Source organism: Artemia franciscana, chromosome 20 (genome assembly GCF_032884065.1).
Source record: "Artemia franciscana chromosome 20, ASM3288406v1, whole genome shotgun sequence".
NCBI lineage: Eukaryota > Metazoa > Arthropoda > Branchiopoda > Anostraca > Artemiidae > Artemia > Artemia franciscana.
The window spans coordinates 1,773,821-1,896,361 of NC_088882.1; the positions used below are offsets into that span (position 1 = coordinate 1,773,821).

At 34.2% G+C, this 122,541-nt stretch overlaps 2 protein-coding genes across 3 annotated transcripts; one reads left to right on the forward strand and one right to left on the reverse strand.

Moving 5' to 3' along the window:
* Window positions 1-24,180: 24,180 nt before the first annotated feature.
* On the reverse strand, window positions 24,181-29,481 carry LOC136040318 (uncharacterized). The gene is made up of 2 exons (XM_065724560.1): window positions 29,447-29,481; window positions 24,181-24,718 (listed from the first exon to the last, which is right to left on the reverse strand). Exons 1-2 carry the CDS (start codon window positions 29,479-29,481, stop codon window positions 24,181-24,183), a joined length of 573 nt encoding a protein of 190 aa, XP_065580632.1.
* Window positions 25,386-120,832, forward strand: LOC136040264 (ubiquitin carboxyl-terminal hydrolase 7-like). Of its 2 annotated transcripts, none has more exons than XM_065724487.1 (19): window positions 25,386-25,697; window positions 37,449-37,637; window positions 41,666-41,944; window positions 44,053-44,171; window positions 55,479-55,622; window positions 61,376-61,561; window positions 63,867-63,947; window positions 67,950-68,040; window positions 70,030-70,222; window positions 73,787-73,943; window positions 78,387-78,581; window positions 79,734-79,955; window positions 85,418-85,706; window positions 97,991-98,213; window positions 100,139-100,309; window positions 109,352-109,505; window positions 112,951-113,180; window positions 117,862-118,057; window positions 120,602-120,832. In XM_065724487.1, the coding sequence occupies exons 2-19, from the start codon at window positions 37,514-37,516 to the stop codon at window positions 120,815-120,817; spliced, it is 3,270 nt and encodes a 1,089-aa protein (XP_065580559.1). In that variant the 5' UTR covers window positions 25,386-25,697; window positions 37,449-37,513; the 3' UTR covers window positions 120,818-120,832. The 2 variants fall into 2 exon arrangements, with proteins under 2 accessions (XP_065580559.1, XP_065580560.1); XM_065724488.1 differs by having other exon boundaries at window positions 25,387-25,426.
* The last annotated feature ends 1,709 nt before the right edge of the window (window positions 120,833-122,541 follow it).

Below are 122,541 nucleotides of genomic sequence, written 5' to 3' on the forward strand. Positions count from 1 at the left end.
TTTCAGTCCAGAACCAATAAAGCTATTATGTAAACATCAAAAATATTTATTTTGTCTGAGCAATAACTTTTAGTTTTTATTTAAAAATAGAAAATTACCTGAATATTTTAGAATTAGTTTTGTTTTTTTGTTAGGTTCCTGCTATTCAACGCGTGACTTCAACTCGTCACGAATTAGTAAAAATTAGAAGATGTCTACTAGGAATAATTATGTTGAAAGTGCTCAAAGAGCTGCTCAAAGAGTCTATGCCAAAAAACTTGCGGCTGATAGAGAAAGTAAGAAAAGAAAGCGTGCCGAGGAATCACAAGAACAGCAAGAAAACAGGCTTGCGGCTGATAGAGAAAACAAGAAAAGAAAGCGTACCGAGGAATCACAAGAACAGCAAGGAAACAGGCTTGAGGCTGATAGAGAAAGAAAGAACAGAAAGCGTGCGGAGGAACTACCAGAGCAACGCGAAACTAGACTTGCTGCTAAAAGAGAAAGTGAAAAAAGAAGGCATGCCGAGGAACTACCAAAGCAATATGAAACCAGACTTGCTGCTAAAAGAGAAAGTGAAAAAAGAAGGCGTGCCGAGGAATCACAAGAACAGCAAGAAATCAGGCTTGCTGCTGATAGAGAAAGTAAGAAAAGAAAGCGTGCCGAAGAATCAGAGCAACCTGAAAGTTATCGCCTGGCATTCAGGTACAGCCCAGTCGATGATTATAGCTTGAGTAGATGTGTTCAAATCGGGACTATGTCTAAAATTTGTCCCTATTGCAAGGCCTTGAAATTCAATGGTGAAACAATGGGAATGTGTTGCGCCTCAGGAAAAGTTAAACTTCCTCTATTGGCTGCACCACCAGAGCCATTGAAGACTTTCCTTACTGGAACTACGTCAAAATCTAAGCGTTTTTTGTCAAAAATCAGAAAATATAACTCATGTTTCCAAATGACGTCGTTTGGAGCCCAAATCGAAAATCCAGATCAATTTATGTCTACTTTCAAAGTAAAAGGGCAAATTTATCATAGAGCAGGGTCCCTTCTACCATTCTCAGGCGAGAATCATAAATTTTTACAATTGTACTTCATCAGTGATAGAAATTCTGAATTGAATACACGTTGCGAAATTTCTCCCAAAGTTGAAAGGACAATCGTTTCCCAATTGCAACATCTTTTCCACGAAAATAATAATTTAGTGCGTCTGTTCAAAACAGCCATTGATTTGATGCCTACTGATACGCATAAAAATGATTAGTTTGTGTTTAATACTAATACTGCTCTAGTGTTTCGAATTATATGAAACTTATTGATTCGTATTCTATGACCATTCAATTTTGATTGACATTATACCTAACTCTCTGTTAAATGATCATCATGTGTAGTTTTGCTTCAGATTAAAAATCATCATTTGCCTTAATAAATGAATTTTCGTTTTATCTTTGCGACATGAAATTTTCACGGGTATGTACCGACAGTATTTTTTATCATGAAATACAGACACGTTCCGAAACAAAAAATAGAAATTCATAAAACACTTGAAACCCGAGTCTACAAAAGCTGTTAAAAAAAAAAAAAAAAAAAAAAAAAAAAAAAAAAAAAAAAATTACTAGAAAAATTCGGTGTCACACACGAAGGTACAAAGTCAAGGAGTTTTTTCTAGAGGCAAATTCAAATCAGAATCTGATCGATACCATGTTCTAACTTTTAAACCAATTAATGAAAATAACTGCCTAGCTTTCTGCTGAGAAGTTAGAGGTGAACGTTGCCATCAGATAGGCCACGTCCTCTTTTTGTAGCACTGACAATATATATATATACTAGCTGTTGGGGTGGTGCTTCGCGCCACCCCAACACCTAGTTGGTGGGGGCGCTTCGCGCCCCCCCCAAGCCCCCCCGCGCGCGTAAGTCGTTACGCGCCATAATAGTTACGCGCCATTGTAGTTGTGTCCCTATGTCCCACCTGTGAATATCCATGGGAAAACAATCCGTATTCAGATCTATACCTCATGATTCTAATGATTGCCCTTGAGCTTTGTTGATGGTGATTGCTAATCGACCATTCCCTGAGTCGCCATCGTCATTTATATATCCATCGTATTTTATATATTTTTTCTTTTTAGTTTTTTGTAGTTTTTACCTTTTTTTTTAGTTTTTTTAGTTTTTTTTACTTATGTCCTGGTCGTCATTTATACTCCCTGTGTCCCGGTGCTTTGTTGATTGCTAATCGAACATTCCTTTTGTCCCGGTCGCTTTCTCTTTGAGTGTCGTCATTTATTTAGATTGTCAGGTTTACCGACTCTTGAACATGCAACATATAATTGTCCATGGGAAAAACAATCCATATTCAGATCTATACCTCATGATTCTAATGATTGCCCTTGAGCTTTGTTGATGGTGATTGCTAATTGAACATCCCCTGTGTCCCGGTCGTCATTTATATTCCCAGTATCCCGGTCGTCATTTGTGTCCCAGTGTTCCAGTCTGTAATTTCTCTTTGAGCGTCCCGTTCGTCTTTGTTTGATGGTGAGCTTTGTTGCCCCTTGAGCTTTGTTGATGGTGATTGCTAATCGAACATTGCCTGTGTCCCCGTCGTCATTTATGTCCCCCCTGTGCCCCCGGCGTCACCGTTGTAGTTGTGTCCCTGACCGGTCGTCATCCCGGTATACATTCGTTTTTGAATTGGTATATGATGAAATGAATTTTTAATTTTTTCCCTTTTTTTCCTTTTAGTTTTTTTTATTGGTTTTGACCTTTTTTTAGGCTTTTTAGTTTTTTATTTTTTCTTTTTAGTTTTTTTTGAAGTTTTTATCTTTTTAGTTTTTTTTATTTTTATTTATATTTTTTTAGTTTTCTTTTTCTCCTTTATTTTTCAGTTTTTTTCCTTTTTTTAGTTTTTTTTTTCTTTTTTAGTTCTTTTAGTTTTTACCTTTTTTAGTTTTTTTTAGTTTTTTAGATGAAATTTTTTTTTAGTTTTTTTCCTTTTTTTCTTTTTAGTTTTTTATTGGTTTTTACCTTTTTTTTAGCTTTTTCAGTTTTTTTTCGTTTTTTCTTTTTACTTTTTTAGTTTTTATCTTTTTTATTTTTTTATTTTTATTAATTTTATTAGTTTTCTTTTTCTCTTCTATTTTTCAGTTTTTTCCTTTTTTTTACTTTTTTTTTAGTTTTTTTAGTTTTTTAGCTTTTTTATTTTTTTTATTAGTTTTTAGTTTTTTTGTAGTTTTTGCCTTTTTTTAGTTTTTTCAGTTTTTTTTTTAGTTTTTAGTTTTTTACCTTTTTTAGCCTAACCAGGATTTGAACCTGGGACCTTCATTCTCCGTTCTGACACCCTCTCTCATCGAGTGACTACTCCAGAATGTTCATTTTGGTGTTTTAAATGGTATATTATTAACCAAATTAATGTGTTTTACAATATACTAAGCATCGTCAAAGCAAAAATGATGGCAACTAATTTCATGACGTACCACTCCTAAAAGGGTGCTTTAGCTAAAAATTAGAAGACAAGAGATGTCAGAGAATCCAGGGGATTAAGTTATTTACTAACGTTTATAGCTGTGGTGTTTTTTTTGCCTTTGTATTATGTGTAAATCTCTATTCTAGTTTCGAATCATTAGGTTAAAGATGAACCTTCAAACGGGACAATCAAATCAGGTAGCTATATGCGCAAAATTAGGATATTTTTCATCTTAACAACAGTAAATTCGTTCAATGAAATAAGTTGGTTTAATGCTTCGTAGAAGCTGCCATCAATAAGTGTTTTTTTAAATATAAATACTTTTTCAATATTCAGTAACAAAGTCAGATTACAAATCATGGGTTGAAACAAAGAAATTCTGTTTATATTTTTGAGTTTGAATTCTCGACACAGTGGGAATTAAAAAGAGAATATATTGTGTATTTGCCCAGTATTTAAATAAAACTTAGATCTAACAAAAAACTTGTAGCATTCAATTGAAATAGCCAATGCTATACATTCTCTATTTAACTAACCTATTGCTCATAAGATAATTGCTTTGCTTCGGGCCATTTGCTTGTTTTGTTTAATTATATTAATAAAACCATCTTTCTCTCTCTCTAAAAAAAAAAAGTGATGATGGCTGCCAAAGTAAATGTTCCGAAATACGTGTTCCAAAAAACGCATAGTTCATTCTTTGTTTTGTTGATAGATAATGCCATCTATCATCCGTTGATGCGTCGTTCCTAGGCTTTAAAGAGCGAAGGCTGAGAAAGGGAAAGAAAGCTGAGAAATTTCCTCACACCCGTAGCTTTTGACGAATAAATTCTGTTTTAAAATTTCCATTGCTATTGGGCTGAGTCGCTCTTTCTTGATAATGGATTACATAAATTTTGGAAATGAATATTCAACTGAACCACAAATGTGCCCTGAAACTTAAATGCTCTATATAAGCTTTAGATAGTTTTAAACTAATTGTATATATCAAAATACCCTCGATAACAGTTTTGACCTTAATGTTTAAAATTTTAATCCAAATTCTCTTTTTTGTGGGAGTATAAAGTGCAAAAAATGACAAATTTGATATGACATTTTGTTATCTAAAAATGATTAAATCTTAATATTTTGCTGAAATGACCTCTATCTTGACATCCTAAAACAAATATTACCATTATGATCACTCGAAGAATAGCTAAAAAAGGTTGCATATCTTTAAGCATCTTTGTTGGGAAGAATAAACAATTTATATCGTAAGTGTGCATTATATTCAAGGCCTTTCCTAACAAACCGATTGTTTATCAACAAAATACGATTTTAAATAATAAAACATTTTACTAGTTCCTTGTTTTCTAAAGTTATCTGATCAAAATTTTGAGAGAGCGGTAATAACTACTGTGGGGAGTAAAAATAACCTCCACAAGCCACGGGGAGACGCCTGTAAGCTATGAAATGTGTTCAATCTGTACGCATGGTATTTGTTATAGGGGAGTATACAGACACTTTTTGAGAGGGGGAATTTTGTGCCTAGGGTGGGTTTCTTTGGTAGAATTTTTAATGGAGAGGGAAATTTCTGGGGGAGGGGGTTTTCCATTGAAAATTCTACATGGGGCGATCTGATAGAATTACTGTTCAAAATTATTTTTAATTGTCATATTCTCTTTCCAAAGTCAGATTTTTACTGAAGATGGTTCAGGAAAAATTATTCTGAGGCTATTTTCATTTTGGATTTCCAGAAAAACCATTTTACGGAAAGAGAGCATTTCAGAAGCTATTGAGGAAATGATTGGAAATTAGTCTTTTCAAATGACAGCATGCTAAGGAGCATTTTTCAAGCTGAACCGACCGGAAGAAAATTTACGGGGGCGAGTTTTTTACTGTCTGGAGGGGGTTTTACGGGAATTAGTTTACATGGTAGAAATTCCTACGCATGAGTTTCCTGTGAGAAGGGAATATTTAAGAAGAGTGAACCAAATCTACGGGCGTTATTTAAAAAAAAACAGATTTTTTAACTGAAAGTAAAGATCATTAAAACTCAAATGAACAGAATTTACTTTTGTATATGAAGGGAATACCCCCTCCTCAATACTGTTATTTACGCTGAAGTTTGACTGTCCAAATTTTTTAATAACAGCTGCATAAACATTGGTCGTTTGAATAGAAAAGGAAGCATTTCGTAAAATCCTTAAAGCTTTAGCGTAAAGAGCAGAGTATTGTGGAGGGAAGCGACTCCTTCATAAACAATTTCTGTTTGTTTTGAATTTTAATTTTGCTCCTTACTTTCCAAAAAAGACTTCTTCAGTTAATATCCGTTACAATTATTGTTTTGTAGGAATAAAAAGTGCAAAAAATTACAAATCTGTTATTTAAAATGACTAAATTTTAAGATTCTGATGGAATGAACTCCATCTTGACATTCTAAAACAAATAGGTTTTACCGTTATAATTACTTAAGGAAACGCGTAAAAAAAAACGGTTGCATATCCCTATGTACCTTTGCAGGGAAGAATATACAATCTGTATCTTAACTACGTATTATGTTTAAGGCCTTTCCGACATCTTTAAGCTATGAAATTTGTAAGATCTACGTATATAATTTGTTTTTGGGAAGCATAGACACTTTCGGAGCGGGATATTTTGTGATTGGGGCGAGTTTCTGTTGTAGAGTTTTTCATGGAGAGTGAAATTTCTGGGGGAAAATTCTGTAGGAATTTCTACCTGGGGCGATTTAAAAGAATCAAAAAATACGATTTTTTTAAACTATAAGTAAAGATCTTTAAAACAAATGAACATAATTTATTTTGTATATGAAGGGGCTGCCCCCCTCAATACGTTGCCATGTACGCTAGTTTGACTGCCACAATTTTTTAAGAACAATTACTGAAACACGGGTCGCTTAATTAGAATAGGAAGTTTTTTTTAAAGCACTTAAAAGCTTTAACGTAAAGAGCAAGGTACGGAGAAGGGGAATAACCCCTTCATAAACAATAATTTCTGTTCGTTTCAAGTTTTAATCGTGTTCCTTACTTTCAGAAAAAAACCTTCATTTAATATCCATTACATTAATACTTGGCTTAGTGTTTTTACACATTAAGTGCCGTTTTTCATGCGTGATCAACATCCACAGGTTTGAATTCTTTCAAGAAAAAAAATATCTCAAGTGCCATTTGGAGAGCAGAATGGTATATAATGTCCAAAAATAAAACCCTTCTTGTTTCTCATTTTAGTCAAGATATCAATGTAATAATAAATGTACTAATAAATTTTGCAAAGTAACTGTTTTAGATTTTTTTATAAGAAATCTTCTTTTGGAATTTTGACAAGTCACTACAGACAGAGCATCATATTAAATATGATCTAAATCATTTTTGAAACTCATAAATTTGAGTCTTTATCTAACAAATCAAATGACTAAATTGTAATTGAAAACATATCTTTCATTTTATGAAACCAGCTTTTAAGCTTCCTAGAGGGTTTCTAAATTATTTCTGGCCTGTATTATTATTATTACATAAGTCATTTCATGAATAAAGTATCCTATACTTGGTTGTATCTTTTGCTTTGTTTATTATTTCCATGTTTTATCTTTTTTTTTTATCAAAACTACAGAATAGGGTTGGATTTCAAGCAAAATTTTTTAGCCGAAGTATGACCCTCGAGGCTTTACGATAATTTGTTAAATGTCCGTTAGTGTTGATATTATAGGACTATAAATCTTTCATTTTCTTTAAGGCTACAAAATGTTTGCAGCTGCAACGAATCCAAGGACCAAAGATAACTAGGAAGTATTCTCTGTACCAGATCAGAAAATTTAATCTGTGAGTGGAAGAAGAAAAGACTGTGTATTTTATAAAACAGTCTCTTGTTTCTAAGAAAGTTTATCGATTCAGTGCTTCTTTTAATTTTTTTTCAATGCCAACGAGTACTAGATAGGTATGAGACAAAGGCTAGGTGAAGTAAAGTTGACGTAATAGAGTGAAAGGATATGAGGATAAAACAATAATTCCAGATAGGATAGAATTGCCCTTTTCCAAGGAATATGGCCATTTAAATCCGTTTCAATAATAGTCCCACTAGATATAAAACAAGCAAAAATAAAAAAATTCCTATTTGAACGAAAACCATCTACAAAGTTTAACTAAATTTTCTGTACAATCCCCTCCAAAAGTATAATTTATATATAAATGAACAAATATATTTTTAAATAAAATATCTACATTTATTTTTGTAGATCCTACACCTCAGAAGAAGTCATTTATAAATCCTAAATTTAAAAGACAACCCTTTTTTAGACATTAATTTATCTGTCAACTGCCATCTTTTGATCAAAGTATTTATTGTACCACTGAATTCCAGCTGACCCATAATTATTAACCGAAAATACATTTGCCATTGGTTCATATTAGCTTATGGAACAAAAACCAGTTTTTTGACGTAGCACCTAGGCGTACCACTTTTCTAAAGCGTCCTTTTTGGTTTAGAACCGGCATGTCATCACCTTCCTATTAGCCTATTAAGAAAAACAAGTTTTGTGACGTCAGGTCTAAGACGTGCCCGGATTGCATATTTGTACCCTTTTTAATCAAATTGGCATGGCCGCAAGAAACCTGTTTTCTAACATGCCATGAACGGCTAGGCCACTTTTCGAGAGACCCTACTTTTAAGAAATATCAACCCACCAAAGCTTTGCAATGGCACGCGACTTGCCGTAAAAAAACAATGGAAAACCTAATAGAGGCCACAATCTTAATAGGGCCTTTTGAGGGTGAGGCTGTTCTTATTTCTCGCATTCCCATGATTCCAACGGATCTGCCTTTTCAATTTAAAAGATTGCAATTCCCAATTCGATTAGCATTTGCAACCACCATTAACAAAGCTCAAGGTCAATCATTAGAAAAATGTGGTATAGATCTTAATACTGATTGTTTTTCCCATGGACAATTGTACGTTGCATGTTCGAGGGTCGGTAAACCTGACAATCTATTTATATGCAGCGACAATTGGACAGCGAAGAATGTTGTATATTCGCAAGTTTTACGCAGTTAATTTGTATTGTATCTATCTATCTATCTATCGTTATATGGTATACCAGAAAAATACATTAAAGTGATTTGCGCTATGTACGAGAATAATACTGCTGCGGTTAAGGTAGGAAATGAGGTTAGCAACTGGTTTTGTATTAAATCAGGACTTAAGCAGGGTTGTGTTCTATCCCCCTTTATATGGATCATTTTGATGGACTTCGTCTTAAGGAGCACAGGAAAGGGAATTGGAGACCATGGAATCAAATGGGGAGGAAGAACGCTCCTGGACTTAGATTATGCTGATGATTTAAGCATATTAGATGAAAGTGTGAGCAAAATGAATGAAATTTTAGAGGTTTTACGAGTTCAGGGTGCTAAAATAGGCTTGAAAATTAATGTTAAGAAGACTAAGTCACTAAGGTTAGGAATAAGTGAAGATGAACAGGTGACCTTAGGTAACGAAAAGATTGATCAGGTTGGGAGCTTCAGTTACCTTGGTAGTATTATTAGTAAAGATGGTGGGAGCAGTGAAGATGTTAAAAGTAGAATAGCTAAAGCTCAGGGTGTTTTTTCACAGTTAAAAAAAGTTTGGAAGAATAGAAAGATAAGCCTACAAACCAAGATTAGAATATTGGAAGCTACAGTGATGACAGTGGTCACATATGGCTCTGAAGCATGGACACTCCGAAAAGCAGATGAAAATTTACTAGATGTTTTCCAGAGAAATTGCCTACGGATTGTTCTGGGTACCCGGCTGACAAAAATAAAAAAACTAAAAATGATAAAAACTACAAAAAAAAACTAAAAAGAAAAAACGAAAAAAACTAAAAAAGCTAAAAAAAGGTAAAAACCAATAAAAAAACTAAAAAGAAAAAAAGGAAAAAAAAACTAAAAATTTTTTCATCATATAATATGACGTCTGAATTATTTCATCATATACCAATTCAAAAACAAAAGTATTCAAGCCGATGTAGCTGAGTTGGTAACGCGGTATGTTCCAGGTTCTAGGTTCGAGAGGTTCCAGGTTCGAATCTGAATACAAAAGAAGAAAAAAAAACTAAAAAAGGTAAAAACTACAAAAAAAAACTAAAAAGAAAATAAACTAAAAAAATAAAAAAGCTAAAAAACTAATTAAAAGTAAAAAACTAAAAACTAAAAAAGAAAAAAAAACCTAAAAAATGTAAAAACTACAAAACTAAAAACTAAAAAAAACAAAAAAATGTAAAAACTACAGAAAAAAAACTAAAAAGAAAGAAAGGCTAAAAACTAATAAAAAAAACTAAAAACTGAAAAAGAAAAAAAAAAGAAAAAAAGGAAAAAAAGTGAAAAATAAAGTAGAAAAAGAAAACTAAAAAAATAAAAACAAAGATAAGCAAACTACAAAAGGTAAAAACTACAAAAAAAACTAAAAAGAAAAAAGAAAAACCAAAATAGCATATATAGTAATATATATATATATATATATATATATATATATATATATATATATATATATATATATATATATATATATATATATATATATATATATATATATATATATATATATATGTATATATATGTATATATATATGTATATATATATGTATATATGTTTAATTGTAAAGTGACTGAAGAACCTACAATGGCAACAGCCGAGGAAGCTGCTCAAAGAGTCTATGCCAAAAAACTTGCTGCTGATAGAGAAAGTAAGAAAAGAAAGCGTGGATACAACCGGGAATATAAATGACGACCGGGACACAGGGACACAACTACAACGGGGACGCCGGGGGCACAGGCGGGATATATAATTGACGACTGAGACACAGGGATTGTTCGAATAGAAATTACAGACCGGGACACCGGGACACAAATGACGACCGGGACACTGGGACACAGGACACTCAAAGAGAAATTACAAACTGGGACACCAGGACACAAATGACGACCGGGACACAGGGAATATAAATGCTATTTATATGCACGGACAATGGGACAGCAAAGAATGTTGTATATTCGCATGTTTTACGTAGTTAAAAATATATATATATATATATATATATATATATATCTATCTCTATTCACAGGTGGGACACAGGGAAACAACTACAATGGCGCGTAACTAATATGGCGCGTAACGACTTACGCGTGCGGGGGGGCTTGGGGGGGCGCGAAGCGCCACCCCAACAGCTAGTATATATATAAAATAAGTTGTCTGTCTGTGGATTTGTCAGGTGACGTCATGTTTCTGTGTTGACTGACGTCATGTTTTCGACCGACGCAATTACAGACCGGGACATCGGGACACAAATGACGACCGGGACATAGGGAATATAATTGACGACCGGGACACTCAAAGAGAAAGCGACCGGGACACAAGGAATGTTCGATTAGCAATCACCATCAACAAAGCACCGGGACACAAATGACGACCGGGACACAGGGAATATAAATGACAATGACTGACGTCATGTTTGTCAACTGATGAAATTACATACCGGGACACCGGGACACAAATGACGACCGGGACACAGGGAATATAAATGACGACCGGGAACCTCAAAGAGAAATTACAGACTGGGACACCCGGACACAAATCACGACCAGGACACGGGGAATATAAATGACGACCGGGACACATGGACACAACTACAACGGGGACGCCGGGGGCACAGGCGGGATATATAAATGACGACCGGGACACAGGGATTGTTCGAATAGAAATTACAGACCGGGACACCGGGAATATAAATGACGACCGGGAACCTCAAAGAGAAATTACAGACTGGGACACCCGGACACAAATCACGACCAGGACACAGGGAATATAAATGACGACCGGGACATAGGGACACAACTACAACGGGGACGCCGGGGGCACAGGCGGGATATATAAATGACGACCGGGACACAGGGATTGATCGAATAGAAATTACAGACCGGGACACCGGGACACAAATGACGACCGGGACACCGGGACACAGGGAATATAAATGACAACCGGGACACTCAAAGAGATATTACAAACTGGGACACCGGGACACAAATGACGACCGGGATACAGGGAATATAAATGACGACCGGGACACAGGGACACATCATTAGAATAATCAGGTATAGATCTGGATACGGACTGTTTTTCCCATGGACAATTATATGTTGCATGTTCAAGAGTCAGTAAACCTGACAATCTATTTATATGCACAGACAATGGGACAGCAAAGAATGTTGTATGTTCGCACGTTTTACGTAGTTAAAAACATATATATATATATATATATATATATATATATATATATATATATATATATATATATATATATATATATATATATATATATATATATATATATATATATATATATATATATATATATATATATATATATATATATATATATCATGAAAAGAGAAATCACCAATGCTACAGCACAAACACAAAAAAAAAAAAAAAAAAAGACAGAAGGAGAAAAGGAAGACTGTTTTCCTAAATTAGTGATTAATATAGACCAGCACTTGAATGAGGCCTTAACCCTACTCATCCATACAATCACATAGGTCAAACAGCATAGCCACACACAATCAACCATAAAGAATAATCCATGGACAGGCAGTCATGTCGTCAATAAGTATAAGTCGTCATTTATCGAACAATAGAAAAAATAATATAGACAAATAATTCAGAGGCAACACCCAACATAAGGGCTCATCAGGAGAATACACTGGCCTATATAGGGTTTCGCCACTCTAAATTCTCTACCCAGCACAGTGTTGTGGCTACCACAGAATATCCATGGCATCCCCGCGTCAGGTATCACCCCCAAAATACATGCCTATGAAAAAAAACAGCAAATGTAAAACAACCAAGTAAAACCAAAACAAGCTTATCCTATTAATATATCCCTCCCTTTAGCAAAAATAGGTAAACTAAATATTATAAATTTTACCAAATCACAAATATTAACACATTGCAAAAAACCTGAATGAACTAAACAATTATAGAATTCATCTTTACCATGTGGCTAATTTTTTAAAAAATCTGCTCAATTAGAAACACAATTCAAAATAAATGGCGCTGTGACAACATTTCTCGAACCTCCGAAATTAGTTAAAAATTTCTTTAAGTATTTCTAGATAATTCTTTTGATATTTATTTAAAAGTTCGTTATAATGAAAACTAAATTTTTTAAATTGCCAAGTTAATTTATTTGCAGAAAAACCTCTTGATATCAATTTTTGGCTTAAGATTTTACATCTATTTTTAAAAACAATATAATTACTACAAGTCCTTGCATAACGAAGTAACTGTGAGAAAAACGCTGAATATGTGATATTTGAGTGTATATTACTTTCAGGGAATGGGAAACTAATCACTTCAAAATCAAAATCATCCGTTTTATTATACATTTTAAAACTTAATTTATTATTATCACAAATATTAATATTTAAATCTAAGAAATGATCTTCATGACCCGCGCCATGACTAGGCTCAAGAATAAGCTCTGATGGATATATATTTTTAGAAATATCAATGAAATCCTTACAATTTAAGACCAAAATATCATCTAAATATCTTTTATTATTTGACAAAGCATGTTTTAAATTAATTGGATTATTCTTATCCATCATATATTTATATTCTAGTTGACTTAAAAACAAGTCAGCTATAAATGGGCTGGCATTCCCCCCCCCCATGGGAATTCCCATAATTTGCTTGTACAAATCACCCCCAAATCTTATATAAGTATTGTATAAAACAAATTCCAATAACTCAAAAATCATATCCAAGCTGTAACATCTCAAGTTAACTGTAGTATTAAAGCAGTTTGTCCATATAGCTTTTTTATTATAACTGTCTATTTTTAAGAACCTTTTACTAGATAAGAGGAAAGATTTCTTTATAACAGTTTTTAAATTATCAAATACTAAATTAAGTGATAAATTAGTATACATTGTCGCAAAATCGAAAGACTCAATTCTTTTAGCTGAAACCATTGTTAAAGAATCTATCACCCGCAGTGAATTATTAACACTCCAATATGGATTAAAATTCGAAAATTTTTTAATACCAGGACAATAGGTTTTAAGTTTATTTACAATTTTCTTTAAAATTAAAGAGAGGTCAGTAGCAGCAATGCGGGTTGGACATTTAGCTGCTCCAGCAGTAAACCGTGGTTTAGGGGGATTCTTATGAAATTTTACAGTCCAATATAGGAAAGGGAACTTTTTATCATTGTCATTTATTTTAATATTAAAATTTTTAAAAAGTATTTCTTCAGTCTTTTCAATTAAATTCTCATCCTCTATATTTACCTTTTCATAAACATTAGTTGTGCATAACTCCCTTTTTAAGATATCACAATACAGCTTCTGACAAATTATGGCAAAATTATTATTAGCTTTATCCACTGGCACAATTACAAATTCATTCTTTAGATTAGCAATTGCTTGTTTAATCTTCGCATTATAAAATAATGATTTAGTGTTACTATTTTTTAAGTTAGAATATATTTTATTTCTTACTCTACTAATAATTAAATTCTTCCAACTTTGAAAACTCTCTTTATTTTTATTCTCTTTCTTACACCACTTATCAATAAATAAATCAAAATCATTTTCCAAGCCATCAAGAACACTCGATGGTTTCAGATGATGAGAAAGACGGAAATTAGCCCCTTTATTCATTATAATTTGAAGATCATCATGCTTTATTATTGACAAGTCCCCTGTTATAACATGTTTGTAAGTAGGATTTACAAATGGGCCAAGTTGCTTACAATTACAAACCGGTTTCCAATTTATATCACTATCTAGTTTTTTTAGTATTAAATTATAATTAAAAATAATTTGCCCAATAGTTTTTGAAAATTTATAAGTTAAAACTGGACTATCATTATAATTTAAATTACTAGGAAGGGCCTGTTTCACATGCCGCTGATTTAAAATTTCTGGTAAATTAATATCTTCAATCTGCTTACAAGTAAAATCAATAGGTAAATATAATCTGTTATCCTTATTACTAATCTTATCGAACTTTTTTTTTTTGAAATAAATTTCGTTTTAGTTAGAAAGCAAATTGTATCACATATTATTACCCCCCCCCCACCCCCGCAATTGAGCGGATCCATTCCAATTATGTAAATCACGTATGCAAGACTTCTGCTTATTTTTCCAACCAAGTTTCATCCCAATCCCTCCAATCTAAGCGTTTCCCATCATTTTAGGTTTCCCCACCCCAAACTTCCCCCAATGTCACCAGATCCGGTCAGGATTTAAAATAAGAGCTTTGAGACACGATATCCTTCTAAAAATCAAATTTCATGGAGATCCAATCACCCGTTTGTAAGTTAAAAATACCTCATTTTTTCTAATTTTTCAGAATTAACCCCCCCCCCCCAACTACCCCAAAGAGAGCAGATCCGTTCTGGTTATGTCAATCATGTATCTAGGACACGTGTTTTTTTTCCACCAAGTTTCATCCCGATCCCTCCACTCTAAGTGTTTTCCAATTTTTAGGTTTCTCCCTCCCAACTTCCCCCCTCCAATGTCACCAGATCCGGTCGGGTTTAAAATAAGAGCTCTGAGCCACGATATCCTTATAAATATCAAATTTCATTGAGATCCGATCACCCGTTCGTAAGTTAAAAATACCTCATTTTTTTTCTTTTTTTCAGAAATACCCCCCCCCCAACTACCCAAAAGAGAGCGGGTCCGTTCCGTTTATGTCAATCATCTATCTAGGACTTGTGTTTATTGTTCCCACCATGTTTCATCCCGATCCCTCCACTCTAAGTGCTTTCCAAGTTTTAGGTTTCCCCCTCCCAACTCCCCGCCCCTATCACCAGATCCGGTCGGGATTTAAAATAAGAGCTCTAAGACATGATATCCTTCTAAACATCAAATTTCATGGAGATCCGATCACCCGTTCGTAAGTTGAAAATACCTCATTTTTCTAATTTTTAAGAATTACTCCCCCCCCCCAAATTACCCAAAGAGAGCAAATCAGTTCCGATTATGTCAATCATGTATCTGGGACTTGCGCTTATTTTTCCCATCAAGTTTCATCCCGATCCCTCCACTCTAAGTGTTTTCCAAGATTTTAGGTTTCCCCCCTCCAACTCCCCCCAATGTCATCAGACCCAGTCGGAATTTAAAATAAGAGCTCTGAGACACAATATCATTCCAAACATCAAATTTCATTAAGATCCAATCACCCGCTCATAAGTTAAAAATACTTCATTTTTTCTATTTTTTCCGAATTAACTGGCACACACTCCCCCCCCCCCAGATGGTGAAATCGGGAAAACGACTATTTCTAATCAAATCTGGTCTGGTCCCTGATACGCTTGCCAAATTTCATCGTCCTACCTTACCTGGAAGTGCCTAAAGTGGCAAAACCGGTACTTTAGGTTTTCCCCCTCCAACTCCCCCCAATGTCATCAGATCCGGTCGGGGTTTAAAATAAGAGCTCTGAAACACAATATCATTCCAAACATCAAATTTCATTAAGATCCAATCACCCGCTGATAAGTTAAAAATACTTCATTTTTTCTATTTTTTGCGAATTAACCGGGCCCCCACTCTCCCCCCTCCAGATGGTCAAATCGGGAAAACGACTATTTCTAATTTAATCTGGTCCGGTCCCTGATACGCTTGCCAAATTTCATCGTCCTTGCTTACCTGGAAGTGCCTAAAGTAGCAAAACCGGGACCGACAGACAGACAGACAGACAGACAGACAGACAGACCGACAGAATTGGCGACTGCTATATGTCACTTGGTTAATACCAAGTGCCATAAAAACATAAAAAAAGAAAACAGAGAAAGGAGAAAAAAATCTAAAAAACAAAGAAGAAAAAAAACTAAAGAGGAGGGAAAAAAATCAAAAAAGCTTTAAAAGATAAAAAACTTAAAACAACTAAAAAGAAAACGATGATAAAAACTAAAAAAAGAACAATCTAAAAAAAGAGGAAAAAACTAAAAAAGAATACAAATTGAAAAAAAAGAAGAAACTAAAAAAATAAAAGAGAAAAACTAGAATAACGAAAAACAGAGAAAACATCAAAAATCTAAAAAAGGAGGTGATCTCAGGTCAAAAGACAAGACACTTGGTTTTGGATGAGGAGTTGAAAGACCAATTTGTCTCATTCCGGTGCAAACAATATCAGAAGACTTCGGAAGTACTACAGGAATTGGCTAAACGAAGGGACCCCATTGATCAAATAGTTAGTGGTAACGAACTGGAAGTAAGGAGTGACCAGGCTCAAAAGTAACTGTAACTCTTAAAAATTGGTATCTTGATACCGATAGATGCATCAAACACAGTCGGAATTTTATGCTGATTTTAAATATATACGTTTCATCAAGTTTAGTTCTACCACACAAAAGCTACGAGCCTGAGAAATGTTTCTTATTTTCGAATAAAGGAGGATACGCCCCCTAGAAGGCATATAATCTTAATTAAAAGCACCCCATCAAATTCAGCGTATCAGAAAACTCTAATGTAGAGGTTTCAAGCTCATAACTGCACAAATGTGGATTTTTTTTACTTTTTGCCAGAAGAAATATCGCCGATGAGTATTTATTTAATTTTTGCTTTGTTTTATTTTTGTTTTTTCCTTGGGGGGATCGTATTGACCCATTGGTCCCATAGTTTTACGATAGGGCCCATTCGAAGGGAAACTAAAATTTCCAGCACAATTTTTAAGTGACCAAGAAATTGGAGGGCAACGCTCATTTTTCCCAAAGTCAACAGATCAAAATTTTGAGATAGCCATCTTGTTTTGCATTTGTTTGTGCACACTGTGAAAACCATAATAACTATGTCTTTGGGGATGACTTATTCCCCTACAGTCCCTGGGGGAGGGGCTGCAATTTACAGACTTTGACCAGTGTTTACATACAGTAATGGTTATTGGAAAGTGTGCAGTCGTTTTCGGGGGGATTTTTTGGTTTGGGGTGCGGTTGAGGGAAGAGGATATGTGGGAGGATCTTTCCTTGGAGGAATATGTCATGGGGGAAGAGAAATTCAATGAAAAGGGCGCAAAAAAAAACAATGAAAAAATAAACATGAAAAAGTTTTTTCAATTGAAAGTAAGAAGTAGTATTAAAACGTAAAACGAACAGAGACTATTACGAATATGAGGGTTCTAAAAATACTTTAGTATAAAGAGCGAGGTATTTAGGAGGATAATTTCAACTATTTACTCTACGGCCTTTCTGATTCAGGGGTCATTCTTAAATAATTGGGACAAAGCTTTAGGTTTAGTGTAAAGAGCGCGGTACTAACGAGAGGACTAACCCCCTTATAAACATAATAAAAATATAAGAATATAAAAGTTTGTTACGTAGGCCTAAGTTAATTCTTAAGTTTCGTATATTTTTTACTAATAAAAACGTAAGTTAAAAAATAAAAATTTTAGTTGCCTTTTTAAGTAATCGAAAAATTGGACTGCAGCTAAGCCTCCTTCCCCACCCCTTATTTCTCAAAATCATCTGATCAAACCTAAGAGAAAGCCATTTAGCCAAAAAAAGAATTGAAATGCAAATTTCATTTTAATAATTTATGTGCGGAGAGCCAAAATCAAACATGCACTAATTCAAAAACGTTCACAAATTAAATAAAAAACACTAGTTTTTTTAACTGAAAGTAAGGAGTGACATTAAAACTTAAAACGAGCAGAAATTACTCTGTATATGAAATGGGTTGTCCCATCCACAATCCCTCACTCTTTACGCTAAAGTTTGCATGTTTGCCACAATTCTACTTTTTAAAATAACTAAACACTTTAACGCAAAGAGCGAGGGTAATATTTGGGGTCTCTAAAAAGTACTCCCGCGGCATAAAAATTGCTACCTCCTAAAAAAATTGAAAAAACATTTTAGCTACTCTGTATGTTGTCATATAAGTCAGAGCAAATTTTTTATTTCTTTAAGGCTAGTTTTCCTCAACTGACTTCTAACATGACGGAAAATAGCAACTTATATGGGATGCAACTATACGTTAAAACGTCTTATCTCTGTATGTGCACTTTCAGCTGCTCATGATTCCTTACTGTTAAAATATCACTTTCAGACTATCCATTTTCTTGAAAAATGGGATAAGAAACTGTAATGAGTGGAAAAAACTACATTTTACCTATAATGTGAAGATATATAGTCCAAATTATACATTCCCCATGTATTTTCGCCATTGACATAATTCCTCAGCGTTGTCTCAATATGCGTTTAACAACATGGGAAAATACATGGAAAATATAAAGTTTTGGCTATATATTGGCATACTAGGGAGTACTGGTGGTAAAATACAGTGGAACAACATTTAAAGTAAGTTCACTGCAAATTTTCCACATATTATGAAGTAAGAATCGTTGTGTAATGTGTTTCCTTCCGAATATTCTCAGTTCTATCCTTTTACGAAAAATTCAACTCTTGGTTTTCAAAGTCATCTCTAGTTGGATTAACACCCAAACCCCCCTCCCCATCTTCTTGAACGCCTGGAAGTGGTAACCAAAATCAGAGAGGGCAAGGAGAACATAATGTAGCTTTTAAGTTCAACAGGGGAGCGGGGGAGGGAATTTACCAATTTAATTTTTTCACTGAATATACCAAAAATATTTTTCAATAAAGTTTCCCTCAAAATATTTTTTGTCAAAATCTAAGGGGACAAAGATTTAAAGGAGGGGGTTTGCCCATTGTCCAGTGCACACCACTGACACCTGGCTTTTCTACTATCGAAAATTTAACTCACTTTGACACCTTCTACCATTTTGTTACTTATAATATTTCTAACCAGCAGCTAATCATAATGTCATTAAAAAAACACACACTTTTGATTGTAACCTTAGATTATATTCAAGCATTATGTTAGGCGGGGAACTATGATAAAAGAAAAATATCGAAAAAATATTTCAGAATATATGGCACAAATAAACTTATCAAACTTATTTGGTTAAAAAATGTTCATCAATAATAAAGCATAATAAAAATAATAAAGAATAATAAAACATTCTAAATTAAAGAAATATTAATAAAGCATAATAAAACATTCATCAACAAAACAAGCAGCGGCATCCTATATAGGATTCCATTCTAAGATTTCAGGAAGAGGGTAGGCACCGAAGCCCCTCCTCCCTCCTAGTACTTTAATAATGAAGTGTCTACCTTACAGTGATTTATTTTGAAATAAATTCTTAGAATCTTTACCACCAATATATTTCAAAATTATATTTACCTATGTCTGGTCTATCTGTAAGATCATTCTACTTTCTAGATGTCTATCTAATGTATGTCTGAACAAAATCCCGAATGCTGTCAGTCTCTAGTCTGTAACGTCTATTTGATAGCATAACAAGAGCAAAATCGATAAATGAAAATTTTAATATGTTTTGTTTTACTTCTTATTACAGGAATACTTGTAAAAAAAAAAAAAAAAAAAAAAAAAAAAAAAAAAAAAAACATAAATTGCTCCTACTGCTTTTGACAAAAAGTATTGGAAAAGTATTACTTTTGCAGAAAGCATTTAAAAAGTACACCTGTGATTAAAAAGTATTAAAATACTACTTTGGTATTCCCTGTGGCAACCTTGCATGTGTAATGTTTAATAGGGTTTTTTTTTCACATTCTGACCAATGATCTGCGTAGCGAATGTACCGATTTCCTGAATTTCTGCTTTCGACCGTGATTCCCATCCGTAGCTGGGGGCAATTCATCAGACACGTCCTGTGTTTATCCCCCAGATTCCTCTAGGTGCTAATTTAAAGCTGGCTCGATTCTTGCTAAGCTTACAGTCACGCCACTGACCCCGTTCCAAACCAAAAAGCCAACTCCACCAGGACTCGAACTTCTAATACTTAGTAGTTTGATTACCTTAGATCTTAGTTTCTCCAGGGCTAGGTGTGGCACATAGGGCGTCTAAAGAGCCTCGCCAGGGGTATCAGAGCGGGCTACAGCAGTGACGTCCTCAAATTGGGGTTGAAGAGACAGTTTTGCAATCCTCAGGTCCTGGTCGTACTGTCGTCTCAAGCTATGTTTCAGTCGACCTTTTCTACACCTCCCCTCTGGACGCCACTCGTATATGGTTTTTGGAAGTTGGTCGTCAGGTATTCGAAGGATGTGACTAATGTAGGTCCATCTCCTTCTCCTCAGGAGATCAGTAGTAAGAGGATGACAAGTTCGTTGAGGAACTTCTATATTCATGACCTTCTCCTGCCGCATTGTCTTCAGGATTCTTCTAAGCCATATATTCTCAAAAACTTGGACACACCTCTCTAGCTGTGTATTTAGTTTCCAGCATTCACTAGTTTAAAGTAGAATGGACATCACATTGCTGTTTAGAAGACGTAGCTTTAAGTGTAGTGAGTATTTAATACTACGCCAAATTGGTTTCGGTTTGTTGAAAGCTGAAGTTGCTTGTCCTATTCTTCTTTTTATTTCTTTGGTGATTTCACCATCATGTTCAATCCAACTCCCGAGAAACTTGAATTCCTAGACTTTTTGAATATCTTTATCCTTGCATCTCAGTATCAGCGGTGAGTTAGATGTGGCCATACTCTTTGAACTATCTATGTTTACTATCAGTCCCAGTTTCTCGGCCTTATCAGTTACGTTGTCAAGTAGCAGCTGCAGTCGTTGTTTCGCTTCTTCTAGGAAGACAACGTCATCTGCAAAGTCGAGATCCGAGATCTGCCTACTGATAATCTTTACTCCAGAACCTGATGATTGCCGTAGAACGTAGTCCATTATGATTACAAACAGAAACGGAGATAAAAGGCGTCCCGGTTTAACACCAGCCATTATCGTGAAGAACTGAGTCTCTCCATTTTCACCTCGGAAACAGCATTATCTATGTTCATAGAGGGTTATGTCATTTAAACTAGTTCCTCAGGTACTCCATAGTACTTGGAATCCTCCTTAAAATATCTTGGTCAATTGGTCAAAGATTTAAAACCCAAGCTAAAACTTTGATTGTTGGTAATATATGCCGGTCTTCTAGTGGGTCTGTTCCCTCTATCCTTCAGATTCTTGATGAAGTTTTGGAAATAATCCAACTTCATTCATCTGAACTTGTAATTATAGGTGACTTCAACCTTAATTTATGTGACCGGAGGTCATCCTCGTCCTTGGATTTTCTTCCGACAATGCTCGCTTGTGGAACACTACCTTCTGCATGCATTCCAAATCGCATAACTAACACTACAGCTTCTTTGCTTGATAATATTTTTTCATCTTTGACCTTGGTGCAAAATTCTATAGATGAGTGATAGACCATTTTCCTGTTTTTTCCGTGTATGATTTTTCCGATTCGTTGCCTAGGAGGAGCCAAGAAGCTGGTTTTTCTTCTTTAAAATTTAAGGATCAGGGCTTGCATATTCTTAGGTCACGGTTGGCAGGTTGTTCGTGGAGTATTTCTGAATCTGACATAGATTCTTTGTTTAATTCGTTTTATGATTCTTTGAAGAAATTATCTTTGATACATGTGATGCACCCCGGTCGAATCCAGCATCGAAAAGAACAACCCCTTTGTATCCTTGAATGACTCCAGGACTCCTTAAAAGCTGGAGGAAGAAAAATTATCTTTGGAAGGCTTAAAGGTGCTCTAAGCCATTTTTGCGTGATTCTCGGCTTTATATTTTCAAAGCTTATAGAAGAGTTTACAATTCGCTTTGCTGAAACGCTAAATCGTTATCTTATTATAGAAAATTCTCTGCATGCGGTAAAGATATTAGGAAGACATGGCAAGTAATCAATTCTGTCATCAGGCCATCTTTTCTGCCTCCTTCTGTCCCTTCAAGTGTTGTGATTGACGGCAAAAATGTAGAGGGTGAGCTAAAAGTTCAAGATGCGTTTAATTCCTTTACTAATATCGGCAAAACTACAGCCTCTTCTGTAAGTCCTTCTTTTCTACCTGATTTTAGGTCTTACCTTGGACCGCCTTGTCCTAAATCAATAGCATTGGAACCTATCTCTGAAGCTGAAATAGCCAGAATTGTCAATTGTTTGAGGGGTTCTTCATCCTCTGGCCCAGACCGTATTCCGACTAAGGTTTTCAAGTTCATTCTTCCTGCCATTGTGTGCGCCCTCACGAGAATTGTCAATCTTTCTTTTGAAAATAGTGTCTTCCCAAGTGGTCTAAAGCGTGCTCGTGTTATCATCCTTTTTAAAGGTGGGTCAAGGAATGATCCTGCAAATTATCGTCCCATATCTCTTTCTTTCTTTTCTTGAACCTGGTGATTGTCTCGGCCACCTTATGAACTTTTTCTTGACTGATTCCACATCTGTGACAATCTCATGTGTGTTTAAGACTTTGAATCTGTTTTGCAGAGATAAGTGTTAACGTCTACGTTTATCCCGATCCTCCAATGTGTCGCTGTCAAATTGTTTGGAAACCTTCTCGGCTTTCAGTTTCTGAGCATTTAGATCAATTCGCGTTTCAGCTACCTCAAGAATGTGATCCGAGTTCACGTCTGCTCCTCGAAAGCCACGTACATCAAGCAAGCTGCTTCTTCTATGTCTTGATATCAGGAAGTGATCGATTTGATTTCTTGTTCGCCGATCGGGGACATCCACGTGCATTTATAAATTGTCTTATGCTTGAAAAAAGTCCCACTTATTACTAAACCGTTACTCAGTGCATAATCCACAAGAAGTACACCATTTTCATTTCAAGTTCATTCTTCCTGCCATTGTGTGCGCCCTCACGAGAATTGTCAATCTTTCTTTTGAAAATAGTGTCTTCCCAAGTGGTCTAAAGCGTGCTCGTGTTATCATCCTTTTTAAAGGTGGGTCAAGGAATGATCCTGCAAATTATCGTCCCATATCTCTTTCTTTCTTTTCTTGAATCTGGTGATTGTCTCGGCCACCTTATGAACTTTTTCTTGACTGATTCCACATCTGTGACAATCTCATGTGTGTTTAAGACTTTGAATCTGTTTTGCAGAGATAAGTGTTAACGTCTACGTTTATCCCGATCCTCCAATGTGTCGCTGTCAAATTGTTTGGAAACCTTCTTGGCTTTCAGTTTCTGAGCTTTTAGATCAATTCGCGTTTCAGCTACCTCAAGAATGTGATCCGAGTTCACCTCTGCTCCTCGAAAGCCACTTACATCAAGCAAGCTGCTTCTTCTATGTCTTGATATCAGGAAGTGATCGATTTGATTACTTGTTCGCCGATCGGGGACATCCACGTGCATTTATAAATTGTCTTATGCTTGAAAAAAGTCCCACTTATTACTAAACCGTTACTCAGTGCATAATCCACAAGAAGTACACCATTTTCATTTCAAGTTCATTCTTCCTGCCATTGTGTGCGCCCTCACGAGAATTGTCAATCTTTCTTTTGAAAATAGTGTCTTCCCAAGTGCTCTAAAGCGTGCTCGTGTTATCATCCTTTTTAAAGGTGGGTCAAGGAATGATCCTGCAAATTATCGTCCCATATCTCTTTCTTTCTTTTCTTGAATCTGGTGATTGTCTCGGCCACCTTATGAACTTTTTCTTGACTGATTCCACATCTGTGACAATCTCATGTGTGTTTAAGACTTTGAATCTGTTTTGCAGAGATAAGTGTTAACGTCTACGTTTATCCCGATCCTCCAATGTGTCGCTGTCAAATTGTTTGGAAACCTTCTTGGCTTTCAGTTTCTGAGCTTTTAGATCAATTCGCGTTTCAGCTACCTCAAGAATGTGATCCGAGTTCACGTCTGCTCCTCGAAAGCCACCTACATCAAGCAAGCTGCTTCTTCTATGTCTTGATATCAGGAAGTGATCGATTTGATTTCTTGTTCGCCGATCGGGGACATCCACGTGCATTTATAAATTGTCTTATGCTTGAAAAAAGTCCCACTTATTACTAAACCGTTACTCAGTGCATAATCCACAAGAAGTACACCATTTTCATTTATTTCTTCTATGTCATGACAGTCTAGGACCTGTGGACAGTGCTGGCGATCCATACCAATTTTGGCATTAAGATCACCAGTGACACACAATATATCGTGGCTGGGAACATACTTAGTAACTGCCTGCAACATGTCGCAGAAAGTGTCCTTTTTGTTATTATCAGCTTCATTTGTTGTTGCATAACATGTGATTATAGTCAGTTTTGTGTGGTTGGAGACACAACTAACTCTCATTAAACGTTCATTGACTGAGTTCCAGCTGGCCATTGCCCAGTTTGCACTTGAAGACATTATAACTCCCACACCAGGCCTGTGAATTGAGGGGTCTTCGCTATAGGCGATAGTGTATCCATCATCAAACTTCTCTAAGCCCCTTCCAGTCCACCTTATTTCACTGAGAATCAGTATATCAATGAAATACTATCTAATCTCTTTAATAACTTTCTCCATTTTCAAAATTTGGCTCGTAAGACAAGATAAGATATTTATTTCAAAAATGTCTATCAAAAGCCCCATAGGGCCAAAATTGTATTTTGGAGTCTTAAAACCAAAAAAAATCATAAAGCAAAAAAAAAACTAAAAAACTTGCAAAACAGCGTCAAAAACAACAATGGTTCTCACATTCCGAAAACTCATCTTTATTGTTTCTTTCGTAGTAAAAAATCTAGTCCAAGGGGCAGGCAGGGGTCATTGTCTGAAAGAAGGTTGTATCCGAGACAGTTGTAGACGTTTTAGTTGCAAGGCTTTTTCTTTGAAGGGTCTACCCTCAATGTCCTGGGTGTGGGTCGCAAGCCCACAGCCCAACCCTCCTTACTTTGTCCAAGCTCGGGACTGGTGACTGTGCACTCCAATTTTTTAAGAGAATTTTATGTCAAGCAGGAAGGAAGTTTGAAGGTTTCCGGTTAATTGTGAAAATAATAATAGGTAACCAGCTGAATAATAAGGGGTAACCATGTGACCAGCTCAAGTTACGGCTCTAGTATTAGTTTTTTTTTTGAATTTCTTGACAGGGATTTGGTTAGGAATTTCATTTTGAAGAGATAGGGATATCAAACTAATCCAAAGAAAAGAAGAAAAACTGTTGTAAACAAGAGTTGCAATTGTAATTTATTTAAAACATAATTATATGTTTACTGCTGTGCAGTAGTGATTTCTGGATAGCAAATGATAAAAGTCTTCACAGGCTTTGTCACTGTGGCTATTTGGCCAAAATATTTCAGCCGTGGGATCTGAGAAATCTAAGCCAAAAGGGCCAGATTGGCCTGGTGCAAATAAAAAGAAACCTTTGAAAGGAAGTAGACCTACATCTGTGGTATCCTTGGAAAACATTGATAAGCAGGACTCAGTCAAAGAAACCAACCCTATAATAGAAGGTTTCATTTTATCCTTTTTGAAATCTTTGAAATAATTTTACCTTGTTATCTTTATGTGTTCACAACTTATCTTATGCCCATTCACAATGATTGTCCCTAGGCTACTCTTAATTTTCCTTGGGTAAAATTCTAGTTAATTGACTTCTTGCTATCTTAAAAAGGGTTTAGGTTAGGAAAATGAAACTTTGAGGATGAATCTACAGACTAAAGTGTGTCCCAGGAAGATATTTTGAAGCAACTACCTCCACTCCTTCTCCCTCTATAGAACTCTGACCTTTGATTACCTTTTAAAATATGTGTGTTATAAAAGTTAAACCTTGCAAATTAGATCTTCTGCTTAATTGAAGTACAACAAAATTGTTTTCAGCTTCATAACTTTGCTCAATCCCATTTTAAAAGGTTTTAAAGATATGCAAGTACATTTCATAAATTTTGAAAAAAAAAACATTAATATGGCTCAAAATTCTACTCAAATAACAGGAATTGCATTTTTAGAACTTTAAATAAGAACTTAGAAGTTTAGAAAATTATAGTTGCATTTTTTAGAAAAGCAACTAGTAACTGAAAATTAAGGTAAAATGTTGTTTTGTCAAAATTTCCAATAGGTATTGACCTATCATTTAGGCAAATTTCAGGGCCCTCTAGAGAGAGAAGGAGTAGAGGTGGGTACTTAAAAATACCTTCCCAGGACATAGGCTACTTTAGCCTTTAGACCCATCTCTGAAAGTTTCATTTTCCTAACCTAAACCCTTTCTGAGATAGCAAGAAGTCAATTAACTAGAATTTTACAAAAAAGCTAAAATTCTAGTCCATTGACTTCTTACTATCTTGGAAAGTCATTGGGCTAGTGAATTAAAATTTCCAGGGATTTGTCTACAGACTAAAGTAGACTATATCCTGGGAAGTTATTTTGAGGTCACTAACTATACCCCTTCCCCCCTCCTCTATACAATGCAGCTTTTTGTGCATTACAGCTTATATTTTGGTCAAATTTGATCCTTTATCACTATTAAAAGTGCAAATCCTGCTTATCTTAGAAAAATTCAACTTTTCACTGTTTTTTAAGCTACTATATTTAATAATTAGTTCACCAGCATTGAAAAACAATAATTACCTTTTATGGCATAGTTCAAAATGAAATGTAGGCATTTAAATGAACCCCATGTTTGAAACATCTTATCTTTAAATGGCTTTACACAGGGGTAATAGAGGTAAGACATTGAACTTTTAAGGGATTTTTCACTCAAAATTATGATTAGCTGCTGCAATTGGGTATGGCTTATGTTATATGTGTGTCAATAACATCTATTTTGTAAATCATAACAGCATAGAGAAAGTCAATTTCTTCAAGAAGGCCCAATAATGATTCTCAGAAACCTGAAGAGAGGCAAAACAGAAATTTAGTGAGGAAAATAAGCATAAGTCCTAAATACATGATTTACATAACTGTAATGGATATGCTCTCTTTGGGGGGGGTCTATTCAAAAACGTTAGAATGAAGTATTTGTAACTTATGGACAGGTGATCAGATCTTAATGAAGTTTGATATTTAGAAGGATCTTGTGCTTCAGAGCTCTTATTTTCAATCCTGCCCAGATCCAGTGACATAGAGGGGAGTTGGATAGGGAAACAGGAAATCTTGGAAGATGTGAAAATTGAGGTACCTTTATCTTGCAAATGAGTGGTCAAATCTTAATGAAACTTGATATATGGAAAGATCTTATGTCCAAGATGCTTATACAGAAATTACTCCATATATGAAAGGGATTTCTCCTCCTCAATGCCCTGCTTTTTATGCTAAAGTTTGACTCTTTCTGTTAACTTTACTTTTTAAAACAGTAAAAAACTTTAGTGTAAAGAGCAGGGTGTTGAGGAGGAAAAGGCACTTTCATATATAAATTAATTTCTGTTCCTTCTAAGTTTTAATGCTGCTCTTTACTTTCGGATAAAAACACTTGTTTTTTATTTAATTTATACCATAGTTTTATAAATATATATTTTAATTAGCAAAATAAGCCCTTAATAAGCATTAATTACAAAAAACACAACTATCCAGAAAAGAAGTTTTACAAAGGAAAGTAAAGAACCATATTAAACTCAAGACAAGTATCAATACATTTCTATAATATTTAAAGCTCAATGTTTTGTGAGAAACCAGGAAAGGAAAAGATATAATTAATGACAAAAAAAGTTGAGAAAATGAGAATTTTTTCAGCCAGTAGCAAAATATGAAGATAAAAATCAAGCAAATATTTTGACAAGGACCTCTGAATAATGGAAGTGTTTTCAAACAAATTGAATTGGTGAGGGTTATTGTGCATGTGTTGGGCCAAGGCAGAATCAAAATTCTTGGGCCTTTGGTGCCAACTATTACTTTGTTGATTAAATATTTGTCTTTCAACAACCCCTTCTGCCAATTGTTTGCGTTTTACCAATATAGAAGATTTAGAAATGTTACACACCCCTTAAAATTTGAAAACTGGTATTTTTCACATTTCTAAATCTCTTTCATAGGGTGGTATCCAGGAAATTTTCAGGGCGGAAAAGGTATTAAAGATTTTTTTGAGGAATGTTTATAAATAATGAAATGCATGAAAGACTTGTTTATATTCATTTTGTTACGTCTTTACAAGTTGGAGAAAGGTTTTGGACAGGGTGTTCATACCCTTTACCCCTCCTGGATATGGCTTGTTTTTTCCTAGCCTATTTGAATTTAAAGGGAAAAGATTGTATTAATTTTCTCACAGCCTCAAACATATTTATATTCTAATTAAAACAAATAGTCTTCTCAATATTTGAACTCCACATTAATTACTCTTTTGAATACCAGATGACACATGGAAAGGTAATTACAAGTAACATAACAATTCTCCCAGAAGCCAGAACAGCTTTCCAGGATCTGAAAGGAGCTTTTAATGCAGTTATAAGGTAATTTAGCATTCTTATTTTTAATATATTTGTGAAAAAATTATACTGATGGAAATATCATTAAAGACTAAAACAAATCCATAAGTTGCTCATAAGTCTTCTTTGTGTTTGTTGAATTGAAAGATCCCATCTAAGACAGTGTCAAATCACAAAATTTAGGAGGTGTAAAATGCGTTTTGAAAATATAGTGGGGGGGGGGGACTTGTCATTCTTTTTTAAAGAGAACTACTGGTCTCAGATTTCTGTTTTGCCTCTCTTCAGGTTTTTAAGAATCATTATTGAGCACAATTAACAGAACAACAGAATTTGTAATTGCTATATGTCACTTGGTTATATCAAGTGCCATAAAAATGGATTATTTGAGTGAAAACAAAGAAGCAACGTTTAAATTTTCTATAAATTTTCCACAAATATATTAAGAATAAGAATGCTAAAATACCTTACAACTTCATCAAAAGCTCCTTTCAGCTCCCAGAAAGCTGCATGTAACCTATTTTTCACGCCTCTGGTATATTTTCCGAACAACACTTGCAATATAAATAGTTGATCTATTGAAATATAATCCTTCCTGAGCCCTACCTAAATATCTATCATATTACTTTGTGAATCTAACCATTTGTCTAACCTAGAGCACAATTCCTTGCTAAAAAGCTTACTTTTTAGCAAGTTATAGTATAATTAATTACACTATAACTACTGTGCAATGCCCTATCACCTTTTTTATAAAATTGAACTAAAATAGATCTAGACCAATCCACAGGTCAATTAGGTTTACACAACAATTCCAAAAATATTAAACTCAAAATTGGAGTAGTACTCACCCTACACTACTTCCATGCTTTGAATGGAATTCCATCTGTTCCAGGCAATGACCCTCCCATCATGATTTTTCATTTCATCAAAATATCCTTCTCTTTTATTTCTGCTATCAACTTGAATCAACTTCTTTCAATGGTAAATCAATTAACTGTTTAAAACCTCAAACGTCTCAACCCTCTTTTACTCACATTAACCTCCTCAAATTTATCATCCAAACATACAGGGCAAGTTTCAACTGCTGGGAAGAATAAGTCATTATTCAAAGTTTCATTTATTCAAAAAAAATGTATTGTTTCCACTTTTTGTTGAAATTATACCTGTTTTCTCTCTCTAGTATTTATAAGATTATGCTATATTTCAATGTCTGGACTCCAATTATATTTTAGCCTGATGAATGGATAGAATTCAATTCAAAGCAAACAAAGGTTTCTAAGAATCATTAATGGGACTTCTTGAAGAAATTGACTTTCTCTACACTGTTATGATTTACAAAATAGACATTATTGACACACATATAACATAAGCCATACCCAATTGTAGCAGCCAATCATAATTTTGAGTGAGAAATACCTTAAAAGTTCAATGTCTTACCTCTATTACCCCTGTGTAAAGCCGTTTAAAGATAAGATGTTTCAAACATGGGGTTCATTTAAATGCCTACATTCCATTTTGAACTATGCCATAAAAGGTAATTATTGTTTTTCAATGCTGGTGAACTAATTATGAAATATAGTAGCTTAAAAAACAGTGAAAAGTTGAATTTTTCTAAGGTAAGCAAGGATTTACACTTTTAATAGTAATATAGGATAAAATTTGACCAAAATTTTAAGCTGTAATGCACAAAAAGCTGCATTATATAAAGGAGGGGGAAGGGGTATAGTTAGTTACCTCAAAATAACTTCCCAGGATATACTTTAGCCTGTAGACACATCCCTGAAAGTTTCAATTCACTAGCCCAACAACTTTCCAAGATAACAAGAAGTCAATGGACTAGAATTTTACCGCAATTTTAACCATAATATTTGTTTGAAGCAAGAAAAATGTGGCAGAACCTTGACTTGAAAAAAAAGGTAAAATTTTAGTTAATTGACTTCTTGCTATCTCAAAAAGGGTTTAGGTTAGGAAAATGAAACTTTCAGGGATGAATCTACAGACTAAAGTGTGTCCTGGGAAGGTATTTTGAAGCAACCACCTCCATCCTTCTCCTTCTAGAGGACCCTGACCTTTAAAAATATGCATGTTATAAAAGTGAAACTTTGCAAAATAGATCTTCTGCTTAATGGAAGTACAACAAAATTGTTTTTAGCTTCATAACTTTGCTCAATCCCATTTTATAAGGTTTTAGATATGCAAATACATTTCCTAAATTTTGAAAAAAATCATTAATATGGCTCAAATTTCGACTCAAATAACAGGAATTGCATTTTCAGAATTAAAGGCAACAAAAAAGCAACTAGTAACTGAAAATTAAGGTAAAATGTTGTTTTGTCAAAATTTCAATAGGTATAGACCTGTCATTTAGGCAAATTTCAGGGCCCTCTAGAGGGAGAAGGAGTGGAGGTGGGTATTTTAAAATACCTTCCCAGGACATACTTTAGCCTGTAGCCCCATCCCTGAAAGTTTCATTTTCCTAACCCTTTCCAAGGTAGCAAGAAGTCAATTAATTAGAATTTTACCAAACATATGAATTACACCTGGCTCTTGTCTGCATGTGATTTGAAGTTCTTACACTTCATATAGAAAAACCAACCTCATCAATTAGTTTGTATATGCAACTTTGTTATTCTTTAGTAACTCTGGTAGCAATGCATAGAGTTAAGTACAGACCATAAAAGCTAACAACAAGCACTGACTGGTAGCTTTCTAATGGAAATCACTCCAAAATCTACAGCATTTCATACCTCAAATTTGTATCAAATTAACAGCTACCATCCTCTTTAAATTCTTGGCTGAACCCACAGAAACTGACAAAAGTATCAAGTGTTTTCTACTTACAAGTCAGATTCTTCAAACAGTATTGAAATTATAAATTGAACAAAAAAGTTACTACAGTAACAATTGTTACTACAGTAACAAAAATTGTTACTACAGTAACAATTACATCCCAGACCCCCACCCCCATTCCAATTTTTATTTTGCCTTATTTCTCATCAACAATTGGTTCATAATGCCCATTCATAAAAAAGCCAAGAATTAGCAAAACTTTTTATATGGCCTATGACAGTGACTGGCCAGCTTATTCACCAAAGACCTGAGTTTGGGGATCACAATGATTAGGAAACTTCTGAGAGAAAAAAAATGGTAATGGGTAGTAAACCCATTTGACAATTCATCAACAGCTACCATCCTCTTTAAATTCTTGGCTGAACCCACAGAAACTGACAAAAGTCTCAAGTGTTTTCTACTTACAAGTCAGATTCTTCAAACAGTATTGAAATTATGAATTGAACAAAAAAGTTACTACAGTAACAATTGTTACTACAGTAACAAAAATTGTTACTACAGTAACAAAAATTGTTACTACAGTAACAATTACATCCCAGACCCCCACCCCCATTCCAATTTTTATTTTGCCTTATTTCTCATCAACAATTGGTTCATAATGCCCATTCATAAAAAAGCCAAGAATTAGCAAAACTTTTTATATGGCCTATGACAGTGACTGGCCAGCTTATTCACCAAAGACCTGAGTTTGGGGATCACAATGATTAGGAAACTTCTGAGAGAAAAAAAATGGTAATGGGTAGTAAACCCATTTGACAATTCGAGACTAAACTTGGCCAGGAAAACTTCTGTGACCAAGAGTTAAAGAGGAAGGAAAGGAAAATAATGTTTAAAAAAAAAAAATCAAGATATCACCAAAAGAAGAAAATACTGGTTATAAGATAAAATTTATTTCCAAAAAATTGGCTTTGACAAGCTGACTTCAGAGTCAACAATAATCAGCAAAAAAGCTATCAAAATTACTAGGACTGGTTAGGATAAGTTCTAAAAGAAATCCAAAGAGGTTAAAAACAGTTAAAACTGAGGGAACTTAAAGAGAGAAAGCCCAAATGAAAACTTTGGACTAAAAATTCAAAAATTTTTTAGTAAAAACAAAGACTATGAAAAGAATATAAAAATTTGTAAAAAAAAAAAATATAATAAAAATTACAAGATAAAGAGGGAGTGATGGTGGGGAAGATTAACTGCTTTAGCATATCAACTGTGTATGGGACAATATTTCCTCTTTTCTTTGGAAACTTTTATTGGGATGAAAATGGTAGCATTTGTTGAAACAGAACAAAGGAGGCAAGTTTGGAGGGACGCAATTAAATAACGGAAGTCTTTTTTTTTTTTTTTTTTTTTTTTTAGGGGCAATAGAGGATAGTGCTGGTAAAATCCAAGGATTCTTTTTTCCTTTCTTTAAGGTGATCAGTTTGGTTCTCAGAAGAAGGGCTGTATAATGGACTTTATCCTCATGGAAGATAATTCTTTTTTATTACTTAATTCTTATTCTTTTAATAATTCGTTTTTTAATATTAATTATTTTTGTTAATCTTTTTTATTTATTATTTTTCTATTTCTTTTTTTAAATATGATTTATTTAATGTTTAATTTATTTTTGATTAAATTATTTAATTTTTAATTTAATAACTAAATTATTTTATATAACTATTTAAGTTATTTCAATAACTAAACTAACTACTATTTTAATTTAATTATTCAACTCAATTTGATTTTTATTTGTTTTTATTTAATTTAATCAGTTAATACATTTATTTTCTAATTGTTTAATTATTTATTTATAATATTTAATTACTTCTTTGTTAATCTCTTTAATTAATATTATTAATTAGGCATCTTTTTTGGACAACTTCTATTCTATCCATTTAATAGTTTCTGTGTTAATGTAAGTGAGTGGTGGTTGCAAAACATAAGTTACCAAATTGGCTTGGGCCAGCATTTTGGGATTACCTCCACTTTCAACCACTCAGCTAAAAATCTTCCGTATTATTGGAGAAAATAGGAGTAAGTGTAGTTGGTTTGACACCATCAAAATATTGCTCATTACCTTTTTTCATGGGATTAATTAAACCTAATTTTACAAAATTGTATAAACTAACCATTGCTGTATTTAATATATGCTATGCTTTACCCCCACCCCCTAATGTGCACATATATAGCCCAAAATTTTGCCTCTTAATATAAATTAGCCTCAAAATATAATTGCCTCTTTTTCCGTCATTGGCAAATCCCAAATATTCATTTCAAAATCCATGTTCAGACACTATGTTCTATCACTATGCGTTGCAAACTAAATTGAGTTTTGTCTTTGTGGCTATGAAACCGGATTTTCTCAGCAAAATTCTTGAGTGTGTTCTGAAATGAATTGAATAATGAAGAAGTACCAAATTTTTGATTAAAATGTATTTGCATCGTAGTTTGTTTCACGAAAGAACCTAACTTTACTTATTGAGTGTGTTCTGAATAATACACAAGTACCAACAAACCTTTTGAAACATTGTCAGCAAAGGCTTTAATTAATTAAGTCTGTTTTATTAGTGGACAACTGCTGTAACTTTTTATGCTCTTAATTTTTGCTTCCATTTTAAGGGGAAATTGAGAGAGATGAAACTATAATGAATATCAAAAGGGAGGATAAAGGTATGTACTGTGGAAAAGAATTTCTTCAGATTTTCAGCTGTATCTAAGGGCTTTTCGTAGAGATAGAAATCAATATTATTCTGAGATTACCCACAAATAATTTTTATTCTACATGGTGGGCCAAAAGTCACTGACCCTTTTTATTTTTCAATATCTTTTTTATTTCTTAATATTTTTTTTATTGTATTAATATTTTTTCAGATTTAGGAAATTAATTATGGATAAATTCAATACCATACAACGTACGGTATATAACGTGATACGGTATACGTACGTGATAGAAAATCAATTTCCATCACCTTGACTTTATGATACTAAAATTTCATGTATTTAAACTAAAAAGTTATTTAAAATTGAAATGGGTCAGTGACTTTTGGCCCATGCCATGGTTTTAGCTTAGCAAAAAACAAGAAACTTCATCATTGTAATGTGATAAACCAGGCTTATGTTCTTTTTTTTATGTTTGTGCAACATGTTATCTTCAAATGTTTTACTGTGATTAAGTAAAATCATTTGCTTGCTAATTATTTTTTCAATTAACTGGAAATGCACAGTTTGCCATTAGAAATGTTTTTGCTTTTTTTTAAGGAAAAGATTCTATGTATTTGTTTTAACCAGAATTTTATTAGGGAAGGGTAATGCTGCTTGGCAGAAAAGTATGTAGAGTATTGGTCTTCAGCCCCCCCTCCCCAACACAGTATTATAATTTATCCCCTCCCAATTTATAATGGTGTACCCCAGGGAACCCTCTTAGGCCCAATTTTATTTCTTACCATGATAAACAGTCTTGGTGTCGATTTCCCGGATAGATGGAAATTAGTTGACGATTTAACTGTCTTGAAGCATGTTCAAAAATCCATAAAGTAACCCAACGGACATCTTGGAATCAATATCAGATGAAGCTGTTGCTAGTAATATGAGAGTCAACCCTTTAAAATCAACAATTTTAACAATTAGTTTCCTTAGAATTCCCCTTCTTTCTCCATTCAAATCCCCCCTGAAATGTCTGTTAATACTATGAAACTCCTTGATGTTACCATCTCAAGCGACTTAAAATGGGACTACCACGTTAATGATTTCTTAAAACGTATAAATACTGCATTTTCTCTTCTCAAACTCCTTAATAAATTTAAATGTCCTAAATCGCATTGTTTGAGGATATTTCCCTCTTTTGAATACGCTTGTCCTGTTTGGCATCCTGACATCTCCAATGAATTGTCGGACAGAATAGAGGCTGTTCAAAAAAGGTTCCTAAGATTTATCTTCAATGAGGGTAAAGTGCCTTACATTTCCCTTCTTCAGAGAGCAAATCTATTCACCCTTAAAGAAAGGAGAGCACAAATTTCCTTGCGTTTTGCCCAGAATACCGCGCATAATTCTCGTACTACTTCCTTTTCCCTAGTGAACATTTACACCACCGAACTCGCCCCCCACGTTTTTTCAAGAAAAATCCCCCTTCTTGCCCCAATGAGAGTTTCCACTGAAAGATATAGAAGAACGTTCATCCCTCACATAGTTGAGATTTTAAATCAATAATCCCCCATCCCTTCTCACTCACTTTTATCTTATAGTTTGGTGTTTATTTTGCAATTGCGTACTTTGTAATTCTTGCTAGCTGGACTTTTGTTTAAATTTGTTTTCCCTGTTTTAATTTTGCAAGTTTTCACCGTTTGACTTTTTATTAATTGCAATTTTATGATTTTTTTACTGACACTAAAGTGCGAATTCGGCCCTTTTGGGCTTGTGATAGCCGCTTTGTTAAAATATAATCTTTTCTTATCTGTCTTGCCAAAAATTACAGAAAGTATTCGAGCCATATCAGCAAAAATGGCATTACAATTAAGAAACAGCAAATTTGCTGAAAAAGATCTGAACCTCTCCACTCCACCCCTCTAAAAACAATCATTCTGCGTTGTCTGTTCTTCACTGCCTAGGGGAGAGGAGCAGTGAAAAAACTATGGGGGGGGGGGCGTGTGTGAAAAATTCTCTCTTTCTCTTTAGCTATACCCTGTCGTCAATGGTCTATATTGGTTTAGTTAATATGCCCATGGCATACATGAATTAATTAGACGAATATGACGCCTAAAAGAACGATTCGCATCAAGAAAAATACCTAGCAACCATACATATCAATCGCTAGGTCTGCTGAAAGTATATATTGAAAGATGAATTCTTTATGTAACTTTAGGATTCAGAATATTCTTTTTAGAAATCAGTCAATCGGCCACTGTGTGCATAACTTTCTATTTTTTATTGATTGCCTTTTTTTTACTGTTTTTACCAACTGTGTTTACTGTTTTTTTGTTGTTTTTTTACCAACCACTGTGTTTTACTGTTTTTTTTACCAACTTTCTTTCACATACCAGATATGCAACGTAATTTTCATACCAGGTATTAATTTTGTATTAATTTATATATTTGAAATATGAATTATATATTGAAAGATGAATTCTTTATGTAACTTTAGGATTCAGAATATTCTTTTTAGAAATCAGTCAATCGGCCACTGTGTGCATAACTTTCTATTTTTTATTGATTGCCTTTTTTTTTACTGTTTTTACCAACTGTGTTTACTGTTTTTTTGTTGTTTTTTTACCAACCACTGTGTTTTACTGTTTTTTTTTTACCAACTTTCTTTCACATACCAGATATGCAACGTAATTTTCATACCAGGTATTAATTTTGTATTAATTTATATATTTTGTATTATATATTTTTTGTATAAATTAAAATTTTATAAATTTTGTATTAATCCTTATGCCAAAAATAAATTTTGTAGTATAAAAAATTAGGGGTAGTCTATGCGAATAAATAAGAGAAACAGTAAAAAGTTTACAGTTCTAAAAAATCGGTAAATATTGATGATGGTGAGGAATGGGGGGTGGGGTCATCTGTAAGTAGTGCTGGTCTTGTTTGGACACAATTTTATGCTGAAATTTTTAAATAGAATTCTCTATATAAACACCGAGAATCTTTATGTGATATTGATAATTTAATCATTCATATACTTTAACCCATTAACAATCTTCAAACAGAACATGAAAACATTTTGAATATATAATCTTTTTAATGACTTTGTCTGCTTTTATGGGTCTGAAAAATAACCCTTAGATTAAGCCAAAATGTCCCTCCCCACACCTCAGTAAAGATAAAAAAAATGGTAACTTGAAAAGATTTTTTTTTTTTTTAAATCGTCTGCTTTCCATCCAGTGCTGAGTCTCAGACATGTTTCCACATGTGTGCTAGTTCGATTTTTTATTTGACTTGAAGAATAAACTGTTTTCTAACTATGGTAGAAAATAGCTGTGGTAGAAAATAGAGCAATATTTTACATTTTTTTTTCTTTTGTTATTTTAGGTAGTGACGAACCAGACGGTGATTTCAGTGTCGATAGTTTAGAAGAATTCCCAGAAGTGGCGAGGATGGAAATAGAGAACCCAAATCCACCTGTCCAGCCGAAGGACATTGAAATGGATGCTTCAGGTGATGAACGACATGATGGAGATGATATGCTAATTGATCAGCCGTCAGTGGGATCAGATGATGGTAAATCACTTTTATCTAGCAATCTAGCTAGTTTTAGCTGATATTTACGAGAAGAAAATTGGTATTTTTTATACATTGAGACCACATTGTTCTTTACTGTTACTACTATTACTACTACTACTAATAACTCACTGCAGCACCAAGCCGCCTGGGGCTAACACAGCTACGCACGCTCCTCTTCCAACCAATTCTTTACTGTTAATCAATACAAAAAAAGGATTTCCCCTGTTGTTCAAGTCAAGGGACTGTAAGTTTCCAGTACAAGGTTTTCGGCCAAGGCGATTCCAATGGTATACTTTTTGTTTCGATCCGACGCTTTTTAGGAGCCTCAGGCAAAGCTGTATCCAGGGGGGAGGGGTTGAGAATTTTAAAATATGACGTGGGTCATTTAAATTAGTTCACATGAATTTAACACCAGTATTAGGTCAAGATATGCATAGGTCATACAGAAAATTTTCAAACATTAAAGTCAGAATTGAAATGACGAGCAAAATATTGCAGAAAGGAATTATGGTTACCCTTGTTAATGCATATTTTCTAATTTTAGTTTTTTTCTAATTAGTTTTGGTTTTATCCAGTATTAAGAACAGTTTCTATAATCTTTGTTCCTTTTTTCTAGTTTTCTTCACTTATCTCGTTTTATTGCCTTATTTTTAGTGTCAAGTTTTTAGAAGTAAGAGTAAGAAGCTATTTTTTTCTATTTCCACTCTTTGCTGCCCCCCCCCCTGGAGGGGATGGATATAGATAGCTAAAATAAGCTTCCCAGGGTAAAGTCTAGGAGCTGGGTCCATTTCTGAAAGTTTCACTCACTTAGGTCCACTATAATTTCACCATGATTTGTACCCTTTTGAATTATCAACTTGGTGGAAGTGATAAAAGACTTGAAAGCCATGGCAAAGCTAAGAAAGATTGCTAAGCATTAGAGTAAAGCTAAGAAAGGCGAAGTATGGTTTTTTATCTTCTGTTCTTTTCTTCTTCTTTCATCTTCTTCCTCACCTTCTGGTTTATCTTCTCCTCTTGTTTGGAACCTTTTTCTTTCCCTTTTTGGGTTTCTTATTGTTTCTTTTCGCATTTATTTTCAAAAAACGCTGCAGTTCATTGCAACTTACTTCTTTAATTTATTAAAGGAGTTGTGTGATTCATTTCATTTTTAAATGATAAGTTTAAACTAATATAGATAGTTACTAAATTATTTATTAATCTGATAAAATAAACTAAATTGAAACAAGCAATTAAATAAATAAAGTAAGAAAGAATAACTTCTCTCTGAGAGGCGAAGTTGGCATAACTTTCAGAGTGGTATAAAAATGATTAATTTCACTTGTTGATGGTAGTCTATCATCTATCTTCGATGATTAGGTATAAGGTTTAAATAGGCATAGGGTATATAAGGTTATTTGGTATATATAGGCATAGAGTAAGAGTGATTCATATAGTCTATCTGTTCTGTGAGCCATTAGAAGGCAATTGGAGACCAAAAAATGATTCAAAGATTTATGACTGGCTATGTTCACAGGACTTGCTGGCAAGTTGGCGATTGAGATTGTTCGTATTATATGAGCCTTGCCTACTGCGAAAGCCCACTTGAATTGGAACGGGGGATAACTAAGATTTTTGGGTTCAGATATTAATATTTTTGCAATTTTGGTGCAATATTCCTTTGCTGGTCTAGCTATAAAAAACAACAAAATAGTAATACCATTTAATTCTTTATTCAACACGCTTTTCAAATCATATCCTTTCTTTAACATATGAAGCCTGGTTAGGAAACTAAAAAAAAATTAAGTTAGTTTCTTGAAGACAAACACGTTGATTCTATTGTAATGCATACAATCAGATAGATCCTAGAGTTTATTAAATTTTTTTTCTAGCGTATGGAAGGAGCAACGTTAAAATTCAAAACATAAAGCTATATGAAGGGACCACCCCTTCCTCAACCCTCTCTCTTTACGCTAAAGTCACAAAGTTTTTTACTACTACCTTTCATTCAAATTCAACGATCTTGTGTTTGATTAATCTTTCTTAAAGAATTTTGACAAAAAGTAAAAGTTTAGCAAAGGACTAAGGCAGAGGGCTTTATGACATATGATTTAGCAACATGGGTTCATAGGTCCTATGTTTATATGCAACATTTATAAACATAGGCCCAAGTCTATGTTTATACTTTCCTGTGAGATATTGCATTGGGAAATAAGCTATATTGAAGCTAAGTATCTTTTCGGTATTTCATTGGAGGAATGTAAGTTGATGACTGAATTAGCGAGGTCCAAAGCGTATCGCCTACTGCGACGCGGTTCAATAGTAATCGAAACTCTGAAAAACGGAATTTTGATATTAACAGATATATAAAAAAATTGGCTAATTATGCTGATGCCAAGTGTATAAGATTCATTAAGTTTAGTGTTGCCATCAAAAGCTTTGAGCCTGAGAAAGTTTGCCTGATATTCAAAAAAGGTGTAAAAGTCAAGTCTATGAATCTTAAGGAAAATCACACCATCGTATCCAGGGTATCTGAAACCCCTTTTCTAAAAGAATAGGGTTGTGTAGACTAATTTGTCCCTGTGTAGATGACTAGTTTGGGAATTAGGTTTTTATCTTAGGGACTTCGGTGTGGCGATGTGAAGCTGTGGTGCTTGTTTATTGCCAGGGGCAGATTTTTTTTAACAGGACTTCAAAAGTGCAGACCTGATTTGGAAATCAGGAATTAGAGATGTTACTTTTGCCTGGTATGATTTGCTTAGAAGCATCATTGTATTGCTTAGAGAGAGACAGAGAGAGAGAGAGAGAGAGAGAGAGAGAGAGAGAGAGAGAGAGAGAGAGAGAGAGAGAGAGAGAGAGAGAGACAGAGAGAGAGAGAGAGAGAGAGATAGGTTTATTTAAACAACATCCTAGCTAACAGCTAATTTGCGTTGCTTCACTATGCTAAATTACAAACTAACACAAAAAAACAGAAGAAAATATCACTCGGCTTGCGTGGCGGTTCGTGCGTAGAAGTAGCTCTACTGTGAACAGTGCTAACATCTAAAAAAAGGGACGGTAGCAGCATCTGGTGGCTTCGTCAGAAGATTAAAAGTCACCAAGTTCGAAAAAGTAGATGGCGCCACCGTATACAGGGGTGAAGAAAGGTCAAATAAAGTATCTTTCCTGTACTTAATTTGCATATTGATGGCACAGAAAACTGTCAGGATAGTCACTGCTTTAACTGGTGACACCATTGACGAACCAGCGCACATATATTGGGCACTATTGAGCTAAACTTGGTAGATGGGCTCTGCAGCTATGCTAGCGCAACAGCGCCATCTACAAAAAAAAAATCAATTGTAATAGAAACTGGTAGGCTTCCGTTTTGACCTTATTTTAGGATTCTTCCTCCATTTTCAATTTAGGACACATTTTCTTTTCGTGGGATTTGTGGTTGTCACCACAATATACGTGTCTAGGGGTACATTCTATGTTAATTGATGAGTATTAGAGACATCTTAATTCTAAACAAGTTAGGGTGTAAAACACTCAAAATGAGTGGTAATATTAGAAAAAGACCATTCTTGGTCATAAAGCTGGCGTAAATATGGTCGTTTTTAGCTTAAATGCCGTGTTTACCCAGCCCTGAAGTGTGTGTAACCTTTCTTGAAGTCTGATTCACACTATATCCGTTGTCTTTTGCCATTTTGTCCATTATTTATTTTGTCCATTATACTTTTACCATTTTGTCTTTTATTTAGTATGATGATTTTTCTTTCTCTTGAACTTTGTGGACTGTTTTTCGTTTGTTTATTGTTTGTATGACTTTCGTTATATATTGTTTTTCTCATTGGTCGTTGGCATATTTATTTTGATGATCTCCCTTATTTCGTTGTTTCAATATTATTTAAAACTTGAAGATGCGAGTTTGGTCCGTCAGGGCTTGTTAAAGATTTGTTCATAACATTAAATATAACATTTTAATCTTATCATGTTCTTGTCTGCAGTTAAATATTAAAAAGTTTTAGCTTTTTTAGAGTGCCTGTATTAGTTATATTGTATTACAGATGAATCAAGACCAGAGGCCACATTCAGGTATGTGATACCCAACTTTAGCCGTTTGCGGGAAAGCAGTTTGTCTGATGCCACAATTGTCAGAAATCTACCATGGAAAATTATGGCAATGCCTAGAAATGTACTGAATCAACAGGAGAGGACTCAACAGAAAAGTTTGGGGTTTTTTCTTCAGTGTAACGGAGACAGTGACTCCGCAAGCTGGAGCTGTCAGGCAACAGCAGAGCTAAGACTTGTCAGTCAGAAGGAAGGGATTGAAAGTTTCACAAGAAGTAAGCAGACGAATGACTTAATTTCTTTTGTACATATTGCTTCAATTTTAGCTAACAAGAGGATTATTTCGCAACAGAATAGTTATCTTAGTTTCAATTTTTATATTTTTTTCCTCAGTTGCTTTGATGTTCTCATTGAGGTAACTCTAATAGCTTCTTTTCCCTACGTGGATCAGTAGCAGCAATTTTATTTATTATTGGCGGTGGTTTTATTTGTTTTTAGTTTAGTGTTTTTTCTTTTTATCTTGTGCTGAGGACGTCTAGTTTAGATACAGGCGAAATATCCCCGTTTGTGTCATCTCTGTGTCAATGATGAGATGACTGCATGAAGCTCCTTTTCTGTAACCGCACGAACACGATGTTTGGGTTTAATTTCAGCTAATTTCTTTTGTATATATGGTTGACTTTAATGTGTTTTTTTCTGTACTTCTATTTGTTCTTGCACAGATATGGGTGACAATATGGGCTACTACAAGCGGCCACTTCTGTAAACATATAATTCTTTTTTCTATCTATGTATTTGTACTTCTATTTATATCTATCTATGTTTTTGCGCAGGGATGGGCTACTACAAGCGGCTACTTCTATAAACATACAATTCTTTTTTCCATCTATGTATTTGTACTTCTATTTATATCTATCTATGTTTTTGCACTGGGAGGGGCTACAATATGGGCTACTACTAGTGGCTACTTCTATAAACATATAATTATTTTTTCTATCTATGTATTTATACTTCTATTTATATCTATCTATGGTTTTGCACAGGGAGGGGTTACAATTGGTTTATGACAATGGGGCTACTACAATATGACAATATGATTTCCATAACAACCTGCTTCTATGATTTTCATCTGTTTATAAGATTTCATATATTTGTACTTCTATTTTTTATCTATCTGTGCCTTTGCACAGGAAGGGGTTACAATAAGGTTATGGAAACTTTTTTTTTTTTTTTTTACTGAGTACTTTTTCATAATCCCTCCAGTGAAGTTAAATTTCAAGTTCCCATGTCGTGTGTTTCATAAGAAATTTTAGTGGTCTTGTTGAGGAATCGTCTTCGCCTTTCTAATCTGGTCAACTTTCATTTAGAATGATCAGAACTTCTTAATTGAGTAAGTTCCTCTCTACTTAACTTTGGTTGAGTTTTTTTTTTTTTTTTTTTTTTAAAAAAAGTCTCCATAAGGGCTAAGGGATAAAGTTGCTATAAGGTCTAAAAGATGGTAGATATTGATGACATTCCACTAGCAAAATCAGCTGTTGAAAATTAGTAAACAATCTGAAAAATAAAGCTATATTAACTCACTGCTCCTATTTGAATTTTAATATATTTCAGTTGAATATGAAATAATTTCAATGTTAATGCCTTTAATATAAATTTTTAATATTTAAATATTTGGTATTTAAATACGTGATTCAAATTTCTATATTGAATTATTTACATTTATATAAATATTATTATAATTCAAATCCTATAGTTCAATATTTAAATTTAATTTAGTATTTACTGAAGTAATTTAATATTTAATATAGTCGTTAAAATTAATTTCATTTTAATATATTTTTAATATATTTATAAATTATCATATCTAAATTGTATTTAATTTTTCCTGTTGCTTCTGCATAGTAACCAGACTATGTAGTCTTTTATTGTGTCTCTTCGCATGTTATTTTTTTTTTGCAAACTATTAAGGCCAAGCCCTTTTTTTATTGCGTTTCTTTCCCAGGGTTCAAACTGTTTGACATATTTTTATTTTATTTGACATATATTTTATTTATTTTATATATATATTTTATTTATTTTTTATTTGGTGTCTCTTCCCTAGGGTTCAAACTGTTTGAAATATTTTATTATTTGACATAGCGCAACTATTTGCACAATATTTTGAAATAGTCGTTTGCAAGTATCATTCAAGGACGTTCGATATTATAAATATCATTTTGAGTCTCAGCGTCGTATGATTATCTCCTAGATAAAAGGCTCATTAGAAAATGTTCCCAGCGCCCCACAGAACCGTTATTTAAATATTTTATATTTTGAACATTTAAATACTTTAATATGTTATTTAAATATTTTAATTACTTGTAATACTTTTTTTTTTATTCAGAAATTCAGCATCTGTTCTACGCAAAAGAAAATGATTGGGGATTTAGCCACTTTATGTCCTGGGCTGACATCTGTGATCCGGATAAAGGCTACATTAAAGATGATTGTGTTATCCTAGAGGTGAGGCTATTTTTTGACTTTGAAGCTTAGTTTAAATATTAAGAGTAATAATCTACTCGAATTGATCCTAAATCAAGCCTCTGGCTGGAGTTGAATGATGCTTTGTCAGCCGAATTTCACGTTGCCTTATAAAAAATGAACATTAAAATCTGTCAAAAAGGGCATATTAAAGATGGCTCTGCTACTTAGAGACAAGGGAATTTACTATTTTAAAGCTATATTCAACATTAAGTTAGTTTACCGAGTAGGGAACTTAAAATTTTACTTCAAAAGATAGGAGATAAGATAAAATATTTATTTTAAAAAATCAATATCACAAGAAACAAAGTGTCGAATCCGTATATCAGGGCCTAAAATGAAAAGCAAGAGAAAAACATCAAAATAAGTCTAAAAACAACAATACACTTATGGACGTTCGATACCGTATACATTTTATTTTGCAATTTTCAGCCTCGGCTGACAGTCTCAAAGACAAATGGCCTATTACTAAATATTCCCAGCAACATAGGAAACTTCCAAAGAAATTTTGGTAATAATTGATAAAGATCATATGTCAACAGTTGGAAAAGCTAACGAGAGTGTAGTTTTAAATAAAGAAAAATAATACCTCATTAATTGTTAAGCAAAACGCTGTGTTTTCAGTATACATAAATAATATGTCTCCTATGTCGGTAAAGATTTAATCAAGGGGGTCAGCAAAACAGGAAGCGTCAGAAAATGTCAAGTTATTAAATGACACTTTTGCCCAAAAGAATCAGTTGACTTCTGATGCTCACATTAGTTTGATTTGTTCCATTAGTTCGTTTTGTTTGATTGAACTATTAGTTCGATTTGTTTTCTTTATGCCCATCTTCCGATAGGCTCTTACCTCCCAATATATCCTTGAAAATTATAACTATCGAAAATTTGGACCTATTTTATGTATTTACGTTTATGTTTTGTATTTTGTATATATTTAATCGAACAAGTGTGTAAATTTTGCAATATTATGTGATTTTAGGAGTTCAATTACTATACTATGTAAGTCAACATCTGTATTAGTAATAGTCCGATCAGAAGTTTAGAAGTAAAAGTGACTTCTAGAAGATATGTTATTCATTTGACAACAAGGTCAACAGTGGATCGAATTCGAATTCAGATCGATTTCGAGGGATGGGACTAAGGGACCTGACGCTTATAGGGGACTAAGAGACCTTAGCTCTTAGTTAGGTCTTAGCTTTAGCATTACTAAACTGTTCAGTTTCAAGACGCCTTTAACTTAAAACAGGAAAATTAGCTCTCCGCAAAAGGGGGCGGAAAGAAAGAAGAAAGAAAAGAAAAGGAAGAAAAAGAAAAGTGGGATGTAAAAACTTATATCCCTTATCAATAAAACTTATAAAATAAAAACCTATTTTCTTTGTCACCTTCTTGAAACAGAGGAATAACCAATGCACCTTTCAAGCAATTAGGGTAATTAGCAATTAGGAGATCTTCCTATACTTCATATAAACCAAGAATATGTGCGGAATCATCACTTTAGTCTACAAGTCCTGACCGAATGTAAGCAGAGCACGGCTTCCCAAATTCCAAATTGTTGATATCAGATCGGGATATCTTTGCTAAATTATTACTAATCTTTTCTAAATAATTACTAAATTACACAGGTAAATCCAAATTTCTAAGATTTATTAAAAAGCCAAAAACAAATGACTAGATAGAATTGGAAAATTTTTCCTTCTTGTTGGGTAAATACTGGGTAAATTTTGGAAAGATATCGAGTCCATTCCATCTCCTGTTTTTTTCTGTTATTTTTTTCATATTTTTCGAAGTATCCTCGAATACCAGTGATCTCACTGGTTGAAGATAAATTGATATATCACCACTTTCTTCAGTAAGCAAATTCTGGTTTGTACCATCATCTCTTTTACACTGCATAGATGTCGATAAAACCCTACTTCTGAAAAGTGGGTACACAGGTTATTAGTCATATCGTTGTCTGATTCCCAAGGCTAATTACTCGGAATTATTCGTTCACTATTTGGGCTTATTACCGACTTAATCAGTTGCCAAATGGAAGTTTGAAATTCCATTCAGTATTATATTTTTTATCCAGTTACTTGGAAAGCATCGTTGCTTGGAAAGTGTCTTCCTGTTTTAGTTTCAGTATTTGATTTAAGGTTTGGTTTTTATATTATCCTTCTGATTTTTATCTGTAATTTTTTTATTATTCTGCACTGAAGACGTTCAAGGGGAGATCTTGTCCCTAATATTTATATAGTCCTCTTCGTTTTCTTTTCAGTGGCTTTCTCCTCGTTTCTTTCTTCTTTAGATTTATTTCGTTTTGTCAAGTTTTAGCCGAAATTCCTTTACTTTGCGTAATAATCCATTTTTGTTTTTCTTGAAAGACTATTTAATTCTTTATAATGTTCTTTATCAAATGCTGAGCTTGCTATTGCGCACCTTTTATACATCTCTTGCTCTTTTTTTTCATTGAGGCTTTTTTATTGTTATTTTATTGTTATTGTATTGTTTGTTATTATACATCTCTTGCTCTCTTTTCTTTTTTCTTGCTTTTTTTTCCTTCTGTAATCCAAGGTCTAATTGGTAACTTTTGCCTATCTTTGCTTAACTCCAAGCACTCTTGAAATAATAATTTTAATTTATCGTACATTTACCAAATTTAATATCCATGTAGTATCCTGAAGAAATTCAAAATCTGCACTTTCAAGTTTCCGGCGAACTTCAAAGGCACACAATTTATTAGTTGAGGTTAGGACTAATTATTCTAGGAATAGATATTGCAATACCGAAATGGTCGGGTACACTTCTAATAACTACTGTAGGGCTCAAATTTATAAAAATTCTGTCAATTATATATTCCGAATTTTTTGTTACCCGTATACATACATTAGTGCAGGATAAAAACCAAAATTTATGCTATTTCTATCAACCACATTTAAATCAATATCAAAATCTCCAATAATAAAATAAGGCAATGTTCCCAAAACATCATCAACCAATTCTATAAATAATTTTTGAGACCACATTGGCCAAGCATGAGATGACAAAGAAGAAAATATTCGTAAAGACGAGAAAACAAGGATAAAAGCGCCAATGAAAAATGGAAGAAAACTATGCAACTATTTTGGTTGAGACCTCCGTTCGATCGTCTACATTACAAATTCAAATAATAAAAAATGCAGATAAAAGTCCACAAGACAATATAAAAACACGAACCTCACAGCAAACACTAAATTTAAGGAACACCATTTCCGAGTAACGATGCAATAAATTTTTACACATAAATTTTTGTGTTTTTCCCCTTTTTTTCTTTTTATTTTTTTTTTTTTTGGTTTTTACCTTTTTTTTAGTTTTTTCTTTTTCTTTTTAGTTTTTTTTGAAGTTTTTACCTTTTTTTATTCATTTTTTCAGTTTTGTTTTTCTCCTTTATTTTTCAGTTTTTTCCTTTTTTTCTTTTTTTTCTTTTTTAGTTTTTTAGTTTTTTTATTAATTTTTAGTTTTTTTTTCTTTTTAGTTTTTTTGTAGTTTTTACCTTTTTTTAGCTTTTTTTAGTTTTTTTTTTTTTGCAGATAAAATATCTCTATTCCCATCGTCTATTTCTTACGCCCTCGTCTATTTAGACGAGATGATAAAGGGGTAAGAATGAAAGAGTTACCCTTTCATCGTTAGAAACACTGCAATCGCTACTAATATTTGATAGGCAACTCTTGCGTTTCAGAAGACCCTATCATCTCTGTATTGCACATTTAATTATAACACATCTATAGGTTTCTATATGTCTATAGGTCTAACTCGTCTATAGGTTTCATTAAGGAAATGTGTCAGTGCTGAATTATTTTTTTCATATCTCAGAGTTCGTGGAACATGTCTATAGACGTCTAACACGTCTATAGACGTCTAACACGTCTAACGTCGTATAGACGTCTAACACGTCTATAGGTTTCATTAAGGAAATGTGTCAGTGCTGAATTATTTTTTTCATATCTCAGAGTTCGTGGAACACGTCTATAGACGTCTAACACGTCTATAGACGTCTAACGTCGTATAGACGTCTAACACGTCTATAGGTTTCATTAAGGAAATGTGTCAGTGCTGAATTATTTTTTTCATATCTCAGAGTTCGTGGAACACGTCTATAGACGTCTAACACGTCTATAGACGTCTAACACGTCTAAGGTCGTATAGACGTCTAACACGTCTATAGGTTTCATTAAGGAAATGTGTCAGTGCTGAATTATTTTTTTCATATCTCAGAGTTCGTGGAACACGTCTATAGACGTCTAACACGTCTAACGTCGTATAGACGTCTAACACGTCTATAGGTTTCATTAAGGAAATGTGTCAGTGCTGAATTATTTTTTTCATATCTCAGAGTTTGTGGAACACGTCTATAGACGTCTAACACGTCTATAGACGTCTAACACGTCTATAGACGTCTAACACGTCTAAGGTCGTATAGACGTCTAACACGTCTATAGGTTTCATTAAGGAAATGTGTCAGTGCTGAATTATTTTTTTCATATCTCAGAGTTCGTGGAACACGTCTATAGACGTCTAACACGTCTATAGGTTTCATTAAGGAAATGTGTCAGTGCTGAATTATTTTTTCATATCTCAGAGTTCGTGGAACAAGTGAATGGGATCAGAATCATATATATATTTTTTACCAAGTTTGTAGTAATTCGCTTTGATATCATCAACATTCGGGTTATCTTGAAATTACTGCTGTATTAAGCAAAATTTCGTAGACAATTTGCTTATAAATACTACCAACTACGCCCTCTACTTTATTTTAATAAAGATTAAATTTGGAATACCACAAAATGATTATAACCGTTAGAATATTTGTTTGAAATTTTGCGCCTCTAAATTTTCTGCGCCCGCTGGAAGTCAACCCTCTCCTTTTCCCCATAAAACATCCTCTTATTGAAGAACTTAGTTATGTTTTGTATTTTTTTTTTGCTCTTGTTTTTTCTTCTTTTTTCTGTTTCTCTTTAGTTTATGTTCCGTCTTTTTCTTTTATGTCAGGTTTGCAAATGAGTAACGGTAATAAAAGGAGAAAAAATGTTAGGTGTGTAGTATTGTTATTTATTAAGAATTTGCATTAGTAAATGGATAAAACCTATTGTTAATTTGTTATTATTATTATTTGTTATTGTTATTGTTAACATAATAACAATTGTTATTTGTTATTTGTTATTGTTAATTTGTTATTATATTATTATTATTTGTTATTGTTATTGTTAACATAATAACAATTGCTATTTGTTATTTGTTATTGTTAATTTGTTATTATATTATTATTATTTGTTATTGTTATTGTTAACATAATAACAATTGTTATTTGTTATTTGTTATTGTTAATTTGTTATTATATTATTATTATTTGTTATTGTTATTGTTAACATAATAACAATTGTTATTTGTTATTGTTAATTTGTTATTATATTATTATTATTTGTTATTGTTATTGTTAACATAATAACAATTGTTATTTGTTATTTGTTATTGTTAATTTGTTATTATATTATTATTTTTTTTTATTGTTATTGTTAACATAATAACAATTGTTATTTGTTATTTGTTATTGTTAATTTGTTATTATATTATTATTATTTGTTATTGTTATTGTTAACATAATAACAATTGTTATTTGTTATTGTTAATTTGTTATTATATTATTATTATTTGTTATTGTTATTGTTAACATAATAACAATTGTTATTTGTTATTGTTAATTTGTTATTATATTATTATTATTTGTTATTGTTATTGTTAACATAATAACAATTGTTATTTGTTATTGTTAATTTGTTATTATATTATTATTATTTGTTATTGTTATTGTTAACATAATAACAATTGTTATTTGTTATTTGTTATTGTTAATTTGTTATTATATTATTATTATTTGTTATTGTTATTGTTAACATAATAACATTTGTTATTTGTTATTGTTAATTTGTTATTATATTATTATTATTTGTTATTGTTATTGTTAACATAATAACAATTGTTATTTGTTATTTGTTATTGTTAATTTGTTATTATATTATTATTATTTGTTATTGTTATTGTTAACATAATAACAATTGTTATTTGTTATTGTTAATTTGTCATTATATTATTATTATTTGTTATTGATATTGTTAACATAATAACAATTGTTATTTGTTATTGTTAATTTGTTATTATATTATTATTATTTGTTATTGTTATTGTTAACTTAATAACAATTGTTATTTGTTATTTGTTATTGTTAATTTGTTATTATATTATTACTATTTGTTATTGTTATTGTTAACATAATAACAATTGTTATTTGTTATTTGTTATTGTTAATTTGTTATTATATTATTATTATTTGTTATTGTTATTGTTAACATAATAACAAATGTTATTTGTTATTTGTTATTGTTAATTTGTTATTATATTATTATTATTTGTTATTGTTATTGTTAACATAATAACAATTGTTATTTGTTATTTGTTATTGTTAATTTGTTATTATATTATTATTATTTGTTATTGTTATTGTTAACATAATAACAATTGTTATTTGTTATTTGTTATTGTTAATTTGTTATTATATTATTATTATTTGTTATTGTTATTGTTAACATAATAACAATTGTTATTTGTTATTGTTAATTTGTTATTATATTATTATTATTTGTTATTATTGTTATTTGTTAATCATTGGCAGCGCAATAGTGCTGTCTAAGTAAAGAGCGACGCGGACACAATGTATTATTTATTTATTTTTATTCATTTTTATTTTTTGGTTTTAGAACAGGTCACTTCGTATGGAAGGAATTGTCGTAGGAACTTCGAAAAGGGCTCATTTGATTGGAAATCAAAATTGCTTGTACCTTTTTTAATAGCCAAAAGTAATTGGAGGGTAACAAACACCCCTCCCACGCAACACACACCATTTCCCCAAGCACATCCAGCCAAAATTTCGAATAGCCATTTAGTTCAACATAGTTGAGAGGTTCAGAAATTATGTCTTTGAAAATGACATAACCACAGCCCTCAGGACAAGGGTTGTAAGTAATGCAACTCCTTGTTTGTATAGACATAGTATAATGTGATTGAGAAACGTATACATGTTTGAACTTTACTTTCCAAGAAGACGAAGGGTATTCAGGTGAGCCTTTCAGAGAATGTTGAGGGGAGTTTTGAACTAAATCAAAACACATTTTTGTGTAGGGATTGTTAAAAGGGTGCAACACAGGAATAACAGAGTCGGGAAATTATAAGGGAGATGATCAAAAAGGCGATCTTTACATGCTATCAATACTTCTACAACTATCACCACTAATACTACCACACTACTCCATTTATAGTATTAAGGAATAATTTGAACTAAATCAAAAGACACTATGTGCTGATTTGGGTATTAAGTTGAAACTTTCAGAGAATACTTAAAGGGGAAGATCATCTCACTAAAAGGAAATATGTCAACACTACTGCTAATACTACTGTTACTGTCAACACTACTGCTAATGTCAACTAATGTCAACACTACTGCTAATACTACTGTAATCTCAACACTACTGCTAATACTACTGTTACTGTCAACACTTTTGCTAATGTCAACTAATGTCAATACTGTAATGTCAACACTACTGCTAATATCAATACTGTAATGTCAACACTACTGCTAATACTACTGTTACTGTCAACACTACTGCTAATGTCAACTAATGTCAATACTGTAATGTCAATACTGCTAATGTCAATACTGTAATGTCAGCACTACTGCTAATACTACTGTTACTGCTGCATTCACTACTACTACTTCTACCTCTATTGCAACTGCTTGAACATACAGGTTATCAAATCAGCAATGGCTAATTGTATTAAATTGAAACTTCCAGGACTTGATGAGAGGGTTGACCAGAAGACACTAGGTTAATACAATTGCTGCAAGTAGTACTACCGCTATTCAATACTATTGCTAGTAATATTAATACTACTACTGTGACTACTATTTTAACTATACCTAAGGAATTGAAGGTGGAATTTTCAAGAAATTTTGAGGGGGGAAGATGAACTGAATCAGAACACGCCGTCTGTATGAAAGTTGTCAAAAGGATGTAACAGCAATATCTTAGGAACAGTTTGTTGTGTGAAGTTGAAACTAAAAGGGCTTGTTGTGAGGGATGTTGAACTAACCAAAAGAAAATATTTGCATCCTAATGCTACTGCTTCAACTCATAATACTGCTACTATTACTTATTACTACTTCTATTACTACTACTTCCACTAAAGCTTAGGCTACTACAATTAGTTCTACAGCTACTACTACTACTACTATTGCTTTTAAAACTATGGATATTAAGGCGAAAAATTTGGGATATATAAAAACTTTATGGAACTAATTCGATCACCATTCTATAACAGCTAGGAATATCATTGAAACTTTTAAAGGAGCTGATTCAATTCAAAGTTAGCAGTCCTGGTGCCCTTTTTAAGAGTAACAAGAGATTGGAGGGCAAGCAGCCCTTCTCAAGCCCATTCATTTTTGAAACGCATCCAGTCAAAATTTTGAGCCTGCCATTTTGTTCAGCATAGTAAAACGGTCCATCAACTATGTCTTTAGGGATCTTAGGGATGTCAACCCCACACAATTACGTGATTGGTTCATTATTCTTTAAAACTAAATGTTGCTTTAAAATAAATTAAAAGGCATTGTGTTTATGGTTCCCAATTGACACCTCAAAAATATGTCGAGAATGACTGGGGCCATAAAGTTGAAACTTTTGGGGATACTACTATTACTGCTTCTGCTCTTACAGTTAAAATAAATAAAAAGAGTAAGCGTATCCAGGTTGTCAAAGAGCATAGATAGAATCTTTTGGGAATGGTAATAAGTTTTATTTTTCAGGTCTACTTCAATAGCTATAAAATTGACTTTAAAAATACTGTCTGTGTCAGGATTCAAAATTATTGAAAAAAATTTTCCAACATACAAATAGCAACCCATACTATGGATTCTTAAAGAAAAAACTGAAAATATATCAAATGTTATTTTTTCCATGGAAAAGACTATGTCACTAAAAAACAAACAGAAATTAATTTCAAATTTTTTTTTTATAAAACGACTTTTTCAAAGAAAAGTAGATTTCCATTAAGCCAAGAATGAGGCAAAATAAAGTAAAATAATCTTCTAACAATATTCTAAAGTTTAGTAAAACTGCTACAAATCACTATCAGTAGATAAAGGAAAATCAGGACGAACACAAATTAGTGTAAACAGCCGATTCAGGCTCAAAACGAGCAAAAATTAACATGAGTAGGGTTGATAAACTCCATTCGTTGTCAAGACCAGAACACAATTTGTGTTTTACTGAAAATACATTTGAAATGTTTTCACTCTTCCTACTTTCATAAAAAAAAGATCATAACTTTAAGGAACAAATATATGTCAATCAAACCGACAATCCATGATCGTTTGTGTGTCTGTATATATATATATATATATATATATATATATATATATATATATATATATATATATATATATATATATATATATATATATATATATATATATATATATAATGAAAAGAGATATCACCAATGCAACAGCACAAACACATAAAAAAAAGAGACAGAAGGAGAAAAGGAAGACTGTTTTCCTAAATTAGTGACTAATATAGACCAGCACTTGAATGAGGCCTTAACCCTACTCATCCATACAATCACATAGGTCAAGCAGCATAGCCAAACATAATCAACCATAAAGAATAATCCATGGACAGGCAGTCGTGTCGTCAATAAATATAAGTCGTCATTTACCAAACAATAGAAAAAATAATAAAGACAAATAATTCAGAGGCAACAACCCAACACAAGGGCTCATCAGGAGAATACACTGGCCTATAGGGTTTCGCCACTTTAAATTCTCTACCCAGCCAAGTGTTGTGGCTACCACAGAATATCCATGGCATCCCCGTGTCAGGTATCACCCCCAAAATACATGCCTATAAAAAAAAACAGCAAATGTAAAACAACCAAGTAACACCAAAACAAGCATATCCTGCTAATATATCCCTCTTTTTAGCAACAATAGGTAAACTAAATATGATAAAATTTACCAAATCACAAATATTAACACATTGCAAAACAAAAATTTATGAACTAAACAATTATAGAATTCATCTTTACCATGTGGCTATTTAAAAAAAAAAATCCGCTCTATTAGAAACACAATTCAAAATAAATGGCGCTGCATCATCATTTGTCGAACCTCCGAAATTAGTTGAAAATTTCTTTAAGTATTTCCAGATAATTCTTTTGATATTTATTTAAAAGTTCGTTATAATGAAAACTAAATTTTTTAAATTGCCAAGTTAATTTATTTGCAGAAAAACCTCTTGATATCAATTTTTGGCTTAAGATTTTACATCTATTTTTAAAATCAATATAATTACTACAAATCCTTGCATAACGAAGTAACTGTGAGAAAAACGCAGAATATGTGATATTTGAGTGTATATTACTTTCAGGGAATGAGAAACTAATCACTTCAAAATGAAAATCATCCGTTTTATTATACATTTTAAAACTTAATTTATTATTATCACAAATAATAACATTTAAATCTCAGAAATGATCTTCATGACCAGCGCCATGACTAGGCACAATCTGTAAGAAAAGCTATTAAGCGGGAAAAAAATATTTATTTGGTGGTAATTTAGCCCATGAACCTCGTACTGGGTTGCTAGTGACTTTTTTTTTGTACAAAGATTAAGTAGTGTGTACTAGTTTGAAATTGTGTTTTCAAATACCATCTTGCTCTTTATAAATTGGAAGAAGGGACTAGTTTTTCCTAGTGGAAGATAAGTTATTAATGAGAAGTGTAGTTTGATTTTGAATATATTGTAAAGAAACGCAAATCAGCGATAGCTGTCAAGTTTTTGCTATTAAACTTGCCTTCTACTACTACTACTTCTAAAATAAACAGCTCGTTTAATATGTTTTATTAAACGTATTTAATATGTATTAGTAACGTAAACGTATTTAATATGTAATAAGTATTAATATGTAATATTAATACGTAATAAGTAAAATTAATATGTATTAATATGTATTAATAATGTATTAATTAATAATTAATTAATTAATATGTATTAATTAATAATGTATTAATTAATAATTAATTAATTAATATGTATTAATTAATAATTAATTTATTATTAATAATATGTATTATTAATAATGTATTAATAAAATTAATAATGTATTAATATGTAATAAGTAAAACGTATTTAATATGTTTTTTAATACTATTTACAGGTCCATGTGGCAGCCGAAGCCCCTCATGGTGTCAGTTGGGACTCGAAGAAGCATACTGGCTATGTAGGTTTGAAAAATCAAGGAGCCACATGTTATATGAATAGTCTTCTGCAAACACTCTATTTCACAAATCAGCTAAAAAAGGTAAGACAACAGAAAAATTTTTCGGGGTCAATAAATCAGCAAAAAAAGGTAAGACAAGAGCAAAATTTTTATTAAGACCCTTTCTCCTCATGACTAACTCGGTTCAATCAATTTCAAGTTCGCCGATTTTTTTCTATTCTGAACAAGTAAATAAGATTAATATATTTTTCCAAATTTCTGTTTTTAGTTTTTAATGGCACTTGGTATTTACCAAGTGACATATAGCAATCGAAAATTCTGTCAGTCTCTCGGTCTGTCTGTCGGTCCCGGTTTTGCTAGTTTAGGCACTTCCAAATAAGCTAGGACGATGAAATTTGGCAGCCGTATCAGGGACCAGACCAGATTAAATTGGAAATAGTTGTTTCCTCGATTCGACCATCTGGGGGGGGGGAGTGGGGGGATGGTTAGTTCGGAAAAATTACAAAAAATGGGGTATTTTTAACTTACGAACGGGTGATCAGATTTTAATGAAATTTGATATTTAGAAGGATATCGTGTCTCAGAGCTCTATTTTAAATCCCGACCGGATCCATTGACATTGGGGGGACTTGGAGGGGGGAACCTAAAATCTTGGAGAACCCTTAGAGTGGAGGGATCGGGATGAGACTTGGTGGTAAAAATAAGCACAAGTCCTAGATACGTGATTGAGATAACCGGAACGGTTCTGCTCTCTTTGAGGGAGTGGGGGGGATAATTAGGAAAAATTAGAAAAAAATGAGATACTTGTAACTTACGAAAGGATGATCAGATCTTAATGGAATTTGATATTTAGAAGGATCTTGTGCTTCAGAGCTCTTGTTTTAAATCCTGGCCAGATCCGGTGACATTGGGGGGAGCTTGAGGGGGAAACCGGAAATCTTGAAAAACGTAAAAATTGAGGTATCTTTATCTTACGAATGGGTGATTGGATCTTAAGGAAACTTGATATATAGAAATATCTTATGTCTCAGATGCTCCATTTTCAATTCGAATTGGATATGGGGACATAGGGGGCTAGAGGGGGGAAACAGAAATCTTGGAAACCGGATATCTTGGAAAACGCTTAGAGTGGAGAGATCAGCATGAAACTTAATTGGAACAATAAGCACAGTTGGGGGGGGACTGTTAAATCGGAAAAATTAGAAAAATTGAGGTATTTTTAACTTAAGAACGGGTGACTGGAGCTCGATGAAATTTGATATTTAGAAGGAACTTATGTCTCTGAGCTCTTATTTTAAATCCCGATTAGAACTGGTGACATTTGGGGGAGTTGGAGGGGAAAACCGGAAATCTCGGAAAACGCCTAGAGTGGAGAGATAGGGATGAAACTTTGTGGGTAGAATAAGCAAATGTCGTAGACACGTGATTGACGTAACTGGACTGGATCCGCTCTCTTTGGGGGAGTTATGGGAGGTCCAGTGCTTTGGCAAGTTTGGTGCTTCTGGGCCTGCTAGGACGACGAAAATTGATAGGCGTGTCAGGGACCTGTACAATTTGACTTGATAAAGTCGCTTTCCCCGATTCGATCATCTAGGGAACTGAAGGGAGAGGAAAAATTTGAAAAATGGAGGCATTTTTAACTTACGAGTGGGTGATCGGATCTTAATGAACTTTGATATTTAGAAGGACCTCGTGACTCAGAGCTCTTATTTTAAATCTCGACCGTAAGCTTCTAATTTTCATTTTAAATCAGTTTATTGACTCTTAGAATTTTGCTAGAGCTCATGCCATATAAGGTCTTGGCCTTTCCGACCTCATCACAAGTGCCATATGAGCTCTTAGCTCTTGTTTTTTCTTATGGCTGTTTATGTTATTCTTCTAATCCTTCTGACATTTTTTTTCCTAGTTAAAAATTAAAGGAAGCATCAATGAACGCCATTAAGCTGAATAAGCTGAATCCACATAATGCACAGAGTTGTTACTGCTCCTCAGACAAAACCTCCCTCTCCCTCAGACCTCCCTCTTAAAAAAATCAATTTCCTCCATCGTTATTATATCTTTTTTTCCCGCTAATGTTTCTTTTCTTCCTTTCAAGTTAATAAACTATTTTCATGCTTTTATATTATTTATAATTACTTAATGTTTAGTTATTAATTTAAATACAATCAAATAATAATTATAAATTTTAATTAGTGTAAATTATGGTTTTTAAATATTGAATTCTTTTTTACTATTTTTATGTTTTATATGTCTTGCATTTCTTATATCCATTAACTATTTTTAACGAATGCAAAAATGAGTAATAATAGTACAAAAAACTATGCTAACTAGTGGCTGTATTTTGACTAGATTGCGCTGAGCTCACACAAACAAAAATTATTTGTAATGTATGAAGGTATAAAGGCTTTGAAATGTGGGAATTTGGAATACTGCCACGTATGAGTTATATAAAAAAAAAAAAAAAAAAAAAAAAAAAAAAAAAAAAAAAAAAAAAAAAAAAAAAAAAAACACTTGGATGCGAAGAAATATTGAGGCTCCTCGACTTCCTTCTAGTAGGTCTTCTTTTTCTCTTGTTTATAGAGCTTAACTCATTATCAGAGTTTCGTACCGGTTTTGGAGTGACGGCAGTCCTAGCACTTCAGGAGTGTTTTCGTAGGGGATAATTTGGTGACCCTTTAATAATTTCCATTGAAATTGTCTACGGATTGTTCTGGGTACCCTGCTAACTTACCGTATTTCAAACAATAGGTTGTACGAAAAATGTGGTTCAGTCCCGCTTTCTAGAGCTGTAATGAAAGAATGGTTGAGATGGCTTGGCCACATTCTGCTGATGAAGGATGACAGATTGCCGAAGATTGCCCTTTTTGGCCAACCGTTTGGGGTTACACGGTTGTCCTTGTCTGGGTTGGGAGGTTGTCATAAATGAAGATTTAAAGGAAATGGGAATTTCCTGGGAGGGTGTAAAGAGAGAGGCCTTGAAGAGATTAGGTTGGAGGAGAAGCGTGCGTAGCTGTGTTGGCCTCAGGTGGCTTGGTGCTGCAGTGACCTATTAGTAGTAGTAGTAGTAGTAGTAGTAGTAGTTAGTAATTGCAGTTAGCAAGAAGAAATTGTGTTGCAAAATTAGAAAATACCGACTGTATCTACTATGAGCCCTAGTTTCGCTAAGGTTTATTGTTAGCTTTTGGAGATACAAGCTTTTACTTCTTGTCACACATAATCTTTTTTTCGGTGGTTAACTTCGTTCATATATTTGGGCAAAATATGATAGCCCAATCGGGGTCAAGGGTGTTCTTAGTTTCTTCCTGTGGTCGCCGAGGCAGATTATCTTGGACTGACACATATGGTAATAGTGCTTTAAACAAAGTTTGGAGATCATTAGTTGGAAGCATGAGCGTTAGGGTTAGGTTTGATAGTTTTATACAGCGACTGACCGTTTATTAATCCAATTTAATTACCGCGATTAGTAGCCTATTATCGGATCGTTGCACAATACTGACTGGAGACGGGTCTTTATAGGATCGCTATTGTGTGGGGTAGGGGGACACAGGCTTGCTGTGATAAACTGTTCCTTTCTTTTAAGTTCCAAGGTTCTAGAATAGTTCCAAATTTACTATTGGGATAGCAGAATGGGGAAATAACCTCATCAATAAGGATTTTTTCTAAAAAAAAATATTCTGGCCGACTGGTCTGGCCTCTCAATACCGCATATCTCTATGAAATTTTATGGTTGTTGTAGGTATTTTCCCTTTTAATGTTCCAGGCCAGACCTTGATGCACAATGGCGGTGATTCCTCATGGGACGGCAGCATAAAAAGTGAATAATATTTAAAATATTCTAAATATAGGTTTTTCAGCTGGCTGAATGTCACCCTTGTTTCTTGATTTCTTAATTATTTTTTTTATAATTTCTTTTTTTATTAAATGCCATAATAATAGAGGTGAATACTCCCTAATTATGTGAGCTGTCACTAAGTTATACACTACCTATTTCCTAGACGACAGAAGAAAAACACATAAAGACGTATGAATGAAAACGTTATTGTATTTCGAACACAAAACGTTATTGAACTTCGAACACAAAAAGAGAGCTTTATCTAGCGAACACTGAATGCAGAAGAGATAAAGTTGACGGAATTATGGAAGTGGGTAATTTTCGGTAAAGCCAAAAACAGAAGGTAAGGTGTTACAAAAAAAGAAGGTAAGGTGTTAAAGTTGACGGAATTATGGAAGTGGGTAATTTTCGGTAAAGCCAAAAACAGAAGGTAAGGTGTTACAAAAAAAGAAGGTAAGGTGTTAAAGTTGACGGAATTATGGAAGTGGGTAATTTTCGGTAAAGCCAAAAACAGAAGGTAAGGTGTTACAAAAAAAGAAGGTAAGGTGTTAAAGTTGACGGAATTATGGAAGTGGGTAATTTTCGGTAAAGCTAAAAACAGAGCTGTAAGGTGCAGAACAGTTAGGCCTAAATAAAAACGACACTATCGCAAACAACTCTCCTAATCTGGATACTTTATTGAATAAAATAGTACAATTTATTACTCCTTGACTGTACAAAGTGAAAATAAATTCCCTATTAAAAATATCTTAAGCTAGAATCAGCGTTTATAACAATTGACCCTCTTGATCGATTGGTGATGTCTGGGAAATCGCTAAATTCCTTTTTTTTTTTAATTCAGCCCTGTTCAAAATTGACAAAATTTTTATTATTTTATTATTTATTATTATTTTATTATATTTCGTTATTTTATTATTATTAAATATATTTTATATTTTCAATATATTTTAATTTTAATATATTTTATTTATTATATTTTATGTATTATTAATTTTATTTTATTATATTTTATTTTTATATTTTAGTATTATATTTTAGTATTATATTTTATTTATTTATTACTATTTATTTTAAATATTTTTTATATTATATTATTATTATATTTTATATATTTTATTATTTTATTATTAAAATTTACAAAATTACAAAATGCGCAAACTAGATCAGCCGTCAGTTGCTGAAAACTTACTTTCGCATCAGAATTTATTTTCGTTTTAAAGTATATTGTTTATATATCAAACTCATATTCAAACGATTTTATTGTCAAATGCCTTACATGGTCATGCTGACCCGTGGCAGTTCTTGTCACAATAAAAGATAAGGCACTAAACATAAAAAAATCACAGCCATAGCCATCGTCGTACAAATTTACAGGGTTACTCGAAATATCACAAACTAAACCTAGGACATTTAAATGTCCCATATCTGAAAAAAATAAGATAAATAACCAAGTTCAGATTAAAGAAAAAACTTTTGAAATCAACAACGAATGAAAAGAATAATGAACTAAAACAAACAAATATGTACAATTATTGACGAGTGAGTGTAGTTACAAAAACCTTGACAAATGAGGGAACGAAACTAGTGGTGCATTGCACATGTCTTGCTGTTGCCGGCTGAATTGTAGGTACCGATTCAGCTACTTGTTGCGGGAACCGTTGGCGCGAAGGGTGCTCCTCAGGGGGTACAAAGCCGCGCGGATTTGATAAAATACCGACACCAAACTAGAAAGAGTTTGTAAAGGAAGATTGTCTTAAAAGGGGGCACTTTGGGAGATCTAGAAACTACTAGAAGAGCTCGGTATTGGATAAATCCAAGTATGGGATAAGACTCGGTATCGATTTTATTTTCTCACTACGCCGTTTTTCTGTCTACATATTTCATTATCTTTGAAGTATATATTTCGTCTAAACATTTTGTTTATTTTTATTTATCCTTATGTCTATTTTTTTTTTACTATGTTTATTGTATATTTAGATATATTTTTTGCGTCTATTTTTAGGCTGTTTATAAAATGCCGACAGAGAGTGATGACTCGACCAGAAGTGTGGCGTTGGCTTTGCAGCGAGTATTTTACGAACTACAGTTTAGCGACAAGCCAGTTGGAACTAAGAAATTAACAAAAAGTTTCGGATGGGAAACTTTAGATTCTTTTATGCAACACGATGTTCAAGAGTTTCTTCGAGTTGTAAGTCCCTTGTTCTTCTTTTTTATTCTATACTCGGTACTTGCTAATTAAACGAAACACAGTCGAGAAGTTTGCTGAATGTAAGATTTGAGAAACCGGTTTCATAGCCACAAAGACAAATGACCGATGATAGATTTCGTTTGACTCTTACAATTTTGGCTATGTATTTGCACATTAGGGAGTGGGGGTTAGATTAGTTTAGGGGTGCAAATATGTAGCCCAAATTTTATTATTATATAAACTAAAGGCTATATGAAGGTTATATTTCATTAGGATTGACCTAACTTCACATTTTTGTATGTTTCGTTTAATTAACAAATACATTCGATTCTTCTTTTTCATTTGATTCTATTTCTTTTATATTCTTTATAATTCTCCCTTTATATTGTCACTTTTTATTTAAAGTTCTTATTCTACCATTACTGCTAGTAGTTACTTATCATAGCATCAACCTGTCTGGGACCAACACAGCTGTGGACGCTCCTTTATATTAGGAAGCTTTAGATATTCTTACGCAACATGATGTTCAAGAGTATTTTTGTTTTGTATTGACCAAAAGGAAGTCAGCCACGGCGAAGGTGTTTGTTTTTTCTGTCGAAATAATATGCCTAGCGGAGTACTTGATCCACTAATACCCAAGAACTGGAAGTGCTATGGGTCCGGGTAAGACCGCGCTTCCTACCAAAAAAGGTGTCATCCCTTATCTTCGGAGTCGTATACTACCCACCCAAGGCATCATTGACTTGCTCGACCAAACAGTTGTTATCAGCGTGCAATAATACAACATCAAAATCCCCCCTCCCCTCTTATATAATTATTTTTTGTGTATAAATAAAACAACATAAATGGGGAATTGGGTACAGCGAAAGTACGAAACAAATACTACTATGCTAGACTTAAGGTATATGTTCCCTCAGAAAGATGCAATTTTAAGCCAAGTCTGCAGCTTTAACTTGCAGAAAAATGATAAGATATATAATAATAATAAAAATAATAATTTATTTATAACCCACTGCACAAAACAATGTGAGTATAGTGGAGTAAAAAAAAGAGAAAGCAAAATAAACAACAGAAAAGAAAATAACACAAGAAAAGAAAATAACACACAAGTACAACAATATCAACAGAACAAACGGATGAGAACTGTTTATAAAGTATTAATCATTGCATTCATTAGTGTTAGATCCATCCATTATTTAAACATTTTCTTATTTAAACATTATTTAAGCTTTTACATTATTTAAACTTTTTATTATAAAAGGATGTAAACTAGCTTTTAAAAAATGGTATTTTTTTTAAAAAAAAGCTATTTTTAAAAAATAGCTTTTAAAATAGCTTTTAAAAAAATGCCCTTTTTTCAGCTTTTTCCAATCAATTTTCAGTGTATTTTTAATCTGAAAACACTATTTACCCAATTTCAAGAATTTAAGTCGATAGACGGATAGAATTGAATCTCTGCTATGGAGAACTTTCTTCTTCCTTTGATATGTTTCGACTGTAGGAGAGCAGAAAAAGAACATCCTAAAACTAGCACAGGGAACATAAACCTTAAGGTTCTAATGTTAGATCAGACAAATTTCTGTCTTACAGAAGATAAAAAATCTCGGAAATAATTAATAAAAAAAATTTTTTAGCTCTTTTTCAAAATGGACTAAAAACTAGAAAGTAATTTTTTCTCGAGAATCTGAATATAAGTGAAGGTGAAAGGCACAAAACGAATTGAGACTTAACCTGATCTCTTTCGCTGATTTTCCTCAACCCACCGACTTCGCAATTGATACATTGATAACTTAGATCAATTTGACGTCCTTGCTATCTAAATCTGAATTTGTTTTGTGGTTCTCATTTTCACCTGTATTCGTAGGTTCCCGGGAAAAAATATTTACAACTTTTTATTCTATTTTGAAAACAAGTTTAAAAAAAAAATATTATTCTGGTCTAACTAAATTACTACTACTATTAATAACTCACTGCAGCATTATCCATTTGCAGCATTACTATTTAAGTTTTTAAAACAAGTTTAAAAAAATATTATTCTGGTCTAACTAAATTACTACTACTAATAATAACTCACTGCAGCACCAATCCGCCTGAGGCCAACACAGTTACGCACGCTCCTCCTCCAGCCTAGTCTATTCAAGGCCTCCCTCTTTACACCCTCCCAACCCAGACAAGAACGACCTGCTTTCCGTGCAGCTCCAGACGGACTCTAACTAAATTAGTAAATAAAAAATGATCCACTGGATTTAAAGTAGTCCTATTCAATATAAAGACTGTGTATTTTAAATAATTTGTGTCGTTTCAGCTTCTTGATAAATTGGAGTCCAAAATGAAAAGTACGTGTGTTGAAGGAACGGTGCCCAAACTTTTTGAAGGAAAAACATTGGTAAGATGTTTAGATTATTATTAATTAGTTAATAAAAGTTAATAATTACGCTATTATTTAAGTTGTTAATCATTTAAGTCTCATACTACCTCCCTTACATGAATAGTATTAATTCCTTTCCCTTCAATTAGGTATAGTTGTTTTTTGGGACTTTTCTTTCGTTTTGCCTCGGGATGGTTTCTCGAGACAGAGTGACAAAAATGATGATTTTTTGTTGATGGTTGCGATTTTAGCCGAATTTCCAACGTCGTTAACCCCCTACTGATAAATCAAAATTTATTTCCAATACAGTCTAACCTTGATCACCTCTTCTCTGGCTTTAAAAAGATGGGTCAAATAGTTTGGTTAACTTACAAGTGTGGGAACCAGTGCTAGTACGAACAAACTATATACAAAAACTATACTATACGAACAAACTACAAACTATAACAAACTATAGTTACGAACAAACTATAGTTACAAAAACTATAGTTTGTGATGACATTGGTATTTTTTATCGTAATAATAAGTGTAATATCTTGCATTTGGTTGTTATAAGGCTCCTTACTAGTTTTTGTAAGCCTCCCGGAAGCCCCGCAGCCATATGTTCACATGGTTAGACAAAATAAGGTCAAGTCTTTCGCTTCGTTACTTGGTTGTTACTGACGGTTGATATTTGAGAAGCATGTGGTTACTTATCTGTGATCAGATCACGGGTAGTATCTGTGCAGGATGTGATATATTTGTTTGTTTAGTGTGCAATTTTAATAGGCGTGTAGTGGCTAAGCTGCTTGCTAAGTCTGCTGCTTTACTATGTGCTTTGTTTGTCTCTCCTCTCTGGGATTGGCTGAGCAAAACTGATTAGCAGAATTTTTATATCGATATACTGCAAGTATCTTAATTTTTTTTCTGAGAGTACCTCTTTATTTAGCATTGTGGCCCTCCTAACTGATAAGCATTGTGTGATTTCGATATGCCGCATCTTAAATTCTTTCTGATAGTACCTCTTTATGAAGAATTTCCTAACTGATAAGCAGAGTGTGATTTCGATATCCTGCATCTTAAATTCTTTCTGAGGCTACCCCTTTTTTAAGAGTTGTGGCCTTCCTAACTAATAAGCAGAGGGTGATTTCGATATGCTGCATCTAAAATTCTTTCTGAGGGTACTCCTTTTTTAACAATTGTGGGCTTCCTAACTGATCACCAGAGGGTGATTTCGATATGCTGCATCTTAAATTCTTTCTGATGGTACCACTTTATAAAGAATTGTGGCCCTCCTAACCGATAAGCAGTGTGTGATTTTGATATGCTGCATCTTAAATTTTTTCTAATGGTACCTCTTTATTAAGAATTTTGGCCCTCATAACTGATTAACAGAGTGTGATTTCGATATGCTGCATTTTAAATTCTTTCTGAGGGTACCCCTTTTTTAAGAATTGTGGCCTTCCTAACCAATAAGCAGAAGGTGATTTTTATATGCTGCACCTTAAATTCTTTCTGATGGTACCTCTTTATTAAGAATTTTGGCCCTCATAACTGATAAGCAGAGTGTGATTTTGATGTGCTGCACCTTAAGTTTTTTCCTCTTTATTAATAACTGTGGCCCTCCTAACTGATAAGCAGAGCGTAATTTGATATACTGAAAGTGTCTTAATTTTTTTGAGGCTACCTCCTTATTGAAAAATGTGGCCTTGCTAACTGCTAAGCAGTGTTTCTTAAGCACTGACAATGAAGGTAGAAGAAAATAACTGTCGTTGAAGCCGAGCTATAACCCCTAGGTTGATTCAGAAGCCGTTAGAGGAGATGGTATAAGTCCTGGCTTGAACTGTTCAAGGTAATCATGAAACACTGGGACTCCACCATGTCAGAAATATTGGGAGAAATATACAAGCAAGCATGTATAGCTGAATAGTTATGACTTCGTTTAGGCATATAGCGTACACATTCTGTGTGAATACTGTTGCAAGTGCAACACTGTTGCTGTGTTATACTAGTGTGAATTACTGTTTATACTTAATTATACTTTAGTGTGAATACTGTTGCTATGCTCTACTGTTGCAAGTGCAACAGTAGATGCAGACGCATTCGGAAAGTCTTTGTCATAAAATCATAGTCGAAATACCTTTGGCTTCAGTTACGTATATAGTGCAAAGTCTCGACACCGATTTTGGTCTGAATTGTCCCATTTAGACTAGTTCATCCCATTGACTTTATGCTTTGTCCCCCCTTTGACTCAGTCAAATTTAATGTGATAATTTGTATAAGCAGTGTCAGAAATTCGGGAAATTTTAATATTTAGGAAGGGTCCAAATCTTGAGCCTCCCCCTCTCCCACCGCGTATCTCTGTTGCGTCTGATGAAGATTTTTATCTTTTTCTGTTTTGTTCAGCGTAGTTAGAGGTTCGGAAAATCTGGTCTTTGAGGAGGACAACCCCCCACAGCTCTCAGGGTAGGGGTTTTAAGTTACGCCCTGGGGGTATGTAAAGATTTTATAGAAAGGATGGTCGTAGAAACTTTGAAATGGCCTCATTGGATTGGAAATCAGATGTTCTAGTACCCTTTTTAAGATCCAGAGTGATCAGAGGGGGATATACACCCTTCCACACCTCGTATTTCCCTGAAATGTATCTGATAGAAATTTTGAGATGGACATTTGTTGTCGTAAAAACTTCGAAAAAAGCTCATTCGATTGGAAATTGAAAGGCTAGTGCTCTTTCTAATAGTCAAAAAGGATTGGAGGGCAACTAACCCCCCTCCCACGCCCATCGTTTCCTCAAAGACATCCAATTAAAACTTTGAGATAGTCATTTTGTTCAACGTAGCTGAAATGGCCGGAAATAAGTCTTTGAGGATGACAACCCCCCTACAGCCCTCAGGGCAAGGGTTGTAAATTATGCCTTGGGGGCGTATAAGGTATATAAAGAAAGTGTGATTGTATAAACATCGGAGGAGGATCATTAGGTTGGTAACCAATAGGTAACCTAGTGCCCTTTTTTAAGATTCAGAGTAATCGGAGGGTGAATACACCCCCCCCCCATACCTCATATTTTCCTTAAATGAATCTGATAGAGATTTGAGATGGCCATTTGTTGTCTGCAAAAAGAGCTCATTCGATTGGAAATTGAAAGGGTTAGCGCCCTTTTTTATAGTCGAAAGTGAATGGAGGGCAACTAACCCCCCTCCCACGCCCACCATTTCCCCAAACCCATCCAATCCAAATTTTTATATAGCCTTTTTTGTTTATGTCTAGAAAAAAAAACTTAGTTTTGTATATACGCGTCATTTATACATGATTGATCGAATTTTTTCATCGCTAAGTAATGATATTAGCTGTGAATAGTTTACACAACCGGAGAATAACTAAGGTACTTGTATGATATACTCCCCACCATTCTTCTAAAATGCTCCTCTGATAATCAATCCTAATCAGATATACCAAACTAAGATTTAAAAAAAATATATAATGCTTTAGAAGCAAATTTGGGCTATATGTTTGCACATTAGGGGGTTGGGGGTAAAGTCTAGCGGGTATGCATGCCTAATGTGCTAGGTATAAATTATTCTGCATATATGCAGTAAGAATTGTTTTCTAATTTCACACTGTCAAATACTTTAAACCCACCCCCCACTAATGTGCAAATATATAGTCCAAATTATATATTTTCTATCTATTCTGTCACTTCTCTTTGTCTTGTCTCACGCTGCGCTGAAAGAAACAAAAAAAAACTGGTTCTATAATGCGTCAATAAATGAACAACTTGAGCGGTAGGGGGTTTATCATACAAGTATTATAACTAATTTCAGACCATTTATGAAGGTTACCTTCCTCCCCCTCCTCTGTAAAAAAAAAGGTTGAAAAGGAGAAATATACCTTTTTGTTCTCTTCACAATTTATTAATTTCTATTTTAACTTTCTATTTTCCCCTTTATCCCTCTCTCTTCGTCTTCCTCTCTCTTTCTTTTTCTTTTTATTTCTTTTTGATTCACTTCTTCTGTGTTCTTTATCGCTAACTCTTTTTTTTAGTCATTCATCAAATGTAAGCATGTAAATTACACGTCGTCAAGAGCCGAGAGTTACTATGACATCCAACTAAATATCAAAGGAAAGAAAAATAGTAAGTTATAATTATTTTTTTTACGTATTTTATCTAACCAAAGAAAGGGAACATGCCCCTGGGAAGCCAATATAACCCTCTCCTGTATTAATTTTTATGAAGTTTTTACGTCAAAGCAACCAAGTGACTTAAATTTATGAAGTCGCAAAGGTACTTCGTAAAATAAACAATGAAGGAAAAAGCTACATAGTAGAATGAGAAAGAACTGACATAGTAAAACAAATAAAGGCAATATAAATAAACGCAATTACATAAAAAGCAGCTTCCGTGAAAAAAAGCCACATAGTGAAACATTAAAAAAATACGTAATTGATGTAAATTATTTTCGAAAAAAAGAAAGAAAAAAAACACATTGTGAAACTTGTAGATCTATGATAAAATTCACTTTGAAGTATCAATGACCTCAAAATTTTGCCCCCTGCCCCACTCCACCCTCGTCATTTCAGATTTCAGTTCGGATTTTCAGTTCAGATCCTGATGAACTAGGTATTTTCATAATGGGATGATTTGATGCATAAAATACAAAAGGCTGTTTCTTTTCACTCTTGAGAAATATTTTATTAAAAATGATAACGTCAAGGCTATGACAATGTCTATTTCAAATTATAGTATTATAAGCTTTTTAAAGGAAAAACATAGAGAACATTGTCAAATCCACACACATAATTGATGATGCCCTATGCAAAGAAAAATTAAGGCTTTATGCATCATGTAATTGGGCCATGGGGGATGAAAAATGAGTGCTGTGAATTAACAAGATTCAAATTTTTTTTTAGACCCACCAGTTGATTGGTGGAATACAAATTTTTGCTCAATTCCTCTCATTGTGACATTTTCGCTCATTTGTAACCCTGGTTGCATTGTTATTTTTTAGGCTAGCTTTTTTGACGGAAATTAAAAGTGAATCCAAAACTTAAAATGAAAAGAATTATCGCTTTTTAGTATAATTGGCCAAATTTTTTGAGCATTTTCTGCAAAAGTAGTTCATCTAAACCAACTCATGATAGTTCTCTATTGGCTATTTGTAGAATTTTGAAAAACTAGTGCTTTACTGAAAACAAATTAAAAAAAAATGACTGTCACAATGTTCAAGTCCATTACAGGGGGATACTGTGAGCAGAAAAGGGTAGGGAAGGATAGTTTGCTTCCTCCAAATCCCTATGATCCCTGTAAAAGGGGCACTAAGATTGTGATTTTATCATATCACAGGATCGTTTCATCCATATCGCTCTATTCCTTTAAATATTGAGGCAAGTTTTTAGGAAATCCATTGTTTGAACTAGTAGAAGTGCCACAAGCTTTACACACATAGGCGCAATTATGTGAAATTTGTGTCTTTAGTGTGATATTAGTAGTTTTATTGATTGTTTTTAAAGATGATAGCTTTTTAAGCTTTTTTTTCCATACGTTAGCCATCCTGGATAATTTTCATAATCCCCCCACACTTGTAAAAAGCTTAGCCGGTGCCCCTTGTGTCCAAATAAATACCAGAACAATGGAGGAACTTCCCCTTAAGTTGGCTCCACGGACCTCGCAAGAGTAGTGTAAAAAAAAGCGTAAAGAAAACAAAATAACGTCTTTTTGGACCACCTCTTTAGAATAATGTCTGTGGCCATCTATATTCAGACAATTATTTAGACAAAAATCAGAACTCGGTAACACTATGGTTACAATACATTGAAATCCAGGGTACAGCATACCTTAACACGGGTTGTACCCCCTTCCCTCTATGTCGGCTGGTCCTCAGAACTTCTTCCTTTGAAAAATGAATAATTTTTAGCTGAAAATGATTATTTTGCCATATCTACCGCATTAAAGTCCTCGGACAACCCTCCTTCAGTTTTTGAATATTGGACTTGTCTACAACTACGTTTGCAATGAAAAAAGATATCGTTGCTATTTAGCTGTTCGTGATTCCGATTTGAAAAGAGTCTGTTATGTTTTACTCGCTTAAGCAATTAATGTGACTTACGTTTTACGTTCTTTCAGTTTACGAGTCATTCAAAGACTACATCACCACTGAAACACTAGACGGTGATAATAAATATGATGCAGGCGAGCATGGCCTTCAAGAGGCTGAAAAGGGAGTGATATTTCAAACCTTCCCACCTGTACTTCATTTGCATTTAATGCGTTTTCAGTATGATCCAATTACTGATTGTTCGGTTAAATTCAATGATAGGTAAGTCTGGGGGATACACCCCCCCCACACACACACCCATCCGCTTTATAGCCGTATGTATAAAATTAACGTGGTATTATATATAAGCTGAAAAATTTTGAAAATATGAACCAACTAAGCTCAAATAGCAAAACTCGCTTAAATAGATTAGTTCAGACTATATCACTGCCACTCTATACTATCCCTACTGGCTACTCATCGCAAGTGCTGCCAAATGCTAGAAGGCACTGTTAGTTTTTTGTCGACACATCCCACTTTTTTGCTCTTCATCCCACTTTTGTAAGTTGTCCATACTCTTTGGCTACAACTGTAATCATCACATAAGCTTTAAATCTATAATGTTGTAAAACAATATCAACAAACTCGTAAATAAAGCAAGAAAAAAAAATCAATAAAATAGCAATAAAAATAATAACAAAGGTGCAAACTTGGGAAACAACGCGGCACCAGACACCTTAAAATGTAGTTTTCCTTTGGGGTGTAGTTGCTTTTGGGAATAAACAGATTATTATTTTTAACCTTTAAATCAATAATATTATAAAACAATATCAACAGACTCGTAAATAAAAGCAAGGAAAAATAATAACAAAGGTGCAAAATTGAAGGAAACACGCGGCACCAGACACCTCAAAATGTAGTTTTCCTTTGGGGTGTAGTTGCCTTTGGGAATAAACAGATTATTATTTTTTAAGTTTATACTAATAAAAGCGGTGTCAAATTTAAAAGATAATTTATTTAAATTTTTTTTGTTCAACGTGGCAATACTAATAAAAACGTAATGCTTGTGACACTACCCAAAAAAGTTCATAATTTTGAAGCAACCGAAAGAAAAGTATTAGAAAGTTGTAGTTTTAAGGTATAATTAGGCCTAAGATGGGTCCAATTGGCACAAATATTTGTATTTTTTTGTCCTTGGTACTTTAGCACCTTTTTTATGTTCTATTTGATTTTACTCTGTAGTAGACCATTTTACTCTGTTGTTACTCTGTTTTTCACTCATTGATTTTACTCTGTAGTACTCCAAATTATGGCAGCGCTACCTCAATAATCCGGTGTTTTTCGTTATTTTGTCTTTTGTCGAAATTAAGTTCATGCAAAACCAATGATCACAAGGACAAATATAGTTTTGATTTAGACAATTGAACCAATTCAATTATTTGGTGTATATTTTGCTTTTCTTATCCCTAGAACACCCTCCTCCTCCCAACACACACTCGCACAACTTCCTGAAATTTTTTGTGTTTCACGTATGAAATATTAAGTCAGTAGGCCATTTTTAAGTCAGTGGGTTGGTGGTCGTTGTTGTAACCAGGAGTGTGGAGCTGGGGTGTCCCGTTTGTCCAAAAAATGAGCAATAATATATAATAGTGGTTTCAGCTGTTTTTTGAATAAGTAATATTTTTAATTGGAAGAAAAAGTGTTTCCCTGAAAGCAAGATCCTTTTTTATCGTTAAATGATCAAAGCATTTTCAGCAGTCTTTAGTATGGTGAGGAAGAAAAAGTCCAAAACTAATGGGGTTGAGGATGAATGTTCGCCTCGATTAGTAAAAGGACATTATGTCTAAAATTTATATAAATTTGACGAACAAGCCTTTAAAATTGATAGGCAATTGCAAATTATGCAATAAGTGCTATTAGAGATAAATGAAATCGAAGTTTTTATGTGTGTATTGGGGCAAAAACTTTTTGAGTGTTGGATTCTATTGACAAGGGATGCTCTTTACTTACCATTAATTACCAAGATCGCCAAGATACTTCATTCCCAGCCATCTCGCGCTTTCGTACACCCTTCCTGGGACCTGTAGTGACTTGCTACAGCCGGGTTGTAACTCTTGGTCATGTATTATCAAGCTGAGATCTAACCCACTACACCACCACAGGACAATTCCAGCCTTAAGTCATTAACACCATTAATAACTAACTACCATTTATTGCCAAGAGCGGTTAGAAAACTGCGAAATTGTGAATTTTTATAGATAGGCTTTTGAAACTTCCTCTCCCCAGATATGGTTTTCAGATATGGATAATTTTAACATTTTATTTATTTGTTTATACCCGTAAATGAACATAGACAATGACACTGCGGAGTAGTATGTATTAATGTAGGTATGTGTTTATTTCCCGTTATATTGCAATAACATACAAAACTGACGGAGGAATACGAGAAAAAAACAAAAGAAAAAAAAACACACTTCTAAAAACGAAATCAAACTCAACATTTATAACATGACAAAACTATCGGAAAACACTTTGCAAAGTGCTATTACTGTCCAGGTGTGTTATATAACGCTCATTTCGCTTTTTTACTGTACACACTGGTCTAGCTACTCCGTAACGAGTTGATAGAGTTGCATTACTGGTCCATAGAGGCAATCTAAGCAGATATTTTGTATATTTTTAAAAACACTTCTTTATGTCGCTGACCTCTGTCTGCGAGAAAAGAGACAAAAATGGGGCAAGCGCAAGCAAATGGGGAACTACAAAAGCATTATATAAAGTAGCAAGGATGCGACGGTTAAACTTGAACTTCAGCGCTACCAACAGGCCATATGCCTTCCTACCAACAGGCCATACGCCTTTTTATTCACAGAAAAATCTTTAAGCAAGACCCGTGTCGATCGGAGATTTTTTCCAATTGGGACTCCAAGGTACGTAAGACGTTTAGTGAAAAGTAGAAAAGAAAGGAAAAATCAAACACAACAGTATTACAACCAACATATCATACAATATCATAATCAAACCGTTTGATATTAGTAAATCTGACCAACAGTATCATAATCAACTCAATACGCAATAAAAAAAAAATGAGAAAAAACAGTACATAATAATAAACAACAGTATCAGTGCTAAGAGTAAAAACAACTTAACCAGTATTATATTGGAAAAAGCAAACTAGGGGTCTGTAACAATTAGAATGTATAATATAAATTTCGCCAAAACTAAACCTCTTTTGGGGTCTGTTTTCCCGCTTTGTTGAAGTTGGATTTTTTATATTCTTTTGCTTTTAACATTTGGTTTGGGCTATTAGTCGACTGATTTTTTGTGCTTAAGCAGCGATTATTTAAAAAAATGAATGGTACGTGTATGATATACCCACTACCGCTCAAGTTGTTCATTCATTGACGCACTATAGAGCGGATGTTTCCGTCAGTTTCTTTCAGCTTAGCTTGAGACCAGACAAAGGGAAGTGACAGAATAGATGGAAAACCTATAATCTCGGCTCTTATATTTGCACATTAAAGGAAGGGGCGTAAAGTATTTGGACGATGTGGAGTTAAAAAGCAATTTTTACTACATAAACTGCAGAATAATTCTTGTTAACACAGTAGGCATGTAGACTCGCTATAATTTACCCTCCCCCCTCCTTAATGTGCAAACATATAGCCCAAATTTGTTTCTAAAGTATTATATTTTGATCTTGCTTTTGGTATGTTTCATTTGGTTTGAGCGTCAGAGAAACATATTAGAAAAATATTAGGTAGTAGATAAATCATACAAGTACCAAATGAATAATATAGTTATTCTTATAATTATAATATAATAAAAAAAATAATTTGTTTTCAGGTTTGAATTTTATGAGAAGTTAGATTTAACGGAGTTTATACAGAGTCCTGATCCAGAATCCAAAGCAACATATACCCTGCATGCAGTTCTTGTTCACTCTGGTGATAATCATGGGGGTCATTATGTTGTGTTCATAAACCCAAAAGGTGACGGGAAGGTAAGTCTTGTTGTCTTAGGCTACATTACTAAGGGTAGAACTTTTCAGGTCTAAAAGTAAGTTCTAGATACCAGCTGCTATGATGGTTTTGATTTTAAATATAGTTCGGCTTACACCACCATTAAAATCTAAGAAATATATAGCATTGAATATTTGTTTTTAAAGGATTGACTACATGAGAGATATGTTGTGAGATATGTTGTGCCTCCGTTTTTTGAAAAATAACCAGAGATATGTTGTGCCTCCGTTTTTTGAAAAATAACCATAGATATGTTGTGACTCCGTTTTTTGAAAAATAACCATAGATATGTTGTGCCTCAGTTTTTTGAAAAATAACCATAGATATGTCGTGCCTCCGTTTTTTAAAAAATAACCATAGGTATATTGCGAGATATGTTGTGCCTCCGCTTTTTGAAAAATACTCATAGATATGTTGTGCCTCCGTTTTTTGAAAAATAACCATAGATATGTTGTGTCTCCGTTTTTTAAAAAATAACCATAGATATGTTGTGAGATATGTTTGGCCTCCTTTTTTTGAAAAATATGTCATCATAGAGCACTAGAAGTTTAACTTCCTGATCACTTAAGCAAAAGATAGACTCTGCCATAAATCTAAGCAGTGCATTAATGTAGATGTTATTAACATTATACAAGACTGTACCTTCAAATTATTAGTTAATTAACTTACCTAGAAAAGCGTCTTTTTAGAAAGATTATTTAATCTATTTTGCTCTGCTATACTTATCCTTAGAGTTGACAATTGACATATAAATAGAATCCATATGTTTTTTCCTGTTTTAGAAATGTCACTTTTATTATTTAATTTTGCATATTCCCACTATAGCCCGACGAAACATGGGTGTATATTCCTATTGATTGATTGCTCGAGATCAGCTACAAATAAATTAGGTGGTACAAAGGTTGATAGTGCTCGTTTGTGCACAAAAAAAGCTTTCTATTCTTTTTAGTGGCGTCAATTCGTGAAAATTAAGAGGAGGACATAACAGTATTTTTCGAAACCTAGGGGGTGGGTAAGTTCGTCGTTTTTTTTTTGTTTTTTTTTTTCAGTAAAAAAAAAACAACAAACAAAAGTAGCAGTTTCACTGAGAATACCCCAAAAAAGATATTTTTTCAGAAACTAGGGGTGGAGGAAACCCAGGAGGCATATGCCCTCCCCCACATTGACACCACTGCTTTTTTTAAGTTTTGAGCTTGTGAAGTTGTGAAGTCTCGTATTACTCGAGATCAGCTCCAAATAAATTGGGTTTTGTAAAGGTTGATAGTGCTTATTTGTATACAGCTTCCGCTTGTCTCTTACACGTTTCAATTGTCCTCCTCGGACAAAATCTTTGTCCTCCTGTTCCTACTTCACATTCCTACTTGCATTTCCAGCCTGTTCCTATTCACTGCTTCACCTCCAGATTTGAAAAATACACCACTATAGTTAGTATTTATATTTAAAACTGTCAGGTTCTAAAGTTTCTTCTGGTTCTCCGTTAGAACGGAGAAATTCATACCTTTGTAGAAAATAAACTATTCCTGCTTAAATATTTAACACTAATAAAATAATCTCTTGTTCTTTTTTTTGTGGTATATCCAATACAATACATGGTATACACAATACTTTTTCAAAAAATATCCACAAATTTTTTTTTCGCAATACAACACTATAGTTAATACACAAAGTGTCATTTCCTTGTTAATTGGTACTGGCGCTGCCCATGTTTTCTATGTGTTCCCTTGTTTCCCTTACTTCTTTCATTGTCCCTTTAAAAAGAATGAGGTATGTTTATGCTTTTTCTTGTTTTATTAATTTTTACTAGTTTTTATCTTTTTAACGTGTTACAACCAATCTACGACATGTTACGAGCAGTTTAAATAACGACTAAGGAATGAATTTTCATTCTCGTCATTTTAGTTTTGGCCTGCTTGTGCCAGTCTTTTAGTTTTCCTCGCTTTTTTATTTGCCCTATTTTTATTTATTGATCTCGAAATTAGAATTCGGCTCTTTGGGGCGAGTTATTGTAATTATCTGAAATAGAGCTTTATTCGAATTAGCCCTTCTCCCCATCTTCTAGGACTATTGCTTCGATACGATTATCTTCCTTACTGCAAAACAAATCCTCCCGTAAGGTTTTGTGATATGTTGAACCTGATAATGTGACTGTCATTTAGATTGTTTGACGTTTTGGGGAGTGTTTGCTCCTTTTTCGAAAATCCGGCAAATTTTTAAGGTTTTTGATGGGTAAAACTAAACCTGAATTTTATATATTTGGAATCAGCATAAAACGTCAATTCTGTTGGTGAGTTAATTGTTATCAAAAATCCTTATTTTAAAGTTACGGTTAATTTTGGGCCGAGTCACTCTTTACCTACGAACTGTTTAATACGAAAAGTATTCTGTCTTTAACTAATACGGTTAGCAACGCTAACTAGCCGTGTAATACGGCTAGTTACCGCCAGTTACGGCTTGTGTCGCAACTAATTTACTCTCCTTTTTTTTCAGCATACTAAGCCCTCATTATTTGACGTTAAAGTTTTGACTTTTAGTTCTAATTATTTAAGGATGCCTCCTGAAACACAGAAGCCGCTTAATTAGAATAATAGGCTTTTTTAAAAGTTCTAAAGAAAATTAGCGTAAAGAGTGAGGTATTGAGGAGGGGGCAACCCTCCTCTTGTGGTTAATAATATCTGTTCGTTTCATGTTTCAATGTTGCTTCTTACTTTCGGTTGAAAAAACTAGTCTTTTTTTGTTTAATTCCCCATCGTTTTTTAAATAATGGCGGCCCGGTTCCCATCCATGGAAAATTTCCTTCCCCACTAAAAATTATCCATAAAAAGATCTTCACACGTAATCCTCCCCCCCCCCCCAGAAAAATGTCTATTTACTTTCTAATAACCGATGCTATATGAAAACAATGGACAAAGTTCATAGCTTGTGACCCTTCCCCCAGGGGCTCAGGGGGAGTCGAGTTTTCTTAAAAGACATAGTTATTAGATCATTCGACTAGGCTGAACAAAATTGCTGTCTCAGATATTTGTTCGGGCGTTTTTGGAGATAAAAGGGGTGCAACAGAGGGAATTAATTTTTTGAATTAAAATGGAATAATTGTGGGCATCAAGTCATGGTTAATTCTAGAAAAAGCCAAGATAGATAGTCCAATTGAGTGAGAAGAAAAACCTGGTATTAGTCCTCCCCCCCTCATTGCCGACGTTACCATCTCCCACTTATGCTACACCTCTCATGTCACTCCACAATGCCGAACTAGAGTCAACTATATTCGGTTCTTTCAGAGGCCTCACTGTTAATCACGCTCGGATTTGCAATTACAATGGAAAATTTTCCGTTATAATTGCTAGTGGAGACTATAATGGAGATTTGTCCAATATATTTGATAGTTGGGAAATATATTAGATAATAGGTCGGGAGAGTGGCAAATGTATTGGAAAGTTGGACTTATACTGAAAAATGTAAACAATTTCTTAGACCACACTGCTTTTCCATTTACGAAAAATTTTGTTCACTGCTTTATAAAAATTAAACCCGTTTTTTCTTCAATTATTTTTTCGTATACTGAAAAATGGATTTAAATGCTTGCCAAGAGTCACAGGCAGGTTTACTCAAGAATTTAAAATTGACATAGGACCATTAGATTTGAATTAAAATGGAATAGTTGTGGGCATCAAGCCATGGCTAATTATAGAAAAAACCAAGACAGATAGTCCAATTGAGTGAGAAAAAAAAAACTGGTATTAATTCCCCCTCTCATTGCCGACGTTACCATCAATGCCGAACTAGAGGCAACTATATTCGGTTCTTTCAGAGGCTTCACTGTTAATCACGCTCGAATTTGCAATTACAATGGAAAATTTTCCATTACAATTGCTTGTGGAAACTATAATGGAAATTTGTCCAATATATTTGATTGTTGGGAAATATATTGGATAGTACGTCGGGAGAGTGGCAAATATATTGGAAAGTTGTACTTATACTGAAAAATGAATTTAAATGCTTGCCAAGAGTCTCAGGCAGGTTTACTCAAGGATTTAAAATTGGCATAAGACCATTAGATTTGAATTAAAATGGAATAGTTATGGCCATCAAGTCATGGCTAATTATAGAAAAAGCCAAGACAGATAGTCCAATTGAGTGAGAAGAAAAACTTGGCATTAATTCCCCCTCTCATTGCCGACGTTACCATCTCCCACTTATGCTACATTGTAATATATTTTGTCCATGTTGTTTTTTTTTTTTTTTTTACATTATTTTTTTTTGTTCATTGTATTTAGTATACCATTATTATTTATTATACCATTTTTATAGATTTTGTTCATTGTTTTTTTTTCGTTTTTTTTTATTAGTTCTCTCTTTCTGAGGTACCTAATTCCAATATTCGTCTCTGCCTCTGCTATATCGATTACAAAAAAAGTTTTTTTTTGTAGTGGTGTAAGTTTGACGATGACGTTGTGTCAAAATGCAGTAAGAGTGAAGCAGTTGATAATAATTTCGGCGGACCAGACGAGGACAGTCCATTGACAGCCAAACAATGCACCAACGCCTATATGCTTGTGTACATTAGGGATAGTGAACTGAAAACTGTTCTCCAGGAAGTTGCAGAAGCTGATATTCCTGAGGAGGTATTTCTTTTTTTATGGGTGAATTTGTCTGTTATTAGTGTAAACCACATTAAGCGCAGTGTCTCCGCTGAATAAAACTCATTTGCTGCAACAATCACAAGACAAGAAATGAGAAAAAATCTAGATAAATAAAAAAGAGACAAAACAAACAAACAAGCAAATATATTTGACAGCCTACCAGGTAGTAAATTGATTTATATAAAATGGTGGTTAGAATTGCGGCCACAGTCAGGACTCTTTTGTCTTAAGAGTGGCCGTTAGTGGCAAATTCTTTGTTTAATTTATATGTTTTGGATGAAAATAATAAAAAAAAATGTCTATGGTGTGCCTATCAGCCTATACTCAAAATCGTTCTGCAGAGCTGCATTTTCTTGGAAGTTAATTTTTTATAGTTATTATGTAACTCGGAACCCTTAGCTGCGCTAGAATATTTGATGTTTCTTCTTCTTCTTCTTCAACACTGGCTAATTTGGCCAAACATTGCCCATTGTTTGTTATTGGGAAGTGTCAGATAGTCTTCGTAAGGGAGATTTTCGGCTTGGGATGGGTTTCCATTAGGATGATTTCTTGTCCCAATTTTGTAAGAACGACTCCTGAAACGCAAGGGTCCTCTAATTTGAATAGGAAGCTTTTATATTATATATAAGGGTTTTATATTATTTTAGATTTTTTAGACGCGTTATTTTATACAAACAAAATATTCGCGCTGTTTAGCCTTTTCTTGTCATTCTACTGGCCTAGTCCTGTTTCTGTTGTTCTTCATTTTGAGATTTTCATTTTTGAGATCTTTTGTCATGGCTTGTCAGTTCGGCTTTAGATCTTTTATTGTTTTGTCATGGCTTTTCAGTTCGGCTTTAGATCTTTTATTGTTTTATCATGGCTTGCCAGTTCGGCTTTAGATTTTTTGTTCGAGCATTAATGCATTGTGTGTAGCTGGTCACCAAAATGTAGTTTATTGGAAAGAAGAGCCTTCAGCTTTTCGCCACCTAGTGTACATTTCGGAGTCCTATGTGTACCGTACAGTTCCACTTGGTGTGACACAGTCTCCGAAACGCTTGGCCCGTGTCACCTGGTGTATGTGATTTAGTTGCCCCCCCCCCCTCCGAGTTGGGAAATGTGTTCATTTATTGATTTTATGTCATTTTTTTCAAGTTGGTGGAGCGATTAAATGAGGAACGAAAGCAAGACGCGGCACGAAGGAAAGAAAGAAACGAAGCTCATTTGTATATGAGTGTCAATGTTATATTCGAAGATGAATTTAATGGTTATCAAGGATTTGATTTGTATGATGGGGAGCGACTCAATCCTAGAATGTTCCGAGTTTTGAAAACTCAAACTGTGGAGCAAACCATCAAAATTATTGCAGATACTCTGGTAAGTACCAAGTACCGTTTAGCCACTTCCTAATGGTAAGTATCATTTTATCTCTTTACTAATGATCCCTTGTGAAACAGGGAGTGATAAGGGATGAGCTCATTGGCACCTCATTTCGAAGTATTCATATTTTCTTCCATTCTTCCGAGCAAAAGAACTTCATCATTATCTCTGATAATACCATATTTGTTCTTTTTTGTTTCGCTTTTTCTTCATCTTTTCATCAAGACTTGATAATAATAAAAGAAAAGATATGTATATAATAAAGATACGCCTTTGACTGGAAACTTAGAAAGGGGAGAAGATAAGATGTATATGGTTTCAGTGAAAAAAAAAAACAACAAAAAAACATCAAACATGTTAGCTGTCTGCTGGCGTGCTGCTATATTGTATTTATATGATATCGGATATCGGTACTTGTATGATAAACGCCCTACCGCTCAAGTTGTTCATTCATTGACGCATTATAGAACCGGTTGTTTTTCGTTAGTTTGTTTCTGCTAAGCGTGAGACAAGACAAAGTGAAGTGACAGAACAGATGGAAAATGTAAAATTTGGAATGTTTATTTGCACATTAGGGTTGGGGTAAAGTATTTGGACAATGTGAATTGAGAAAACAATTCTTACTACGTAATATGCAAATTTTATCTAACACATTAAGCATGCAGACCCGCTATGCTTACTCATCCCTCCCAACCCCCCCCCCCCCCCCCTAGTGTGCAAATATATAGCCCAAGTTTGTTTCTAAAGTATTATATTTTTATCTTACTTTGGTATATTTATTAGGATTGAGCGTCAGAGAAACACATCAGAAGAACATTAGGTAGGGCATATATCATACAAGTACCCTGGTATTTAATTCAGTTAAAAAAATCTTTTGCTAAGGCAAAGAGTTTTAAAACATAACGTAACTCTTTTCTGTATATAATATTGCCATATCAAAAAACAAATTTTACAGGAACAATTAAAAAATATACAAAAAACAATTCACACATCTGGCCCCACAACTAAATCAATTAAAAAAAGAATCCAATGAAAAACCGTCGCTCGCCATTCAAATAAAGCCGAAAACAAGCCACATGCTTTGCATGAGGCATGAACACCACTCAGTGGCACAAACACCACTCGGAATAAAAAAAAATCGAACCCGGTCCAGAGACGTCCATCCCATCATAATAATAATATGAAATCAAACATTATTTATCTAGACATTAAAAAATTGGAAAATAAGAAAGGTAAGACTCGATGAATTAATTAATATTGTCCACTAAATAACCCCTTTCGGAAAATTTCTTACCAGTCCTTGAAAACCAGGGGAAGATGGTCCCTGTGGGCCTCCTCAGAATGATATCTTAGTAGCTAACCATTCAATTTTGAAATGTCTTGTTAATTCTTGCTCAGAGTTTATTTAGGGAGAGGAGACTCTTATCCATGTTCTGTGCTATTGTTCTCCTCTACCATGTTCTGTGCCGTGTGCCTATCATTAGCACGATGTCTGCTGGGTGGTGGGTGTGAGTACCCGAATTTTTCTGGGTCACAACGATTACTAAATACATGTTTATGCTCTGTACAATACAGTCATAGATATAGCTATACTTAGTTATAGTTATAGGTTAAAATAATTCTAGATTTATTGATATATTTTATCAGATAAATTGATATGTTGAAAAGAATCTTGTACAGAGTGTGCTATAGAGAGACGGTACCCTCGTTCATGTTCTGATAGCTACGGTTGTTCTCAAACAGCGGTAGTTTAGACATAGTTAGATATTTGTCCACATTAGACGCTTTTTCGGTGGTGGCGTGGATGTTTCAGTTTTCCGTCGGTCAGAACGATTTGCTGAAGAACGACAGTAAGGGTTGCTGTCACCGATCGAACCTGCTTCTTTTAATTCATTATTAGCCAAATTGGGTGTGTCTTTTGGCTTTTTTCGTGGATGATATCCTTGGATGCCCATTAAAAGCCGGTGTATCCCCCCTCCTTTATGTGTAAGTATGAGCTGGGTATGGTCCTTTTAAAAATCTAATAGGGGGTGGGGGTCTTCTTTTTCGAAGTTTAATATTGCATCAAAAATTCCATTTCTATCTTTTGAGCACTTGCAACTTAGGTAGGCGTACTGATACTCTTATGCTGCTGCTAGCACCACTAGCAATATAGTGTAGCACAAGACCACATGATGTAAAACAGCTATGCACGTTTCTCCACTCGACCCTGCTCGGCTTAATTATTTACCCCCTCCAATGAAGCTCCTACTCCCCTTAGGTCTTTTCTTGTGAAACCTTCCCTCCTTCTCTTCTTTGAGGATGACCTACTTTTCATTTGACCCCAGTTGGATTGTAAGAAGGTATATTCTTTGGCGACCTATCCTTCCTTTATCTGCAAAACCCGAACTAACCATCTTAAGGTTTCTTTCATCTTAGCCATAGACAGTGGGATCGAATCCCACTTTTCGTACAACTTTTTTTAAGTAGCGAAGAAATTGTAGTATATATCGGGGTGGGGATAAATTTCTAGCACTTGGAAAACTAAGAAAGTATTTGGAAAGGATAAGGGCGAGTCTATTCATTTCAAGAGCTGTCTTGAATATTAGGGATGGTCCTTACTCAAGTCTTATTTTTGGAGAAACTGGGGAGGATCTGCTTCAAAATAGTGGCTTTTTATTTATTTATTTATCGTTGGAAACGGCTCCATGTTTTTTCGGGAAAACTGGCAGCCTGGTATATTTTGGTCTAAAAAATGATTTAGATTGGTCAAAAGTTTGAGAAAATTTATTAATTTGGGTTTTTGTAAACGATGTCTTATCGTAAAAATAAAAGCAAAGACGTCATGACACTTATGGGAAAAATTGAGGATTTTCAACTATGGAGAAGTTTATATTAAATAGCTTAAAGAACAAAAAAAAACTGGTAATTGTAAAAATATTTCATATACTTGGATAAGGGATTACAAAAAGTCAAAAATCTCAAAAAAAATATTTCAAGATATTTGAGGCTATTCAAATATCTTTGAATAACTCAGTATGAAAAAAAAATATTAAATTGCAAAAAATTAAAACAGCAAAAAGCTGATATCTGCAAAAATATATATATATATTTTAACAAGGGATTACAACAAATTCAAACACTTTAAAACCAAAAAGTTTGAAGCTTAGTGTAATCGTTGTCAGAAAAACATAATTACGAATTTTTCTTCTTATAAGTAATTCAAACCAATCAAATTGAAAATGATAGCGATAATAATTGGGTTTTGAATTTTGACATGGATGAGGTCATCAAGGCCTCCCATACATTTGAAAATCAAAAACCTGGACTAGATAAATCATTAAAAGAAAAAGATCTTTTTGTACCGACACCTGAACAATTAAAAGAAACAAAGGTACGACGATACGTCTTTCATAATGACAAAAGACAAGCCGAGACAAAAGTTAAAGGTCCCATAAAAAACCGTAATTTCACCGAGGTACTACTTCTAATTTAGGTCCATTTGGACGTTAGGACATCAAGAAAAGGGACAATCGACAGTGAGAATCCATATATAGAAGCCTGCCGAGTGCCAGAGCCCGGCGGCAAAGCTGCCAGGCTCTCAGTACTATCACCATTTTTTCTAAAATTGGGCATACTTACATTCTCCGATATCAAAAAGATCTAGGTGTGTCACGACTTTGGTAAAATTCGTTTCCCCCTTCTAGCCCCATTAATATTTCTTACAAATTACCTGGTGACTGCAATTATAAATTTGATAAATCAGTTGATTCCGAGCTGTTGGAGAAACAGATACCCGTTTGTTAGCTGTGCAATGAGTCGGATTCTTAACTGCCTCGCATTAATAGCTACGTATTGCCTCAGAAAAATTGCCAAAATAATTTGTATACCAGGGTACCGAGCCTCATTCGATGATTATTGTTCCTAGGAAGATAATTGTTCATTTTCTGGTGTGAAAAAACGATCTAAATAGGTTTTCCGGTTGTTGCTTATTGCATATATATATGACATTTAGAAATAGCATAAAAAAAAAGTATTATAAGAGTACTAATTTTATTTATTTTGCATTTTTGTATTCAGAAAAGGCCAACCGCTAAATATTCACTCAAGAATATAATAGTAACAGAAAAATCAAGTTTTTTAAGGTTTTATTCAGTTTGACAGAATTTCAGAGTTCTTTGAAATTCAGTTCAGAGAGTATGGATTTTACAAGAAAAAAACATCAACACCATCTAGTGTTTGGCGACACTTGGCATTTTTTCAAGTTTTGTAATCGTTTCTCTATCAGGAGCTGAGATCAGATAGTTTTTTTGTCGAGTCGAGGTTACCTTCCGTCCGTCCACTGCTTGCTCAGTCTTTCTCCTCCTGTCTGGTGTTTATTAACCTAGTTTTATGTTTTTTCCTTTTATTTAGTCAGTTACTTTTTTTTAGTCATTTAGTCGTTACAAAAAAACTTTTTTTTACTTTTCTTTCCTTTTTACTCTCAACAGTTACTATCTCATCTTTCCATTGGGAGTGTATTATTTTTGCTGCAGTCTTGCATTGTATTGAGTTAAATAAATAAGTTTATTCATTCAATTTGCTTATAAGTACTTTTTTTGTTCATCCTTTTTTTAATTGGACTTTGCTTTACCATGCTATTACATTTAATTTTTCTCTGCCCCTACTGTGTGTTGTGGAGAAAAGAACAAACTTCGTACTCCTGTAAACAATCATTGAATCAATTACTGTTAATTAAAATAAACGCGGTGGAAATATAGAAAACGGGTATAATATTAAAATTAAAACAATGTAAAATAACAAGAAAGTCTGAAGGTCTGAATATTTCTGCATTACTTCCGAAAGCCTTCATCAACAAAAAAAAACTTAACGGAATTAAACAAAAAATATAAAGAAAAGAAAAAGCACAAACATTAAAAAAATAACATCTTAATAATGTCCAATATGATAATGCTCATCATAACGGTGAGTTTGGTAAGGCAGAAAAGGCTGTGTGATTTGTTACAATTTGTTTATTGCTTGACTCTCCTTCCGCTCTAAAAAATGATTAATGATACTCTATTCCAACCTTATGGGAGCTGACCCCTGGCCCTCCATGGCTAGACCCCCCCCCCCTCAGAAAAGAAAAATAATAAAGGCAGGAAAATTGTGTGGTCAGGCAGGAAAGGCTTTTCTCCACAGAAAAGAAAAAACACAAACATTAAACATTAATAAAGTCCAATATGGTAATGTTCATCATAACGGTGAATTTGGTAAGGCAGAAAAGGCTCTGTGATTTGTTACAATGGCCCTCCATGGCCTGACTCTCCCTGCCCCCAAAAAAATGATTAATGATTTTATTTCAACCTTATGGGAGCTGACCCTGACCCTCCATGGCTTGACTCCCCCCCCCCTAAAAAAAATAAGAGCAGGAAAATTGTGAGTGTGGTCAGGCAGGAAAGGCTTTGTGGCCTAAGAAATTACTTACTCTTTATTTCCAGAATTATCCACCGGATCAAATCCGATTGTGGCCGATTCAATTACGGAACAATAACACTGTTCGTCCTCGAGCCCTGAATCAAGAAGAATATTCTAAAATGGTATCTGAAGTCTGTGACCAAGGGAGCACGTGGTATGTTCTCTGTGAAATGGCCCCTCCGGATTCAAAGACTGGCCTCCAGTCTTTCAGTCCTCAGACGGATGTCCTCCTGTTTTTAAAGTATTATGATCCAAGGATACGAAAGCTTCACTATGCTGGGCATATTTACGTTCCTCTCACAGCTAATTTACGTAAGTAATCTTTTCTCGGGAATTTTATGGTTTTCTCAGTTTTTTATATTCTTGGCTTCAATAACAGGGGAGGTATCACCTCGCAGATCCCATATTAGAGGCCTAGAGGCTTAGTCCGAAAATAAGTGTTGGAATGAAAGCCGTGATTATGATTTTTTATAGGAGCTTTTCTAAGTGATTTTTTTGACAAAACATGCTCCATTTATCTTGCAGAATCCAAATACGTGCAAAATATATAGGATTTATATATACAGGGGCTATCTGGATTTATTTTTTAATTCGGAAATCTAAGAATAGCAGAAACTCAAAAAACTGTAAAATTCCCGATAAAAGTTTCTACATTTGATCTTTTCTCGGGAATTTTATGGTTTTCTCAGTTTTTTATATTCTTGGTTTCAATAACAGGGTATCACCTCGCAGATCCCATATTAGAGGCCTAGAGGCTTAGTCCAAAAATAAGTGTTGGAATGAAAGCCGTGATTATGATTTTTTATAGGAGCTTTTCTAAGTGATTTTTTTGACAAAACATGCAAAATATATAGGAGGGGCTATCTGGATCCTTTTTTTTTATTCGGAAATCTAAGAATAGCAAAAACTCAGAAAACTGTAAAATTCCCGATAAAAGTTTCTACATTTGATCCGAATCTCTTCCCCAAAGGAAAAATTTGGCTCTCTCGAGAAATGGAATATCGTGGTGAAAATCCCTCTGAAATAAGATAAACAATTTTCGTTGAGAAATAAAATATTAAATCTAAAAAAAAATTATGCTTAACAATTTTTGGTGTGTTATGTTTCTGCTCTCCTATGGCTTTAGTGTGTTATAATGTACTATGTTATAATATATAACAGTGTATTATAATATACATTATATATTATTATAATATATTTTATACATATAGTATATAGTATTCTAATTACAGTATTTTAATTAATATATAGTCATTTTTGTAATTTTATTTTTATACTACATTTTTATATAGTTATTTAATATATTATAATATATAGGATAATATAATTCTGTTGTTATTTCATAGCTCAGATTCAGCTGTGTCCATCTACCGTATTACATTTTTGAAATTTGGTTTAAATGTTTGTTTATGTTCAAAATACGTTGAATATGGGTTGAAAATCGATAATTTGGGGATATTTTCAGTACTGAGCTGTGAATTAGGTGAACATACCACTTGATGCTTTTTGATGCCTCTCACTCAGACTCTCAACTGTCTTGGTTTTTTCTCCAATTAGTCATGGCTCTTAGCTTTTTTTCCAATTAGCCATGGCTCTTACCTTTTTCATCACAGTCCACCAGCTTCGTTTCAGTTAAAAAAATTTAATTTCATATGAAACAGATAAAAAAAAAATAGACATAATTTTTTTTTGAATACGTAGCCAACATATCCTTTATTCTATATATTGTTTATTTTCTTTACTCTATATTATATTTTCTATATTTCTCCAATTTGCCATAGATTAATGGAAAATTGATTTAAATCCAAACGATGGCAACTTGACTTTAATGCCAAAGGCCGCGACTGAGTCCGTTGATTTTTAAATTAAAATCAAGTTGCCATCAATCCATGGCTAATTGGAGAAAAAGCCAAGACAGTTCTGTCTTGGCACATCTCTGGCACAGCTCTTTCCCAATATAATTGTCATTGTACTCGGAAATTGAATTTTAAGCCCCTTATGGATCCTTAACGATTCCTTTTTTCTGTCGTTCTTGATTTTAGAAAAGGGTTTGAATATGGGTTAAAAACTTAATATTTGTTTATATATCCCTTTTGTTAAAGATATATAAGCGACAGACATTGATTCATCATAATCGACTAGGAGACAATCCAACCTTTACCTGAGAATATTAGAAAAGGACTAATTTCTCCATTTTTAAGCAAGTTTAGATCCTTCTCCAAGAAAAACTACAAATTTACCTGAAAATCTTAGAAAAAGGATGGTTTTTTATTATTTTCTTTTACAATTTTAGATCCTTCTCAATGAAACATTACAAATTATACCTGAAAATCTTTGGAAAAGGTTAATTTTTTTTAAAGAAAGTTTAGATTCTTCTCCAATACAAAGTACAAATTTGCCTGAAAATCTTAGAAAAGGGGTAATTTTCTCATTTTTTAAGCAAGTTTAGATCCTTCTCAAAGAGAAAGTACAAATTTTCCTGAAAATCCTTGAGAAAGGATAATTTCTTCATTTTTTAAGCAAGTTTAGATCCTTCTTGTAAAAAGTACAAGTAAGATTATAATTCTGGCTGGGTGAATGGATAGACCTGGGACTAACAAACCCTATGCTATAAGTATTTTGTCCCTTTGGTGCAATTTACATCTGCAGGAATGTTGGAAATTCGCTTGTCTTGGAGAAAGGCTTTTACGGTCACTGCTTTACCCATCATTTTGTTCCTAATTAACTAGAAATGTGATCCATTGTTAGAATGATGTGTTATCTATGATCGAATGATTATAAATATTTAGTTTACTTATTTAATACTTATTAAAATTTTTCTCGTTATTACTTAAATTTTTGGCAAGTGTAAGCTGACATCCTACCAGTGTTGGCAATTATGTTCAACTCACAGCTTAGACTTCAAACTTTTTTGTATGCTTGTCCACCAGTCTACGTAGCACAGGTACCAATCATCTGATTCGTGTCTTTGGTAGGGGGTGCAAAGTGTGGCTGGGGGCAAATCATCCAACGCTTCCTGTGTTTTCTTCCAGATTTCTCCATGGAGGCTCACTAGTTATTAAATTCAATTTATCATATAAAACGTTTACCTATCTTGAAGTAGTTCGAAAGAATTGGCTTTTTAGGGGTTGCATCCTCTGGAACCTTGTTACACGTGGCAACTGATTTAGCTTTCTCATAGATGCGAAAGTTGAAGCATTCCTGTGACTTTAATCAATACGAGTGAGGTTATGACAAGTTAATCTCCATGTCTTTCTTTTTGTATTTTTAAGATTTTTATTTTTAATCTAAATTCACACTGAGTTTAATTAACCCTTTTTCCCATCAGTTGTGTATTAATGTTTGTGTTTCGTAGTTTTGTTTTGAACACATCAATCCGACAAATTGACTTTACGAAGCTTTAAAAACACGCTTAAGGCATTTCGGGTCTTATCGTAGACCCGATATTATTTGATGCCATATTTTGTGTATGATTACTGAAATTTTCGGGGAATCAAAAATTAAAAGTCTATTAAACTAGCAAGGATATCAAAATAAAATGTATGTTGTCCCTGGACCCATCTTAGGTCTGCAATACCTGAAAACCGAGGTCTTCTGCAAATTTTCATCAGTGTCGCAACTTTGAACGGTGGAAATAAATTTGCAAACTAATTATTTTAATTTGCCAGCACTTTTGGCTCGTAAAAGTTCTAACACTGATATCTATTAATTCCTAAACACTATCTTCAAAGGAAAGCTACACATTTTTGTTGATTTGTGTTTTTAGCTTCTTTTTTTTGCTGATTTTTAATAACATATTAGTTCCTAAACACAATCTTCAAAGAAAGCTACATCCATTTGTTGCTTTGTGTAGCTGATTTTTGGCTGGTTTTTATGGCAATTGGTGACATATAGCGATTGCAAATTATGTCGGTCTGTCTGTCCCGGTTTTGCTACTTTAGGCACTTCCAGGTAAGCTAGGATGATGAAATTTGGCAAGCGTATCGGGAACCAGACCAGATTAAATTAAAAATTGTTGTTTTCCCGATTCGACCATCTGGGGAGGGGGAGTGGGGGGACGGTTAAATTGGAAAAATTAGAAAAAAGGAGGTATTTTTAACTTACGAAAGGGTGATTGGATCTTAATGAAATTTGATGTTTGGAAGGATATCGTGTCTCAGAGCTCTTATTTGAAATCCCGACCGGATCTTGTGACATTGGGGGGTTGGGGGAGGGGCTAAAATCTTGGAAAACGCTTAGAGTGGAGGGATCGGGATGAAAATTGGAGGGGAAAATAAGCACAAGTCCTAGATACGTGATTGATATAACCGGAACGGATCCGCTCTCTTTGGGGGAGCTGGGAGTGGGGGTTTTAATTCTGAAAAATTAGAAAAATGGGCTATTTTCACTTACAAAGGAGTGATTGGATCTTAATGAAAGTTGATGTTTGGAAGGATATCGAGTATCAGAGCTCTTATTTTATATCCCGACCGGACCTGGTGACTTTGGGGGGAGTTGGGAAGGAACCTACAATCTTGGAAAACGCTTAGAGTGGAGGTATCAGGATGAAACTTGGTGGGAAAAATAAGCACAAGTCCTAGATATGTGATTGACATAACCGGAACGGATCCGCTCTCTTTGGGGGAGTTGGTGGGGAGGGTTAATTCTGAAAAATTAGAAAAAATGAGTTATTTTTAACTTACGAAGGAGTGATCGGATCTTGGTGAAATTTGATGTTTGGAAGGATGTCGTGTCTCAGAGCTCTTATTTGAAATCCTGACCGGATCCTCTGACATTGGTGGGAATTTGGGGGACCTAAAATCTTGGAAAACGCTTAGAGTGAAGGGATCGGGATGAAACTCGGTGGGGAAACTAAGTACAAGTCCTATATGCGTGATTGACATAACCGGAACGGATCTGCTCTCTTTGGGGGATTTCGGGGGGGGGGTTAATTCTAAAAAATTAGAAAATATTATAATTTGATATTATAAAAATTATATATATAATTTTATATAATTTTTATAATTATATGATTATAATATTATAAAAATTAGAAAATATTATATAGCTTACGAAGCATTGATCGGATCTTAAAGTAATTTCATATTTAGAAGGATTTCATGGCTTAGATCTCTCATTTTAAATCTCGACTGGATTAAGTGTCATGGGGGGACTGGAAATCTAGGAAAGCGCTTAAAGCGGAGAGATCAGGATGAAACTTGGTGGGAAGAATAAGCACAAGTCCAAGATACGTGACTGACATAATCGGACCAGATCCGCTCTCTTTGGGGGAGTTTGGGGGGGAGGAGTAATTCTGAAAAATTAGAAAAGATGGGGTATTTGTAACTTACGAACGGGCGATCGGATCTTAGTGAAATTCGATATTTAGAAGGACGTTGTGCTTTAGAACCCTCATTTTTAATCCCGGCCAGATCAGGTGACATTGGGGGGAGTTGGAGGGGGAAACCGGAATTCTTGGAAAACGTGAAAATCGATGTATCTTACGAATGGGTGATCGGATCTTAATGAATCTTGATATATAGAAGAATCTCATGTCTCAGATGCTGCATTTTCAATTCGAATTGGATCCAGGGACATAGAGGATTGGGGGGGGGCAAAAATCTTTGAAACTGGAAATCTTGGAAAACGCTTAGAGTGGAGAGATCGGGATGAAACTTGATGGGAAGAATAAGCACAAGTTATAGATACGAAATTGACATAATTGTAACGGATCTGTTCTCTTTGGGGGAGCTGGGGGTTGTTAATTTGGAAAAATTAGAAAAATTGAGGTATTTTTAACTTAAGGACGAGTGACCGAATCTTAATGAAATTTGATATTTAGAAGGAAATCATGGCTCAGAACTCTTATTTCAAATCCCGACCAGATCTGTGGACATTGGGGAGAGTTGGAGGGGGAAACCAGAAATCTTGGAAAACGCGTTTAAATGTCGTAGATACTTGATTCAATTGAATTGAATTGAATTTATTTATAAACCGTTATAATACATATGAAAAACGGAGTATAATGTGAATAAAAGGAAAAAGAAAAAGAAAATGACCTAAAAACTAAACAACTTATTGACATAACCGGACTGGATCCGCTCTCTTTGGAGGAGTTAGGGGGTGGGGTTCAGTGCTTTAGCGAGTTTGGTGCTTCTGGACGTGCTAGGACGATGAAAATTGGTAGACATGTCAGGGAGCTGCACAAATTGACTTGATAAAGTTGTTTTCCCCAATTCGACCATCTGGGGGGCTGAAGGTTAGGTAGGGTTAGGTTAGGTATTTTTTACTTACGAGTGGGTGATCGGATCTTAATGAGTTTTGATATTTAGAAGGACCTCGTTACTCAGAGTTCTTATTTTAAATCCTGAACGGCATTAAGCCTCTGATTTTCCTTTTAAAGCAATCTATCGATTCTTAGAATATTGCTAGAGCTCATATCATATGAGCTCTTGGCTCTTCCAACCTTGTCACAAGTGCCATATGAGCTCGTAGCTCTTGTTTGCGTATTATTTTTTATAAGCAAAGTTTTTATTATCATTTTTTTTTATTTAAAATGAATCATTTATCCTAATTCTTAAGATTGTTGAAGATAGATGCGATTGTGTAAATTTTTATTTAACAAGCTCAATCAGATTTAGTTTTTACTGTTCTTGGTACTTGAGTTTTTTGCCAAAGATTATTTCTCCATGGGCAACGCGATTTTAAAAGCCATCGATATAATAAAATAGCGATATAATAATAAGATCGATATAATAATAAAATATCGAAGCTGCAAAATGCGCATGATTCTAAACCATAAAAAATGTCATGAAATAACAAGGCCGTATCCAGGGAGGGGGGCTAGAAGGTTTGAGCTCCCTTCGAAATATTTGTCCAATCCGTAAAAACGCAATAAAAAGGTATGTAAATAGATTTTTAATGCCCTTAAAGTATTCCCCCCCCCCAATCAAAAATCCTTGATGCGACTCTGGAATATGTAATACAGAGATTTAATTAAAAAATCTAAAATTATAGTTTCAAGTTACTCCAAAATCATTCCAGGATGTGTAATTGCATGCATATGACACCAAGTGTAGTATAGTGAATTAACATCTTGAGTGTGGTAATAGGTTTCGTTGCTTATTGTTTCTCAAGGAGGCACACTCGTGCCTCTATAAAGAGGCGACACACGACAATGTTAAGCGATCTTCGGTTCCAGTGGTCGCAGACGGATGGGGAGGGATGCATTTCGTAGCCCGAGCTCCAACTAAGAAACCTGCAAAATTTCATCCCCCTCCGACTTTTTCTTCATGGGGAAAATCTGGCCGAAAGTTTCGACCTGTCAACCCAAGCCCCCCTTTAACGTTGTCCGATCGGGCTGAAATTCACAAGTTAAGGTCCCCTAGGGCCCAGGAGCTTATCCGCGAAATTTCAGCTTGATCCGATAACTCCTTCCCTGTTTTCCAGAAACCACGCATAGCCACTTAAAATTCATTTACTTTCTTTTTCGCCACGCCTACAGGTCACATCCGACATCGGATCTGGGTGTACGAAGACTCATTCGATGCGGAATTCTCCGAGTAAGTGCCCATGAAAGTTTCGTAGGAAAATCTTAACCCCCCGAAAGTTTCGACCCTCGAACCCCCCCCCCACCCCTTTTAACGTTGTCTGATCGGGCTGAAATTCACAAGTTAAGGTCCCCTACGGCCCAGGAGCTTATCCGCGAAATTTCAGCTTGATCCGATAACTCCTTCCCTGTTTTCCAGAAACCACCCATTAGCTATTTAAATTAACGGATTTCTCTCCATAAGAGCCCATGTTAATTTGAAATTTTTAAAAGCTATTGAGAAGTTATATTTACACACATGCAAGTTATTAGCTCAGCTGGTAGAGCGTGAGACTTTTAATCCTCTGGTCAAGGGTTCAAGTCCCTTACGGGCGATTTTTTTTCACAACATCAAAAAAATTTTGATAACACCTGGACAGCTTATCATTTGAGAGATAACAGAATATTAGCTTCTTATGAGCAAAAGAAACATTTCGGTCATTCTATCTATTTTTTTTTCTATTTTATACAATGATTTAAAAGCGGGGGTGGGTTCCTCTCCTAATTCCTGTACGAGGAGTACAGGAACTATTAAATTACATCCACCATGGATTGTAGAAAAACGTACAGAATTAATATGAAAAAAAATTAAACCTGTACAAAAGAGTCTTTAAAAGCGGGGGGTTTGCCTCTCCTAATAGTCTTCTTATAGTCCTAATAGTCTAATAGTCCCATGTTAATTTTTGAAATTCTTAAAAGTTACGAATATCAACATTCAAGTACATCAAAATAATCAGCTCGGCACGGCGAGAATGACTGCAAGCATCATAAAAATCCAGCTCCATTCCAGAAAAATTTTTGATAACACCTGGACAGCTTATCATTTGAGAGATAACAGAATATTAGCTTCTTATGAGCAAAAGAAACATTTCGGTCATTCTATCTATTTTTTTTCTATTTTATACAATGATTTAAAAGCGGGGAGGGCGGCAGCCACCCAAGTTCCTCTCCTAATTCCTGTACGAGGAGTACAGGAATTATTAAATTACATCCACCATGGATTGTAGAAAAACGTACAGAAATAATATGAAAAAAACTTCGTTTTCTTAAAGAGTTAAAGAGGCTGCGTCCCAAAGTCGAACCTTAAAACGTACAGGAATTAGAAGAGGCAGTTGGGGGGCTGCCGCCCCCCAAACCCCCAGCTTTTAAAGACTCTTTTGTACAGGTTTTTTGTTTTTTTGCTAACCCCCCGCTCTTGGCTTGGGAAAGGCCCTCTTTTAATTAACAAAACATTGAAATGAATGAATGATGGAATAACTTCGAAAAATGTTAAACACAAGAGGACAGGAGAACCATTGCGCCGAAACTAGTAATTAGTAACAATGAAGTCCCCCCACAAAAAAAACCTGTACAAAAGAGTCTTTAAAAGCTGGGGGTTTGGGGGGCGGCAGCCCCCCAACTGCCTCTTCTAATTCCTGTACGTTTTAAGGTTCGACTTTGGGACGCAGCCTCTTTAACTCTTTAAGAAAACGAAGTTTTTTTCATATTATTATGATATAGAGGCCCACTTCTTATGGTAACGATCCTTAAGGGGATTCGATACCTTAAGATCATTTTGCGTGTGTAGCCGATTGTAGACAAAGGGCACATTAACGAATTCTCCCAGGGGACTAGCCACCAGCGAAAGCTATTGAGAATCTGTTTGATTGTGAAATTGGATAAAAATACAATGAAAATTTATGTTCTCCGTGTCAGTAAGGTTTTCAATTAAACCCGGTAATACCAAAGGGAACTCCCAAATCTGCCAAATCATTCAAATGGTATTTCCTTTGAGCTGTTTGTAAGTATTTTCCTAGTAGGTGTGCTAGAAAATTTTAGTGATATCTTAGAGACTTCCCTGAAATTTAAGAAGAATATTTTGCTCTATTTAATCGAAAGAACGGAATTCCCATTTTCTTATTATGTAAGTTTCATTAAAACCGAATGTCCGGCGCGAAATGGGAAAAGTTAAATGCTTTTCTAAGATTTTGGGGAAAGTGGATGTTGGTTTTTATGGCACTTGGTATTAACCAAGTGACATATAGCAATCGCAAATTCTGTCGGTCTGTCTGTCGGTCCCGGTTTTGCCACTTTAGGCACTTCCAGGTAAGCTAGGACGATGAAATCTGGCAAGCGTATCAGGGACCGGACCATATTAAATTAGAAATAGTCTTTTTCCCGATTTGGCCATCTGGGGGGGAGTGGGAGGGCCGGTTAATTCGGAAAAATAGAAAAAATGCGTTATTTTTAACTTATGAGCGGGTGATGGGATCTTAATAAAATTTGATGTTTGGAATGATATTGTGTCTCAGAGCTCTTATTTTAAATCCCGACCGGATCTGACTGAAATTGGTGGGGGGGGGGTTGGGAGAGGGAAACCTAAAATCTTGGAAAACACTTAGAGTGGAGGGATCGGGATGAAACTTGATGGGAAAAATAAGCACTATGAAATAAGTCCCAATATGAAAGGACTTATTTGAAAAACAATAAGTCCCAGATACATGATTGACATAATCGGAACGGATCCGCTCTCTTTGGGGTAGTTGGGGGGAGGGGGTAATTCTGAAAAATTAGAAAAAATGAGGTATTTTTAACTTACGAACGGGTGATCGGATCTCAATGAAATTTGATGTTTAGAAGGATATCGTGTCTTAGAGCTCTTATTTTAAATCCCGACCGGATCCGGTGACATTGGGGGGGGGGGAACCTAAAACTTGGAAAACACTTAGAGTGGAGGGATCGGGATGAAACTTGGTGGGAAAAATAAACACAAGTCCTAGATACATGATTGACATAAACGGAACGGATCCGCTTTCTTTGGGGTAGTTGGGGAGGGGGGGGGGTATTTCTGAAAAAATAGAAAAAATGACGTATTTTAAACTTACGAACGGATGATCGGATCTCAATGAAATTTGATATTTAGAAGGATATCGTGTCTCAGAGCTCGTATTTTAAATCCCGACCGGATCTGGTGACATTGGGGGAAGTTTGGGGTCGGGGGAACCTAAAATCATGGAAAACGCTTAGATTGGAGGGATCGGGATGAAACTTGGTGGGAAAAATAAGCAGAAGTCTTACATAAGTGATTTACATAATTGGAACGGATCCGCTCTATTGGGGGGGGGGGGGTTAATTCTGAAAAATAAGAAAAAATGACGTATTTTTAACTCACGAAGGAGTGATCGGATCTTCATGAAACTTCATATTTAGAAGGACCTCGTAACTCAGATCTCTTATTTTAAATCTCAACCGGATCAAGCGTAATTGGGGGGGGGGGGCAGTTGGGGGAACTGGAAATCTTAGAAAATACTTAAAGCGGTGAGATCAGGGTGAAACTGGATGGGAAGAATAGAAACCTGTCTAAGATACGTGACTGACATAGCCGGACCGGATCTGCTCTCTTTGGTGGAATTGGGGGGGGGGGGGGTAATTTTGAAAATCCAGGTATTTGTAACTTTCGAAAGGGTGACCAAATTTTAATGACATTTGATATTTAGAAGGATCTTGTGCTTTAAAGTTCTAATTTTAATTTCCGACCAGATCCTGTGACATTAGGGGGAGTTGGAGGGGAAACCGGAATTCTTGGAAAACGTGAAAATTGGGGTATTTTTATCTTACGAATAGATGTTCGGATCTTAATGAAATTTGATTTTTAGAAGGAATTCATGTCTCAGAGCTCTTATTTCAAATCCCGACCAGATCTTTTGACATTGGGGCGAGTTGGAGGGGGAAATCTTGGAAAAACACTTGGAGTAGAGGAATCGGGATGAAGCTTGGTAGATAGAATAAACAAATGTCCTTGATACGTGATTGACAGAATCGTACTGGATTCGCTCTCTTTGGAAGAGTTGGGGGGAGGGGTTCAGTGATTTGGCGAGTTTGGTGCTTCTGGACGTGTTGGGACGATGAAAATTGGTAGGCGTGTCAGGGAGCTGCACAATTTGACTTGATAAAGTCGTTTTCCCAGATTCGACCATCTGGGGGGGGGGCTAAAGGGAGAGGAAAAATTAGGTATTTATAACTTACGAGTGGGTGATCGGATCTTAATGAATTTTGATATTTAGAAGGACATCGTGACTCAGAGCTCTTATTTTAAATCCTGACCGGCATTAAGCCTCTTATTTTCCTTTTTAAATCAATCTGTTGATTCTTAGAATTTTGTTAGAGCTCATATCATAGGATCTTTTGGCTCTTAGCTCTTCTCGCCTCGTCACAAGTGCCATATGAGCTCTTAGCTCTTGTTATTTCTTTGTCATTTTTCGGATCCAAGCTCTACAATATATGGCAAGACCGCCCAATTATCATTAGTAATTAGTAATAAAGCCATTAGTAACATCCTAGGGTCAAGGAAAGGATTTCATGTATATGCTTTCAAATTTTTTTAAGAGCTGAGCTCTTTTCAATTCTTTCAAATTCTTTTCAGTAAATTTCTTGTGGTAATAAATATAACATCAACATTTAATAAATAAAATAAACTTATATTGTAATTTGAGTTACTCTCTATTAATTCAAGTGCCATTAAATAAATGCTTATAACACATAGTGTACGACAGTGTCATATCCAAGATTTTCTGGGGGGGGGGGCTTAGTCAAAAGGATTTTTTTGGAAGGAGGGGGGATACCAGAAGAATTTTGGCTCGGGGGGAAAGGGTTTTCCCGCATAATATAGACCAAATGGGAGTCGAAGAAATATTTTTTGTTTCTGAAGTTTTTTTTTTTTAGTTTTTCCCCTTCATTTTTATGACCAGTTAGGAGTGGATAAATATTTACAGGGGTAGGAAGATCAATCCGGTAACCGATTCGTCACCCCGAGATGCGCCCCTGTTAAACTATACCAAAGTGCACTTTAATGAGCCACAGTAATGATATGGCCGGAATTTCTAAGGAACTACACCTACGTGTCAGAAGACAACTCTCAGTATTTATATAGTTTCTACTATATAGAGATACAAAATGACTTTAATTTTTCCTGTTTCCTTATATCCCTTATTTTATTAAGTTTCCTCTTATTTTCATCTCTTATATTACCTTATCTTATTTCATTTTGTAGAGTCAGTTGTACCAGTGCTGAATGAGCGAGTAGGTTTGCCATCAAATACTGAGCTAATTTTATTCGAAGAGATTCGGCCATCACTAGTAGAGCGAATAGATGATCTCCAAGGTCCAATTGAGAGTGTCCTTGAAGAGCTGATGGATGGAGACATTATTGTCTATCAGAAAAAAGATGCAGATGATATGCAAATGGAATTGGGCATTGCTAGGGACTATTACAGGTTAGTCGTTTCGCAAAATATGTATTTATTTCGGTAAGATATAGTGGGTCTAATGAAAAGCGTGAGGGTAAGTGGGGCGTTAGCCCCCTGCCCTAGAAGAACAACATTCTACAAATAGTTCAGTATTTGTAGTATTCGGATTAGAAATGACGTTATTTGGTATAAAGCTTAAACTAGCCCTCCCACCTCCCAATTTCCCATGGCGAATTTATTACAGACTTTTGCCTCATCTTTCTAAACGCGAGTATGGGTACCCATCAAGGGTACAGATTATTTAGAGACGGGTACGCTTTCCTGGGCACCCCTGGATCTATTTTCAGATGGGTACCTATCAAGGGTACAGATTATTTTGATATGGGTACGCTTTCCTGGGTGCCCCTGGGTCTATTTTGAGATGGCTACCTATCAGAAGGTACAAATTATTTTGAGATGAGTACGCTCTCCTGGGTAAACCCTGGGTCTGTTTTCAGATGGATATCCATGAAGGGTAAAGATTGCTGAAGTAGCTTGGAATCTTCTTTTGGCTTATTTTTGTTTAGAAACACTATTTAGCACCATGTTTATTTAACCAAGTAAGTTTACAGTACTGTTTTTGAAGCACATTTTTGCTGAGCTTTTTTAATCACGAGAGGCTCCATCTCAAAATAATCTATACCCCTGATTGGTATATTTTGAGATTGGTACGGTTCCCTGGGTACCCCTGGGTCGATTTTCAGATGGGTACCCATCAAGGTTACAGATTATTTTGAGATGGTTATGCTTTCCTGGGTACCCCTGAGTCTATTTTCAGATATGATGCCCTACGTAGGTCAGCACAGGCATGTATGAATCCGCAAGGGAAAGAATCCAGGTTATAATTACTTTTTTCTGTCTATTTTTTGTCTCGTGGATTCTCTGTGTCTTTTTTTGGGACTTTTCTTGCCCTTTTCTTCTTCTTCTGACAACTTGCTCTTTCCACGCCATCTAGTTTGCTCGCTTCGTGAGGACTGAATGTTTGTTTCAGTGTTACATAATTTTATTTAATATTAGTAATGAATTATACAAAAAGTACTAATGGGCAAATCAGGCTTAACATTTTCTTCGAAATAAGTATTTAATGAAAATAATACATTATGGGGCAAGAGACAAAGTCTCTCTCTCTCTCTCTCTCTCTCTCTCTCTCTCTCTCTCTCTCTCTCTCTCTTCTCTCTCTCTCTCTCTCTCTCTCTCTCTCTCTCTCTCTCTCTCTCTCTCTCTCTCTCTCTCTCTCTCTCTCTCTCTCTCTCTCTCTCTCTCTTCTCCTCTCTCTCTCTCTCTCCTCACTCTCTCTCTCTCTCTCTCTCTCTCTCCTCTCACTCACTCACTCTTTACTCTTTAAGTATTGTCTTTCATATGGAATCCTTCTACAAAGCAGCGCGAAATATCCCGAAAAATATAATAGAAAAATATGAAGGGAATATTGATAGTAGAACAGTAAAAAATGATGTGAATATATAAGAAATGAAATTTACCTAAATAGAAATTTGAATTTATTAAAATAAAATTTATTGAAATCTGCAATTAAAAAGAGACATGTGCCTTTTTAGGGCATACAAGAGATTCGACAAATGTAAAGTTTATGCTTAAGTTCCATGCACATACCTACGTAAAAACAAATCAAGAAGGGGTCCAAAATTGTCAAAGCGACACAGAAGAAGAGAATTGTATGAATTCAGCAGACAAATAGGGGAAAACAGAACAATTAAGAGATTAAAGAATGGAGTTCCAGGTATCTAGTTCCTGCATCGACCTCTGTTCTTCCTAAGTCCTTAGTTCCGTAGAGCTGTTAATCTGGGCTACCACCCTCCTTTCCTTTTGTCATCGATTTTATTTGATAGTATATAAATTTGATTGTATATAATATTTATTGTATTTTGAATGTGTCTTAGTATAAATATTATTTTCAGGGACTTATTTCTGAGAGTGGACGTTACCTTTAGCGATAAGAGTAATCCAAATGACCCTGGCTTTACTTTAGAGATGTCACAGAAGATGGACTACGATAGCCTAGCCAGAGCTGTTGCTGAATACCTCGGCGTTGATCCCTATCACTTACAGTTTTTCAAAAGTCAGCCGAAGTAAGTCTTAGTCAGTGCTTCTCCTTATCCCCGATAACCGAGATTATCCGAGATATAGAGATTATCCCGATAATCTCTATACCGAGTTTCTCCAACCGAAAAATGGTTCATATGTTTCATCCCTGATATAGAGATAATTTAATTATAGAAACAATATATTAAAAAAGTTTGAAGTTAGTTTTGACAGCGAGTTTTTCGTTTTCAAAACTAAGTTTTCCTCTCATGTGAACTTCTTTTTGATGTCATACCGTTTGGTTAGGCTCGACGCAACCACCCCGGGAAAAATACTAAAAAGGAATATAATTCTTACAAAAGATGTTTTAAATAAATACACGGTTGCTCGTTTAAAGGGAGATTAAACGTTGAATTCTCATTATTGTTATTTTAAGTCATGAGGTGCTTAATTATTAATTAGGCACTGTTTGAAGGTCGAATCATTATAGGATTTTTTTTTTCTCATTTATTTGAGCTGTTTTCTAAAAATGAATCGCGGAATAAGTCCGAAACCGAAAAGATATAAAATATTAATTTCTTTTACCATGTACTGACTGTGTCGTTAAAAACGGACAGGGTACTTGGAAGATATACCCCGTACCTAATTTTCTTCTTATATGTTTCTCTGATGCTCAAGCTTAATGAAATACACACAAAGTAGGATAAAAATATAATACTTTAGAAACAAATTTGGGTTATATATTTGCACATTGGGGGGGGGGGGGGTTTATAACAGGTCTGCATGTCTAATGTTTTAGGTACAATTATTCTCCATATTATGCAGTAAGAATTGTTTTCTAACTTCACACTCTACTAGTACTAAAATTGGTTCTTTTCGGTGGACATGTAGTGGCTAAATTATATTCCATTTTTTGCGATCACTCCGGTGCTTATATTTTGTTTAATCTCTGAAATATGAGTAATATAAAGATGATATATTCTAGATGTTACAAGTTTTGCCAAGCTATCTGCCATGCAAGATAGCTAGAGACAGTCGAATCATGCTGTATCTGCAAAAAATGAGTTTAAAGTGTTGCATATTGTAATTTTTTATTATTATTATTTTATTCATTTTTTTGTTCTTGCACTAAAAGCGCTAAAAGGGAAGAACAAAGCTTTCTCTCCAAATACCTACACTCATTTTTTTATTATTATTATTTTATTCATTTTTTTTGTTCTTGCACTAAAAGTGCTAAAAGGAAGAACAAAGCTTCTCTCCAAATACTCTACACTCATTTTTTTATTATTATTATTTTATTCATTTTTTTGTTCTTGCACTAAAAGTGCTAAAAGGAAGAACAAAGCTTCTCTCCAAATACTCTACACTCATTTTTTTATTATTATTATTTTATTCATTTTTTTTGTTCTTGCACTAAAAGTGCTAAAAGGAAGAACAAAGCTTCTCTCTAAATACTCTACACTCATTTTTTATTATTATTATTTTATTCATTTTTTTTGTTCTTGCACTAAAAGTGCTAAAAGGAAGAACAAAGCTTCTCTCCAAAATACTCTACACTCATTTTTTTATTATTATTATTTTATTCATTTTTTTTGTTCTTGCACAAAAAGTGCTAAAAGGAAGAACAAAGCTTCTCTCCAAATACTCTACACTCATTTTTTTATTATTATTATTTTATTCATTTTTTTGTTCTTGCACTAAAAGTGCTAAAAGGAAGAACAAAGCTTCTCTCCAAATACTCTACACTCATTTTTTTATTATTATTATTTTATTCATTTTTTTGTTCTTGCACTAAAAGTGCTAAAAGGAAGAACAAAGCTTTTCTCCAATTACTCTACACTCATTTTTTTATTATTATTATTTTATTCATTTTTTTTGTTCTTGCACTAAAGTGCTAAAAGGAAGAACAAAGCTTCTCTCCAAATACTCTCCAAATACTCTACACTCATTTTTTTATTATTATTATTTTATTCATTTTTTTTGTTCTTGCACTAAAAGTGCTAAAAGAAGAACAAAGCTTCTCTCCAAATACTCTCCAAATACTCTACACTCATTTTTTTATTATTATTATTTTATTCATTTTTTTTGTTCTTGCACTAAAAGTGCTAAAAGGAAGAACAAAGCTTCTCTCCAAATACTCTCCAAATACTCTACACTCATTTTTTTATTATTATTATTTTATTCATTTTTTTTGTTCTTGCACTAAAAGTGCTAAAAGGAAGAACAAAGCTTCTCTCCAATACTCTACACTCATTTTTTTTATTATTATTTATTTTATTCATTTTTTTTGTTCTTGCACTAAAAGTGCTAAAAGGAAGAACAAAGCTTCTCTCCAAATACTCTACACTCATTTTTTTATTATTATTATTTTATTCATTTTTTTGTTCTTGCACTAAAAGTGCTAAAAGGAAGAACAAAGCTTCTCTCCAAATACTCTACACTCATTTTTTTATTATTATTATTTTATTCATTTTTTTGGTTCTTGCACTAAAAGTGCTAAAAGGAAGAAAAAAGCTTCTCTCCAAATACTCTACACTCATTTTTTTTATTATTATTATTTTATTCATTTTTTTTGTTCTTGCACTAAAAGTGCTAAAAGGAAGAACAAAGCTTCTCTCCAAATACTCTACACTCATTTTTTTATTATTATTATTTTATTCATTTTTTTGTTCTTGCACTAAAAGTGCTAAAAGAAAGAACAAAGCTTCTCTCCAAATACTCTACACTCATTTTTTTATTATTATTATTTTATTCATTTTTTTGTTCTTGCACTAAAAGTGCTAAAAGGAAGAACAAAGCTTCTCTCCAAATACTCTACACTCATTTTTTTATTATTATTATTTTATTCATTTTTTTGTTCTTGCACTAAAAGTGCTAAAAGGAAGAACAAAGCTTCTCTCCAAATACTCTACAAATACTCTACAACTCATTTTTTTATTATTATTATTTTATTCATTTTTTTGTTCTTGCACTAAAAGTGCTAAAGAAAGAACAAAGCTTCTCTCCAAATACTCAACACTCATTTTTTTATTATTATTATTTTATTCATTTTTTTGTTCTTGCACTAAAAGTGCTAAAGGAAGAACAAAGCTTCTCTCCAAATACTCTACAAATACTCTACACTCATTTTTTTATTATTATTATTTTATTCATTTTTTTGTTCTTGCACTAAAAGTGCTAAAAGGAAGAACAAAGCTTCTCTCCAAATACTCTACACTCATTTTTTTATTATTATTATTTTATTCATTTTTTTTGTTCTTGCACTAAAAGTGCTAAAAGGAAGAACAAAGCTTCTCTCCAAATACTCTACACTCATTTTTTTATTATTATTATTTTATTCATTTTTTTTGTTCTTGCACTAAAAGTGCTAAAAGGAAGAACAAAGCTTCTCTCCAAATACTCTACACTCATTTTTTTATTATTATTATTTTATTCTTTTTTTTGTTCTTGCACTAAAAGTGCTAAAAGGAAGAACAAAGCTTCTCTCCAAATACTCTACACTCATTTTTTATTATTATTATTTTATTCATTTTTTTGTTCTTGCACTAAAAGTGCTAAAAGGAAGAACAAAGCTTCTCTCCAAATACTCTACACTCATTTTTTTATTATTATTATTTTATTCATTTTTTTGTTCTTGCACTAAAAGTGCTAAAAGGAAGAAAAAAAGCTTCTCTCCAAATACTCTACACTCATTTTTTATATTATTATTTTATTCATTTTTTTTGTTCTTGCACTAAAAGTGCTAAAAGGAAGAACAAAGCTTCTCTCCAAATACTCTACACTCATTTTTTTATTATTATTATTTTATTCATTTTTTTGTTCTTGCACTAAAAGTGCTAAAAGAAAGAACAAAGCTTCTCTCCAAATACTCTACACTCATTTTTTTATTATTATTATTTTATTCATTTTTTTGTTCTTGCACTAAAAGTAGCTAAAAGGAAGAACAAAGCTTCTCTCCAAATACTCTACACTCATTTTTTTATTATTATTATTTTATTCATTTTTTTGTTCTTGCACTAAAAGTGCTAAAAGGAAGAACAAAGCTTCTCTCCAAATACTCTACAAATACTCTACACTCATTTTTTTATTATTATTATTTTATTCATTTTTTTGTTCTTGCACTAAAAGTGCTAAAAGAAAAGAACAAAGCTTCTCTCCAAATACTCAACACTCATTTTTTTATTATTATTATTTTATTCATTTTTTTGTTCTTGCACTAAAAGTGCTAAAAGAAAGAACAAAGCTTCTCTCCAAATACTCAACACTCATTTTTTTATTATTATTATTTTATTCATTTTTTTGTTCTTGCACTAAAAGTGCTAAAAGGAAGAACAAAGCTTCTCTCCAAATACTCTACACTCATTTTTTTATTATTATTATTTATTCATTTTTTTGTTCTTGCACTAAAAGTGCTAAAAGAAAGAACAAAGCTTCTCTCCAAATATTCAACACTCATTTTTTTATTATTATTATTTTATTCATTTTTTTGTTCTTGCACTAAAAGTGCTAAAAGGAACAACGAAGCTTCTCTCCAAATACTCTACACTCATTTTTTTATTATTATTATTTTATTCATTTTTTTGTTCTTGCACTAAAAGTGCTAAAAGGAAGAACAAAGCTTCTCTCCAAATACCTACACTCATTTTTTTATTATTATTATTTTATTCATTTTTTTTGTTCTTGCACTAAAAGTGCTAAAAGGAAGAACAAAGCTTCTCTATAAATACTCTACACTCATTTTTTTATTATTATTATTTTATTCATTTTTTTTGTTCTAGCACTAAAAGTGCTAAAAGGAAGAACAAAGCTTCTCTTCAAATACTCTACAAATACTCTACACTCATTTTTTTTATTATTATTATTTTATTCATTTTTTTGTTCTTGCACTAAAAGTGCTAAAAGGAAGAACAAAGCTTCTCTCCAAATACTCTACACTCATTTTTTTATTGTTATTATTTTATTCATTTTTTTGTTCTTGCACTAAAAGTGCTAAAAGGAAGAACAAAGCTTCTCTCCAAATACTCTACACTCATTTTTTATTATTATTATTTTATTCATTTTTTTTTGTTCTTGCACTAAAGTGCTAAAAGGAAGAACAAAGCTTCTCTCCAAATACTCTACAAATACTCTACACTCATTTTTTTATTATTATTATTTTATTCATTTTTTTGTTCTTGCACTAAAAGTGCTAAAAGGAAGAACAAAGCTTCTCTTCAAATACTCTCCAAATACTCTACACTCATTTTTTTATTATTATTATTTTATTCATTTTTTTGTTCTTGCACTAAAAGTGCTAAAAGGAAGAACAAAGCTTCTCTCCAAATACTCTACACTCATTTTTTTATTGTTATTATTTTATTCATTTTTTTGTTCTTGCACTAAAAGTGCTAAAAGGAAGAACAAAGCTTCTCTCCAAATACTCTACACTCATTTTTTTATTATTATTATTTTATTCATTTTTTTGTTCTTGCACTAAAAGTGCTAAAAGGAAGAACAAAGCTTCTCTCCAAATACTCTACAAATACTCTACACTCATTTTTTTATTATTATTATTTTATTCATTTTTTTGTTCTTGCACTAAAAGTGCTAAAAGGAAGAACAAAGCTTCTCTTCAAATACTCTCCAAATACTCTACACTCATTTTTTTATTATTATTATTTTATTCATTTTTTTGTTCTTGCACTAAAAGTGCTAAAAGGAAGAACAAAGCTTCTCTCCAAATACTCTACACTCATTTTTTTATTGTTATTATTTTATTCATTTTTTTGTTCTTGCACTAAAAATGCTAAAAGGAAGAACAAAGCTTCTCTCCAAATACTCTACACTCATTTTTTTATTATTATTATTTTATTCATTTTTTTTGTTCTTGCACTAAAAGTGCTAAAAGGAAGAACAAAGCTTCTCTCCAAATACTCTACACTCATTTTTTTATTATTATTATTTTATTCATTTTTTTGTTCTTGCACTAAAAGTGCTAAAAGGAAGAACAAAGCTTCTCTCCAAATACTCTACACTCATTTTTTTATTATTATTATTTTATTCATTTTTTTGTTCTTGCACTAAAAGTGCTAAAAGGAAGAACAAAGCTTCTCTCCAAATACTCTACAATATACAATATCTGTAATCTACAAGACCGAAAAGAGCCTTTTCTGAAGCCTCCTTTCATACAATTTAAACAATTCGGACAATTTAGAAAAGCATCGTTGTAAAAAGTAAAGAAGTAAAGTAAAAAAAAGTAAAAGTAAAAGCAAAGTAAAAAAGTGAAGAAGGAAATCGTTGTAAAAAGTGTTGCTCTTCTCACCTTAGATTCTCTTTGACTTTTACCCCTCCCCCTAGACAATCTGCTACATGGAGAGTAATTTGCAGATACAGCAAGCTAGCTAGAGACAGTCGAGCTTGAGTAATATGTTTGAGCGACACTGGATACTACTCACTTGTTTGTCCGGGTTGTCATCATAGTGTGATAGATTTTTCCTGATTTCGGTTTGATTGGCATTCGCTGTATATATGTTTTTATATTTTCCTTCTTTTGTTTGATACTTTGGTTCTTAATTTGTATAGTGAGCGGAAAATAAATTTTTATAAGACATTTCATGTAACTTTCCAAAAATTGCAAATAACAGGATAAAAGAGTGGATAGAACTTTCAAATGAATTTAGTTGGCGTGTGTATCATTTATCAGGATGGTGAATGTGACAAAAAAATTAATAAACTACCTTTTATATTATATTTCTAAAAATAAAAAACTACAAATTACTGAAAAAAACAGACTTTGATTTCGATTTGAAAAACCAATTTTGATTTAAAATCTTGCTGGTTGGGTTCATCCATCCATCCGGGAACTTGCGCTAGTGTCGAAAAGAAACTATCAATGCCATCTAGCGTTTGACGGTACTACGTTGACGGTAACAAGAGCTAAGAGCTCATATGGCACTTGTGACGAGGCAAGAAGAGCCAAGAGCTCAAATGGTATGAGCTCTAACAAAATTCTAAGAATCAATAGATTGATTTAAAAGGATAATCAGAGGCTTTATGCCGGTCAGAATTTAAAATAAGAGCTCTGAGTCACGACGTCCTTCTAAATATAAAAATTCATTAAGATCCGATCACCCACTCGTAAGTTATAAGTACCTCATTTTTTCTAATTTTTCCTCTCCCTTTAGCCCCCAGATGGTCGAGTCTGGGAAAACGACTTTATTAAGTCAATTTGTGCAGCTCCCTGACACGCCTACCAGTTTTCATCGTTCTAGCACGTCCAGAAGCACCAAACTCGCCAAATCACTGAACCCCTCCCCCCAACTCCCCCAAAGAGAGCGAATCCAGTACGGTTACGTCAATCACGTATCAAGGACATTTGCTTATTCTATCCACCAAGCTTCATCCCGATTCCTCTACTCCAAGCGTTTTCCAAGATTTCCTATTTTCCCCTCCAACTCCCCCCAGTGTCAACAGATCTGGTCGGGATTTGAAATAAGAGCTCTGAGACATGAATTCCTTCTAAATATCGAATTTCAATAAGATCTGATTACCCGTTCTTAAGTTAAAAATACGTCAATTTTTCTAATTTTTCCAAATTAACACCCCCAGCTCCTCCAAAGAGAACGGATCCGTTCCAATTAGGTCAATCATGTATCTAGAACTTGTGCTTATTCTTCCCATCAAGTTTCATCTTGATTCCTCCACTTTAAACGTTTTCTATTTTATCCACTTTATCCTCCACTTCATTTTTCTATTTTATTCCGAATTAACTGGCCCACCACTCCCCTCCCCTCCCCAGATGGTCAAATCGGGAAAAGGACACTGGGACACAAATAATGACCGGGAGATATAAATGACGACCGGGACACAGGGAATATAAATTACGACCGGGACGCTCAAAGAGAAATTACAGACTGGGACACTGGGACACAAATGACGACTGGGATACTGGGAATATAAATGACGACCGTGACACAGGGACACAACTACAACGGGGATTCAGGGGGCACAGGGGGATATATAAATGACGACGGGGACACAGGGAATGTTCGATTAGCAATCACCATCAACAAAGCTCAAGGGCAATCATTAGAATAATGAGGTATAGATCTGAATACGGATTGTTTTTCCCATGGACAATTTTATGTCGCACGTTCAAGAGTCGGTAAACCTGACAATCTATTTATATGCAAAGACAATGGGACATCGAAGAATATTGTGTATTCGCAAGTTTTACGTAGTTAAAAACATATATATATCTATCTATATTCACAGGTGGGGCACAGGGACACAACTACAATGGCGCGTAACTAATATAGCGCGTAACGACTTACGCGCGCGTGGGGGCTTGGAGGGCGTGCACAAATGACGACCGGGACACAGGGAATATAAATGACGACCGGGACGCTCAAAGATAAATTACAGACTGGGACACTGGGACACAAATGACGACCGGGATACTGTGAATATAAATGACGACCGGGACACAGGGACACAACTACAACGGGGATGCCGGGGGCATAGGGGGATATATAAATGACGACGGGGACACAGGGAATGTTCGATTAGCAATCACCATCAACAAAGTTCAAGCGCAATCATTAGAATAATGAGGTATAGATCTGAATACGGATTGTTTTTCCCATGGATAATTTTATGTTGCATGTTCAAGAGTCGGTAAACCTGACAATCTATTTATATGCACAGACAATGGGATATCGAAGAATGTTGTATATTCGCAAGTTTTACGTAGTTAAAAACATATATATATCTATCTATATTCACAGGTGGGACACAAGGACACAACTACAATGGCGCGTAAAGGGGGTGCAAAATAGTGAGAAATTTATTCATTTTTTTTCCGTAATGAAGAGGACAAAATATTTTTTATGTCTGGAGGTAACGCAGCGAATGGAGAACAATTTAGGGATGGGCTTAGAAACAGATCAAGGCGACCGTAATCTGGATAGGGAATGGGGAGTGAAAAGAGGGAAATCTCGTCCTCCGCTGAATGGGGACGAGATTTTTTCTGTCCCCTTCTTCATCCCTCCCTTTTTTTCACTATTTGTTAGTTCTGTTTTACAGTTCTTTGTATTTGATTTTTGTTGCAGTCACCGTGATGTATCGAGCAGTGCTCTACGTTGTACTTTTGAAGGGACACTAAAAGACATTTTCTCGGGGTGTAAATCGCGCCAACCCAAGAGGCTCTACTATCAACTTCTCTCTATTCCTATTAACGAACTTGAAAATAAGAGACAGATAAAGGTAAGTTAATTTGTCAAAACGTCACAAATGTTGCAATTCAGTTGTTGCAATAAACTTATTTAGAACAGATTCAGTCTTTGGTCATCAAATATTTCGGCCAAAGGGCAGTTGTTTCGATTAAAATGAAAATAAAGTTCAGTAGTTCAAATTCCTTTATTAAAGATGGGGGGTGAAGTCCCCTAGCTCTTTGTGCAGTTATAATAGGTGTATTTTTTAAGGTGTGGATTTGGGGGGGATGATGAGGCGTGATAGCTTAGATTTTGCTTTTTTTAAATACTGTTTGGAAAGATCAAGTTCCCCCAAAAAAAATTGGTCCAGCACCATATCTATTACAAACTTTGTAATTATAAACTTAACTGTCTATTCGTATCCTTCTATAACAGAAGAAGAACAGCATTTTAAAAATAAAAGCCATCAAAACCAAACTGCCAAGACTAACTGCCATCAAAACCAAGACCACCTACCAGCCAACAAGACCACCTACAAGCCAAAATACCACCTACTCAACATGAATGTTCTGGAATGATAGAATGCCCATTATTAAAAATTACTATGTTTGAGTACGACAGTCCACAATAAAAATGCATTTGGTACATATTTCACAAATAGTATTTGTGGAATGCCTTCAAAGATGACTCATTCGGTTGCGTTTCCTAAGTTCTGGTGCTCTTTTTAAGGACTGGAACCGATCGGCATCAGACTCCGGTCAGCTTTCCAATTTTCTTTAGCTCTTCTGTGTTTTGTAATATAAACCGGTTCAGCTTCCCAATTTTCTCTGGGAACCTCTTCTGTCCTTTGTAATATAAACAGGTTCAGCTTCCTAATTTTCTCTAGGAACCTCTTCTGTCCTTTGTAATATGGGATCAGAATTCCAAAACTGTGATTTTCATCGGGGTGGTCAAGAAGTACACAGTTAGATCTCTGGGGATGACATGATAAGTTTAATATCCTGGAAAAGAGGCTCAAAATTTCTCAAGTTTTCGGTATACGAGAACAGAGGCTTCATAGATGGAATAGGTGTAACAAAATTCGTAGAACAGAGGCTTCATAGATGTAAAGTAACAGAATGGTCGACACAATCGACTTTACTTACTTGACTTAAGTCTCCTGCCGGGCACTGCTCGGCGTAGAGAGTGACGTCTGCCTCCTCCATCCACTTCGGTCCATGGCGAGTATTTGCTCTTCGCCCTGTCTGATGTTTGCCATCTTCAAGAACTCGGACAGGCTGTCGGACCAACGTTTCTTCGGTCGGCCGCGAGGTCGCTTCCAATCAACTTTGATAGGGTCGAAGTCATAGATCATCTTTGTGAGTAGATGTGGTGGCATTCGAAGCAGATGCCCGAACCATCGTAAGGTTCGCTCGGCTGCTTGAGTCAAAAACCAAGACTGCTTTGTGAGCTGCAGAAGCTTCTCATTGCTGACGATGTCGGACCGTCGTAGGCCTTCAATCCTCCTCCGGCTCTTCGCATGAAATACGTCTATTTTCTTGAGGGTTGCAGCTGATGCCTGCCATGTCTCAGCTCCGTAAAGCATTACAGAGCCGACAGAAGCGTTGAAGATCCGCAGTTTCGTTGTGTGACTGATGTTTGGTTTTCGCCAGAGGTGACGACTCAGTCTGCCCATGACAGAAGACGCTTTAGATAATCTCGCCTGCAGCTCGGGGAGAAATGAGCCATTTGAAGAAATTATGGAGCCCAGGTAAGTGAAGTCTTGAACAACCTCGATGCTAGTGATGCTGTCCAGGCTAACTGGAGAGTTAACAGCAGGAGAAGATGGGTCTATGGCCATAATTTTAGTTTTGTTCCAGTTTGTATGCAGTCCTACTTTGGCAGCCTCTTCTCGTAGAATTCGGAGCGCTTCCAGCAGCTGCTCCATGGATTCCGCCAGAATGGCCAAGTCATCGGCCAAATCAACATCTGTGACGGTATGGTCTCCCAATTTAAGCCCAAAGCTGAGACGTGAAGTGGTTTTTGTCATAACGTAATCTACGATGACATTGAAGAGCTCTGGGGCCACTGCACATCCTTGGCGCACCCCTGTCGTGATTTGAAAGAACGGGCCGCACCTACCATTTACTTGTACACAGCTCTCCGTCCCATGGTGCAGCGCCTTGAGAAGTCTGCAATATATCTCGGGTAGGCCAGTCAACTCTAGAATCCGCCAAAGAGCTTTTCGATCGACTGAGTCAAATGCAGCACGGAAGTCAACTAAGGCAATAAATGCTTTCTCTCGGAACTCTGTGGTCTTCTCTACTATTTGTCGACTCGTGAAAATCTGCTCGATGGTTGAACGATCCGACATAAAACCAGCTTGCTCCGGTCGCCGGATTTTTCGAATGATGCTCCGACATCGATTCAGCAGGACCATTGAAAACAGTTTGCCAGGGACTGACAGTAGGGTTATTCCCCGGTAGTTTGAGCAGTCGATTCTTGAGCCTTTTCTCATCCATAAGGGGATGATGACACCCTTCCGCCAATCCTCGGGAATTATCTCTGTTTGCCAGATTGTAGAGAACTAGGTATGTAGAAACAGGAGTATTGCAGGATGACGCTCAATACCTCAATAATGACGCTGATGATGCTCTTCAACAAAATTTTGACCTATTTTTGGCTATTAATCTGGCGATAAACGAAAATAGGCCGTCCCTGAGTGGGGCGGAAGAGATGATTTAATAAGGGATGCATGAAATGTGAACTTAATGGGAGGGGTAGTGAGTCTAGCTATGAAATAGACTGGGTGGTGATGGAGTGTGCCTCAGGCCGCTTGATGGTGCAGCGAGTTGATAGTTGTAGTATTTGTCTCCTCGGACCGTAACTATCTTCAAGAAATGTTTAGTACGTGTTACGCAATTTCTTTTTCTCTTTCTCTCCCTCTCTCGATCTTTTTCTGCCTCTCTTTTTTTCTCCCTCTCTTTCTATTTTTCTCTCGTTTTCTGTTTTGTCTCTCCCTCCTTTTTTTCTCCCTCTCATCCTTTTTCTGCCTCTATTTCTTATTCTCCTCTTTTTCTCTCTCTTGTTATCCCCTCTCTCCTTCTCTCTCTCTCTCTCTCTCTCTCTCTCTCTCTCTCTCTCTCTCTCTCTCTCTCTCTCTCTCTCTCTCTCTCTCTCCTCTCTCTCTCTCTCTCTCTCTCTCTCTCTCTCTCTCTCTCTCTCTCTCTCCTCTCTCTCTCTCTGCTTCTTTTTCTCCTTCTCTTCTTCTAATCTCCCTCTCTGTCTTTTGTGTCCCTCTCTTCCTTTTTCTCCTAGTCTCTCTTTCTTTTTCTTCCACGCTCCTTCTTTTTCTCCCTCTTTCTTTTTCTCTTAGTCTCTCCCTCCCTCTCCCTTTATTTTTCTCTCACTCTCTCTCACTTCTTCTCCCTCTCCCCTTTCTCTTGTCTCTCTTACTTTCCCTTTCTCTCTTCTTTTATCCCTTTCTTTCTTTTCTAATTTTATCTTAATTTTTCAAGTGTTTGGTAGTGGGTCCAAAATACAAAGAGGAGCGGGAGATTATGTTGTATCCAAACAAGCAGGCAACTATTGGTGAAATGCTGGACGAGGCCAAACGTCAGGTCCCCCTGTCTGAGAACGGATCCGGAGAATTGCGTCTTTTGGAGATTCACGGCTGTAAAATTCAGGGAATTCTGCCTCCAGATAGACCCGTTGACGATATCAATATGGGCACTGGGAAAACCTACAGGTAAGAATTACATGCTAATTTTTCATCATTATTGGAAAGATAAGACATATCTGACCTTTAACTATTTAAAAAAATATGACCTTTCCTGACCGTCATGGCTAAGGGTCATATCTGACCTTTAACTGTTTAAATAATATGACCTTTCGTTGCCATCCCGGCTAAAGGTCTTATATGAGATTTTCTCACTTCCAAAACAAACATAAAAACTGTTTAAATAACATGGCCTTTTGTTACATTTATGGCGAACGGTCATATCTGACCTTTAACTGTTTAAATTAATGTGACCTTTCGTAACCGTTATGGCTAAAGATCTTATCTGATCTTTAACTGTTTAAGTAATATGACCTTTCGTTACCATCCCGGCTAAAGGTCATATCTGACATTTTCTTACTTCCGAAACAAACAAAAACTGTTTAAATAACATGACTTTTCGTTACCTTCATCGCCAAAGGTCATGTCTGACCTTTAACTGTTTAAATAATATGACCTTTTGTCACTATCCCGGCTAAAGGTCATATCTGACTTTTTCTCACTTCCAAAACAAACACAAAAACTGTTTAAATAACACGACCTTTATGACCTTTCGTTACCTTCATGGCTAAAGGTCATAACTGAGCTTTAACTGTTTGAATGATGAGAACTTCTATTACTGTTATGTTTAAAGGTCACATTTGACTTTTTTGACTTTCGAAATAAATACAAAAACCAACTCTCCTCGATAAAAGATGCAAAAATTAAACATAAAACCATCAATAAAACAGTCTTGACATCATTACCTTGGGCCAATAGGCTATTTACGTTGATCCTTCTTGATCCTTCTTGGATTCAAACTTCTTTTTTTTTTCAAAATTACACATTTTCACCATTTGAGAATTGTCTACCCAGATTGTCCACAAGTAGAAGAAAATTTATTTAAAAAATACTTCTTTTTTAGACATATCTTATGTTTTGTGTCGTTTGTTGATCTTTGACGTAGTCTTGAGGAGCAAATGATTGCTGTTTTTTTTTATTATTTCTTTCTTTTTCAATAATTAGTTGTTTTTCATCCTCTATAGGTCCCTTTTTGTCAATAATTGTTCTAAATTAATGTTAATATATATATATATATATATATATATATATATATATATATGCCAATATTTTAAAGATTATATTAGACTTTATTGTATTATATAAGAACATATATATATATATATATATATATATATATATATATATATATATATATATATATATATATATATATATATATATATATATATATATATATATATATATATATATATATATATATATATATATATATATATATATATATATATATATATATATATATATATATATATATATATATATATTATATATATATATATATATATATATATATATATATATATATATATATATATATATCTATATATATATATATATATATTCTATATTCATATAGAATATATGAATATATATTGTCTATTCCTCCTGTTTATTTACAGGCATGATTTCCACCGTGGGGTGTAGGTGCCAGCAGCAATATTTTGGTGGGTCATAGGTTGAACTTGCACCCTTCAGCTGACTATACTTTAGAGCCCTAATTTTGAAAGAAATATTTTTAATGTGAATGCCGTTGCATTCAAATGTATTTAAAGAATAAAAAAGATGCATGATAGAATTGTAATGGTGTTATAAATTGTATAAAAGGTGTACTCAAGTTACGGCAGAACAGACTGAACTAATTGATAGAGCATTCTGAGTCACCTAATGTAGGGTAAGACACCCCCTTTGGCAAAACATTTCACGTAATGCCTGGTCAACTAAGCTAAAGGAGTCGAGTTTATATACAAGCCAGTGTCAAAAAACTTTCTTTGGTGCTATTAGGAATTAAGTGATTTAATTGTTACCATGGGTGCACTCAAGAGGAGGGGAGAACTATTGGCTGACCCTACACAGGGAAAGGGAAGTAGTTCCTTCTGATAAGGAGTTCATGAAATCCCCCCTGGAAAACTGGAGAATTATGGGCCACAAATATGCTTGCTCTGCACTCCCCACTACATTCCTCCACCGCCAACAGTCGGACCAGTCTACGCCGATGCAGCGAGGGCTTTCCCATGTAGCGAGGGTAAATGATTTTTGTCATAACAGAAAAATATCAGGTTACTGCTTCGATGATATATGTTAGTATGAGGGGGGTCTGATAGGCAATAGCAATAGCTAGATAAGACAAATACGTGAAGAGCTGGGGTATTCGTAATATACTGTAGAATCCGTAAAAAATAATTGAGTATGTTTCAGTGTGTTGTAGGGCACTTCTCCTAGAAGAAAATACATCTTAGACATTTAGGCACATTTTTGGGGCAGCAGATTAGCTGTACTATTTCAAAAGTGATATGCTACATAGTATACATTCGCAGAATATCTGGACACAAAAAGAGTTTTTTGGCTGTTTTTGAGTTTATATGGACTCGTTTTATAAAATGCTGACCACACATATTACAGGAATATTGCACCTCAAATAAGACTGGAACGGAAGCTTCTATGTTATGAAGTGCCCGATGCCTTAAGCTTTAGTTCTCCCGTAAAAGGAATTAAAGTTTCTTCTCACTTGGCTTTGTAGCGTAGGTGGACTCAAAGATTTTGCTAAAACTGGAGGTTGCCTTTCCCCCAATCATCCTGTCAAGTTGTAAAATATAGGTTTAACCTCTGCTAATTTTTGGTCTGTTTCAGCTCCACATATCGTTGCTATAAAGGCCTTATCTAATAATTTTATACTTTCCCTATGTTGCCAAACATTATTTGCTGAACTGTTCTCAAAGGGGAGATTAACAGGGTAATATATGTTGAGTCACACTTTGATTCTCTGATCCCCATGGTTCTGTTGATGCTCCCTGTGTGAACAGCTTAACAATGGTTATCAGCATATTGAAATAGATTAAATACTAATAAGGTGTTATTAATTATAGATTACTTATTATTATCAAACAGTTCGTGGTAACGAACTGTAGTAAGGAGCGACCCGGCTCAATAGTAACCAAAACTCTAAAAAATGGAATTTTGATACCAATACCTACATCAAAAGAATCGCATTTTAATGCTGATTTTAAATATATAAGTTTCATCAAGTTTAGTCTTACTGATCAAAAGTTACGAGCCTGAGAAAATTTGCGTTATTTAGGAAAATAGGGGGAAGCGACCCCTAGAAGTCATTGAATCTTAACGAAAATCACACCATCAGATTCAGCGTATCAGAGAACCCTACTGTAGAAGTTTCAAGCTCCTATCTGCAAAAATGTGGCTGTGAACCTACTCTTTCTTAATGCCAATTTTGGTATTATATTGCATTACGTGCCGGTTTTCATTGAGAAACAGTTACAAAATACCTTAAACCAACAAAGTTACTGAACTTTTGATTCTCGCTTTTGTTGAGTCACACTTTGATTCTCTGATCCCCATGGTTCTGTTGATACTCCCTGTGTGAACAGCTTAACAATGGTTATCAGCATATTGAAATAGATTAAATACTAATAAGGTGTTATTAATTATAGATTACTTATTATTATCATATTATGAATTGTTATTAATTATAGAATATTAACTAATAGATTAGTTATTAGAAAAAAAAGAACAACAAAACATTTAACCTCAACATAGAAAGAGAGAAAAAATTCGGCTCCTTGTCCCAGCAACCACTGCTTCCATCTGGCGGAAAAGATTCAGGCAAATTATTCCAGGGATTCGGTCCAGTATGACGTTTTGAAAATAAAGGTGTAGTACTGCCAACTTGAGGTTGCCAGTACTAGGAGGTTGCTAGGTGAGGAGGCAATATTATTAGCATATCCTGTAGGTAATTGTGCACTCTATCACCAGTAATAAATGAATTTAGGAAACGCTTAGGAACTAACTTAGGGTAATACTTATACATGAATAATACTACTACTGCTAATAACTCATTTTACCATCAAACCGCGTGAGGCCAACATAGCTACGCACGCTCCTTCCTCTTTCCCAAGAATTTCCAATTTCCTCTAAATCCTTCCTTAGGACTTCCTTATACCCGATTGGGGGCGGCCCGCTTTTCATTTGGCCCTAGATGGTTGGCTGAAAAGGACGATTTTTGGCAATCTGAATACATGAATAATACAGGGTTATATTTTCCTAGACTTGACAGAGGGATAATATATAGAAGTTCATAATGATATCCAATTGTTGCTCTTTTACTGTCACCAATCAACATTCGCAGTGCCATCTGAGAAGCGTGAATATGTCAGGTATGACCATGGCGGCTCTAGCCCCTCTTGCGCCAGGGGTAAAATCGTTATTAGTCCCTCCTCCCCCTTATCTTCATCACATTTTTATTCATTAACAAAATCATTTACAGTTTATTCATTAATCAGTAATTCATTCTTCAATTATTTTTTTTTTGTAGAATATTAACAGTTTATTATTTTCATTTATGAACTCTGCCCTCTACTTTATTTTAATAACTTTAAAATTTCAAAAATTGCAAAAATATTATAACCGTTGAATTATTTATTTGAAATTTTGTGCCCCCTGTGCCCTGTGTTAGAACCCCCTTCGCCCCCCTATAAAACCATTTCTGGTTATGACCTTTAGATATGGCAGTCTAACGACCATATTTGCCCCCTCCCTCTTTTAGCAGCATCGTTACTGAATTTTATAATTTCAGGATTGAAGAGATTCCAAAGGAAGAAATGGAATTGGCTAATGATGAGATGCTAGTCCCAGTGACTCATTATACTAAAGAAGTTTTCTCCACTTTTGGTATCCCTTTTTACCTGAAAATCAAAGATGGGGAATTATACTCGGAGGTTCGAATGAGAATCCAGAAGAAACTGGACATTCCCGATAAGGAGTTTGAAAAAGTAAGTCACAACTCATGTTCGGTACAATGCTAGATGGTGTTGATGTTTTTTGCCAAAACTAATGCCAGTTTTCCCTCTTGTAAGTTAATTTTAATCTCTGTTCTGTAATCTATTACCCTTAATATTTCTTACAGTAAGCAAATTATTGTATTATTAATTTCTTCAGAGATAGATATTTTTTCAGAAATTTTGATAGAAAACTTTTTTCTTATAAAATACTTTATAATGTATATGCCAAAGAGTATGGGTAACTACTGGCGTAGAAACTGACGCTATGGTTGACAAAAATTACCCTCAACGCCATCTAACATTTGGTGGCGCTTAGCATTTTATTTTTAGTGCAATAATAAGAATAATTGATTTAACTTTTGTAGTTGCATGATCTCATGATCATGCATGATCTCATTTCGTGACGTAAAACCGATTACAAAGATTAGGAAAATGCCTAGTGTTTTCAAACCCTAGATGGCGTTGGTTTTTTCATATCTTCTATACTTTTTTTATGTAACTTCTTCAGACTGATTTCACTGATTTTTGGCGAGACCCTGTAGAATATTCTCATTTTTCATATGTTTTTTTCGAAGTTGGAAAAATATTGGAAGAATTTAAAGTTAATGTTGTATTTAGGATCATGATGTCGCAAATAATGGTAAGAACAGTTTGACTTTGGAACGCTAGTCCCTCAAAAGCTTAAGGTTATAATGCTCTGTATATTCCAGAGAAATTATGTCAGGATAGTAATAGATTCTTGTTCGAACGACCGCGTTATGTTTGGTTTTTTTTTATAATATTGTGTTCCTCTATTTCTATGGCTGTAATGAAAAGAAACGGGTTGAGGGGATTACGTTAGGCTGTTTGATAAGAATGATGATAAGAAAGAAGGAATGATAAGAAAAAGGATTCAGGAAGGATAGAGATAGGAAGGGAGGAGGCTGATAAGAAGAAATTACAAATGACGGATGATAGATTGCCAAATATTTTGCTGTTTAACATTCCAACTACTCTCTCCGAAGTTTGTGCGTATGATAAAAAAAGTGTTTAAACTTTGAAATGTGATTATTGTAGGTGTCTTAAGCCGAAATGGTATAAGACATATGCACTTACACCAATGCATAAATTTACCTTCAAACATTTTCGAATTAATCACTCTTACTTATTTATTATAACGCCAACACTCAAGTTTGCGCTGTATAAAACCTCAGAATAAACCGGTTTTATCTGTCTGTATTAGAAACAATTAGCTCACGCTCAGTTGAAAACAATTGGTGGGTGACGGAATACATTGAAATTATATAATTTGGGCTGTATATTTGCACGTTAAGGAGATAGGGGTTGGGTTACCCCCAACCCCGCCAATTTGCAAATATATGTCCCAAATTTGTTTCTAAAGTATTATATTTTCATCATGTTTTAGTATTTTTCATTAGGATTATCCTAACTTCACATCTTGAGTGTTAGCGGTATAATATATAACTACCATAGTTTTATTATATGGAGATAAACAAGAAAAGGTTCGAAAGTTTACGAACATTTTCGTAAACTTGAATTTTGGCGTTATAATAAATAAGTAAGAACATTTTCGCCCCCGAATCAGGGTTTTGGGGCTTTGTCACCCCGGAGACCCACTAAGAAGCTATTATACTAAAGATATTGATCTATTTATGTACCGAAATGGTCACTTTGGAACATTTTTGGAAGGGTCGTACTTAGGACAAGGGAATATTGGCGGAAAATTTATTATTATTTACTTATTTATTTTCTTTTCTTCCCTCAAAAAATGAGGAGTAGGCTATAATATAAAGAAAAGACAAATGATAATGCTTACAACAAAAAAAAATATCAAATATTGATCAAACACTTAAAAAGAAAAAGAAAAAAAGAAGATGGAAAAACACCTGCTAAATGAACAGTCAGTTTGAATTTAATAAACTGCATAAGTTCTTGGCCACTTAATGTAGGTAGTTAGGTAGGTAAATTTATTCAAAGATAATATTATAAACTTCCATTCATCAGCTAAAACAAATAGGCCACAGTGGCCTGTAAGCATAGCTGACATCTAATACGATCCATTTCTTTAAAATATTTATCATCAAAAAATAAATAAATAAGATAAATAAACTAAAAAAAAGAAAACAAAACTCAACAAAAAAGGAAACAAAACCAAAAAACTGATGAACATTTTAACAAAATGGGGGGGGGGGGTACCATTCTCTCGGTCTAAAATACTCAACATTTCTAATTATTCAGAAGATGGGCCTTGAGGTGACGTTCCAGCTGAGGCTGACTTTCTGATTCCTTAACTTCCTGTGGGAATGGATTCCAGACAATCGGTCCCATGTATCTGATGACATGAGCCGACTGGGAAGTATTCCGATACTTCCCGAAAATGGACAAAAAATATCTTATTAAAATTTAACCCCTATCAAGATCGTATCCACGATTTTTGTTGGGGGTGGAGGTGCGGGGAGAAGTATAAACTTAATCAATTTGTTTTTCGGTTTTGTTTTTTTTTGGTCGTGGCTAATGCCTTCTTTCATCTTTTAGTACAAAATGACTGTGATTGTTTTTGGTAGAACTCGTTTAGTTGGAGAAGAGCCAGATCAACGAGTCGACTTGGCAGATTTCAAGTCTCCCAGTGGACAAGGTTTGCTTCACTCTTATCCTTTCCTCTTCTTCTTCTATTTTTCCTCTTCTTCTTTGCATTGGCTTTTGTCCTCAACTATCAATTTGAAGATTTTATCTTTTTCAAATTCTATTTGACCAGTTGGTTAAAGCTAAGCTCTGGCTGCAAATGCTAAATTTTGACTAGCGAAACGATCAAGTATTCCTAGAAAAATCAGACTTGGCAACAGTGTTTTACCTCCATCCCTTTTCCTTCCTCTTTTTTGACTTGGCAGATTAATTCTTTATTAGATTTTATTAAGCAAGGTAGTTGAAGCTAAGTTCTGGAAGAAGACGGTAAAATAAAATTTGCCTAAGTTTTCCAAGAAAAAAACAGACTTGGCAACAATGTTTCGTCTCCATCCTTTTTCTTTCCTTTTTTTCGACTTGGCAGATTTATTCTTTATTAGACTTTATTGAGCTAGGTAGTTGAAGCCAGGTTCCGACAGAAGACACTAAAAGAAAAATTCTGAAGTTTTCATAGAAAAAAAAACAGACTTGGCAACAATGTGTCATTTCCATCCCTTTTCCTTCCTTTTTTTGACTTAGCAGATTTATTCTTTATTAGATTTTATTAAGCAAGCCAAATTCTGACAGAAAACAATAAAACAGAATTTGCCAGAAGTCTTTCTAAAAAAAACATACTTGGCAACAATGTTTCATTTCTACCCCTTTTTCTTCCTGTATCGATTTTTTTCGGTGCCAGCTATATGATGTGTCGCTAGTCTTTTACTTCGCTTTCTCTCGAGGTTTTTAATTACTAATGTATCATCTTTTGAATAAGTTAACAGAGAAACTTTTAGGCCACTTGTTTATCAAGTACTCTTTCTTTAGCGAGCCAAAATCGTTCTCATATACCAATTCTATGGATTGGTTTCATCCGCGTGGCAAGACTGTGACAACATTCAGGATTCAGGTTATTTAATAATAAAGGTTATGGATCATCTGTTTTTTCTGATTAATATTACTGGAGAACATTTGTGAATGGAGGTCGACTTTTGCTTGTGCTGCTACCTCTTCTACTAAGGCACTGATAATTGTAAAGGGTTTGCCCCCCCCCCCTCCAACTGCGTTGCTAACACCATTGTTCGCTTTCAAGTCTAATCTTATTTAGCAATGCTTTCAGAATGATAATTTTGAGAGAAAAGCTGTACCCCTTAAAATTTTACTCAGGGAAGGGGGGTCTTAAATGTCGAAAGAGAACTTGATTTAAAAAAAAGAAAAAAGAAAAAACTCACCAAAACCGTCAGATTCTCGACTAAGCAGCATAACTCATGCGTCAGTCTATGGGCTATATTTACCCTGAGGCTTGCCGCTCCTCGAGAATCTTACGACAGGCAGGTTTTATACCATTATTTATATACCATTAAGTCTATAGTTGAGGATTGACCCACTAGACTAATTATAGTTTGAATTTCCTTGCAAAAGGGAATTGGGCCGGGTGAACAGAGTTTTCAGACACTGCTTCACCTGCTGTACTATCACAAGGTCATAAAATGAACTTCTGGTGATAATCTTTATCGCCCAAGGAAGTGTGCGGGGGGAAGTTGACCTTGTAGCTCGCAGCCCCCCGAAAATCCTTAGTTCTTCATAATTCCTGGGGACATCTTATTGAAATTTTCAAATTAAGTTTCTTTTTTTATGCACCCCCTCCGAAAATTACTGTAATATCATCCAGAGTCGACCCAGTCCTAAATGGGCTCCTGTAGAAATCTGGGGAAGTTAAAACAGGAAGTGTATGAAAGGATAGGATAGATGGCCCCCAACCCCTCATTGCACTTCATAGCTGAACAGTCATGAAATGGAAATCTGCCCGCCGGTAT

Bases quoted from the DNA above. Each gene is read 5' to 3' on its own strand.
- LOC136040318 (XM_065724560.1), bottom strand. From the start codon at position 29,481: ATGGAATTCCATTCAAAGCATGGAAGTAGTGTAGG. The intron at 24,719-29,446 runs GTGAGTACTACT...ACTGATTCTCAG, and splicing joins AAGCATGGAAGTAGTGTAGG to TGAAATAAGGTGGACTGGAA.
- LOC136040264 (XM_065724487.1), top strand. From the start codon at position 37,514: ATGGAAATAGAGAACCCAAATCCACCTGTCCAGCCGAAGGACATTGAA. The intron at 44,172-55,478 runs GTGAGGCTATTT...TACTATTTACAG, and splicing joins ATGATTGTGTTATCCTAGAG to GTCCATGTGGCAGCCGAAGC. The intron at 118,058-120,601 runs GTAAGTCACAAC...TTCATCTTTTAG, and splicing joins CCGATAAGGAGTTTGAAAAA to TACAAAATGACTGTGATTGT.